General features: G+C 37.1%; 5 protein-coding genes across 5 annotated transcripts; 4 read left to right on the forward strand and 1 right to left on the reverse strand.

Annotated features, from left to right (window-relative positions):
• The first annotated feature begins 8648 nt into the window (after positions 1 to 8648).
• Positions 8649 to 80507, forward strand: SPTA1 (spectrin alpha, erythrocytic 1). Its single transcript, XM_065544046.2, has 48 exons — positions 8649 to 8781; positions 9914 to 10153; positions 12096 to 12221; positions 13923 to 14063; positions 14863 to 15009; positions 17044 to 17177; positions 17745 to 17889; positions 19276 to 19430; positions 20896 to 21031; positions 21133 to 21234; positions 23358 to 23495; positions 24094 to 24204; positions 25756 to 25833; positions 25979 to 26134; positions 27357 to 27561; positions 28932 to 29113; positions 30469 to 30712; positions 32014 to 32136; positions 35726 to 35943; positions 36778 to 36870; positions 38699 to 38836; positions 40024 to 40175; positions 40796 to 40982; positions 42008 to 42109; positions 43529 to 43620; positions 44827 to 44971; positions 45754 to 45935; positions 47887 to 47986; positions 48096 to 48293; positions 49083 to 49226; positions 50060 to 50163; positions 50503 to 50665; positions 50919 to 51050; positions 51569 to 51706; positions 51890 to 51994; positions 53330 to 53538; positions 54679 to 54799; positions 55419 to 55540; positions 56765 to 56897; positions 65491 to 65589; positions 66279 to 66447; positions 67063 to 67139; positions 72308 to 72517; positions 75034 to 75330; positions 76158 to 76270; positions 77477 to 77494; positions 77945 to 77996; positions 80189 to 80507. The coding sequence occupies exons 1-48, from the start codon at positions 8758 to 8760 to the stop codon at positions 80381 to 80383; spliced, it is 6795 nt and encodes a 2264-aa protein (XP_065400118.1). The 5' UTR covers positions 8649 to 8757; the 3' UTR covers positions 80384 to 80507.
• Positions 80508 to 81709: 1202 nt separating this feature from the next.
• On the forward strand, positions 81710 to 84842 carry LOC135970630 (spectrin alpha chain, erythrocytic 1-like). The gene is made up of 3 exons (XM_065544054.2): positions 81710 to 81880; positions 82616 to 82760; positions 84183 to 84842. Exons 1-3 carry the CDS (start codon positions 81816 to 81818, stop codon positions 84309 to 84311), a joined length of 339 nt encoding a protein of 112 aa, XP_065400126.1. The 5' UTR covers positions 81710 to 81815; the 3' UTR covers positions 84312 to 84842.
• OR10Z1 (olfactory receptor family 10 subfamily Z member 1) lies at positions 83061 to 90274 on the reverse strand. Its single transcript, XM_065544051.1, has 2 exons — positions 90141 to 90274; positions 83061 to 89224 (listed from the first exon to the last, which is right to left on the reverse strand). The coding sequence occupies exon 2, from the start codon at positions 89109 to 89111 to the stop codon at positions 88170 to 88172; it is 942 nt and encodes a 313-aa protein (XP_065400123.1). The 5' UTR covers positions 89112 to 89224; positions 90141 to 90274; the 3' UTR covers positions 83061 to 88169.
• Positions 90275 to 104237: 13963 nt separating this feature from the next.
• Positions 104238 to 117304, forward strand: OR10X1 (olfactory receptor family 10 subfamily X member 1). The gene is made up of 3 exons (XM_005545162.3): positions 104238 to 104316; positions 113319 to 113419; positions 116270 to 117304. The coding sequence occupies exons 1-3, from the start codon at positions 104238 to 104240 to the stop codon at positions 117302 to 117304; spliced, it is 1215 nt and encodes a 404-aa protein (XP_005545219.3).
• Positions 117305 to 133410: 16106 nt separating this feature from the next.
• Positions 133411 to 134364, forward strand: OR6P1 (olfactory receptor family 6 subfamily P member 1). The gene has a single exon (XM_005541331.3). The coding sequence runs from the start codon at positions 133411 to 133413 to the stop codon at positions 134362 to 134364; it is 954 nt and encodes a 317-aa protein (XP_005541388.3).
• The last annotated feature ends 9815 nt before the right edge of the window (positions 134365 to 144179 follow it).

Here is a 144179-nt window from a genome sequence, read left to right on the forward strand (position 1 = left end):
TTGCTGAATGAATAAAAGAATAATTAGAGGCAGTCTTTATGTCTTGAAGCTATACATTATAGGAAAGGAAACTCGGACAATTTTCTCTTTTATTTATTTTTTTAAGAAATGTCATTTTTTAATAGTAAGCTTTTATAGTATTCTTGGGTAGAAAGGTATTTTTATAGAAACAGTTATTTTTTCTATCTTTTTCCTCATGAGTCCATAAAATAGTACTTTTATATCAATTTTTATTATACTTAATACATAAAATCAGTATTCTTTTAAGAATGTAGAAGTTTAAGATACACTAAAAATATTTTTGACAATAACTCTCATTCTCAGAGGTAGCACCATTAATAAGTCCTATGTATTTACTTCCAGAATTAACAAAACTACGTTTACCCACATTTACACATGGTATCTATGAGTGCGTGTATGTCAGAATATTTTTTTTAATTGTGTTAAATCATACGTAACCTGAAACTTTTAGGTATACAGTTTCATGGCATTAGTATATTCACACTGTAATGCAACTATTATCATCAGAATTTTCTTTTTCTTTTTTTTTTTTTTTTTTGACATGGACTCTTGCTCTGTCGCCCAGGCTGGAGTACAATGGAGTGATCTCAGCTCACTGCAACCTCCACCTCCCGAATTCAAGCAATTCTCCTGCCTCAGCCTCCCGAGTAGCTGGGACTAGAGGCATGCGCCACCACGCCTGGCTAATTTTTGTAGTTTTAGTAGAGATGGAGTTTCACCATGTTTAGTAGAGATGGGGTTTCACCACCAGGCTGGTCTCAAACTCCTGACCTCAAGTGATCTACCTGCCTCGGCCTCCCAAAGTGCTCAATTATAGGTGTGAGTCACTGCTCCCGGCCTGTCTACAGAATTCTTTTTATCTTACAAAACTGAAACTTTAGCCTTAAATCATAATTCCTGATTATCTTCTCCCTTCAGCCGCTGGCAACGACCCTTCTATAATACTTTCTGCTTTTTGAATTTGACCACTCTGAGTATCATATGAATAATCATATGGTATTTGTCCCTTTGTGACTGGCTTATGTCGCTTAGCATAATTTCTTGAAGGTTCATCCATGTTGAGTCTTGTGTTCACACCATGTGTCAGAGTTTTCTTTTTACAGCCACGGAATATTCTCTTGTATGCCACATTTTGTCTATCTGTTCATTTATCCATGCACACTTGGGTTGTTTCCACTGTTTAGTTATTGTGAATAATGCTGCTGTTAACATTGGTGTACAAATATCTCTTCAAGACCCTGCTTTTAATTTGGAAACTCAGGCTATTTCATATTCAACAGAGAATGGCACGGATGGGGGAGAGAATGTATAAAGATAAGATGCAGAGTATATTTGCACTTAGAGACATTTTTTTTTTTTTTAAAGACAGAATCTTGCCCTGTCCCTCAGACCGAAGTGCTGTGGCACAATCTCTGTTCACTGCAACCTCAGCCTCCCTGGGTTCAAGTGAACCTTGTGTCTCAGTCTCTTGAGTAACTGGAATCACAGGTATTTGCCGCACAGCCACTTAATTTTCTTTTTTTTTTCTTTTTCTTTTTTTTTTTTTTTAGTAGAGACAGGGGTTTCACCATGTTGCCTAGGCTGGACTTGAACTCCTGACCTGAAGTCATCTGCCTACTTCAGCCTCCCAAAGTGCTGGGATTACAGGTGTGAGTCACAGCACCCGGCCCATAGAGACAATTTTTAATAGTAAAATGAAGCTATACAATAGGTAATCCACTTAGATTTGCATGACTGACATAAACCTAGATGTAAAATGGGGCTTTCATTAATATCTTGAGACTCTAGTACCATAAACATAGTAATTAAACGTCATCATTTAGTCATGGTTTTGAAGGCAGTGATACATTTAGTTCCACACTTGGCTTTATTTCCTACTTGCCTCTATTCAGATGAGAAATTATATTCTTCCATTGAGCTCTTTTTAAGTATATTTCCCTGAATGGACCAAGTATGCCGGTTTTGTAAAGCTTCTGATAATTTAGGCTTAGATAATTCCCTTCAGGGTTGTTGTAATCAGAGGTAATTATTAGTGGACAGGAGCATGAAGCAACTTTATGCAAGATATGCTAATGATACATTGCAAAATTATTCTTTAAGAGATAAGTACTTAGCTTTATGAGAAATTATCCCATATCAAATCCCTGTCCTTTACCCTCTGGTTTTAAAAATTCAATGTTTCAAAATGAAATGTATAAATTGAAAGGCTTAAATATATGCGGTTGACATTATTCAAATCAGTTTACAATAATAGTTCTTTTACTATGTAGACTTACATGCAAAATGCTTTTTAGTCTTCCACCTAAATTGATTCATATAATGATTTTCTGGAATAGGTATTAGTCATTACTGTAATTATTATATGCTTAATAAATTTTAAGTAAATTTCCAATAATCATCTGATCATTAACTGCTGGAACAAGAATTTAAATCAGATGATTCACCTTCAAATGCAGTGTATGTTCTATTGGCCTAAGCTGTCTTCCAATTTCAATTACATAGTTAATTGCGTTTAGGAAAACCATGGTTTTAGGATTTTTCTTACTCAAAGCAGTAAAACCAAGTAAGTTAACAGAAAAATAATAAAATAAATAAGAAAGTGAGAGATGATTAAGATAGGAAAAGAAAAGAGTTCTATTTTGTTGATTAGAGAATTATAAATGAGCAATATATACATCTGATAACTTATATATTCCTCAAGTTTGCAGTTTTGTAAGCAAAGAGTCAAGGGACAAATAACCTTAGAAGACCTAAAGTGATAAATCAAGGTGGCTACAGTAAACTGCAAAAGGCCTTGTAAATTTTTTTGAATGACATTATCTACTGTTCTAGCCCATTTATAAGTCAAAATTTGAGAAATTTTAAAACAAAAACTATTTCTGCAGAACAAAAAGTAAAACCTTAAAATAATAAAATTTTTATGAGAAAAAATAGTTTTACATTTAAGTTAAAATATTTGTCTTTATTGGTAATCCGCAGAAAAAGCTGAACTCCAAAAGATCCACAGAAAACAGGTATGGATTTTAGTGATTCCAGCTGAGAAGACTTTATAATTTTTGGATCTAAAGCATCTCTTAAAGTTTCTGAGTCTAGGAGAAGGTGGAACAGATCACTTTGCTCTGATGCCTGAACAGAGGCTGAGGCAAGTTGTTCAGTGCTGATTAAACTAGCATGTAAAGTACAGACCCTCCCAGAGGTGATAACCATGGCCAAATATAACAACCCTCCAAATTATTCCTGCCCTTGTAAAAAAGTGGTGTAAAATATTTCTAAATATATAATTCTCATTTTAAAATCTCTCTAAGTTTTGACTTCTAAATGGGCCAGAGCATTTAGATAATACAATTAAAAAAATAAAGGATTTTTTTTTGCAGTTAACTGTATTCACTTTCACTTCACTTCGAGTCCTCTAAGATTATTTAACCCTTAACTTTATTTGAAAATTTACTTATTACTCAAGTTTGTAATTCTCTAACAAAAAATAGAGCTCTTTTCCAATTTTCTCTTTAAATAATCTGTCTGTAACAAACACTAGTGTCTCCTATAACCTCTCAGCACCAATTTATATAGCATAGCATGCAGTTTTTATTTTATTTTATTTTACTTTATTTTATTTTATTATTTTACTTTAAGTTATGGGATACATGTGTGGAACATGCAGGTTTGTTACATAGGAATACATGTGCCATGGTGGTCTGCTGCACCTATCAACCCATCATCTAGGTTTTAAGCCACGCATGCATTAGGTATTTGTCCTAATGCTCTCCCTCCCTTTGCCCCTCACCCCACAACAGGCCCCAGTGTGTGATGTTTCCCTTCCTGTGTCCATGTGTTATTGTTCAGCTCCCACTTGTGAGTGAGAACATGCAGTGTTTGGTTTTCTGTTCCTGTTAGTTTGCTGAGGATGATGGTTTCCAGCTTCATCCATGTCCCCGCGAAGGACATGAACTCATTTTTTTTATGGCTGCCTAGTATTCCATGGTGTGTATGAGCCACATTTTCTTTATCCAGTCTATCATTGGTGGGCATTTGGGGCATGCAGTTTCATAGATTGTACTTCCTTTTATACTTCCATGGTATTTGCCATCCTTTTTTTTTTTTTTTTTCCCCCCTGAGTCCTTTTAAATTAGGGTCTCTATGTGATCAGAACCAATGAATATTCTCGGGAGGTTGTAGAAGTAGAAAAAGAAAGTCAGAGGTCCAAGTGTTAAACCCTCAAGGTATAAGACTTTTTCATCATGCCCTTCCATCTGTCTCAGGGACATGCCTTGTTACCTGGACTAATAATCATAAACAATGCTTAGAAACTGGAGAATCAATGTTGGTTTCGACGGACTTTGAGCGCAGGGTGGGACTGAATTTTAAGTCATTAAATGCCAGAGTACTGTCAGAGCAAACTTTATCATGAATCTCTGCTGCCTACGATGACAGAAAACTCAAGGAACTCACCAGTTTTTATGTATCAAAACTTTCCCCTGAATGTCTCCTGTGGACTTCCACATTGCAGTTTTGCTCCAGAGACTTTGATTCTGGCCAGGTGCGGTGGCTCACACCTGTAATCCCAGCGCTTTGGGAGGCCGAGGCGGGTGGATCACCTGAGGTCAGGAGTTCGAAACCAGTCTGGCCAACATGATGAAACCCTGTCTCTACTAAAAACACAAAATTAGCCAGGCATGGTGGCAGGCACCTGTAATCCTAGCTACCGGGGGGCTGAGTCGGGAGTATCACTTGAACCTGGGAGGCAGAGGTTGTGGTGAAGCGAGATCGCACCACTGCACTTCAGCCTGCGCAACAGAGCGAGACTCCATTTCAAAAACAACAACAAAAAAGACTATGATTCTTCTATACTTTTTTTTCTAATGTGGTGAGAAACTTAACATGAGATCTATCCTCTTAACACATTTTGAAGTGTACAATACTGTATTGTTAACATTTATGTGATGTGTTGTACAGCACAGCTATGGAACTCAATCATCTTTCATGGATAAAACTTCATACCTATTTAATACCCATTTTTCCTTCCCTCAGCCTCTGATGAGCACTATTTACTCTGTTTCTATGAGTTGGACTGTTTTATATACTTCATATAAGTAGTATCTTGCAGTTATTTGTCCTTCTGTGACTGGCTTATTTCACTCAGCATAGGTTCATCAAGGTTCACTCATGTTGTCATATGTGACAGGATTCCATTTGTTATTATGACTGAATTATTTCAATTGCATGTACATGCCACTTTCATCAGTCATAGACATTTCAATTGTTTCTATTTCTTGGTTTTTGTTAATAGTGCTGCAATAAACATAAAAGTGCAAAAGTGTAAATATCTCCTTACAATCCTGATTTTAATTCTTTCGGATGTATACCCAGAAGCAGGACTGCTAGATTATATGATAGTTCTATTTTTAGTTTTTAGGAAATGCTACACTGTTTTCCACAGCGGCTGCACCATTTTACATTTCTATCAACAGTGTACAATTGTTCCAACTTCTCCACATTTTCAGCAATACTTATCTTTCTATTCCTTTGAGAATAGCCATCCTAACAGATGTGAGATAATATCTCAGTATCGCTTTGATTTGCATTTCCCTGATAATTAGTGATGTTGAGCACCTTTTCTTATACCTGTTAGCCAATTGTATATCTTCTTCGGAAAAACATTCATTCAAGTCCTTTGCTCATTTTCTAATTTTCATTTTTGCTCTGGATTTGAAGAAGCTCCTTGTACATTTTGGATTTTAACCCCTTGTTAGATGTATGCAAATATTTTCTTCCATTCCATAAGTGAACTTTTTTGTTGTTGTTGACTGTTTTCTTTGCTGTGCAGAAGATGTCCAATTTGTCTATTTTTGCTTTTGTTGCCTTTGTTTCTGGTACCATATCCAAGAAGTAACTGGCAAGACCAAACAGATCACTTTGCTCTGGTGCCTGAGCAGAGGCTAAGGCAAGCTGTTTAGTGCTGATTAAACTACTATGTAAAGTACAAACCCTCCCTGAGGTGATAACCATGGCCAGATACAACAGCCCTCTAAATTATCCCCACCCTTTTAAAATTGTATAAAATACTAAATATGTAATTCTCATTATATATGATGAAAGTCATGAGGCTTTTTCCTTTTGTTTTTTTTCCAGCAGTTTTACAGTTTCAGGTTGTAATTTAAGTCTTTAATCCCATTTGAATTGATGTTTGTACATAGCATAAGGGTCCAATATCTTTTTTTAATGTGAATATGCAATTTTTCCAACACATATGTTGAAAAGACATTTTTATTTCCTTATGATCAGTTCTGCTGATTGGGCCACACTATTTCTTTTATAAAAAATAAACATTATAGAATCATTAAGCATTTTTATTTTCTTTTTATTATGATGATTATATTTTAGTTCTGGGACACATATGCAGAACGTGCAGGTTTGTTACATAGGTATACACATGCCATGGTGATTTATTGCACCCATCAACCTGTCATCTACATTAAGTATTTCGCCTAATACTATCCTTCCCCTAGCCCACCCCCACCCCCCAAGAGGCTTCAGTGTGTGATATTCCCCTCCCTCTGTCCATGTGTTCTCATTGTTCAACTCCCACTTATGAGTGAGAACATGTGGTATTTGGTTTTCTGTCCTTATGATAGTTTGCTGAGAATGATGGTTTCCAGCTTCATCCATATCCCTGCAAAGGACGTAAATGCATCCTTTTTTATGGCTGGCTAGTATTCCATGGTATATATGTGCCAAATTTTCCTAATCCAGTCTATCATTGATAGGCACTTGGGTTGGTTGCAAAGGGCTAATATCCAGAATCTACAAGGAAATTAAACAAATTTGCAAGAAAAAAACACAAATGACCCCATCAAAAAGTGAGCAAAGGATATGAATAGACATTTCTCAAAAGAAGACATTTATGCAGCCAGCAAACATATGAAAAAAGCTCATCATTACCGGTCATTGGAGAAATGCAAATCAAAACCACAATGAGATACCATCTCATGCCAATTAGAATGGCATTCATTAAAAAGTCAGGAAACAACAGATGCTGGAGACAATGTGGAGAAATAGGAATGCCTTTACACTGTTGGTGGGAGTGTAAGTTAGTTCAACCATTGTGGAAGACAGTGTGGCAATTCTTCAAAGGTCTAGAACCAGAAATACCATTTGACCCAGCAATCCCATTACTGGGTATATACCCAAAGGATTACAAATCATACTACTATAAAGACACATGCACACATATGTTTATTATGGCACTATTCACAATGGACCATACAATTTCTTTGGTCACAAGGTTATCACATATTTGGCATTCTTGGTAAGATGATTCTGGAACAGGGAAACAGAATAAATAATGTTGATAGATAGAGAGAAGATTGACTAAAAAAATGAGAAGCAGAATGCCATGATAGTCATATTGATATGGATTTGACTATTTAAATACTTTCAAACCAAATAACCATAGAATGAAACTTTGTTTTTTAGTTTTCTCATATAAAATGTTTTCTCAGATAAAAATGGGTATGATAATACCTTCCTCACAGAATTTTTAATGATTAGAAATTAATGTAAATTGATCATGTTAATATGTAAATATTTCATAGATGTTGGTTGTTTTCTCTTAAAGATAAAATAATTTCCTCTCCTTATCCCAACTTCAGGCAAATATTCCTCAGTGCATGTGTTATAGCGCAGTCTCTAAAATTATGTTCCTGCCTTTACTACTAAGTTTGACTTGAATATAATGAAACTATATGGAAAAGTAAAGTAATCCAGACTTTCAAGAAGAGAATGTAAAGGACTCTCAGTTTTTCTGTGTGAGGACCAAGAACAGAGGAAACCACAAATGTAGAATCAAAATCTTCTCTTGTAGATCATGGAAGTTAGATTATTCAAGTTGTATTTACGCTGGAATGAAGTATGGCATGGATAGCCCCACTGGCTTGTAGAGAGGTCTAAGAGCGCCCCACTATTTTCTTTTTCTTTGTTTGTTTCACTGTTGTAAATTAGTCTAAAATAACTATGCCTATGGAAAAAAAGTCCACCTCCTTTTGTTCTCCATTAAAATTAGTACATAAAATATGATAATTTGTACCATATATATTAGAAGTCAGCCATATTTTCAACTTTTTTGTGACATCATTAGTTTTCAAATAAGGTATCCTAATTTTTGTTTTACAAAATATTAATGAACACATCGTATAACTTTTTTTGTTCCTTCCATTTAAATGATTAAGGGTACAACTAAATCAGATTTTTAAATACCAAATTGATGAGGTTAGAAATAAAATCTTACTTTGTGAAAGACTCTACAGAAAAAGCCAGGATAATTCATTGACCTAAAGGCTGTCAAAAATCTGCAGTTGAATTGGATGAAGTTGTTGAACTGTATTTCCAGCAATATATGGGGTTTTTCCCCGAGTTTTCATCCAAAAACCTTACTTTCATTTTTTAAGTCTTATTGAGTAACTTTGAGAGCCAGAGCCTCCCAAAACTGCTGAGTCACCCAGTATCTGCAATAGTTAGCAGTTGCCTCAGCTGAATATGTCTTCGAAAGATAATGTTGATTGTGTGTGGCTGGTGAGATTCTAGGACCAAGCAAGAGATGTTTCCCCCTCCCCCACATACTTAACGTTTCTGTATTTCTATTTGAATTCAACTAGACAGTTCCATCTGAATTATTTCTCTCATTCTCTCTCTCTCTCTCTGACACATTTTATCTTGCCAGGTTCTAAACCTTTTGAAAAAATGGAGCAATTTCCAAAGGAAACCGTGAGTACATATTTCTCTTCCATGCAATTAGTCACTAATATTATTAGGAAAGGTGTCTCCTTTAAACTTTCTATACTATCTTTCCCAAGAACATTAATCATTACTTTTGCTTTTAACAAGTAGATAATTTTAATTTTAACTATTTTTTGTGAACAATAACCTTGAGCTTATGTCTGTGCAACACCAAGACCCAGTAATGACTTAAGTCTGCTCCCATAGAGAATAAGTAGGGAACTTGAAGCAAAATAACACCTGGTAACAACATGAGTCTCCATGGAATGATCTAATTCTATAGCCATACCAGTAATGGCAATTCGCAGAGTAGCAATTAGGAGGAATAACGGGAGATTAAAATTTAAACTCTATATTAAGCATTTTGGCTGAGGTAAGCTAGGGAAAATGGTATCCATATCTGGATGAATGAAGGTGAACCCTATAGTGATTTTGCTGGATATTGTCACAAACAGATTGGCTCCCTCTCTGGGAAAAGGATACTTATATATTATTTTAGAGTAAAAGGTTGTATATTTCAAAAATTGCAGACATGCTAATAATTTGAAATTTGTGATAATTGGGTAGAAGATGGCTGAACTTTTGATTTATAGTGTTTGTGAGTAAAGCAAGTAAAAAGTAAACAATATATGAGCTTTATTTTTAAGTATGAAGAAAAAATTTTCAAACTATTGCATATATCATTAACTAATTGCAAGTCATTCTTAATTATTTACTAAATTAAGTTAAAAATAATAAGCACTTCTCAACACCTTTTTAGCCCTTGAAAGCAATAACATTGTATTTCTTTTTATCTATCTGAAATTCTGTGATTTTGCTAACTTAAACTTGCTCCATGATCAGTTCAATTTAATTCTATCTCTAGAACTTAAATGCTAGCACAAATTTATGTAAAAAATGGGGAGAGTCTTCTGGATAATCAAGAATTTTTAACCTAAACAGTAGCTGCATCTGGTTAAAAGTTATGTAAATATACTACAGCTCTTCTAACACTGGTCCCTACAGACTTCAGGATATCTGAATATAGGTCCAACATGAGTAAATGCCTTGGCACATATAAGCGGGGCAACACGTTAAGTATTTGAGAACTAGCAATTAACAGAATCTTTTTAACTTGCAGGTTGTGGAGAGCAGTGGGCCAAAGGTTTTGGAAACAGCAGAAGAGATCCAGGAGAGGCGTCAGGAAGTGTTGACTCGGTATCAAAGGTTCAAGGAGCGGGTCGCTGAGAGGGGTCAGAAGCTTGAGGATTCCTATCACTTACAAGTTTTCAAGCGAGATGCTGATGATCTGGGGAAGTGGATCATGGAGAAAGTCAATATTTTAAATGATGAGAGCTATGGCGACCCAACTAATATACAGGTCACTCACTTCTCTTGATTGCCCCAGAGCAGACCCTAAGATCTCTAGAGAAGGAAATAGGTTTTTCTTTATATTAATGTTAATGGGTATGTGTGGGTACCATTAGATTCCATTTAGAAACAAAAATAAGTCAGTGGAGTGGGAAGTTAAAGAATTGAATTAAGAGAAAATCTAAAAGTGCATTTTCCCTTATGAAGTTGGAGAGGTGAGACTGAGAAAATAAGAATCAAACAAAAAGCGGCAGTTTTTCAGTTATTGAAAGCACAGAACAGTTTCTTACAATGAACTTCTATTCAGAATATACATTTTTTAAATCATTAACCAAGGATATTGTTTATTGATAAGGGCATAGGATACTTTACATATTTTCATGGTAAAGCATTCATCAATGCCAAAAGTAAAAAATTACATCATTTTTTTTTTCAGACCCAGCACAAATATTTTGGTAATGTAAGTGTATATCTGGTTAACTGTAGCGGAAGTGATGTAACAGAAAAATTAGGCTATCTGTTAGAAACAGTAATTCTGCCTCTAAATAGTCCATGTCTTCAACTTCATAAACATCGGATGTTATTTGCAAAGGAGATTTATTCTATATAGAATTTGATGGTTATAATACTCATCCCAAATTGATCTACAGGCAAAACAGCAACTGCTAATTCAAGAAATTTCTGACAAACCATGTGATTTTTGATAATTTGGGATGTTAAGAAGGGAAATAGGGTGAAGAGTCATCGATGCTTCTGAAGCAACTGTTCTCCACTCTTCTCAGAAAGATAAGAGTTAACCAGGTTAACTAAAACCTAGTTTAGTTAACCAGGTTAACTAAAATCTAGTTTAGTTAACCTGGTTAACTCAATTGCTATTCATGGCTCCTAAGTATTTCCTAAAATATTCATGGGTCTCAAGTTCTAATGACAAGTTTCAGTAGAAGTTTGGTGAAAGCTCCTACCCGTTTCTGATGACCTAAAATTATAGCATGTGGTACCTGTTCTCCACTCCTCTCAGAAAGATGAGGTAACCAGATTTTTTTTTCCCCCTCAATTACTATTCATGATTCTTTTTTTTTTTTTTTTTGAGACGGAGTCTCGCTCTGTCACCCAGGCTGGAGTGCAGTGGCCGGATCTCAGCTCACTGCAAGCTCCGCCTCCCGGGTTCACGCCATTCTCCTGCCTCAGCCTCCCGAGTAGCTGGGACTACAGGCGCCCGCCACCTCGCCCGGCTAGTTTTTTGTATTTTTTAGTAGAGACGGGGTTTCACCGTGTTAGCCGGGATCGTCTCTCGATCTCCTGACCTCGTGATCCGCCCGTCTCGGCCTCCCAAAGTGCTGGGATTACAGGCTTGAGCCACCGCGCCCGGCCTACTATTCATGATTCTTAACTTCAAAGGAGAGGTTTCAGTAGAAGAAATTTGGTGAAAGCGCCTACCCCTTTCTGTTTACCTAAAATTATAGCATGTGACATTGTCATAATCAAAAACAATTGATTTGGACAGGAAACACCTAGAACAAGAGCAAAATAATGTGCTATATTGAACGGATCAATTTATAGATTACAAGAACAGGCACAGCATGAAAAAAAAACTCTCAATTAAAAAAAAGTATTATAACTATCATCTTTCTCATTGTGCTCTACTTCGAAAAAAAATCAGTTATTCCTCTTTCCTGATGAGGAAGGACACTGTATGTTTCACCCTTTTATTCCTATGGCAGTCTATTGAGCCTTTAAAATAAGGCTCAGCATAGGTCATAAGGCTCAACATAGCTCAGGATAGTATTTACTGAAAACTTCCTAAAGCCAGTGGGGACAGGAAAACACTCTTTATGGCCTCTAACTGAGTCTGGGACCCTTTGAGAACCTGTGTTCAGTGGCTCTACATAGAGTGAACATTTCCCGTGAAGACGGTGCTTCATTAGCCAAAATCTCTGATTTCTAAACTTTAGGGGAAATATCAGAAGCATCAATCCTTTGAAGCAGAGGTGCAAACAAAATCAAGAGTCATGTCTGAACTGGAAAAAACAAGGGAAGAACGATTTACTATGGGTCATTCTGCCCACGAAGAAACAAAGGTATATGTATGGGCCCTTGAAGAAGTTTCCAATTATTGATTATGTTATCGGGGTTTTAATTGATTATATGAGATATAAACCTTGAAGTGACTGGCTTGTACCCAGGACTCCTGCCTCTTATCTTCCCTTGAGGTTGAGGCAGAAAAAATGATGGGATATCTTTGTGTTTCTTGGGGTGAAGAGAGCTGTGATATGAAAGCTGTCATTAAAGGGCATAAACTTCCTCCTATAACATTGCAGGATAATTTGGCTCAAGATCAAGCCCTCTTAAACCTATTCCACATTGCCCAGATCAATTAGTTTCTTCCAATGTTCTTTCTAATTATTTCTTCTAAGCTCAATGTCCTTGTCTCTTAACTTCTCCAAACAAGGAATGCTCTCTCATTTGAATGTTTTCCAAAATATTTTTCCTTTGGCTATGATACCTCTTTCTTTTCATACCCCATACCCTATGACTACTATTGCATCTCTCCAAACTATCCCTTCTTATTACTTCTAAAAACTCCTAAAATGTTATGTATTCAGAAAATTTCCTCTGAACATCTAGAACTGAAGATCATCACTATTTCAATAAGCAGTCACACTCTGTAACCTATTATTAATGTAACAGCTATTTTTGGACGTAATCTATGCACTCTTCCAAATGTTGGTGCTAATGTTGTCAATTCAGTTTTTTTGTGTGTGAGTGAACTTTTTTACTGTTTATGTATTTTTTAAATTGTGAAAACAAATTTGCATTATATATCTTAAAACTGGGTGTGACTTTTCCATATACAGCATAACAATTCTAGCCCATTCTGTCATCAAAATATGGTCAAGGAACACAGATTTTAGCCAGAGTAGAACCTTATTTTAAAGAAGAACCCATAAAAGGAAAATTTCAAAACTTGTTTATTTGTATATAGTAGAACTAACTTTTGTATTATGCACAGTTTTGCATGTAACCAGCATCTACATTAATTAAAATATTTGAGAAATGTTTGAAACATCTTCATTTTTGTCAGAATCACTGGGGCTATAGCAACTGGTACCATTGTAGGGTTTAAAGACATATGTGGTCCACATGCTACCCAGAGCAATGGAGTAGTTGAAAAATATAAGATTCTTGAAGATATGACATAGGCAGCAATTTCAGTTATATAAGACCGCTAATACATAAAGTTCTGAGTTAATCTGGCCTTCAAAACCCTCTGTAGAGTCTCAAACTGTATAGTCCCAAAACACTCTTACTGCTTTGGTGCCAATGGTTCCTTATAACTTGTAAAAATTATCTCTCTCACACTTTCTGGCAGACAATTCATGCTAAGTTTCTCCTATGCCTTTGCCGTTGCTGTGGCTCTTCTTAGAACATGCTATGCTTATTATTGACCTGTCAAAAATCTTTCTACTCCATAAGGTTTAGTTCAAATGAACACGTTTCCATGCTTTCTTCCTCCTTCCCATCTTATTGTTTGTAATTATTCCATCCTTTAAAACTGCAAAGCATTTTTACAAAATGTTCTTATGTAAGATCACATTTGGCTTGGCTTATTAGCTATTTCCATATATCTATCCTATTTCCTCTTTAAAATATATGTTGAGCAACTAATGCCTGAGTAACTGAGAGAAGAATTTTTATCCAGTCTCTTTCTGCACAAGTCTCTGAGTGTTTCCCTGCTCACAGTGTCTGTGGCTGAGTGGTTCTGCCCCTCTTTCCTAAAGGCCCATATAGAGGAACTACGCCGCCTGTGGGACCTGCTGTTAGAGCTGACCCTGGAGAAGGGTGCCCTGTTGCTGCGGGCCCTGAAGTTCCAGCAGTACATACAGGAGTGTGCTGACATCTTAGAGTGGATTGGAGACAAGGTACAGAACTTAAAATAGCAATCACATAGGGCCTCCCACTCCTCTATCCCAGGTACCCCATAGCACATTACCACAGACTACTCACAAGGAAGTCAGGATGTCTGTTCCTGGCCTTTGTTCTTTGGAACAAGAGGAAATTGAGGCCAAAATTTAGGGGTATCTGGAGGTTAACACTGTGTGGAAGTAAGTCTGAACATATGGATCTGAATACGAAAAAGGCATGACTTACACAAAGACCATGCAATGAAAGATAATGAAGCTCATCCCTCTTCCACTTCCATGATTTTTAACTACTTCTCCTATATTTTTGCTCTGACTCTGGGGTCTGGCCTAGAGTATTGACAGCTCTTTCTCTAATCCTTTGTGTCTCAGTGCCTGGAATGATGGATGGTTTCATTTTTCTGAATACTTAAGGAATAATTTAATAGTTAGGACTAAAGATTTAGATAAGCAAATGCCTAACAAAATACTTTCACAGATACTGAGTATGTTGAATTGAGTAGAAACAGGGTGCATTTATCCCTCATGTTTCCAAACACAAAAGGATACTTTCAGGGTCTCTTGCCAATAATGCCACAAACTCGCTAAAGAACTGCCCAAAAGAGCACTTTCCCTTGTGCCAAGGTGCTACCTTGACACATACACTTCTGCTGCTGGCCTTTCCCAGGAGAGCTTCTCCCAGTCTCCCCCAGTATCTCCATTTGAGTTATCCTGAGAATGCAAGCAGGGGTTTTGAGTTTTTTACCTACAGAAACTCTTAAATGTTTGCTGGCAACTCAGTAAACGCATGTGTCTACAGGAGGCTATAGCGACATCTGTGGAGCTAGGTGAAGACTGGGAGCGCACAGAAGTTCTGCAAAAGAAATTTGAAGACTTCCAAGTGGACCTGGTAGCTAAAGAAGGGAGAGTTGATGACGTGAACCAATATGCCAATGAGTGTGCCGAGGTGAGGTGGGAGCAAAATATTCACTCCATGGAAAGGGTTCTGATCCTTAAGAATAACTTCTGGCCATCAGTAGATGGGATATGAGGGAGATGGGGCATTGTGAGAAAACAGAGACTGGCATGTCCCTGGAGTAACATACTCTGAGCAGTTTCCTTTCCTCTCTGGACCCACCCCTTACAAGTCTATTGAAATGGAAGATTGAGAGAGAAAGAGAGAGTGTGTTTTTGTGTGTTTGGAGGAATTAAATACACAACAGGCAGCAAAGCTATTGCCATTTAAATAGCTCCTGTACCATGCAGTACACTGATTACTCATGTTAATGGGGCACCATTTCTTCATGAAAAAAGCACAAAAATAAAGTAGCAGAGCACATAAAATAATGTTGAGCTATCATTATTTATACATATATGTGCATATGTAATATCATTATGCAAGATTATTTGGGAGGATTGAGGATGGAAAGGAAGCAGTTTTACTTTTATTTACTTAAGAAAATACTTGAGTTTGTGATGTGTGTGTGTGTGTATATAAGTTTACACGTATATGTAAGTATATATATGTAAAATAAATAAACTCCAACTGTTATCTACATTTTGCTTTTCCATTTATAGTTTCATTATGATTGCAGCTCTATGGTGAGAATGATTGTCCTGACTTAATAAAAAGAAGACTTCAGAATGAATGAGTACTGGAGTAGGAAAAATAACCTATATTTTCCTATTTTTCTTTCAGGCCATATTTCCAGTAGTTTCTAAATTTTCTACCTCCATCACTTTTCTCTTGCTGTGGAAGTTTTTCATTTCTCTGTTACTGTCTAACTAATCAAGAAACTTAACATCTTACTTGTTCATGACTCTGTGAGTCAGATGATTGAGCTGCTCTGCTGGGCTGTTTTCCTGATCTTACCTGGCATTTTTATGTGTCTGAAGTTATCAGGTGGCTCAGCTGGGGTGAAGGATCTAAAGTGGCCTCAATCCCATGTCTAGGACCCTGGTGAGGATGATTTGGGAGGATTGAGGAGATCTCTGGGTGACCTCTCATCATGCAGTAGACCATGCTTCTTACATACCTGTGTTACAAGAGTGTGAGAATAGAAAATGAAAGTTTTCTTGAGGCCTAGGTGCTGGAAGTCATAGAAAATTACTTCTCTATCAGTAAGCAAGTTAAAGAGCATCCAAGATCCAAGACTTGAGGAAATATACTCGACCTTTTGAAAGGATGAACAGCAAAACAGCATGCCATTTTTTCCAATCTATCACAGAAAGAATAAATCCAGCACAGCTAGATTATATTCTGTGCTCTTGAGTGGGGCCTACACTGCTGTAATAGAAAGAACCATGTACTTGAGAAGGAGAACGTGTCTGGAGAGACTTGGGAATGGGAATGAAAATGGAGAGAAACAGGGACAGGAAGAGTAAGGAGACTTAAGCATACGGGAATGCCTCAAAATTACAAAGTATCAAAACAGACTGATGCTTCTAGCTTAATCTAGTACTCACAGATCTCACTACTTTGGATGGTTTGCAAAAATGCCTGAAATTTCCTGCAAAATCATACGTGAAAGCATGTGTCTATAATTCTGGGAAGAGAAAAATAGCTTTTATTGGATTCTCAAAGGTGTGAGGACCACAAAAAAGTTAAGACCCACAGTACTAATCTTTGAGAAAATAAAGTCATATTTCATAAAAAGGAATTTCCTCTTCTTTTCCTTGGTTTCCAGGATCTCAGGGAGATTTCAAGCATTGACAAGGTGGAGCTCTCAAAATAACATCAGGGCTGGGCAACCTGTGCTAACAGGCTAGTACACTGCTGTGGGCACAGAGGCAACATCTGGCAGGTTGTTTTTCTGGGTTTTGGTAATGTACATCAAGTTGGGGCTAGGGAGCAGGGCTATGATGAAGTTCAGTGCCTAGCTACAATGGTCAGTTTTCACTTCTGAAAAAGCACGAACCAGCGTAAAATGAAAAGTGTTTGAATCATTTTTAAAATATAATCTCTTCTCTGTATAACTCTGGTGTTGTTTTCCTTTGGCAGGAAAAGCATCCTGAACTACCCTTAATTCAGTCTAAGCAAGAGGAGGTGAATGCTGCCTGGGAGCGCCTTCGTGGTCTGGCTCTCCAGAGACAGAAAGCTCTGTCCAGTGCTGCAGACTTACAGCGATTCAAAAGGTATGGACCTGGCCACTGCTTTATAGAAAACTTTGAAGTGCTTTATAAAAACTGTGTCATTTGTATTAGGCTCTTTCTACTTCTGCTAGCAATTAGTGGTCAACGCTTCAAACAAAAGTGGATCATGTACTTGCCTTTGAGACAGCAAAGGAGAGGGTAAAGAAATCTGTGACCCACTCTACGGCCAAGGATGTAGAGACTGGAGATCAAAATAACTAAAAAAGTAGCACTGGTGATTTAGGAATGGAAGCGCTGCAGAGGGAAGGGAAACAGGTTAATAATTAAATGGAAGGTGGAGTTAGGAAGAAGAAAAGCATTCGTAAAGAGCTCACCCAGATATGGAGCATATCTCTAGAGGCTCAGCTGTCAAGAAGCCCAGGACCTTAACATCTCAATAGAAATAACCATTAAGCAAGAACATTTTATATTACTTTTTACTAGTACGTAGGAAGAAAGGGTAATTGCTCTTGGGTCAACTAGGATGGTCCTTGCTGTGAGTTCTGTTGGACCGTTTGCCCTGCAATGCCTGCTATCTTCTTTGGTTGAAGCTCTTGTTAATATCTGTAGGGATACGACTGACGCCATCCAGTGGATCAAGGAGAAGGAACCTGTACTCACCTCTGAGGACTATGGCAAAGACCTTGTTGCCTCTGAAGGACTGTTTCACAGTCACAAGGGACTTGAGAGAAATCTTGCAGTCATGAGTGACAAGGTAAGGTGCTGTTAGAGAAATGGCTAGCCCCTTGAGCTGGAAGAGGCAATTGTTATCTTACCTATTGCTATGCCTCCAGAGGGCACTGTAAGTTCACTGTTTTCAATGAAGAAGAAATTGCGTGCACTTGGATATTCTTCTTCATTCTAGTTCATAACTCGTACATGGATACTGGATATAGCTTATTTTCATTTGAATTATTTTTATTTAAATATACATATATGTTTTATGTTCTCTTGTGTTTTCCTAACTTATTTCACAATTTAGAAACAAAAATATTTATACCTCCAAGGTTGATTCCTAATCTCACTGAGTAAAATACCCCGTGGCCAAACTCTACCCTTTCATCTAACCACACTTTGTTCTGTTGCAGCTGAATCCTGATTCTTTTTATACTCAGCAGATCAGAAAACATTTTCTTCTCCTTTTAAAATAAACTTCAAGGCACTTAATGCTAGACCTACCTTTAGGTTTCCTTTTAAAACGTGGAAAACCTCAGGCACACTAGAACTTAGAACAAGCCTATTTTCTTAAATGATTTCCATCCTCTACTTCTTCCCCTCACAAATGTAGCCAGAATGGAAACCAATTGCTACTGAGAGTGCACAGGGGAGTCAACCTCCAGAAAGATCCACATTTGCTGTAATTTAATTTTAGGCCTATCCCTGTGCCCAGTTTCTGCAAACTTCCACCATTCTACTTTTTCTTTCATTCTTCCTTTTTGTTGTTGTTGTTTTTGGTCTTTCTCCCTAATAATGAATAATAAAACCCATAATTTGACAAAGAGTGGTATTGAAACTCCAATCCCTAGACATTATCTGATTATAGTTGAGTATAATGAAAGGGCTAATAACATGTGAAAAGCCACCCATATCTACATTTTGCCCTAGTAACCCTGCTCCTCAGAGGTTGTCCTGAAAATGATCCAGCATTACTGAAATTTTCTGGGCCTTCTGGACAGAAATATCTTTCTGCCTTCACAGTAATATTTAGGGAAATGGTATAGAGGAGTAGGGAAGGAAAAACTTAGCTTGGAAGCTTACTCCTGACATTTTCTAGCCGAATGATCTTAAGCAAATAAAATACTTTATCTCTCAGTTTTCACATAAAAGAAAAATAAGAATAATTGCTACTTCATGGTATTATTAAATGAATAATATAAAATGAGAACATTCATGTAAAGTACTTAGCATAATGAGAGATTGAAAAGTACTTAGTGAATTGTAATTATCGATATAGTACATTAGTATATTAATAGAAATCTATTTGTATGTCTATTTCTAAGTTATTATTATTCATATGATTTTTTATACCTCTCCCACAAAGATTTGCCAAGGGGAGTCAAAGTACTAGGATTTCCTACTAGGTTTCTTTTTCATCCCAAAGGTGAAGGAGTTATGTGCGAAAGCAGAGAAGCTGACACTTTCCCATCCTTCAGATGCACCTCAGATCCAGGAGATGAAAGAAGATCTGGTCTCCAACTGGGAGCACATTCGTGCCCTGGCCACCAGCAGATACGAAAAACTGCAGGCAACTTATTGGTGGGAAATCCCTCCCCTTTATTGCTCTACCTATCTCTACAGGGCCCAGATGTAATCACAAGAGCAGAAATAAGAGTAAAGAGGGTCAAATAGCGAGAGAATCAGCTCTCCTGCCTGCTCAGTAGAGACAAAAGATTTAAGTTGAAAGAGGAAGTCCTTTGTGACTGATAAAATATAGTAGTACCCCCTTATCTGTGGTTTCAGTTACCACCAGTCAACCACAGTTTGAAAATGTTAAATGGAAAATTCCAGTAATAAATAACTTAAAAGTTTTAAATTGCTTATTATTCTAAGAGGCATGATAAAATTTCTGGCTGGTCCACTTTGTCCCACTGGAAGATGAATCATTCCTTTGTCCAGCATATCCGTGCTATATATCTACTCACTCATTAGTCACTTAGTAGCAGTCTAAGTTATGGATTGACTGTCCTAGTATCACAGTGCTTATGTTTAAGTAATTCTTATTTTATTTAATTGTTCTATTTTTATCATTAGTTATTGTTGTTAATCTCTTGCTGTACCTAATTTATAAATCAAACTCTATTATAGACATATAGGTATAAGAAAAAACGTAGTGTATATAGAGTTTGGTACTATCTGCAGTTTCTGGCACCTGCTGGGCATATTGAAATGTATCTCCCACAAATAAAGGGAGACTACTGTGATCAGCATCCCACCTCCACTCATCTGCAAATTTCCATCTTCCCCTGCTTGTATTATTGTGGGATGCTATGAAGTGGCTCAAAAAGCTTGAAAAGCAACTGAAGAAACATTTCAAAATTCTAGCTCTAGATAGGGAACTGAAAGACATGCAATACAAGCTGAAGAGCATCAAAATAACTTCAGTATTATTTTTTGAATGTGGATTACAAGCTTACAAAAACCCCTAATAGCCAGGCATCATTTAGTATTAATTCTTATGGTTAATCCTTAAATAATCAGAGGACAGTGCTTCTCATATGGTTATGATTTCAAAACAAATGATGAGCATTTAACTTTTTAAAATAGGTAACTGTTTTGCAGCTCTTGTTTCTTATTAACAGGGTTAAAGATGGGCTAGATACATGAGGAATCCTAATGCTAATTCTAGTTCCTCCTTCCCACAAAACGCTTCTTATTTATACAACAATATGTATTGTTTATTGGCTGCATTGTGAGCACCTTCCTCCATTTTAAGTACCTCTAGGGTAGGTGTGACCTTGAGGTGGTGGAGGTGTGATGCTCATGGGTCACATCCCACAGTGACACACCGAGCCTAGAAATATACAACCTGGGGTGAAGGACTTACAACCTGCACCACTAATCTCTGACTGTAAATGACAGGAAATATATCAGGAAAAAGGGAACCTAGGATTAGAGTAAGGAGCATCTCACACATCTTACCTCACCCCAAACCTAACTCTTTGTTCAATGTCCTTTCATATTTGGTTTCTCCTTCCTGTCTTTTACCTCATTTTTCCCACAGGTACCATCGATTCTCATCTGACTTTGATGAACTCTCAGGCTGGATGAAGGAAAAGACTGCTGCGATCAATGCTGATGAGCTACCAACAGATGTGGCTGGTGGGGAAGTTCTGCTGGACAGGCATCAGCAGCATAAGGTAGAGAAGAAAGGCTCTCCAGTCGGAGGAGGGGGCAGGCTGAACGCCGGAAATGCCAGGTTTCTTGCTGCATTTTCAGACATTTTGTTTTGTGGCCACAGCATGAGATTGACTCTTATGATGACCGATTTCAATCTGCTAAAGAGACTGGTGAAGACCTCCTGGATGCCAATCATGAAGCCTCCGATGAAGTTCGGGAAAAGGTAATCTGGTTTAATAGAGTTTGTCAAGTTCCAATTATATATGTAGTCATTACGTAATCTCACAATAATATGATAATCTCTGAATGGGAAAAGGATAGAAGTCATTTAAATGTGTTAATAATATGAATCAAACTTTTACACTGCTTCCTTTCATATACAGTTGTCACTTATTATCCATGGGGCATTGGTTCCAGGACCTCCCTCAGGTGCCAAAATCTGCAGATGCTCAAGAAATGGCATAATATTTGCATACGATGCATGTACATTCTCCTCAGATTACTTACAATACTTCATACAATGTAAATGCTATGTAAATAATTATTATACTGTATTGTTTAGGGAAGAAGCAAAAAGTCTGCACATGTTCAGTACAGATGGAATTTTTAGAAAATATTTTATATCCGTGGTTGGTTAAATCTACAGGTGTGGAACCTACAGATATGGAGAGTTAACTCTACTGTTTTGCTAAATTTAGTTGCTTGAAATTTTCAAGACATGATGTGTGCTTCCTCATCTCTGAGCCTTTATTTCATCAACCCTCTGACTTCTACCTAATTTGAAACCTTCATTGCATTTTGCCTCCTGACATATGCCCAGTTTCGCAACCTTCCCATGCTCATCTCTAGACTGTAAACTCCAGGAGGACTGCACCTTATTCATCTCTGGGTCCCCCACAGTGCCTAGTACAGCGTCTGGCATGGCTGACATCTGTGTTTGTACTTCTTTCCTCTATACAATCTCAAATTAAGCTGACATTCCTGCATCTGTGATTTTCAAATTTACATTAAATAACAGGACAAGCTTAAACAGCCAGAATTCCACTGAATGAAGAAATCAGTTTTACCATCATCCTAACCTCCTACATCACAGGGCTTCAACTCTGCACCTTGACCCAGAGAGATTTTGCACCAGTGGCAGAGTCTAGGCATACCTTGGAATGGTAGTTACAGTAAGATCTGCATGCCTCTTTGCATCTCACTAGATGCCAAGCACAGCGTCTAGCACTGGGCAGTGCATGAGGCTGAGATAACCAAGTTTTGAATTCTCCCAGAACTCTGTGGGGACATTATAATATAGTTTTGTTTTGTTTTGTTTCATTTTTTAAACAAGGCTCTGTCAAAGAAAGAGCAGAACTCAAAGTCCTTAAAAACTTAACAGTTATCCTGCAATCTGATAATTTATTCTGCTTTTTTGTTGTTGACAGAGTATCACTCTGTCACACAGGCTGGAGTGCAGTGGCCAATCTCAGCTCACTGCAGCCTCTGCCTCCCGAGTTCCAGTGATTCTCCTGCCTTAGCCTCCTGAGTAGCTGGGACTAGAGGTGTGAACCACCACATCCGGCTAATTTTTGTATTTTTATTTTATTTTACCTTTTTTTTTTTTTTGTAGAAACTGGGTTTTACCATGTTGGCCAGGCAGGTCTTCAACTCCTGACCTCAAGTGATCCACCCACCTTGGCCTCCCAAAGTGCTGGTACTACAGGCATGAGTCACAGCACCTGGCCCTATTCTGCTTTTTTGATGGAGATAATACAGCTGCAGGTGTAATAAGGTGGAAATTCTTGGGCATATGCTTGACCGGAAACAAAGGCTTTTTCGTGTGTTTGAGAATATCTCTTCTCTCTTTCCCTGATGGTTTTTATTTGTTTTGGGAATAAAATGCAAACGTCTCAGTGTGATGTTTTATGTGCTCTATGAACTTGGATTTCATTGACTGTCTACAGTTTTTTAGACACTGCACTTTTCTCTAGCTCACAGTACATTATCTAACAATTATTTACAGTTCATTTGCTTATGGCATTAAGTCCTGATACCCATTCCCTATCTTTTAAATCTCTGTTTGGTATGAGATTTTCCACGCTTTCCCATACTTCTACTTGCTGGCTCTCTTAATTAGAATTAGTCTTTTTCATTTCCTTATACATATAATGTTTTGCCTCTTTTATGGAATTTATCCCATTTTTCCTATAGTACAATCATTTGCTTAAATGTTGGAATCTTAAAAGCCCATTTCCTGTTTATCTTTGTATCCTTCAAATGGCTTTGCATTTATTATATGCTCAATAAATATATAACAAAATAAATTAATTGTCTTCCATATACATTATCTCCTTCTTTCCAAAGATGGAAATACTTGCCAGCAACTGGGATGCCCTGCTGGAACTGTGGGACCAGCGTCATCGTCAGTACGAGCAGTGCTTGGACTTCCATCTCTTCTACCGAGACAGTGAGCAAGTGGACAGTTGGATGAGTCGACAAGAGGTAACGGGAGGGGTCCATACCGTCTCTAGAAGTCATTTCTCTCACCCTTCATTTGCCACCGTGACTGCTGTGAGTTCTCTCACAACCACTCCTGTGAGTCGAAGCTTGTCTTGGGAACTACAGGGTGATCCACAAGAAAAAGAAAAGATGGGCCCTTTCTATAAGGCTCCTACAATTCCCTCGTAACAAAAGCATATATACTTAAACACATAGCAGAGAGACTTTACAGTTGAAATAAGGCAAAATAAATATCAAATTGGTAAAGAGTCAAGAAGAGAAAACTGATGAGTCAGGCAGGGTACATCAGAGTGGAGGTGAGTAGGCCACTTGAGGCAGTTTTGAGAGCTCAGAATAATGTCTAGACTGGTTGGGGAATTCCCTGTGGACAGACCCAGAAACATAGGTGAGAAAATTGTATGAGTATCAGGAAGGATGCCTGGAGCTCCTGCTATTTAAAGTTAATCTCTATCCATTATCATAATGTGTGCTAATTCCCACCTTGTTCCCTCCTGCCTTAGTCCTTGTCTCAGAGATACGCCAAGAGGAATGTTTCTTACCAGTCAGGCACAGCTTAGGTGTGTCTTTCTGTCTTCTACAGGCCTTCCTGGAAAATGAGGATCTGGGAAACTCACTGGGCAGTGCAGAAGCCCTTCTTCAGAAGCATGATGACTTTGAGGAAGCCTTTACTGCCCAGGAAGAGAAGATCACAGTAAGAACTGGCCCCTAGTTTGGGCATTGGCTCCCTCTTTGTATACGTAATTTTACACAATACCTGTCCCTAGACAGCACTGGTCCTGTTAACTACCAGATATAGCCTGAGGATTATCCATAATCAAGTTGCATCTCTTCTTTTGTTGTCGGTGTGTTTATTTGTGTGTTTTTCAAACTCTTTAATTTTATAAACATAAAATGTTTATATAGTGAGAAAGCAAAAACTTAATACTAATCTTTAGAAAAAAAGTGAAAATAGCCAGAAAAATACTCATATCAATTTTTATCACACAATTCTTGTTCTACAAAGCATATTTGGAAAGTTTTTCGAGATGGTAGGCCATTTTTTTTTTCTGATGAAGTGCATGATTTTGTTTTATATTTTCTACAGTGTAAATAAAAATTATTGAATTCTTATTAAATATAGAATCACTACTCAGAAATTTTAACTTTTTTGTTTCTTCCCCTCTAGCAATATCTTAATATAATTTTCTATTCCTTAGTAACATCTAGATATCTAAGTACTGTCTACTCTTTTCCTTTACAGCATATTTTTCCTTTATAGTATATCTTTATCTCTCGGTTTTTCATCAAATGCGACTACAGAGTTTTCCTGTGAGCCTTAAGTAACAATGTCCCAGAAAACTGGTGAATGTAAAGGCAGGACTCAGAGAAGTGAAAGGAAGACTTCATGGGTCCAATACATTGTATGTCTCTGGCTGTTCCTAGGATGATGCTGACTTTAACACCACCCTTGCCACATACACATACATACCACTACCTCCACCAGCAGCAACAGCAACAACAAAAATAACAGGCAAATTCCTAGTCTTCTCTGTTAATCTTAAATCAATATGATGAAGAGGTGGAAGTCCAATTAATATCAAGTCCCTCATTAATTGATACATGTGTCCTTTCTGTTGATTCTCATTTGTCAAAGCTAACAGTGTAAAATAATTTATTGTTTATAAAGTATTATCATTTATTTTAGATCATTTTCCTATTCCAATCAATTATTCTGAGCTCTATTAATTTGGGGGATTTCTGGTTAAACAAGGGTAAAAACTTACCTCTACAATTTCTGACTCTTCTCCCATGTAACTGGAGATAGAGATAGAGATATAGCTAGAGTTAGAGATAGAAAGAGATAGAGATAGAGGTAGAGATGAGACAGAGATAGAGATATATTTGAGAGATGAATACATGGACAGATAGATGGATGAACAGACTGGCTATGGACATGGCTGTATCATTGGTAGTGCTTCCTCTTGAAGACAAGAACAAATCAATCATAGCAACATCTGCTTTCATTTACTGCAACCTGTATTTAAAAAATAGTGTGGCACAGAGAATGTAATTGACATGCCCTGAGGTATATATTTTGAAATACAATTTATAACAGAAACCTGAATGAGGACTTACATCTGCTGGCCTTCAAACTTCTCCTCCCACATTGCTATGCTTCATCTTTAAACAGCTACCCAAACTGTGGCCACTTACTCAGTGGTCACTGAGGGCATAGTATTCATTTTTATTTTTATTTTTTCAGACTGTAGACAAGACTGCAACCAAATTGATTGGTGATAACCATTATGATTCAGAGAACATCGCTGCCATCCGTGATGGGGTATGTCGAAGGGCCTAGAGCTTCTGTGTGCCTACGCACCAGAATCAGGAAGAGTGTTGGTGGGCATGGTGACCAGGGTGGTCAGTGGATCTCATGTGTCCATATTTGGTTTTGCTGACAGTAAGTTTACTCATGGTTTTTGCAGCTGTTAGCCCGGCGGAATGCCCTACGTGGAAGGGCTACCACTAGACGTAGATTGCTGGAGGATTCATTGCTTCTGCAACAACTGTATCAGGACTCAGATGACCTAAAGAACTGGATCAACAAGAAGAAAAAGTTGGCAGATGATGAAGATTACAAGGTAGGCAGAGTTTTCAGGAGCTGGATGTACTTATTAGGAGTTCGTTTCATTGGAAGTACAGTCTTGGAGTAAAATGAACTTTAGCATTCAGCTGGTGATCCTCATTTTATACATGACAAAACAGAGGCTCAGAAAAGGGTAATGACTCCCTGAAGGCTATTTTATACAGTTAAATATCAAGGATCTAGATTTTGGTTTTCTCGTACTCTAATGTTCTTCACCTTTTTCCTTTGGCACAATTTCTGGTGATTCTTAGCCAAATGGGGGAAGGTGGGGAATGTTCCTTATTGAGCTGCTTGTTGCCCCTTTCTCACCTTTTCTGCTCCCCTCTGCATCCCTACAGTAGGTAAATATTGTGTCTAATCCCACCAATAGATTTAAAGTTTGTGAAAACTACTAGGGACTCAAAAGTAACCTAAATATTTGGTATAGTATAAACTTATAAAATTTTGTAGCTGAAGGAGAAAGCCCCTTATTTGATAGATAAAGAAACCAGGATCTAAGTTGGGAAGTGAGTTGCCTAAAGTTATCCAGTTATTTAGAAGGTGGTTTAACAAAAAGTTAGAAGCATAAACTCTGGAGCAGGTAAACCTGGGCTTGACTTTTTGTTTTAGTTTGTTTATGGAAATTCCTGAATTATCTCTGAGCCATAGATTCCTCTTCCTTAGAGTTGTACTAACACATACTTTGCACTAAAAAATGTTATATAATATAAACTATTATGTACACACATGTATATTTACAAACCTTCACATTTACCATGAGGGCGAGAATTAGGCTTTTGATTTCTAGGCTAGTATCTATTGAAAGTATTTATTTTACTGATATTATTTAGTCTTAAATGTATACTTTTGATCCTTTTGTTCAGTTATGGCTCCAGTATATGTTTAATAAACAGATCTCTGTATGGGTCAAATGGATGGAAGGTTCATGTATGAGGTGAAGAATGGAAGATAATTTTCACCTTTCATGATAACTCTGTTAGTGTTTGAATGGGGTGTTGTATTCAAAATGATCTTCAAGCTATATCTAAGTCCAGGAAAAAAATTGCCAGATTAGTTTGCCATGTCTGCCACATGTAGAAAGAGGGATTGGTTGCATGAGCTTCTGAAACATTGGACTAGGAAAGTTCTCCCTTTTATCCTCTTGTTAGCATCGTTACAAAATTTCTGTCCCTCATTCTTTAAGGAATGGTTCTTTTTTTTGTTTCATCTTATCTCAGGACACACAGAACTTGAAGAGCAGGGTTCAAAAGCAACAAGTCTTTGAAAAGGAATTGGCAGATAATGAGATCGTGCTGGAAAACATACAGAAGACTGGCCAAGAGATGATTGATAGCGGTCACTACGCCTCTGACAATGTGACCACTCGTCTGAGTGAAGTTGCCAGCCTCTGGAAGGAGCTGCTGGAGGCTACAAAACAGAAAGGTAAAAAGCAGAGGTTTTGGTGAAAGGTCATTTTCTAAATTCTGAAATCTACTACATTCATCTTTACCACTGTAAATTTATCTGGTGACCTCTATGAGAAGGTATACTACTCATTTGCTTCCATGTGTCTTTCTTTTATTGGTAAAATTTTAAAAATCCAACCTGAATTTATAACACTGTATATTAACACAATTTTATGTTTTCTTCAAGTGTGTAGGGTTTAGAAAAAAAATTTTTTTGGCAGAGGCAGGTGAGTTGAAATTACTTTTGTTTTCCTCACTTTTTTCCTACTTTGTTGTTTTTCTTTCCCTTGAACAAATATTTTTGAACCATGAGTTTTAGATATTTTGGTTCTAAAATCTAGACAAGATATTATGACCCAGGTTATTACATTAGACATTAAAAGATTGTTGATGTCACATGTGATTTTCCTACATTTTATTCTTATAGTGCCTGATGACTTGTTGATCTTTTTAAACCTATTTGAAAGTGTTTAGGTTCTGCTATAAGCTCTTAAAATAATCCTACATGTCTTCTTAGAGAGTCTTCACTTATATTTTACCCCTTACTTTGGAAAATTAATCAATTTTTAGTAATTAACACAAATAATGAGTTTTCTATTAGTGTGCCCTTTGTTATAAACATCATCTACAAACATAACTTTTCCTTTATTACATAATAAATATGTCATAGTGATTTTTTTTGGATACCATCCTTATTTTTGGTTTAGAGAAACAAAATCGAACTTGGCTATGACAATGTATCACTGCTACTCTTCACCATCGGGAGATACAGCAATTGCTTTGCAGAAATAATGTAAATAATTGCAATAAGATCATAGTACAGAATCGATCTGAGCCGAGTGCGAATAAAGACATTTTCTGGAAGATAAAATAGTGGGGAACAGTTGGTAATGGAAGACAGGCACTAAAGGGGGAAAGGAAAGTTCAGTGAAATAATTTTGTAAAAAGAAGCTTACCAATTTAAAACTAAACCAAACTCATTATGCTCGTCCTAGAAAATAGAGTGTTTGGATTTGAATTTCCTTGAAAAGGAGGTCTGGATAGAGAGTAAAAATCACATAAGGAAACACCCAAGATGGTTAAAATCTGACACAGCAAAACTATACCTTATCAGGCAATATAACTTCTTATTTATTTTTCTTTTGAGAACATTACCATATTCAGAAACAAATACTATCAGAATTCCACAAATTTAAGATGACTTTTTGTGAGCCACGTGAGACAGTTATATTCTCCTCTTTGCAATATTAAAATATTGTATTGATCCTTTCATTGGAGGAAGGTATATTATAGTGTAAGAGGAATAGTTGTGGTACCTAATGTCTTCTACCTGATGTCTTCTCCCAGGGACCCAGTTGGATGAGGCCAACCAGCGTTTGCAATTTGAAAATAATGCAGAAGATTTGCAGCGCTGGCTGGAGGAGGTGGAGTGGCAAGTCGCCTCTGAGGATTATGGGAAAGGCCTGGCCGACGTGCAGAATCGACTCAGGAAACACGGCCTCCTGGAGTCGGCTGTGGCTGCTCGTCAGGTTTGTTGTTAGCTCTTTGGTCAGCCATAAGCAATGGGCGTATATGCTCTGAGCACACTCATTATTAAGTAATAAGTAATTACTACTTATTAATTACTTAATAAGTAATTATTATTATTCAGAGAGCAAAAGAGCAAAGAACCCAAGGTAAAAATTCAAAATTTTTAGTAAACCGACTGCCTTTTCCCAAAAGCTCCTCCCGTCTAGCCAGGGATGCTGGGTGCTCCGTGTCTTTGGTCAGAACCTCATGGTTGATGTAAGGCTTTACTGACTTTTCTAAACATAAACTCTTCTCTCAATCGAGAAATCTGGGTTGCGTATACACCCTTGTGGCTTACTAGTTATGTGATCTCTGATAGGTCATTTCACTTTTTGCATCTCAGTATCCTCACTATCCTCACCTATAAAATAAGGTTTGGGATAAAGTTGTCTTTTCCTGTTCGGGTATTCTGTGATTCAAAGCTTAAAAATATTTTAAATCCTACCTTTTTTTTTTTTTTTTTAAATAAGGAAAATTGAAACCCACAGAAGTAAAGCGACTTTCCCAATGTCACAGCAAAAATTAACAACAGAACCAGGACTATGAACTTGCATATGTGCCACTCTTATACCCAATGAACAAGTGAGAAAAACAAGCAAATAAAAATCCTGGTACTGTGTCTGCCAGGCCACGTATAGTTTACCTCACTAATAGAAATGTAATGTACCTATTGTATCTATTTCACCATATAGGTATACAACTAAAATTTTATTTCTGGGAAGAGCCTTCAAAATCTTGTTTCTGTATCCCTCCTTTTTCAGATATGGCTCAGACGAGGACAACTAGCTGGTGGCAAGGCATTCCGTTAAATTTATCTTTCTGAACTTCTGAGAATTTTTTATAATACCACATTTCATCTCATAGGTATTGTTTCTGCTGTGCAACAAACTTAAGCCTGAGAAATTTCCATTTATTTGCAGTTGTAGCTCATTTTAAAGAGAACGAAAGAATACAGAAGGTGAACTGTGATAGAAAAACACTTCCAGCTTTTTTCCTTGGGACCCAGTTTATCAATACTCTTAAACAATCAAACTCTGCAGTTCTAATTTTTCTGATTTCCTTGAAGCATTCTATAAAGATTTTGATGTTTCTAAACTATGTTTTGAGAGCTACTTTCGTATGAATAGCCCTCACCTGATGTGGTGGTCCTCAATGTAGCAACCCCTCCAACTCCATTTCACTGATTTAATTAGAGATCAGAACACAGTGCATATGGGAACTGATTTTCCCATGCCCCCGTTTCCACCATGACAACCTCCTATCACTTTCTACTAAATGATAGGATTTCTTGGCATTCATTCTATTTCTCCCTTAGGATCAGGTGAATATCCTTACGGAACTGGCTGCATATTTTGAAAAAATAGGCCATCCTGATTCTAAGGACATACAGGCAAGGCAAGAGTCCTTGGTATGCCGATTTGAAGCTCTGAAAGAGCCACTGGCCACCCGAAAGAAGAAGCTCTTAGACCTCCTCCATCTGCAGCTGATTTGTAGAGACACAGAGGATGAGGAGGCCTGGATCCAAGAGACTGAACCCTCAGCGACTTCCACCTACCTTGGTTAGTATAGCCTGAGCAGGCTGAGCCATTAGGAAAGGACCACAGTCTATAGATTGAGAGATCTGAGGTACAGAATTTGGAGCCTAAAAAGCTTGCTCTTAGCTGTTTCTTCTCACAGTCATGAAAATTTGTCCAGTCCTTCATAAAAATATTTTTTAAAATTATATTAAAAAATATACCTCCTAAAACTAGACATGAGCAATGCCATGAATTTAGAGCCCCTGGGAAGAGCCAGAGTGCTCAGCATTTTGTTGCTTTCTCTAAAACTGTGAAGGTCTTTGAACAGTCATGGTTAATGTCTGAGATACTGTTTGTGTTTAGGTTGTAGTTGGCCCCTTCTTATAAATTATATGAACTTTTTATTCTGATAATAGCAGAATAAAAATAATAAAATTTTAAAAAGTAGCAAATAAAGCACATATTGTCCTTTCTTTCAGAAGCTGCTAGTTCACCAGTGTCAAAGCCAGTACACTTATAATGAGGCACAGAAAAATGTGTAGGCAAATACAGTGCAACTTAGTATGCATATTTTGGAAACATCTATGAAAGGCTGGACAATGAGGGCAATGAAAGGGTTAGTCTGGGAAAACTTCCTGGAAGAAAAAAGACTGAGGCTTATTGGAAAGGCACAGAAAGTTTCTAGAGAGTATATTTTGAATGGGAAGTAGTAAGAAAGAAAGTTTAGAGGGAAAAGAGATAAAGCATGGTTAGGATACAGGGAGGATAAAGCAGACGGCAGGATTTCGGGATCTTAGAAGATGAAGGAAATTCATAGTAAGTAGTATTTATTGTTTGCTTGTTAATGCTATGCAGTCAATGAGGCATTTTTTGTAACTTATTTCTAGTGACTAAAAATAGATCATCAAACCAGTTACACTGTGCCTTTTTCATGATAAGAAAACTTACGCATAGAAGATTTAAAAACTTTCGAAGTCCATAGAAATTAGCAAATAGAAGTTCCTTCCTTGTACATCACAATATGCTGAAAGACAATTGTGTGCATAATATTGGACATTTGAACTAAGAAGTTACTTGCCTTCCTACCTATCTTTCAACAAAAATAGTGATGTTTTCATTATCTGTTGTATAATAGTGAATTGAAACTTATTAATAAAAAGAGGCTAGGGGAAGAACAAAGATAAGTGGAGTGAATTCAGACAGATGATAAAAATTTAAAGAATCTTACTCAACGGTTAGAACTTCAAAGGGAAGAACTGTGGGTCCAAGAGTTCTAAAAAAGTGAGGTATGCTACTTCCATACACAGGATAATCCCAAACTTTGAAATTCCTTTCTCCTGCAGGAAAGGACTTGATTGCCTCCAAAAAGCTTCTGAATAGGCACAAAGTCATCCTGGAGAACATTGCCAGCCATGAACCACGCATTCAAGTGATAACAGAAAGGGGAAACAAAATGGTAGAGGAAGGTATGTATGATTGAGATTCAGTTGGCCAAAACATCACCAGGCCAGACCTCTGGGAAGAAGTTTGTATTCTCTTAGGGTTTCAAGGGAATTTAAAAATATCTGACCCGTTTTCCCACTTAATTCTCTTTTGGCATTTCTGACAAATGGACATATGGTTTTGTTTGTATATTTCAATAACAGGAATATTCCAATCCTGTGAACCACTATTTGTTTGTAAAACAAAAATTATTAAAGTAAAATGTCTTTACCCTAATCATTAATATGCTTCTCTGTAGAAGTTCCAGAATTCAGAATCTAATTTACAAAGCACTGTGAATTAAATCATGTCTCTTTTCCATATGGGAGCTTCCAGATCTGTGAAGGCAGACCTTAGTTATGCAATGCTGACCTATTTTTATAGTAAACTGTTCCATTTCTTTAGTTTCTCACTTCATATAGTTTCAATGCCTCTGTTCATTCTTTTCATCCAATTCAGAAATTCCTGGTGCTTAAGTATGATGTTCAGTTCTGAACCTCGTAAGCCAGGTATGGTAAAAGCAATGCAGATTACATTGGGATTTTCCCTCTATTGATTGAAGAATCAATTGATGCCAACCAGTATCTAGTTTTCAAAAGTGTAGGTTAAAATTCAGTTTGCTGAGCAAAACTTCAGATCCCAACTGAGTGATTCAAACCAACAAATGTTTACTTGGAATATCTGTGTTACTATAGAAATTCGCCTGTTTTTTAAATCTTCAACTATACTTGTGGATTTTGTCTTCTTCTCTTTTCGGTTCTATCAGGTTTTGTTTCATATATTTTGAAGCTCTGTTATTACATGCATATACATTTAGGATTGTTATGTCTTTTCGATGAAGTTAAATCTTCACATTATGAAATATCAATCTTTGGGCCGGGGGCAGTGGCTCAAGCCTGTAATCCTAGCACTTTGGGAGGCCGAGGCGGGCAGATCACGAGGTCAGGAGATCGAGACCTTCCTGGCTAACACGGTGAAACCTCGTCTCTACTAAAAAATACAAAAAACTCGCCGGGCGAGGTGGTGGGCGCCTGTAGTCCCAGCTACTCGGGAGGCTGAGGCAGGAGAATGGCGTAAACCCGGGAGGCGGAGCTTGCAGTGAGCCGAAATCTGGCCACTGCACTTCAGCCCGGGCGACAGAGCGAGACTCCGTCTCAAAAAAAAAAAAAGAAATATCAATCTTTATCCATGGTGAAATTCTTTGTTCTGAAGCCTACCTACTGTGACTTTAATAAAAGTCACATACGCTATCTTTTGATAAGTTTTTGCTGCATATTTCTCCATCTTTTTGCTTGTACTCTGTTTCTTATATTTAAAGTGGGATTCTTATAAATAGCATATAATCAGGCCTTGTTTTTATTCTATTCAATCTGATAATTTTTCTTTTTTAATTGTGATATTTAGACAGTTTACACTTAGTGCAATTATCAATATGGTTTATTTTAAATCTGGCATGTTGCTATATTTTTTCTTTTTATCTATCACTTTATGTCTCCTTTAGATCAATTTTGTATTTATTGTGATTCCATCTTATCTTCAAATTGGCCTATTAGCTACAATTGCTGTTTTGTGTTTGTGTGTGTATGTTTTTTTATAGTGCAGTGATTTTGCCATTGTGATTTGGAGTCCTTTGGGGTCTCTGACACACTTTTAGTGGGTTCACAAAGTTAAAATATTTTCATAGTGGTGCTAAGACTATTATTTCCTTTTACAGACTTATCCTTTCATAAGCACAGAATGGAGTTTTCCAGAGCCTACAGATGGGTGATGATGTCACTCTTCTGTTTAATGGAGTATATACTTGTACATTCTTTTCTTTCAAAGCTTCTTGTTTTGACTTCTGATATGGGAACTATTAGTGAGTCTAACTATATAAGCAAAAGATTTTTTGCATCCTTAATAATTTTTAAAATTGTGAAGGGATCCCAAAAGCACAAATTTGAGAGCCCTCTATTCTAGGAATTAAAATATAGATTTTTAATCTATCATAGTCTAATTTCAAATAATATTATGCATTTCATGTTTAATATAAGATTCTTAAATGGATATCTCCCTTTGTTTTCACCCTTGTGCTATTGGTGTCACATATTTTTACATGTTATAAACCCTATATTTCAATGTCATTATTTTTGCTTTGATAGTCAACTGGTTTTGAATGAGATTATTAAATGAGAAAAAACTCACCCTCATATTTCCCATTTCCAGTGTTCTTAATTTCTTTATTTAGGTTAATATTTTCATTTGTATTATTTTTCTTCTGCTTGAAGAACTTCCTCTAACATTCCTTATACTGCAGGTCTTCTATCCATAAATTCTCTAGATTTTTGTTCATCTAAAAGTCTTCATTCTACCTTCCTTTTTGAAATATATTTTCACTACATATAAAATTCTCAGTTGACAATTTCTTTCTTCCAGTATTTTAAAGATGTGCTGCCTTGTCTTCTGACTTTGCAAGCTTCTGATAAGATGTCTGTTGTCATCATGATCTTTGCTCCTCTGTATGTAATATATCTTCCCCCCCCAACTGTTTTAAAGCCTTTCTCTTTATCACTGGTATTAAATAATTTGATTATGTGATTACTCGATAGGGTTTTCCTTGTATCTTCAGCTCGGTGATTGTTGAGCTTCTTGGATCTGTTTTGTTATGGTACTCCTGGGGCAGCCTTTATTCAGGGACTGATTTAGAGATGAGCATAGTATTGATATATTACTCTTCTGAGGACCCTATCTCATGTATTACAATATTTTTTCCACTTTGATGGGTGGTGATGTTAACTATTTTCATTCTTAATTGAGGCCTAGAAGTTGTTTGGCCACTGCTTTTAAGTCACTCTTTTCTCACCGTACAGGATTTCCTTATACATGTGTGCGTGTGAGTAATCAGACAAATACTCTAGGGAACTTCTCTGATAAGTTCTATCTCTCTGTAACACCCTTCTCTTTAACACTCAACCTCACAAATCCTAGTTCTCTTGTCTTTCCCAAATGTTGATCTCTGTGTCCTCAATTCAGTATGACTGGTGGTTCTATTTGTGTTAGCTCCCCAGGCCTATAGCCCAGAAACCTCCCGAGGCATAAGCTTGGCAATTATAGAACATATCTCATTTATTTCCCTTCTCTCAGGAATCACAGTCCTCCATCCATTGTCTGAAAATCATTTTATCTTATAGCTTTTCCTGTTTTCTAGCTGTTTAGGGTGGAAGAGCAATTCTCATAATAATAACTCCTTTATGGGAAGAAATGGAAATCAGCTGATTTTTCTGCTTCATCTAAAGAAGACATGATTTTGGAACTCTGAGCATCACCCATACATTAGTATTCTGTTTTCAAGTCTGTATTTGTCAGATAATACCAACCCATTCACCACCACATGCATATCTCCCATTAGTAACTTTTGTTACTTAATCTCACTCAGGATATTTCAATTCCCAGGTAACTAGAGAAAAATATAACGTTGACTAAATAAGGTACCATTTTTATCACTTCCTTTCTCTTTTCCAAGTTACCAAAAGGATTAGAGAATGGTAAACACTCCTGAGGATCATACTCACCTTTTCTATAACTACTCCATAGGACACTTTGCTGCAGAAGATGTGGCCTCTAGGGTCAAGAGTTTGAATCAGAATATGGAGTCTCTCCGTGCTCGAGCTGCTAGACGACAAAATGATCTGGAAGCCAATGTCCAGTTCCAGCAGTACCTGGCTGACCTGCATGAAGCAGAAACATGGATCAGAGAGAAGGAGCCTATCGTAGACAATACTAACTATGGAGCTGATGAAGAAGCGGCTGGGGTAAGATGGGGGTGGGTTTAACATTGTGAATCCTCAACTAATGCAACCAAATTGTCAATTTAGGGTTTGCTTAGGTTGTGGGACAGCGACAGATTCTGCCAGATTATTTTGGGTTTCCAGAGTGATCGCCTTTGGCCTTCATCTGCTGAGACTCCCTCAGATTTGACAGGAATCACCAAAGATATGCTACATTTTTCTCATCTCATAGAGATTCATACATTCTTTAGAGATTATCTAAGTCAAAAAAGTGTGATCAGAGTCATCATCATAATCCCATCCTAAACTTTCCAGAGTAACCTTGAGCATTTATAAATTAATCACGATTTTAAGACATAAACACCTTAATTACTTTATTAAAATAAATTTGGACAGATACACTGAGATATGCTGGGGCAAGAAGAACCTCAAAGGTTATAATCACACTTTTTATCCATTTATTTGTTTTGCTCATTGTCCTATAGGAAGCTGGGATACTATTTCACAAACTTTTGGCACTAGAAGTAATTGGTATGCACATTTTAAGTTACGCTAATGTTTATCTTATAAAGTAACAATATCAACAGCATCCTCTTTTCAGCTATAATCTGTGTTGATAAAAATACTTTTGCAAGTTTGAGTTAATTTTGATTTTAGTAAACATATTGAAATTACAATTTATTTATTAACTCCTATTTCCTTAATGCTTGCAAATTTAGGGTTAAAAAGAACTTTATAATAGATGGAAAGTAGCTTTCACCAGTATCTAAGATGAAAAGCATAACCCAAAATAATAGTAGTTGAAATAATAGTGTTCCTCCTGTATTCATTCTGATGATCTTCCATCAATAAATCCAGGCTCTCCTAAAGAAGCATGAGGCCTTTCTATTGGATCTCAATTCATTTGGAGACAGTATGAAAGCTCTACAGAATCAGGCAGAAGCCTGCCAGGTAAGACTAACTCAGTGATGACAGAAATCACACTTCCCACCACAGAGAAAAAGAAATTGTCTTTATTGCTGATTTTTTACTTTCTACAACCCAAAAACAATGACAAAGAAAACATTAAGTTCTATGACTCTGGTATGCAGGAACTGTAGCATCTACAATTTAGTCCAAAGGAGACTTCATCCAAAAGAACTTTTTGATAAATGGTATCATGTCTTCACTGATGTAATTTTGGATTTCCTCTTTCCTTCCTTTTATATTTCTACCCTCTTTCTTTCTTACTTTCTTCATTTATATCTCTCCTTCTTATCTTTCTTCTTTATTCCCTTCTTTTGTTTCTTAATTTTTAATGCCAAAGCATATTAAATGTCTACTCTATGCAAGTATGAATAAAAAATCCTGATTTGCAGGAAAATTGCAGCCTATTAGGAGACCAGACATTTGACAGTAAGTGCATATAACAGATGTATGAACAGCACAAAAAGTCTCAAAGAAAGGACTCTTGTGTTCTCTTGAAATAACAGTACTGGAAAATAGGAAAATTTTCGTAGCTGAGGGACACCACCTGATCTGAATTATTAAGGAAAAACAGATGGGTGGTTTACTGTGCAGAGAAAGAGGATAAGAGTTTTTCTAGTCAATAAACCATGACAGCAAATGCACTGAGGCACAAAACAATCAAGTTTTGTGGAAAATGCAGTTGGTTAAGAATGTGAGAATGGAAGATGCAATTGGTTGAGAATATGAAATGGCTCAGGTACAAGGTAAAATGGGGTGTCATGAAGATTCATTGAACTGGAATCAAATTAATGTTGTAACAATGTCTCCTGTAGGCAGTGGTAGAAAAGAAGAGACACACTTCTTACCTTCAAGGAATTCTTTCTAATGAGCGGTTGTTAATCCACATATTCAGAATAAACAAAAGATATAGACTCAGTCTCTCAAATCAGTGTATATTTACAGACCTCCTATGCTGTGCCTTCACCAGGCTCTGCACAGTGTGTGTGTAAACAAGAACAGATGGATTTATACATTGTGTGGTATGAGGAAACATGTTACCTAAAGGAGATGAAATCAGAGGGCTCTCTCGGTGGAGGTGCATATTCAACTCCAACTTGAGGAAGGAGTGGGTCATTCCTTAGGAAGAGAGTTTATGTTTTGCTTGATTTCTCAGAGATATGAAATTGGCAGAAAGTAAAAATCAGAGAAAATTCTACCTTAGAATGCATACTGCTTACTAAACAGAGACACAAGATATTTTTAATGATCTCAGTTAATGTTCTCAATTTTTAAAGTTCTGTGGCCTTTCCTGTGCTATTGATCACTCATCTCTCAAACAGAAGATCCAGAGCTCTTGACATAGTAACTTAAAGGCCAGAAGGAATGGGAAGAATTGTCAGTGGAGGTACAGGGAAAGGTGTACCTCCTTTCCCTGTAGGGGAAAGACAGATAACGGGTCTTTCACTTTCTCAAATAATTTTCTGAAATGTTCATATGTATAATCCTTTTGGACCTTCTTAAGGGAGTACACTTCTTAAAATGTATTCCTCCCATTTTAAGAACTGATGGCTTAGAGCATTTAATATGTTTCTGACAAATCATGTATTTGCTTCCTTGCTTTGGGTTTATAGTTCCCAACCTGTCTGTCCCCTGATAAGTGTCAGAAAGGAACAGTCTGAAGACCACATACTTTAATCTCTGCAGCCATGTAAGAGGTTCCAGCCAGAGGCTCTTTTCTCCTGGGAAGCCTAAAGGACTGCTCACCCCTGGTAGGCTGTACAGGGAGATATTTGCAGTGCGTGACTGACACCTGCTTCCTGTTTTTGTTCAGCAACAACAGGCTGCACCAGTGGAGGGAGCTGCTGGAGAACAAAGGGTCATGGCTTTATATGACTTCCAGGCCCGCAGCCCCCGAGAGGTCACCATGAAGAAAGGTGATGTCTTAACGCTGCTCAGTTCCATCAATAAGGTGACTTTTCCTTCTAATGTTTCCATCAAAAAGTGGCTCTTTCAGAACCATCTCTCCCAATCTTGCCAGATATTCACATTTTTACCATCCAACGTTTATTTTATTATTTTATTTCTTGAATAACTATAACTGATTAAGTAGTATTTTTTCCTGTAGATATTTTGCAGGATCCTACACAGTTCTTTTGGAATTAAAATCCCAGTGTGACAGTTAAAGTCATAAAGAGTTGAAGTTATATAATCAGCCCAAAGATATAGAAAGTATGAGTGAAAATTCTGTAATATATTTAAAGGGCTAAGCTGTCCCTTTCTTTTTTCCTCTTTGCTTGTTCCTCTTCTGTGCCAGTATTTCTAGTGATAAAATAACAATGTCGGGTTAGATGGAGCCTACTGAAAGATGAGTCTTTTGTCAACTTGATTTTCTTTGGATCTTGTGCCTAGGAGAACAATGATAAAATACTGGTTGAGATTTTTAAATATATTTTTCATAAAAACTGAAGTAATTTTTTAATACTCTGATACCTAATTAATCTACAAAAATTCTGAAGAAGAAAAGAAAATAGTTTGGGCTATAGTTATTCCAAAGACAAGTAAATTTTTGGAGTGGCAGATGTTTCCTTATCAAATAACGCGTGCTACTCCCTTTTTTCTTTGTCTAGGCCTCTTCATTATTTTTTGACAAAATTAACCTCAGAGTTTTGGCAGATGTAGCAACAGTTCAAAAATAAAAAAATAAAATAACACTCAGGAATATGAATGTCAGAGCAATTCACATTTTTCAGACCTCTGCAAGAAGAATAGGAGAGAAGAAACTTTTGTGCAATATCCCCCTACACAGACGCTCCACTGCCAAGAAGTCCAGCTAGAACCTGGATCCATGTGTTTTTTGTAAATTCCTGATGAACAAAGTACCCCATCATTAAAAGAGCCGTCCTGGGTGTTTGAAAATCTCTCCCAAGTTAAGGGTCTAACGTTATGTATCAAATTACTTGATTTCAGGGGCTTGTCTATGCAATTCTTCCTTTCATTTCTTGGTCATATATGAAAATTATGTGCTACCCATTAGACATGGTTAGCTTATCTTTGCCATTAACCTGTGCCTGGGCCAAGAGACTTAGTTTTGAAGTCTCTCCCATTTGTTGCTTTTCCAAGAATTAATGAAGCAGTGGGGATCTGCTCTCCCTTCAGGACTGGTGGAAGGTGGAAGCTGATGATCATCAGGGCTTTGTCCCAGCTGTCTATGTCAAAAGACTGGCCCATGATGAGTTCCCGATGCTCCCACAGCGGCGACGAGAAGAGCCAGGCAACATCGCCCAGCGCCAGGAGCAAATTGAGAACCAGTAAGTTCTGGAGCCTGGAGAACTGAACAGTACTTGGGCAGACATTTTTGGCCGCAGACATTTCTTCTCATGACCCTGCATCTGTTAGATTTGAGATGCCACAGAAAATTTGAAGATTTTAAGAATCGAAAGTAAACCTAGAATCCTTTAAATGTTTCAGTTTCTTTTTGAGGAAAGGCAACCCCAGAATCATTCTATCAATTTCCTGAGGTCAGACACTTCACAGAGCTCTTCTGATTCCCTGTCCCACATTGTTTCAAGGTTGTTAAAGTCTCCTGACATCTACATGAACTTCGTTTACTACACCAGGTTTTTCATATCCAGTTGTCAGTTACCATGTAAAAATGTCACTTTTATGAAACGGGGAAGGAATGCTGCCAGTCATACTCTTGGGTCACTGGCATTTTTACTATTTTTAAATGCAATACTATGTGTTTATCTTTTTGCCCCCAAGGCTGTTTTCCTTCTATCTTTATTTCCTCCTCTCTTCTACTGTTCTTTTGCTTTTGATTTATTTTCTCTTTCATTTTTGTTCCTTTTTTCTCTCTGTTTGTCACTCAGCCTCTACTCTTCGGTATTTTCTCTTTCTTTTATTCCACTTTTCCCACTTCTCCATCCAGATACCGCTCCCTCTTGGATCGGGCAGAAGAACGCAGACGTCGTCTATTGCAACGTTACAATGAATTTTTATTGGCCTATGAGGCAGGAGACATGCTGGAATGGATTCAAGAGAAAAAGGCAGAAAACACTGGGGTGGAACTAGATGATGTTTGGGAGCTGCAGAAAAAGTTTGATGAGTTCCAAAAGGTGAGAAACAGGAACCTTCTCCAGACACCGTTTTGAAGGTTGCCATAATTTCCTTTTATCCCACAGCTTATCCTACATGATCTTTTAATTTATTTCACACTTGTTATATATTCTCCCCAAAGCTGTTGGCAGCTCTGTGGCTCAGATCTCCCTCTAGGTATTGTAGTTGTTAATAATTGGAAGGGAAATGCAGAGAAAACTAGTTAGCCTAACTTCAGCCTTCAGTGCCTGCCACTCTAAAATCCTCCCTGGAGTGCTGGTCTTCCTGAATTCTTCACAACTTGCCCTATACTATACTTTGTTTCCAATGCCCAGGTTGGGATAAGGTATTGTTGTACCATGTGTAAAGTTTAATTGTGGGGCAGAGTTTGGGGTGGAAAAAGGAAGAACCTGACCTGACAAACAATTTCTAATTTTTTGCCTACCTAAAACCTTTGCAGCATTCTTTCTTCCATTAGATATTTTTCCATTATCTTAACTAGCAGTGAGTGTACATTCCTTCTTTTCTTTTTCTTTTGATATCTTCCACATGGGATTTAACACATACACACACACACACACACATACACACACACAGGGGGGGAGAGAGAGAGAGAGCGCGCGCACTCCCTAGAGCTGTTTCTTACAAATATCTCATAATGCAGGCAGATAGTGACTCAGTTAAAGAAATTCTATAAAGCTGGAGTTTGTACTGGTAGAAAAGGATGTTACACAGCTTGGGTATCAATCCCTCTAATGGTATAACTTAACCCAGGGGAGATTTAAAGAAATCTAGAAAAATGGCTATGCTTCATACTGCAGATAAATAATAGTTCTCTTGACAAGTTTTGGATAGCCACTAGGTGTCAAGATCTTTAAGGATACTCTTCTCAGTGGCGGATTGGAGAAGAGGAGCTTGGTGTGTATTACAGGTGATGTCAGCAATGTTTTGCTGTTTAGCCAAGTAGGGGCAGAGATGGACAGGTAAGTATGGTAGATTCTTGATGAGGGGATTTATACTGCTTTGGATGAATTTTCTCATTCAGGATTTGAAGACCAATGAGCCTCGGCTAAGGGATATCAACAAGGTAGCTGATGATCTGCTATTTGAAGGACTTCTAACACCAGAAGGAGCTCAAATCCGGCAGGTAACTAAGGCTCCCTCCATTCCTCCTCACTACCAGGTTGGGCTTTGGGAGTCCTCATTTCACTTCAACATGGAACTTTATATTCTGCAGATCCACTAGATCATGCAGAAAGTAACAGCTGTATGGCATTGGCTATAGGAAAGGTCAAAGACAATAGCCTCCAAAATCCCTGTATTTTTGTTGTCTAAATTAACTTAATTAAAGCAAGCTCATTTGTTAACATATATTGAGTGTCCTCCATGCCCTCACGTTTGTCATGTCATGGATGGAGTGGGAAAGGAGACAAAAGTATTGGTAGCAGAAATTAAGATGTAGCTTTAAGAGGCAGTATTAGGAGGTTTAGGTAATATTACACTGGACATTAGTTAAATTAGATTTACATCATAGCTCTATTCTTGTCTGACTCTGTCCTCAGACAAGTCTCTTCATTTCTAAAAACCTCAGTTTCTATATCTGAAAAGTAAACACTGGATAGCACAATATCCAAATTATGATATCCAAACCTCCTTTTAATCTTCTGTACCAGGCTATATCAAATTAAACATAAAGTTTTTTCCTTACATGTCCACCCAATAATATAATTGAATTTGAATTGCAATTTTAGAATATGTACATTGGAACTGACCTAAAATTCTTAAATTACAACACATACTCACCTCCCTTTCACTGTCACACACACAAGAGATACTCAATTACATGAATGCAAAGAAAATGCAGATAAAGAAGCTATGATAGTGGGAAGAAGTTGATTAAGAAAATTTACTGGAAGACACAGGTTCTGATCAATGTGCTGAAGAAGGAGAATATAGGTCAGTAGAGATAGAGGAGAGGCCATTCTTGACCTGATTCAAATCTGGATCTGTGATTCCATAAAAGATCTAATGAACATTAATAAATGTTCAGTTAGTTCTCTGGATTGCCATAAGTCAGTGGGGATGAGTTTTCTGCCTGTTTTTATAGTGGTTGTTATGGGATATGAGGGAGAAGAAATACAAAGGGGAGCAATGTACTTACCCCCTATAGAAAGTAGGGCTTTAAGAGGCTACCTGATTTATTCAATTCAGGATACAGAATTATTTGTCTTAGAGAAATGTGATCACTTCTAACTACCAAAGTAACACTTTCCGCTCATTTTTTTTGGAGTTTATTGTGTCGTCTTTGTAACAGTAAGCACTGATTACTACTCCAGAGTTGATGGTTTCACCCTCTAACATCAGCTTCAGAAGAAATCAGTTTCTCTGAGGCACTGGCAAAAATGAGACCCAAGCTCAAGCTGTCCAAGAAAGGAGCAAAGCTATGCAATTTCTGAAGAAAATAACATAAGAACAATTATGATTTAAATCTTGTCTTGTCTTCAGACACCACTGAGCCATGTGAGTTAGTTCTCCATCTCAAGTCTGATGTTTTTGCCTCTTTCAGGAATTGAATGCCCGCTGGGGTTCCTTGCAGAGGCTTGCAGATGAACAGCGGCAGCTGCTGGGCAGTGCCCATGCTGTTGAGGTGTTTCACAGGTAAGAATTTTAACTCTAAAAAGCAGTGCTGCTTTACAACCCACTCACAAAACTTCTAAGTCTATTACTATGGTGGAACCATAGATAGTAATATAATCTTTCTTCCTGAGATGGAGACAATGTGCCAATAGAAAATTAGGCTTTTTAGTAGTATAATTCTCACTTCGCAGACGGGATGGTCCCAGACAACCCACTTCAATTTTCTAATGCCTAAGCTTGGGCCTTGGAACATAATTAGTAGTCTATATGTGTTTCCATGAAAATGAATAAAACTTAGGCTGAGTGCAATGGCTCATAGCTGTAATCCCAGCACTTTGGGTGGCCGAGGCAGGAGGATTGCTTTAGGCTGAGAGTTGTAGACCAACCTGGGCAACAAAGCAAAACATTGTCTCTACAAAAAAATAAAAAATGAAAAATTAGCCCAGTGTGGTGGCACAGGCCTGCAGCCCCAGCTACTTGGGAGGTTGAATTGGGAGGATCACTTGAGCCCAGGAGGCTGAGACTGCAGTGAGCTTTGAACACACCATTGCACTCCAGCCTATTGCAACAGAGTGAGACCCTTGTCTTTAAAATCAAAACAGAAAGAAAGAAACTTGAAGTTGAAACAAGAAGTTTAAGTAATTACATTTCTGAACTAGAAGTCAACAGTAGAGGGCAACAGACATCACATTGACTAACAGCTCATTCAACATTTTTCTTGTTTGATTTTCAAACTAAGAAACACAAAGACACATACAAACAAAACAGAAACCAAACACCTTCATTGTGTATAAATGTATTTTTGATGATGCAGGGAAGGAAAAACAGACTCAGATAGGTCTGTGTGTTCAGAACGCTTAAGATAGAAAGCTATGAAGTATGATAGCTAAGCATGTGACTGCCGTCAGATGGCCTGGTTCAAGCTTAGGCGCCACCATTCAGCAGTGATATAATCTTGAGAAAATACTTATCCTCTTTAGTCCTCAGTTTTCTGATCTATATAATGGGAATGGTAATAGTAACTATGCTTCTTGGAGTTGTGAAGATGAAACGAGCCTAAATTTCTAGCACATAAAAAAGAATGATGATAATTGGTGGGGGTTGGGGGTAGGGGATGGGGGGTGTGAGGGTGGTGAGTGGTAGTGATGATAACTTTCTTGTGAGCCCCACTAGCCTGCCTCTGGTACATATCCTTACTTTTGAACTCTCTACTCTCTTGTATACCAGAGAAGCAGATGACACAAAGGAGCAGATTGAGAAGAAGTGCCAGGCCCTCAGTGCTGCAGACCCTGGCTCAGATCTATTCAGTGTTCAGGCTCTTCAGCGACAGCATGAGGGCTTTGAAAGGGACCTCGTACCCCTGGGAGATAAGGTGAGACAGGTCCTTCAAAGCTTTTCCAACACTTTCCACTTTATATTTAACCCTATACCAATGCCCTCTTCTTTGGTTCTCTTTTTCGGTCTCTTATTCTTATATTTCTCTTGGTTTCATATTTGTTTTTGTACACTGTCCCTAAGGCAAGACCATGAAAAGGATATGCCCCATGACCATTAACATGGGGAAAAACTTGTTCAACTCCGGCTGTCTGAGTGAGCACCCTATATCCCTTTGTCTCTTTGGTAGGTGACAAGTGACCAGATCTTGTGGCAGCTAGGTGGAGGCCAGTAGCTCAGGAGAAATAGCAAATGTCCATATCCAGGATGATCAGGCCAATGCCTGAGCATGGTGCATGTTTTTCTTAGCAAGGAATTGAATGAGTTGTTAAATTCTGTTTCAACCCAAAAGTGTACTCTGGAGCTTTCCAGATATACTCAGAGGCTTAGCATTATCATGCAGAACAAAAAGAAGCTCCTCGCATGAAGAATCAAGACCCTTGGGTTTCCTAATTGAGGTTGCCACTAACCAGCAGAGTCACTTAACCACTCTTCCCCACAACCCTCTTATTTTTAAAAAGAAGTATGGTAATGCCGATTGTAACTACCTTAGGGAGTTATGTGGACTAAAAGGTTGATATTATTTTATAAAGTATTATGACATACTTATACATCACTGATGTCTATTTCAGGAGCTGAATACTGGGACTTAGGAGTCTCCTTTTGCTAAGATTCAGGTGTGTCTCTAGGCTGATTATCAGAGCTATTGTACCTCCCCAGGTGACCATATTGGGGGAGACAGCGGAGCGTCTCAGTGAGTCCCATCCAGATGCCACTGAGGACCTGCAGAGACAGAAAATGGAGCTGAATGAGGCCTGGGAAGACCTGCAGGGGCACACAAAGGATCGTAAGGAGAGCCTAAATGAGGCCCAGAAATTCTACCTGTTCCTCAGCAAGGCCAGGTAGAGTGGGGTGGGTAATGTCCATTTCTGGCCTCTAAGTAGACTGTCTAGGAGTGGTCTGGGTACAGATGCTGTTCACTGCTGGGTTTGGAGGGCACCACTGCGTTCAAGTCTTACCTCTTGCAAGGTGTAAAAATTTCAGGTTTGAAACTTAAAGCAATAAAATACAAAGTCTGAAAGAATCTGAAGCCATCTAGGCCAGTTCAGTGAGCTTCTGTAAATGTATACTATATATAAAGTACTATGATGTGGGGTTTTAGAGTTTTGTTCTACTGAGGAGACAGTAGTATTCAGTCTTCTACTGTATTCAGTATTCTGTTGAATACATATAACTATGATAGAACATAATGAAGCCTCAAACACACATTGTAACAAACAGCAGTGAGAATTCAGAGTTGGGTAGAAGAGATGATGCACTGCAGATAATGTAACATTTTATTATATTTTATCAATCAAAATTTTAACAGAAGAGAAAACAAGTCATGTAGACTGAACTGTGCAAACAAAGACATAATCATAAGAAAAGAAGAATAAGAATAAGAACGTGTTTGGGTGGTAAGAGAAGTAGCAAGAGATAAACTTAAAACTATTGGGACCAAATTCCAGAGAATTGTGAATATCTTACTGAAGTCTAGACATTATCACAATCCAAAATTCACCTCACAAACATATAGTTTGTGGAACAGTTCCCACGTTCGACTCCATCACATCAGTTCGCTGGGAGGAGCATTAGAGTTGAGGGTCCAGGAAGCTGTAGCTCTCAATGCAATGCTTTTCAAGAAAAAAGGAGGCAAATTTTGGCAAATGACTGTAGTTCGTCTTGGAAATCCCCTCCTCAGTTCCGCACTGGAAAGCTATAGTTTTTGACACAGTTTAAATACATAGCACTCACACCCATTCCAATGGTGCTTCCTTCCCTTTGTGAAGCTGTACTCCTCAGTATTTCAAAGTAGTGTTCCCAGCCCCTGAGCAACATTAATATCTTATTTTACCCTATGTGACACTTTTGCTTTCAGTTTTGTTTTTTAATTGCTTTTAGTGCCTATGCTCTGTTTTTTGTTTTTGTTTTTGTTTTCCGTTCTTAACCTAAAGTGTGAATTCCTAGAAGGCACAGATATGCCTTTTTCACAATGTTTGGTACTTAGTAAGCATCCAATAAAACTTAGTTGCTTCAATAAATGAATTTACAAAAGAAGAGACCTCTCTTTTCCTAGAGCTAAGGGTTCCCATTGAGCAAACAAGAGTAATGACGTTCTTTATGAGATGCTTAATTTATTCATTATATATGCTTTAAAGTTAATGCATGGTTAAAATTTGCCTTTTAAGAAGATAGACCTTAGTTTTGCTTGTCTAACTTCCTGACTACTAAAAGGGTAGGGAAATACACCTTGTTTTAATCAACAGTGTGGAGGCCTGTGTGTGTGTGTGTATGTTGGCCAAAATATGTGCTAGATTCTCTTGAGAATAAAAGTAAGAGGAAAGACATGATTTCTTTGAGACTCTATAATAAGATGTATCTTCAAACCCTAGAAACTACTTAAAAGGAACAGTAACCAACAGAAGTAATGAAATATATAACAGTCCAGGATTCCAGAGGTCTGGGTTCTACTGAAGAGGTCTGCTTTTAGTTATATCACATGGGCAAATTAATTATCTTTTCTAAGCTGACTTCTTTATCTCCATAATGAAAACAAAAAATTCCCAGAATCTCTGCAGGATTACTGCAAGAATTGATAAATGTAATAAAAGTGAAGAGGCTTTCAAATACAAGGGATTGTTACCATTAAGTGATACAATAAAAACAGCAAACCTAAGATCTGTGAAGCATATAAAGCCAGATAAAAAATGTTATTCTGGAAATGTTTTCTGGAGAATGGAAAGCTGTAGGGCAAACAGCACTGTAGCAAGTTGCAAAGTTTTCTTGTCGATTCCAATGTGTCTATTTATCTAGGGATCTGCAGAATTGGATCAGCAGCATTGGCGGCATGGTATCATCACAGGAGCTGGCCGAAGACTTAACTGGCATAGAGATCTTGCTGGAGAGACATCAGGTATAACTACAAAAGCCATAGCCACTGATCACTTCACCTGAAACCTCTACTAATTTTAAAATTTCCAACGGAGTTGGCCTCACTGATTTCTTCCCCCTTTTGCCCACAGGAGCACCGTGCTGACATGGAGGCAGAGGCTCCCACCTTCCAGGCCTTAGAGGACTTCGGTGCAGAACTTATAGACAGTGAGCACCGTGCTAGCCCTGAAATTGAAAAAAAGCTTCAAGCTGTCAGGCTAGAGAGAGATGATTTGGAGAAGGCTTGGGAACAACGCAAGAAGATCCTAGACCAGTGCCTGGAGTTGCAGGTACAGCAAATTTCCCAATTGTTAAGCAGGTTCAGTAGTCTGTTTCTTCTATGCAATTTTATATGGTCATTACATGCTCAGTTCACTAGACTTTCCACATTATAAACACAAAGGGAGCTCATCTCTTAAATACCTAGCATTGTACTATGCTTTCTATACCGATCATTGTCATATTCTCCGCTCTTTCCTGTTAGAAGAGTCGAACAAGATGGTGATCAGTCCTGAACATGAGGTGGGTTGTTTATCATTTGTTGATTGATTGAGGAATTGATTGTCTGATTTTTGTTAAGATTCTATCCTGTGGAGGCTCGGAGTGCCACAAAGATTAGTAAGATAGTTTCCCATTTCTTAAATAGTGAAATTAGACATATAGACAGATTTTACTAGTGCGGTGAGATGATTATTAATAAAACAAAAAGTTTGAGTGGTTTGAGGCTAAAGAACAAGAAGTGATTAAAGCTTTTGGGGGAAATGAGCGGTTGTGTCACAGGCTACCCTGAAGGATAACATTCCACAGAGTCTTAAGGAAATGATCAGACAGTATTAACAAGGTTTAAGAACTAGGAAACAGCACCCCAGGAATTGGAGGTAGCTTATACATAAACATAAAGTGTATGTTTGGGAAAGAGGAAAAGTTCCAGTACAGCTAAGATGTGTCACATGAGTGTGTCTTGGAAGATGCTAAGTACTCCTTGCAAAACCCTTTGTGTCACGATCATGAAAGGTGTAACATCATTTCCTTCACACTACCTGGACGACACCATACCCCTCTCATTTAATTCCTCATAGATGTTCCAGGGGAACTGTGATCAAGCTGAGAACTGGATGGTGGCACGTGAGAATGCCCTGAGGTCAGATGACAAAGATTCCTTAAACAGTCTGGAGGCCTTGAAGAAGAAACAGGATGATTTGCACAAAGCAATCACTGCCCAGGTAATAATGACTAGTAAAGGAGTTAATATAATAATCCATAGTAGTAATAACAGAAATCCTATACATTTGTCTGGTTTTATAATTTACAAACATTTTGATTTGCATTTTTTTTTTGAAATGGAGTCTCATTCTGTCATCCAGGATGGAGTGCAGTGGTGTGATCTTGGTTGACTGCAACCTCTGCCTCCCGGGTTCAAGTGATTCTCCTGCCTCAGCCTCCTGAATAGCTGGGATTACAGACACCCACCACCATGCCCAGCTAATTTTTGTACTTTTAGCGGAGACAGGGTTTCACCATGTTAGCCAGGCTGGTCTCGAACTCCTGACCTCAAGTGATCTACACACCTCGGCCTCCCAAAGTGCTGAGATTACAAGTGTGAGCCACCATGCCCAGCCCTGATTCCTGTTTGCTTCTTACAGAAAAACTGAGGCAGGCAGGGCAGCCTGACGCTTGACATTGTTTCACCCAAGTCACACGCAGCAAGTGGACTCTTTTACTTTAAATCCAGCATTCTAAACTCTGACTTTTAGGATTGAAAATGACTTTATATAGTATTTCAACGTCTCACTCAATACAGGATCCACCCTCTACAATGGTCATGAGAAGTGTCTGTTCTTTAGGGAACTCAGTACCACACAAGTAGCCCATTATTAGATGTTTCTCCGCCTGTTAAGTTGAAACCCACCTCCCTGTAAGGCATTTATTGTTTGACCCTGAGTATATCTTCTGAATCCACAAAGGATAATACCTTTATTCTTTTCTAGGAGGGAGTCTGGGATTGCATCAAGGGCCTAATCTCCAGGCATCTGGGCTCTTTCCTTTTCCTTTTTAGGAAGGGAAGATCACTGACCTACAACATTTTGCTGAGCGCCTCATTGCTGATGAACACTATGCCAAAGAAGAGATTGCTACTCGGCTCCAACGTGTACTAGACAGGTCAGGCCTGAGTGATTGTTTTATGTACTAAAGGAAAATGTAGCAAACTGACCTCTTTGCTAGCACTGAGATGGAGGAATACTCTGACTTCCTGTCATTTCTAGGTGCCTAAAACTATCTTGACACCTATGCAGACTTTCTGACTTAGATTTATGGAATGAAAGACATGAAAGATACCTTAGAAATTAACTGGCTTTACCACTGCATTTTATATCTGAAAATAATAAGACTGTGTGAGAAGAAAAGAGGCACGTTGGCAAATGGGAAGATTTATGGATATGGCATCAGAGCATGGGAAGGGTGGAGGAGGGCATAGAGTGATTTGGCTCCATCCTCTAGATGGAAGGCTCTCAAAGCACAACTGATTGCTGAGCAGACAAAGCTTGGAGACCAAGCCGACCTAAAACAATTCTACCGTGATCTTGAGGAGCTGGAAGAATGGATCAGTGAGATGCTGCCCACAGCCTGTGATGAATCCTACAAAGACCCCACTAACATTCAGGCAAGTTCAAAATAGGAACCTTGGAAAATTTCACCATTCTGAGCTTTTTGGCTTGATACTTTAACACTTTCTGACTGTTGAGGTTACCATGCCTGCTCTCAGAGACTTCAGAGTCTGATTTGGAGCAGGTTCCTCAGAAGTCACCATCACCTCAGTTGTGATAGAAATATTAGCCCCTCCTTTTAAATATAATTTACCTTATCTTGTCTCCATAAATAAAAATATAATATAATTTCTGTTTGTTTCCCTTCAGAGGAAATACCTGAAGCACCAGGCCTTTGCAAATGAAGTCTATGGTCGAGCTGATCAGGTGGATGCCACCATCAACCTGGGGCGCTCCCTGATTGAGCGTAGCACGTGTGATTGTGATGAAGAGGCCATGAAGGTAAAGCTCAGGATGAGTTTTGGCTACAAAGGCACGTGAGGAGGAATCATTTACTCTTTCAATGTTCCATGAGTAGAGATATAAAATATGTTCTGTGACCATATCACAGAAGAACAATCTTCCCTCTGATTGTTGCACAAAGGAGAAAAGGAGTGATGCCCAGACCTTGTCACTCCCATCATACTCAGTACCTGGAACTCTAAGAAAGCTCTAGGCTTAATTCCAAAGTCTTATCATGCTTGTTTTACATTTTCTATCCCTTCTGCCAATAGTTTTTTGGCGTTTGTGAGTCAATCTCTTTACTCAACACAGGACCCTTTTTTTGAACTTTCTGTTTTGTCCAACAACTCCTATTGTTGTCCCAGATTAAGTATAACTGGTTTGAAATGTATGATATTCAAGTATCAGCAAATTTTGGCTGGTTCCTGCCTTCACAACCTTCCTACATTATTCTCTCAAGTAGTCACAAGGCCCAGGATCCTAAAGATTGTAATGACTCCTCACTGTCCTTGGGTTAGGAGCAACTGGAACAGCTGAAGGAACATTGGGATTATCTGCTTGAGAAAACAACTGACAAAGGGCAGAAGCTCAATGAGGCCAGTCGTCAACAGAGGTTCAACACAAGCATCCGGGACTTTGAGTTCTGGCTCTCAGAGGTAATTGCACCTGGAAACAGTAAAGACAAAAGAGTTTAACACATACTTGTCTGACAAATGAATATCTACATGGGCAATTTCCTTGACTTTTCCTGGGAAAAGTTGGGAGACATAGCTGCTGATCTTATTTTCCTTAAAGGCAGTTTCACCTGGCAGCTTTATTGCTTATTTCTCTATTTCCAGGCAGAGACATTGCTGGCCATGAAAGATCAGGCCAGGGACTTGGCTTCAGCAGGAAACCTACTCAAGAAACATCAGCTATTGGAGACAGAGATGTTGGCTCGAGAGGTAAGTAGTGCTGGCATACCATTCCTCTGGGCAGAATAGAAATATTTCTGGCTTTTCTCCCTCCCATCTTAGGAGACCATTTGAAAACACAGCCTTGCAAAATTGTTCTTAGTGTTCTCAACCAGCAGTCATTTTAACTAGGTAAAATTAATGGGCTGTGAAGCCATTAAAACTGTCACTGATAATCAATTATCACTAAACTATAGACTCTAAGATTCCAGAAAGTGGACCCTAAAAACTATCTTTTTTATCTTTTAGTGATGCATACATATAAGCCAATTATCTTTCAAGCTATATATTTGATCTGGTCTTGGAAAGAAAGTAGAAGTTTATAGAATTACAAACAAAAAATCAAACGGGGGCATGTGAAATGAAGTTGAACTACACATGCACTCTGGAAATCCTGTCAAGGATTCCAGTTGCATCCTAATAGCAACCAAAAATTTGTCCTGAGAGCAGTGATAAAAATGCTGAAAGTTGTTAATTTTATACTAAAGAATTTTATAATTATCAGTTTTACTTGAAAATACAGATACGGAAAAGGAAGGAGGTCAAAGGCCTTGGGACTTGGTGATGTTTCCTATGACACCACTAGGGGGCTGGGTTAGAATAGGAGTAGACACAGAAGAGATAGGTGTGTTCAATGGGCAGCTAAGAATGTTGCCCATAGAGTAGCTCTTGCTGAATATTGAATCAATCAATCTGTGGCTGCCAAAGTTGGTACTGTCAAATAAATCAATCTGTGGCTGTCAAAGTCAGTATAAGACAGTCTTGTATGGGAACAAATGATTGCCTGCCAAGATTTTCCTTCTTTTTTTTTTTTTTTTTTTTGGTACCAGTTCAAGCAATTCTCCTGCCTCAGCCTCCCGAGTAGCAGGAATTACAGGCATGCGCCAGCATGCTCAGCTAATTTTTGTATTTTTAGTAGGGACAGGGTTTCACCATGTTGGCCATGCTAGTCTTGAACTCCTGATCTCTTGATCCACCTGCCTTGGCCTCCCAAAGTGCTAGGATTACAGGCATGAGCCACCGCACACAGCCGATTTTCTTTTTTAGTTGGGGAGAGAAGACAAATACTGAAAACATCAGAAGGAGAAACAGGACACAGGCTAAATATACAGTTTGAGTAATGTAGTAATGCTAACTCTATTGCTCCCACATATGGTCGTTCTCCAACCTGAACATATGCTAACATGTATAACACATAATCAAATTCCATATCTTTAAAAGCTATCCATTTGGCCCAATCTTTGAGCCAGACCAGCTATTGTTAAATTGTGGGATCTGAGTAATGCCTGTACTATACTATTCACTGAGTATCCTGAGACTTTCTAGGATGCGCTCAAGGACCTGAATACATTGGCTGAAGATTTGCTCTCCAGCGGGACTTTCAACGTTGATCAGATTACGGAGAAAAAAGACAGTGTCAACAAGCGTTTCCTGAATGTCCAAGACTTGGCAGCCGCACACCATGAAAAACTGAAAGAGGCCTATGCCTTGTTCCAGTTCTTCCAGGATCTAGATGATGAGGAATCCTGGATAGAGTATGTGCCACCAGCTCAAAATGTGTGGATAATCCAAACAAGTAGATAATCCACCAAACTTGTTCCAATTTATGCTGAAATGAAATGTGTAATTGTTTCTTGAAGATAGTATTACTTCATGTTTGCCTCAGCTTCAAGTTAACATTGGTTTTATTTTTCCCAAATTCCCCTACTGGATGCAAGCCAGAGAAAGACAGGTGTGGAGGAAGTGAGGAGCAGTTAACATACTTGACAGGAACAAAACTAAGAAGCCATCTGCATTTGCTCTGTAGTTCGTAGAATGATGTACAATACTCACAGAGACACCTGGGCATTTACACAGCTGATCAGATCCTTGTCATTCTATATCCAGTATATCTTATATGATGCTGAGTTGGACACCCAAAAGAGAATATTACAAAGTATCTGCCATGATTTCATTACTCATCCTATTTTTGTTGTAAAATATGATGGGAAAATATTAGCAAATCACAATATTTTGCCTACTTCCAATTTAACGTGCCTCATCATGCTTCTCTTCCACAAAGCTGCTAATTCTTATGAGTAATCAATAAATTAGAGGGAAGCACAGTGCATAGGGCAACAAACAACATGTTTTCAAATCATTTTTGGATAAGACCATAAGATAGAATAATCTTGTCCATGTAGTCTTCGACTGTGCTTCATGGTGACGCTCAAACATTTTATACTTGGAAGCAACCCAACTGCCATGACTCCTATGAAATCAGCTCTTTATACCCATTCTAGCTGAATTTATTATTGACATTAATAAATGAAAGTAACAAAATCCATGGAGGTCATTTATAACTTTCACATTTTTCTGAAATAGGAAACATTAGTGTATATTCTTGAGCAAACAACAGAGGATACACAGGTGGACAGACAAAGGGACTAATGGAAAGACTGTTACAGTTGTGCCTATTGGTGGAGATCAATATGTTACTTTAATTTGTATTGGCTAAGTCAGAAGTTTTGCTGCAAGCCTCTTCCACTAATTATATTTTCAGTCATTGGCAACAGGGTATTACAGAATTTACAACCACCCTCACCACCAGTCACACACACTCTTAGAAAGCTATTGCTGTAGGATGACCTTGGATGTCTAGACTCCAAACTTTCTGTTTTCTTCCTTGATTTTAGGGAGAAGTTGTTACGAGTGAGCTCCCAGGACTACGGGAGAGATCTTCAGGGTGTTCAGAACTTGCTGAAGAAGCACAGACGCCTAGAAGGGGAGCTGGTAGCACATGAGCCTGCCATCCAGGTAGGAATAGAATACCAGACCTGAAAATATAGAAATCATCTTATAGCAACCTGTAATAAATCTGTATTTATTACAGATAAATAAGAGGGTGCTATAAAATGTGAAAGTAGGATGTCAAGGTCAGAGAGAATTAGTCAAAGAGTTTACAAATATTCTTTTCTCTTCCACCTTTAGTCTCCTATAAGTAGAAGAGTTCTGAACAAGAACCTATGCTCTTCCCTGGAAGGAGCACTTCTAACACTCCTGGGAAGTGATTGACAATTGGGAGCAGATTGGGACATCTGGGAAAACTATACTTGAGCCAACTGAGAAGAAGGCAACTCTGGGTCTGACTTGGCAGCAGGATCACTCTGTGACCATGAATAGACCAAAAAGCAGATTATGAAGAGTAGCCTAGTACAAGTACTGATATATTTGCTAAAATACTTGGGAATGTTTAGCATAGTAAATCTTGTTGCAGTTTTCATCATTCTCCCTGGACTTTTAGGACCCTCACAAAGTCCTGTGGAGTTTATAAATAATCTGGAGGGCAGGATGGGCTAGATACTTTGATAAGGGACTATGGCTAAATGGGGAGAGATTGTGAGGTAATGGAACATGAATCGGAGTTGTTCTTCAGAATGTGCTGGATATGGCAGAGAAGCTGAAAGACAAGGCTGCTGTGGGGGAAGAGGAGATCCAGTTGCGGCTGGCTCAGTTTGTTGAACATTGGGAGAAGCTCAAAGAGTTGGCCAAGGCCCGGTGAGTGGGATATAGAAGGCCCAGTTTGCTTCCTGGATTTTGGATGTTGGGAGGATACTTACATGCCCGTTCAGCATTGTCTGCTCTCCCCAACTACCCATCTATCTCAAGTCCTTTCTCAAATGCCAAGTGTACCACAAAACTTTCCTCCATATACCCCAGGCAATATGATCACTGCCTCTGTTCTAAATCTACCTCTCCTTCTGCATTTACATGCAGCCGTCTTTTACTATTGTTTTCCTACATGTGTTATCCTTCATATCAGGTTACTAGCCACACATCTGTTTTGCTTTATCTCCCAGTTTTCATATTATATGCAGCCCTTAGTAATGTAAGGATGAAGAATTATTTTCCCCTATAGCCATATAGCCAATTTGAACCACATATACAATGTATTAGTCCGTTCTCACATTGATGTAAAGAACTACCTGAGACAGGGCAATTTATGAAGAAAAGAGGTTTAATCCACTCACAGTTTCATAGGCTGTATAGGAAGCATGATTGGGAGGCCTCGGGAAACTTAGTCATGGCAGAAGGCAAAGTGGAAAGAAGCACATCCTACCAAGGCAGAGTAGGGAGTGTGCATGGGCGTGGGGAGTGCTAAACACTTTTAAACCATCATCTTGCAAGAACTCATTCGCTATCATGAAAATGGCAAGGAGGAAATCTGCCCCCATGATCCAATCACCTCCCACCAGGCCCCTCCACTGACACATAGGGATTACAGTTCAAGATGAGATTTGGGTGGCGAAACGGAGTCAAACCACATCACACATATAGCCAAATATAACAATTGCTGTCTGTAATTCCATTTTTCCTGGGGGGCTAAAAGGGAGATTCTGGCACTTTGTGGTGCCTTCATCATATACGAAAGAAGGCAGTGCTCAGAGTAGAAAGAGACATTGTGTCACTGCTGATATTCTCCAACACTGAAGTCATCATTTCCCTTTTTTGGCTAGGGTGGGTTTCCTCCCTCCAACAAAGTTTCTTAGACAGTAGAAGGTGCCACAAAATGAACTTCTAGGGAAGGAGTCTCCTCCATTTCACAGCAGATCTTCACCACTGACTAGTAGGCACATATCATATTGCGCTGAGGCCCATTTCAACTGTGGCTGCCTTGTGAGAATAAGCTGGTCTGCCTGAATGAGATTGTGCCACCCCACTGTACTCCCACTGCTTACCAGTTTGTTCTTATCCTCACTGGGGCTTGTCACCTTGTTATAGAGGACTTCAGTTAGAAGAATCCCTTGAATACTTGCAATTCATGCAGAATGCTGAGGAAGAGGAAGCTTGGATCAATGAAAAGAATGCTATGGCTGTCCGAGGAGATTCTGGAGATACATTAGCTGCTACTCAGGTGAGGAACAGGAAGAATGAATCAATTTTCTTCTCTTCAATTTGGTTATTTTCTTGGGTAGTCAGTGTTTTTACCTGTAATATTAGGACGTTTTTCTGGTGAAAGAAGATGAAGGAAATATTAATAATCCTGACAGTATTAAATACGAAAAATTAAAGTCCAAGCATGTAGGTGACTTGCCCAAGATTAAGGAATCAATCAGGTGTGAAGGCAGAACTCACATCTTAATTCCATAATCTGTGATCTGTCTATGAGTCAAAGAAATAATGGTTAAAGACCTTTCCTTACAAGTCAGATTCCTTGTAGATTATAGCTTTTGTAAGGATTCCCTTAAATTTTCATGTTAAATTGATTTGGAAAAAAATCTTCTTATGACATTGGCTGCAGTTTCAACAAAATAAAATTTTAGGAAGAAGGTCTTACTGGACAAAATAGTTCCACAATTTATAGACATCCTTTTACATGCAGGATTGGGTTTCTCTATAAAGAAATGAACAAGTAATCAGTGTGATCTTGAGTTGATGTAAATTTTGACAGCTTTTGAGAGTGATTACAAACAATAATGTATTAGGAGTTTGGAAACTATGCCTAGTAACCCTAAAAATTGGGAATTTACCAAGAACTCTTTGTAGAGATTAATTCACTTTAATGTGATGACAGAAGGAAAGGCTTAGATTTGCAAAAGATAGCTACTATACAACATATAATTCAAATTATCAGCTCCTCTTATTTGTAAGTCTTTTGGATCATGTGTGTGCACCCCACTGCACACGTTCAAGCATTTTAAGGCTTCCTATCAAATGCTTTCAAAGGCTTCCCTTTATTTAAAACAGAACTTTTTTTTGTTTGTTTCATTTTGTTTTGTTTTTGAGATGGAGTCTTGCTCTGTCTCCCAGCCTGGAGTGCAGTGGTGTGATCTCAGCTCACTGCAAGCTCTGCCTCCCAGGTTCACGCCATTCTCCTGCCTCAGCCTCCCAAGTAGCTGGGACTACAGGTGCCTGTCACCATGCCAGGCTAATTTTTTGTATTTTTATTAGAGAAGGGGTTTCACCATGTTATCCAGGATGGTTTCGATCTCCTGACCTCATGATTCACCCACCTCGGCCTCCCAAAGTGCTGGGATTACAGGCATTAAAACCGAACTTTTTATTTTGAGAATTATAGATTCACATGCAGTTATAAGAAATAATACAGACAGAATCTCGTGTCCTTTACCAAGTTTTCTCTAATGGAAACATCCAGAAAAGCAGTATATCGTAAATAGGATATTGAGATTGTAAGGTTCAGTTAAGATTCAGAAGGCTACCATCATTACAAGGATCGCTGATGTTGCTTTTTTATAGCCACCTCCTCTTCCTGCCTCTTTAAACTGTGGCAACCACGAGTCTGTTCTACATTTCTATAAGTTTGTCATTTCTATGCTGCTATACAAATTAACTCATATAGTATGATGTAACTTTTGAAGATGGACCTTTTCACTCAGCACCATACTCTGGTGATTAATTTTGGTTATTGTGTGTAACAATAGTTCATTCCTTCTTACTGCTGAGCAGTGTCATGGTAAAAGTATATCACAGTTGAACCACTCACCTAGTGAGGGGTGTCTGGACTGTTTCTACTTTTGATGACTGTGAGAAAAGCCACTATAAATATTCATGCACAGATTTTAATGCAAACATAAGTCTATTTCTCTGGGATAAATGTACAGAACCCCAATCACTGAACCATATGTTAACTGCCTATTTAGTTTTGGACCAAAAAAAAAAAAAAAAAAAAAGTCAAGTTGCTTTCCTGTTTGTATGGCTATAACATTTTACACTCTTAACAAAATGCATAAATGATGTACTTTCTCTATATCCCTGCTAGCATTCTGTGTTGTCACTACTTTTATTTTAACCATTCAAATAGATATATAATGATATCTCATTGTAGTTTGTATGTGCATTTCCTTAATGGATAATGATATTTTACATGTTTGTCATGTGTTTATTTGAAATCTGTATATTTTCTTCAATGAAATGTCTCTTTGTCCACTTTCTAATTGAATTGTTAGTTTGTTCATTTTGATTTGCTTTACTGTGACAAGAACACTGAACATGAGATCTACTCTCTTAATACATTTATACGTGTATAACATATTATTGTTGACTGTAGGTACAATGTTGTAGGCTGTATAGAAACATTTCAAGCGTTTTCATCTTGCTTGACAATGTCAGTATCCTATTTATGGTGAAACTCTTTCTCTACTAAAAATATATTATGCCTTATGATTAGTAAAACTTCAATTTTTTTTCTCAGCCTCTGGTAATTAGCATTCCACTCTTTGATTTTATAAATTTGTCTACCTCATATAGGTGGAATCACGTCACACGTGTTTTTCTATAATTGGCTTATTTTGCTTAGTGTAATGTCCTCAAGGTTCATCTATGTTGTCATATATTGCATAACTTTCTTATTTTTTAACACTAAACAGTATTTTGTTATATGAATATGCCACATTTTTTTCATCCATTCATCTGTTGATGGACATTTAGGTTGTGTCCATATCTTGGTTATTGTTAATAATGCTGCAATGAACATAAGCATGCTAATATCTTATTGAAATCATTATTTCCTTATCCTTTTGGATAAATATCCAGAAATAGAATTGCTGGACCATAGGTAGTTTTATTTTAAATGTTTTGAAGAATATTCATATTGTTTTCCATAACAGCTGTGCCATTTTGCATTCCCACTAACATTGTGAAAGGGTTTCAATTTCTACATATCCTCACTAACACTGGTCTTTTATTTTTTGTTAATAGCCACAGATGTGAAGTGATATCTCATTGTGGTTTACTTTGCATTTTCCTAATGGTTAATAATGTGAAGCATCTTTTCATATACCTGAGGGGCATTTACATGCCTTTTTAGGGAAATTTCTATCAAACTTCTTAGCTCATTTTTATTATTTTTCAATTTATTTCTTTCAATAGTTTTTTTTAGGTACAGGTGGTTTTGGTTATATGGATAAGTTCTTTAGTGGTGATATCTAAATTTCTGGTACACCTATGACTCAAGTAGTGTACACTATATCCAATATGTAGTCTTTTATCCCTGACCCATTTCCCACCCTTTCCTTCAATTTCTCTAAGGCCATTATATCATTTTAATGTCTTTTCATCCTCATAGCTTAGCTCCTATTTATAAGTGAGAACATAAGACGTTTGCTTTTCCATTCCTGAGTTACTTCACTTAGAGTGGCCCCCCAACTCCATCCAGGTCACTGCAAACACTATTATTTTGCTTCGTTTCATGGCTGAGTACTATTCCATGATATATATATTACCACATTTTCTTTATCCACTCATTAATTGGGCAATAAGTTGGTTGGTTGAGTATTTTTGTAATTGCGAATTGTACTGCTATAAACACAAGTATGCATGTGTCTTTTTCATAAATGACTTGTTTTCCTTTGGTTAGGTACCCAGTAGTGGGATTGCTTAATTGAATGGTAGTTCTACTTTTAGTTCTTTAAGGAATGTCCATACTGTTTTCTACAGTGGTTGTGCTAGCTTACATTTTCACCAGCAGTGTGAGAGTGTTCCCTGTTTACCACATCCACACCAGCATCTATTATTTTTTGACTTTTTATTATGGCCATTATTTCAGGAGTAAGGTGATATCCCATTGTGGTTTTAATTTGCATGTCTCTGATAATTAGTGATATTGAACATTTTTTTCATGTTTGTTTTTAGCCCAATTTTAAAATCAAGTTAGTAGGGATGTTTTACTTTTATTTTTATTTTTTATTTACTTTTTAGTATTGTGTTATATTCATTCCTTATGTATTTTAGAGATTAGCCCCTTATTAGAAAAGACATTTATAAGTATTAACTCTCATTCTGTGGGTTGCTTTTCCACTCTGTTGATTGTTTCCTTTGCTGTGCAGAAGTTTTAGCTTTATATACTCCCACTTGTTTATTTTTTCTTTTTGTTGCCTGTGCTTTTAGTGTCATATCTATGTAATTATTGCCAACACCAATATCGTGAAGATTTCACCCTATGTTTTCTTTCAGGAGTTCTACAGTTTCAAGACTTACATTTAAGTCTTTAAACAATTTTGAGTTGATTCTTGGTTATGGTATAAGGGTCTTACTTCATTATTCTGCAAGTGTAAAGCAGTTTTCCCAGGACTGTTTGTTAAAGAAGCTGTCTATTCTCCATTGTATATTTTTAGCACCTTTATCAAAGACCAGTTAACTACATATACATGGGTTTATTTCTGGACTCTCTATTCTGTTTCATTCATCTAGGTCTGTTTTTATGCCAGTACCATACTCTTAATTATTGTAGCTTTTTAATGCATTTTAAAGTCAGGAAGTGTGATTCCTTCAGCTTTGTTCTTCTTTGTCAAGATTGATTTGACTATTTGTGGCCTTGTCTGATTCCATATAAATTTTACTGATTTTTCTATTTCTGTAAAAAGTGTCATTGGGAATTTAATAGGGATTTCATTGACTTTGTACATCACTTTGGGTAGTATTCACATTTTTTAACAATATTAAATCTTCTAATCCATGAACACAGAAAGTTTTTCCATTTGTTTGTGGCTTCTTTCATTTCTTTTATCAATGTTTTATAGTTTTCAGTGTATGAGCTTTTCACCTCCTTGGTTACATTTATTTTTATATATTTTATTCTTTTTGATGTGATTGTGAAAGAAATTATTTTCTTAATTTCTTTTTCAGATAGTTGATTGTTTACAACTTCTAAACCGACTTTTATGTTTTGAGTTTTATTCTGTAACTTTGCTGATTGGTTTACTAGTTCTAACAGTTTTTTATGGAGTGTTCAGAGTCGTCTGTATTTAAGATTATGTAACTTGCAAACAAAGACAATTTTACTTCTTCCTTTCTTATTTAGATGCCTTTCACTAGGACTTCCAGTACTGTGTTGAATAGAAATAGTGAGAGTGAGTATCTTTGCCTTGTTCATAAACTTAAAGGAAAAGCTTTTAGTTTCACCATTAAATATGATTTTTTTTTTTTTTAGACAACAGACATTTATTATCTCATAGTTTCCCTAGGTCAGGAGTACAAAAACAGCTTAGCTAGTTACTATGCTTAGGGTTTCACGATGTTGCTATCATGGTGTTGATTGGGCTGCATTACAATCTGGGGTTTCAACTGAGGAAGAATCCATTTCCAAGCTGACTCAAATTGCTATCAGAATTTATTTTTGTGGCTGTGGTACTAAGGGCTTCAGGTTCTTGCTGGCTGTTGGCTGGAGGCTTCCCTGATATTCTAGAGCTCACAACTCCTAGAGGCAATCCATTATGTATTGAGACCTCTTGCAGTCTCTTGCCACATGAGCTTTCCCAGTGTGGCCATTTGCTTCATTAAGCCAGAAAGGAGAGCCACTAGAGTTAGTCTGGTAGCAAGATGAAGTCTTATGTGACATAACAAAGAATAACATAACATAACATAACATAATATAACATAACAAACGAGTGAAATCCCATCATATTTGTCATATTCTATTAGTTATAAATAAGTCACAGGTCCTGTCCACACTCTGGGGGAGGGTATTTTACAAGGACTGAACAGCAAGGGGTAGGTACCATGGGGGCTTCTCCAGTGTCTTTCTGTCACAAGACAGTTCCCAGAAACAATAGCACTGTACTTCCTCTATAACCCATTGGCTAGAGCTGAGCCGTACCTTGTTGGAAAATGTAGTCGTTCTTTCTGCATGGTTATGTGTCTGTTACAGATGCTTTTATTGTAGTGTAAAGGGAGACTAAATATTGAAAGACAACTAGCAGACTGCCTTTCAATCAGAGATCTTGCAAGCAGAAATTTTGTAACAATTAGGTGAGATGAACACAACAGCACCTGGCAATCTCAGAGGTGGTCAAAAGATGTCCTATGATTATAGCTACTAAATTTATTACTATATTTAGTATTATTAATAGAATAGAAACTAAATTTCCTTTAAAAAGAGAAGGGTTTGAATAGAAAATTATGTTCACTTCATTTTTACACTAAAATGTAAGTCTTAGGTAACTCAATTGTATCTTATAGTTAATACTTTTATTCTTATAAACATGACCAATCTGATAATCCTGTATTTTTAAAAATATCACTTACCTACATATCTCTCTGCAAATTTCATAGCATTTTCTCACGTTGTATTCTCAATTAATTCCTCTGAAGGGTCCATTGTTCTCATTTACTAGGTGAGGTGAAGCAATCAGCCCAAAGTTCAGTTAAGTAACTGGCAGTGGCATAACCAGAGCTGGGTCCCAGGTCATGCAGCTCTACACAGATTCCACTAAAGTATATTGTCAAGAAATTGATTTCATTGAGGAACAAAAATGTGAATATATTAAGCATTTGGACAAATATTTGATGTTGGTCACACTCCAGAAATATGGCAATATCCAGATAATTGATGACTTTCCATTTCGTCTCTCTCTGCTTGCTGTGCTTAATGTAGTCCCAACAACAACAACAAAAAAAACAAAAACAAAAACAAAAAAAAAAACTGTTGCCCCCCTAGGATAGATAGGTATAAATAAAAAATAATTCTCTTACCACCCCAAATCCTTTAACCCAGTTTACATTTGTTTTCTTCTGCTGTAAGTACAAAGCTATTACAAGTTTTAGAACTCTAGAGCATCTCTGCTAACCTTATAACCCTACCCTGATCAACAATAGAATCTGAATTCATAATTTACATATAATAAAGTCTAAATGTGGGCTTTTCATACATGTGCTTTATCACTTCGAAGTAATATCCTTCTGTTCTTCGTTTGTTGATGGTTTTTATCATGGAAGAGTGCTGAATTCTGTCCATTTTTTTTTTTTTGGAATCTGTTGAGATGATTATTTGGTTCTATCTTTTATTGTGTCAATGTGTTGTATCACATTTATTGATCTGCATATGTTGGACCATCCTTGCATCCCAGGGATAAATTTTTCTTGTTTGTGGTATATAATCATTTTAATGTGCTGCTGGATTCAATATGCTAGTATTTTGTTGAGGAGTTTTGCATCTATATTCAATAAGGATATTAAGGATATTAGCCCCTCTCTATATATTCAGATAGATAGATAGATAGATAGATAGATAGAGATATAGTTTGTCTCTCTTGATAGATAAACATATGTATCTATCTATCTATCTATCTATCTATCTATCTGTCTGTCTGTCTATCTATCTATCGAGAGAATTATTGCCTGGCTTTAGTATCAGGGTAATGCTGACTTTGTGAAGGTGTTTAGAAATGTTGCCTCTTCATAAATTTTTTGAAACAGTTTGAGAAGAATTGGTATTAATTATTTAAATGTTTGATTTAATTCATCAGTGAAGCCGTCTGGTCTTGGGATTTTCTTTGTTGAGAGATTTATTTCTTATTCAGTCTCCACAGTAGTTATAGGTCTGTTTGGACTTTCTTCATGATTTAGTCTTGGTTAGTTATCTGTTTCTAGGAATTTATCTATTTTCTCTAGATATTCTAGTTTATTGGCATATAATTGTAACCATTTCTTGTGATCTCTTTTATTTCTTTGAAATCAGTTCTAATGTTTCTTCTTTTGTTTTTGCGTTTATTATTTGAAAATAGAAGGTGAAGATGTTGAAGAGACTTTACTTCATGCAGTATACATATATAAAAACATGATTCATTCAGGCATTCACTCGTATAAAGTCAATCACCTTTCCAATATTCATTACAGTTTCTTCAAAAACTGAAATGTAATACAATCATAATATATAATGTAGTCCATCTTGCTTTACAATGAGTAACCATCTTATTTTAGTGCCTCAACACAATGAACTGATAGTTCTTTTATTTTCAAAAGGGATTTTGAAAAAGTATAATAGTCATAGAAATTCTGTTTCTTCCTTTAGCCTGAGTTACTATGTTGCATAGTAAAAAAAAATTGACAGAGTGCTGTTATGACGAGAGGGAGGTGAAGGTAGTAGTGGGAGCAGTGGCAGTGGTGGGTGGTCCTGGTGGTGGTGATTATGGGCTTATTTAGATATTTCTCTGGAAAGTACAACAGAAGACAAAGTACCACTCTTTGTGCTTCAGCCACACTTCTCTTTTCATTCTGCCAGCTACACAGATATCATGTTTCCAGAAAGCAGTCAGAGAACTTTTGGAGTAATAGTCAATGGCAGCTCCATGTTCCCCTTGACTTCTCTCTAGGATCAGGGATTAGTTTAGGATGTTCTTTCTACTAATTTTTTTTCTGCTAGACACATTGTTTCACTGAATTAGATAAATCTCAATATGGAGGAATCTTTATATATGACCTCAGTCAAAACCTTTATTCCAAAATCAAAATAAGATTACAGTCACGTAATAAGTTAGAAAGAGTGTCACTTGTATATCTTTGACTCTTTTTTCCAGTAAGTTGCACTCATTGACAAGTGAGAGTTTGAGAAAGCAATTGAGTATAGTTGTTCCAGAAAAAGTGGGCATTCACCTAGTCTGCCAATGTCATTGAATCAACCCTAGGAAATAGTATCACAGAGAGTCTGAATATGAGTGAAAATAGATTTTCCAGCTTTGGATATCTTGATTTTTACTGACTCGTTTATGCAGAGCTTGCTAATGAAGCATGAAGCTTTGGAAAACGACTTTGCTGTCCATGAGACCCGAGTTCAAAATGTGTGTGCACAAGGAGAAGACATCCTAAATAAGGTGAGCTAGTTCAGGAATTCCAGCTCAAACTTCCATTCTCCAAAAAGGACTGGCCCAAATATAGAAATGCTAAGATTATATGCAGAACTTTAACAATCTCTTCTAAATTGCCTTTTGTTGTTGTTGTGGTTAGCAAATAATTGTCTACTCAATTGCTGTAATTTTTTTTCAAATTCTTACACATACACATTTCAGTTTTCCTTAAATCTTTTGTTGACATTTTATTGTCCCATGCAGAACATGGTGCTTATAAAAGTCTTATCACCATCTTTGGCCATAGAATATTATAATAATTTGAAGAAATTGCTTTCTAAGCCTCGAGGAAAACAACACTGAAACCTCTTTTAAATTTGAGAATCGTTTCTTTGTTTAAATGTAGTTTTTAATAAATCCTCATTGATCTAACTGCTACAAAAAGACCATTAAACAGAGATGACTCCCTACCTCCTAGAAACTTACACTAACTAAGAAGGTCACACTTACACAGATAAACATGAGAAGATCATCCAAATGTTGGAATGGAAATGACCTTCTTGGACATGAATGAATAATAAAATAATTACACTAGACCAGAGGACTGTGGTTATATATTTGAAATGAGAGAGATGAGTGCTTTCTGTTGGTACTAAAGGATTCACATTCCTAGCCCTGCGCATTTATAAATATATTTGTCTCTCCCCTTCTCACAGGTGTTGCAGGAGGAAAGTCAGAACAAAGAGATTTCTTCCAAGATAGAGGCTCTGAATGAAAAGACCCCTTCTCTGGCCAAGGCAATAGCTGCTTGGAAGTTGCAATTGAAAGATGATTATGACTTTCAGGAATTCAACTGGAAGGCTGATGTGGTAGAGGCTTGGATAGGTATGATGTGTCAGGTCCAGGGTCGCTGGGTTTGAGAATTCCTAATAAATCTCATGTATAGAATGGTCTCTGGGACTTTTACCTTATGAAAAGAGGTGTCTCCATCACTACTCATTCTTATCCTTTCTGGACAGAATTACACTCACATTTGTGCACACACACATACACACACATACACACACACACAAATTGAGAAAGAGATAGATATGATGATGCAGTAATTATGTACCATAATCCAGAGAACACGTTTTTGGGGAATGGGAGATTTTGTGTGTGATATTCAGAAAGGGAAAGCCATAGCAAAATGTTCTAAGAAATAATCTAAAATGTTTGTTTGATTTACTTACAATTCATATCTAATCTATAATTTTTCTCTCTTTTTTTTTTCTATGAAGTACTCAAAAGCTCTCATGACTCTAGCTCTGTTTCATTAAGTTTTATCCTGCCTAAGTAGAAAAACGATCCACTGGTCCCACTGCTCACATATTCCAATGAATCATCAACTTTGAGAGTCAAGAAGCTTTCTTGTTGTGTACTGTAAATATTTCTTTTCTGCTTACCAGGACTCAAACAAGACCAAATGTCTTTCTCTTATTAATTATTTTTGCCTTTTAGCTGATAAGGAAACAAGCCTAAAGACCAATGGTAATGGTGCAGACCTTGGTGACTTCCTCACTCTCCTGGCAAAACAGGTGAGATTGATAGATGTTAGGTAAGCCTAAGACCTGTTTCACACAGAAGCTCATCCTCCATGATTATTTCTGAATTGTGGGATTTTATTGCCTGTAGCTTCTGTAAGATTTTCCCTTCTTAATATTTATAATTTCCTAATTATTGTTTTTTTCTCTCTCTCTCATGAATCTTGCTACTGGATTTTCATCATTTTTGTTTTTTAGAGAACCTATATTCAGCTTTTTAATTTTTCTCTGGGCTTTTTTTGTGTGTGTATTCTATTTCATTAAAAGCTTTTTATATTATTATCTTTTTTTACTTTATTTGGGATTACTTTAATATTTTCTTTTAATTTATTGAGATGTACAATTAGATTATCAAAATTTTAGCCTTTCATCTTTTCTAACATATCGATTTTAAATATATGTTTTTCCCAAAGCAAAGTTTTAGTCGCATTCTGCAAATTTTGTCATTTCTTTTATCATTCAGTTAATTTTTTTTGAAATTTCTTATTTGGTTTATTCTATCATCTATTTATTATTTGGTAGTGTATTATTTAATTTCAAATATTTGGGACTTTTCTCATTATATTTTTGACATTTATATCTAGTTTAATTCTACTGTATTTTAAAAATATATTATATATTTTTCAGAAACTTGATTTATATCTATTAACAGTCTATTTTGTTGTATATTGTATGTACGTTTGAAAAGAATGTGTATTTTGCAGTGGTTTATATTACCAACTAGATTTTCATTTTTAATCATGTTGTTTAAATACTTCATTATTTTTATAAATTTTGAGGATAGGCTAAAAGTTGTGTTGACATTTTGAACTGTGAAATCATCTTGATGAACTGATACTTTTAGTTATAAAATCTTCCTCTTTATCTTGAATTACATTTCTTGATTTAAAGTCTACCTTTTCCAGATACCAGTATACTGCACCAACTTTTTTTTTTTTTTTTTGGTATCTGCAGAAATATTTATTTCTACATTTTAGGGCTTTTAAAAACATTTTTGTCTCCATTTTGTATATATCTTTTGTAAATATTATATAGTTGGCTATTACTTTACCTAATTTGATAATTTTATGGAAAAAGTGAGTCTGTTTACATTTAAAGTATTATAACTAACTCATGAACTTTGGTTTAAAGCTTTAACTAAACACCCTCTGCCATCCAACCCCCTACATTTTGGTCAGGGATTGAAATGATCCAGGACACAGTTTTGGCCTCTTTGAAGACTCACTTTTTTTTTTCACTTTGCCCCTGTGGCCTTTCAGGTATTTCAGTGGAAGCCCTTTAACCAGGGCTGCTCCTACCTGATGGGTCCTGAAGTAAACTCTGTGTCACTGCTGAAAATTCTAGTTAAGATTTTACATTTTTAGCTACCATTTCTGCTTGACTTCTAGACTTGTGTGCTATACAGTTTTGGCATCTAAAATGCTTTGAGGGGAAAAGATGACAGAATATTGACTACTTTTCTTCAGTTTCCTTATTATAGCCCCTCAAATTCTGGCTGTCACAGTTCCTCATTATGCCAAATTATGTCTCTTTAACGCCATGAGATTTTCAAATGCTCTGAGCAATGCTGACTCCTCACCCTCTAATACTTCAATATATAAGAACTTGTACAGCTTATACTTTAAAGGGAAATATGGAGAGACTTATTTTGACTTCAATGATGTTCCCTTCTGTCTGGAATTTTAGTCCCTTGAGTTGTAGTTACCTCTGTTTCATTCTGATTCATTTCAAGCAGCTGACTTTTGTACGTTTATCTAGCCATTAATAAAGTTGCCCAATTAGACAAATACAAGCCACTCTATCAAAACTGAAAGGGAAACTTCCTGAATTTTGTGTGATTTTGATATGAATGTTTCTGCAAAAAATGTATTTGTATAATTGGCACATCTAGGAGGTCTTTTGTTAGTGTACTTCCAAGGGCCCTACTAGTGCACTGCTACTAATTAGAACAAAGAATATAATAAGTAATATAAGAAAGTCTTGGAAAGGTGTGTGCTGTAGGAGAGATTTAGTTTTCATTGTGAAAATACTCCAGTATTTCCTTATATTAATGTATTAGTCCAGTCTCATGCTGCTGATGAAGACATACCCAAGACTGGGTAATTTATAAAGAATAGAGGTTTAATTGAGTCACAGTTCAGAATGGCTGGAGAGGCCTCAGGAAAATTACAATCATGGCAGAAGGGCAAACAAACACTTCCTTCTTCACATGGTGGTAGGAAGGAGAACTGCCAACCCAAAGGTGGAAAAACACATTATAAAACCATCAGATCTCTTGAGAACTCACTATCATGCCCTCATGATTAAATTATCTTCCACTGAGTTCCTCCCATGACATGTGGGGACTATGGGAACTACAATTCAAGATGAGATTTCAGTGGGGACACAGCCAAACCATATCATTCCACCCCTGGCCTCTCCCAAATCTCATGTCATCACATTTAAAAACACAATTATGCCCTTCTAACAGTCTCCCAAAGTCTTAACTCATTCCAGAATTAACTCAAAAGTCTAAGTCCAAAGTCTTATCTGAAATAAGGTAAGTCCCTTCTATCCATGAGTCTGTAAAATCAAAAACAAGTTAGTTACTTCCTAAATACAATGAGAGTACAGGCTTTGAGTAAATACACTAATTCCAAATGGGATAAATTGGCCTAACAAAGGGCTACAGGCTTCATACAAGTCTGAAATCCAATAGGACAGTCATTAAACCTTAAAGTTCCAAAATGATCTCTTTTGACTCCATGTCCCACATCCAGGGCACACTGATGCAAAGGGTGGGCTCCCATGGCCTTGGGCAGCTCCACCCCTGTGGCTTTGCAGGGTACAGCCTCCCTCATAGGTCCTTTCATGGGCTGGCATTGAGTGTCTGCAGCTTTTCCAGGTCCATGTTGCAAGCTGTTGGTGGATCTACCATTTTGGAGTCTGGAAGACACTAGGCAGTACCCCAGTGAGGACTCTGTGTGGGGTGGGGGACCTCCAATCCCACTTTTCCCTTCTGTGCTGCCCTAGCAGAGGTTCTTCATGAGGACTCTGCCCCTGCAGCAGACTTCTGCCTGGACATGTAAGTGTTTCCGTACATCCTCTGAAATCTACAAAGCTCCCAAACCTCAATTCTTGACTTCTGTGTCCCTGGAGGCTCAATGCCACATGGAAGCTGCCAAGGCTTGGGGCTTGCACCCTCTGAAGCCATGGTCTGAGTTGTACCTTGGCCGCTTTTAGCTACGGCTAGAACAGCTGAATGCAGAGCACCAAGTCACTAGGCTGCACAAATCAGAGAGCCCTGGGCCCGGCCCAGGAAATAATTTTTCCCTACTTTGCCTTCCAGCCTGTTATGGGAGGGGCTGCCTTGAAGGTCTCTGACCTGTCCTGAAGACATTCCTCCCCCGCCACCCTTTGTCTGACTCGAATTTCTCCCCAGTAAATGGGGTTTGCTTTTCTTTTTTTTTTTTTTTTTTTTTTTGAGACGGAGTCTCGCTCTGTCGCCCAGGCTGGAGTGCAGTGGCCGGATCTCAGCTCACTGCAAGCTCCACCTCCAGGGTTTACGCCATTCTCCTGCCTCAGCCTCCCGAGTAGCTGGGACTACAGGCGCCCGCCACCTCGCCCGGCTAGATTTTTGTATTTTTTAGTAGAGAAGGGGCTTCACCGTGTTAGTCAGAATGATCTTGATCTCCTGACCTCGTGATCCACACATCTCGGCCTCCCAAAGTGCTGGGATTACAGGCTTGAGCCACCGCGCCCAGCCAGGGTTTGCTTTTCTATTGCATCATCAGGCTGCAAAAATTCCAAACTTTTATGTTCTGCTTCCTCTTGCGTGCTTTGCTCTTAGAAATTTCTTCTGGGCCAGGCGTGGTGGCTCAAGCCTGTAATCCCAGCACTTTGGGAGGCCGAGACGGGTGGATCACGAGGTCAGGAGATCAGACCATCCTGGCTAACAGGGTGAAACCCCGTCTCTACTAAAAAATACAAAAAACTAGCCGGGTGAGGTGGTGGGCGCCTGTAGTCCCAGCTACTCAGGAGGCTGAGGCAGGAGAATGGCGTAAACCCAGGAGGCGGAGCTTGCAGTGAGCTGAGATCCGGCCACTGCACTCCAATCTGGGCGACAGAGCCAGACTCCGTCTCAAAAAAAAAAAAAAAAAAAAGTTCTTCTGCCAGATATGCTAAATAATCTCTCTCAAGTTCAAAGTTCTACAGATCTCTAGGGCAGGGGCAAAATGCTTCCAATCTCTTTGCTACAGCCTAGCAGGAAAGGCCTTTTTTCCAGTTCCCAACAAGTTCCTCATCTCCATCTGAGACCACCACAGCCTGGACTTCATCGTTTATATCACTATCAGCAATTTGGTCAAAGCCATTCAACAAGTCTCTAGGAAGTCCCAAATTTTCCCACATCTTCCTATCTTCTGAGCCCTCCACGTCTCTAGGAAGTTCCAAACCTTCACACATGTTTCTGTCTTCCTCTGAGCCCACCAAACTCTTCCAATCTCTACCTGTTACCCAGTTCCAAAGTCACTTCCACATGTTCAGGTATCTTTACAGTAGCACCCCACTCTCTGCTGTACCAATGTACTGTATTAGTCTGTTCTCACACTGCTAATAAAGATATACGCAAGACTGGGTAATTTATAAAGAATCGAGGTTTAACTGACACATTTTAGCACGGCTGGGGAGGCCTCAGGAAACTTATAATCACGGCAGAGGGGGAAACAAACACATCCTTCTTCATAAGGCAGTGGAAAGAAGTGTTAAGCAAAAGGGGAAAAAACCCTTATAAAACCATGAGATCATGTGAGAACTCACTCACTATCACAAGAACAGCATGAGAGTAACTGCCTGCATGATTCAATTACCTCCCACTGGCTCCCCCCCACGACATGTCGGGACTATGGGAATACAATTCAAGATGAGATTTGGGTGGGGACACAGTCAAACCAAACCATATCAATTAATTTTATATCTAGCATAAAATCTAACTGTAAAATATACATAAACTGGAGCTTTCAGCCCCAAATGTTTGCTTACATCTCTAAGTTATATTTCCTTTTTCTTAATCATCATCTTAATTCTTGCCTAACCTTATCTATGATTAAAATCTGGTGGAACCCAGATGTGAATGATCATTGCACCATTTTCCTGTTCATGGCCTCTCTCCTGATGTTTCTCAGGACACTCTGGATGCCAGTTTGCAGAGTTTCCAGCAAGAGAGACTTCCCGAGATCACTGACCTGAAGGACCAATTGATTGCTGCTCAACACAGCCAGTCGAAAGCCATTGAAGAGCGTTATGCCGCCTTGCTGAAGCGCTGGGAGCAGTTGCTGGAAGCCTCGGCAGTCCACAGACAGAAATTGCTGGAGAAACAGCTGCCTCTACAGAAGGTTTAAAAAATTTATGAGGCATGATCAGTTCTCTGTTACCTGTATGTTAGCCATGAAATTCAGAAATAGACATTGGAAACTCTGTTTGGATAATACATAAACCTTTTATTGCATTGAAAGATGTCAGGAAGACATTCTTACTGAGCAAAAAGTAGATTGAAAAGAAGCTTAAAAATTTTTTTTTAGCATGACTGATTAGTTGCATCACCAACTTGAGATGGAAACCAAGCAAATATAGTGGAAGAGGTAGATGGAACAAGAGGATGGGAGGTCTTTGTATAAGGTAGAATTAAAACTGTCAGGCAAAAGTCAAGTTTGTCCCTGTGCTTTTCCTAACCCAAATAAAAGGAGCACTGGACAAGTTGTCATAAAACATGTTCTCACCTTATATCAAGCTTTCCTAGGTTGAAGACCTTGTAAAAGTCACTTAATATCCCTAAACCTTGATATCCCCATTTAGAAAATAGAGTAGTATCACCATTCTATTCTGCCTTTCTGTTATTACTATTAAAAAAGATAATGAATCAAAAGTGCGATATAGACCCCTAAGTTCCATATAAATATGTAATCAAAATGTTCCTTCAAATATTGGCTGCTAAGGCATTGGATATTGATCATAAAAATATCAATACTAGAAGGAGGCCAGGCATGGTGGCTCACACCTATAATCCCAGCACTTTGAGAGGCTGAGGAGAGCGGATCACGAGGTTAGGAGATTGAGATCATCCTGGCTAACACCATTAAGCCCCATCTCTACTAAAAATACAAAAAATTAGCCGGGCATGGTGGCAGGCGCCTGTAGTCCCAGCTACTCAGGAGGCTGAGGTAGGAGAATGGCGTGAACCCAGGAGATGGAGCTTGCAGTGAGCCCAGATTGCGGCCACTATACTCCAGCCTGGGCGACAGAGCAAGACTCCATTTGAAAAAATGAATGAATAAATAAATAAATAAATAAAAGGAAATCAGAATGGTCAGTGGAATTACTGAGCACTCCTAGACCCTTAGAATCATTGTACTTGGTAGTGAATTAAGTCAAGGAGTTAAGGAATTTAGGAAATAACACAAGAGTAAAAGTCAAGTTAGATTCTTAGTTAATTTCTACACTTTTGAAAAACACAGGCCTACATCAAATAAATCTTAGGTGAAAAATTAAATCAATTAAGTGGGCAATTTTACACATATATGTGCATTCTACATAGGAAGCTCCTTCATATTTTTAATCTTTTTTTAAAAAAAAATTCAAACTGCAAGGAGTTTTATTTTATTTTCTGATTACAAAATATTTATAAAGTATTCACTCAATCTATAATATTATGAAAACGATATGAAATACTTTATAGGTTTCTGTGTCCTTTTCGTGTAGAGGTCATGTTAATTTTCTCTGTATTGATCTATTTTGGCATATAGATTGCTGAAATGAATACAGGGTCAGATGTAATGGTTTAATACCTTTGAAATCCTCCCTCCATTTGGGCCAGTTTTCTTCTTATTTTTTTATTATTTTTTTATTTTTTTATTTTTTTCATTTTTTAAAATTTTTTAATTTTTAATTTTTTTATTTTTATTATACTTTAAGTTCTAGGGTACACGTGCATAACGTGCAGGTTTGTTACATATGTATACTTGTGCCATGTTAATTCTTGTATTTGGGAATGAAAAATTCATTTTTATGTTTGCTCAAGACAAACCTCTTTAGCAGTACAATGTGCTGACCCAAAATCTGTGAAGTATTTTAAGTAGGAAAGTATTTTTGATCACTTGCTGTTTGAAAAAAATCATGCTTTTTCTGTCATTCAGTAATACAGAAAATTCGGAGCTAGTCAGAGCATTTGGATAATGCCAGACAGTAATACAATAATACATATATTTGTGCTAAGGATTCAGGTTAGAGGGTAGAAAATGAGTTCAAGCAGTGGTTTGAAAGGTTTCGGGCATGAAATGAGGCCTGAACAAGGTTTAAAAGGAAGGTAGGAGAATGACCTAGGCTTGTCAAAGAGAAGTCAGCTCAGTGCGGTCTACAGAAGCTTGTACGATAGAAAGATAAAGTAGATAAAGGAGATAACAGATTTTCTTGGTTTGTTTATTCAATCATCATTTCATCCATTCATTCAATGCCTTTTTTTTTTTTTTTTTTTTTTTTTCATGTTTACTTCCTGCCAGGCAGAACTGGAGCATAGACTTTAGAATAAGAAATCATATAATTGGAAACTACCTTTGCTACTTTTGGAATTTTAAAACTGAAATAATTTCAGAAATCATTCGACCTCCCTCCTTTGTAAATGATGGAAGACTTAAACAGTTCCACACAATGAGAAAACGCCAGAACCAAGGCTCGTTCCACTAACTCACATGTTCAATCATGAAAGTACACAGTCCCTATTGGTTTTAGCTCTGCCCTTTTAGATTGCTGGCCCTGCAGATATTTAAAGACAGGCATTATTTTTATCCTCAATCTTGTCTTCTGCTGAGAGGCTTTATCAGGAAAGATGGTAGTGTCTTTTTTTTGCTCTCTGCAGGCTGAGGACCTGTTCATGGAATTTGCACATAAGGCTTCAGCTTTCAACAACTGGTGTGAAAAGGCGGAAGAAAACTTGTCAGAGCCTGTGCACTGTGTCTCCCTGACTGAAATTCGGCAGCTGCAGAAAGACCACGAGGACTTCTTAGCCTCCTTGGCTGGGGCTCAAGGAGACTTTAAATGTTTGCAGGAGCTAGACCAGCAGATTAAGGCCTTAGGTGTGCCTTCTAGCCCTTATACCTGGTTAACAGTGGAGGTGCTGGAAAGGACCTGGAAGCACCTATCTGACATCATCGAGGTAACCTGGGACACGGCAGAAACTTCCTTTGGCTACAGTGAACATAACCACTTTATTATCCAAGTAAAGAGACTTTTGAGATAGAAGGAACACTATTAATAGTTATACTGGGAGAGCAGGCATGAAACATGACAGTCTAAGAAAAACTGGAAAGCATGTTTACAATAGGTATACCCTATGCCCCATAATTTGGGCAGTTTCCTACTTCTGAGTGTTGAACAATGATTCTGAGAAGCAAACAGAAGCCCCGAGACATAGTTCTAATGATGAGCTATGAAAAGTTCATGAGGCTTGTACATGTATTCAGAGTTGACATATCCCCCTCACTCAGGGCATTTTCTTTTTTAGATACACCTCCAAAAGTGCCTTGCTACATATATATTTTTAACTTTTGTCTGTGTATAATAATGTTCATTACTAAAACATAAAATGTATAATAGGACACTAACCATAATGTCACCATTTTTAGATAGTAACTGTTGTTTCTCAGGGTAGCAAGCCCTTAAGGCTGCTTTTGTGTTCATTTAAATTAAATTTCCCCAAAAAAATTACAAAGAGGGGAGGCTTGCCTTTATTACTAGCATACTTATTACAGGACTTGGCCTTAGAGGAGCCTGCAAGTCCTTTTGGGAAATACATGAGCTATCTTTACATTTTAGAGGTAACAGAGGTGGACTGCATAAAATATGAGCACACAGGCACATATCTCTGGAAGATATGATAGACTTGAGAGAGGAAAGATGTGCAGCTGAGCCTACAAACCAATTCTCTTATGGCAAATAAAGGCCTTCAGTGTCAGTCACGTTGTCTGTGATTTGGGGTTTTAGGAACGGGAGCAGGAGCTGCAAAAGGAAGAGGCAAGACAGGTCAAGAATTTTGAGATGTGTCAGGAGTTTGAACAGAATGCCAGTGCCTTCCTTCAGTGGATCCTGGAAACCAGGTGTGCTGTGCTACATCCCAAACCATGACCCTTACACCTCCTCCATTTGCATTAGGGATGAAATATGTGTTTGAAGGGAAGAGGAGAGACTCTGACAGCATGTATTCTGCCCTAAAATCACCATATCTTGCCTATGCTTTATATTTGGAGTTGACTGTTTTCTGAATCAATCCTTGGTAAAACAAGAAATGACAATTTCATCCTTCTGCTTATTTTGTACACTTCTGTATTCTCTCCTTGATACTCTCACCTTTCTTTCTGTTGCCTGTAATTTCAGTCCAAAATAATAACAATTTCTTAGGTTTGCATGCCACATTGCACTTTACAGAGTACTTCCATATCCATTACCTCACCTAACTGTCAGAGCAACCTTGAAAAGTGTACAGAGCAGATCTTATTAGCTCTGTTTCCAAGTGTGGAAAGTTCAAGTAGATAAATTTACTTGCTCAAGGTCACAAATGTATTTACTGGCACAACCAGAAGCGGACCCTTCTATGAATACCTCCTATGAAGCCATTCTGTTGTGCACCTACTAAAGTTCTAATGAGAATCAAGTGAGATAATTTATGTTCATTGTACTTATTAGTAGCAAACTGTTCTGCACCTGAAGATAACGTACGTCACATCTTCTGGGGTAAATGATCAGAAAAAGGAGACTTAGAAGATGTAATATGTTAGAATACATGGTCAAAGTTGGTAGATGGTATCCAGTAGGTGGGTCAAAACTGTGGTCTTCTGAGAGTTAATGTGGTTTAGACAATTCATAATATACACTTTTCTACATACTCACTGACAATGACAAATGAACAAAAAGAAATCCTATACCATGTCTAAACCCTCTGACAGAAGGCAGAGAAGACACAGAACACCTTTCTCTTACTCTTTCCTGGATGACTTCATCACATCCTGGCTGTGTGTGTCCAATACCAAGCATATTCCTTAACATTGGTGCTCCTAAAAAAAAAAAAAAAAAAAAAAAAAATATTGGTGCTCCTTGTCCCGAAGCAAGGAGCTTTATGGGAGACTGTTCTTCTCAGAGTGGGAGAGGCCTTGGGAACCAGTGGGTGGACAGGTTCATGTTTTGTGGCAACAAAAGATTTAAAATGTTTCATAAATCTGAGGAAATGAGATCGTTAAAGTAATCCATTTTAACATATCATCTCCCTTTTCTCTCATGTGATTCCTGTTCCGGACCTCCATGTCCAGGGCTTACTTTCTGGATGGGTCAGTATTTTATGTTATCATCATGTTTGTTTTATTATATTATTCTGGAAGAATTCATTAAGAAGGACTTAGTGCTGAGGCATCTTCATTCCATTGTAATCTGGTAGTATGGAAATAAAAATGTGGCGTGAGAAGGAAAAGCTCATTATATTTCATTCTACCCTTATACTTTACTAGATGGAATCTTGCCTACATTGCTTAAGTGTATATTTAAGAAGAATAATTAAGAGGGGTACATGAAAGCCTTCTCCTAGTCAGAGAACAACTAGGGAAAGTCTTCCCTTCTCATCAGTCTGGCAAGGTTGTGAAAATTTGGCTCTGTGAAACTTTGCTTCATGGAAGCCACATAACCTTGAAGAAGTTGAAACAGAGGAGCTTTGAGTTGGTATGAATGTATGAAATATTGACCTGTGATGTGATACATAATGTTTTCCTTTGGTTCTTAACTAGATCATTGCTCAAGGAAACAGGAACTCTGGAATCCCAGCTGGAAGCAAATAAAGTAAGTATTGTTTTTTCACTAGCTGAAGATATTGTCAAAATTATAAAGAGTGTAAAAATAATCACTTAAGGGCAGCCCAGGAGATACTTTTAGGTATGTATCACCTAAAGTCCATTTTAACCATAGGCCACCACATCATGAATATAAACCTCAATCTACTTAAATCTCTGAATTTCAATCTCTGCATCTATACAATAGAGTTAGTATCCATTGTAGACTCACTGTTTGCCCTGAGGAAAGAATTTCATGGGAGACTCTGATCTGCCCAGAGTGGGAGAGGCTTTGGGAACAGTAACTGGATGGGTTCATGTTTTGTGGCTACAAAGGATTTAGAACATAATGATCAAGTAAAGGAGCAAATGTAAAAGTGCCTAACACTGGCAAATTTCTGATATTATATGATGTAGTAAGATGATACAACTGAATCTAATAATCTCTTGACAATTGAGCAAAGTAATGGGTTAGAACAGCATTTCTCAACATTTTTTTTTTACTATCATTCTTGCAGCAGAAAAAAAACTAATTATATTTAATTATTTTTCTAACAAAATAATGAAATACTAAAGAATACAATGTCAGGTAGTTCTGACTGTCAACTCACCTGAGTTAAAGTGAGTTTGTCGAGGTATGATTGATAAAGAATTGCACCTTTAATGTGGACAGTTTGATGAGTTTAGACAATTGGATGAGTTTGTGCAAAATAATACCATCGTGTATGTGACCCTTTGTAATCTGGTTTCTGCTTAATTGTTTTCCCTTTCACTTCCTGTTACTGTCTTCCTACTTTATGCGTTAGGTATTAGGAAAACAGTTTTTTCAAGTTCCTTTGCACACACACTTGCCTTTGCCTGAAACACTTAGGCTTTCCTTTGGTCACTTGATGAGTTCCTTTTATTTTATCAAAAAGACAAGAAATAATGGATGCTGGTGAAGATGTAGAGAAAGTGGAAATAGTGTAGCCACTATGGAAAACACTATGGAAATTCCTCAAAAAAATTAAAAAGAGAAAGACCATATCCCATTATTGGGTATATATCTAAACGAAGGGAAATTAATATATCAAAAAAATATCTGCACTCCTATGTTTATGACAGGAGATAACAGGGAGACTATTCACAATAGCCAAAATATGGAATCAACCTAACTGCCCATCAATGGATTAACTGATAAAGAAAATATGGTATACACAATGGAATATTATTTGTCCATTAAAAAATGAAATTCTGATATTTTCAGTAACATGGAAGGAAATGAATGTCATTATATTAAATGAAATAAGCCAAGCACAGTAAGACAAATATTGCATGCTCTCACTCATAAGTGGGAGCTAAATAAAATGGATCTCATGAGGAGAGTATATTGGAGGTTACTAGAGGATAGGAATGGTAGGGGGACACAGAGGAATGAAGAGAGGTTGATTATTGGGTATAAATATACAGTTTGATAGAAGAAATAAGACTAGTAATTGATAGATCAGTAGGGTGACCATAGTTTACAATAATATCTTGTATAGTTTAAAATAGCTAGAAGAAAATAATTTGAATGTTTCTAGCATAAAGAAAAGACAAATGTTTAAGGTAATAGACATCCAACATACACTGATTTGATCTTTACAAATTATATGAACATATTAAATTGTCATGTATACTCTGAAATATGTACATCTATTATATATAATTAAAACTTAAAAAAAAGATGTCAGGAAAATTTGACCTTTGAAGGGCTACAAGCTTTGTCATATCCCAGATTGTTTTCACTGCACTCCACAATCATCAGAATCAATTCACACTTGCCCTCTGTGGGGAGTAATATTCCCTCATTGAGAAAGCATGGGCAAGATCCAGAAATTTGGCATGTAACATGTCTGCGTGGCAGGAGCAGCCCATGAACATCATCCCAAGTTGACGAAGGCGGCCCAGGAGTGAACAGTATGTGTGTGTATGTATAACTACTAACTCTTAGATTTATATATTACTGAATACGAGAATGACAGGTTTTATTCACCTAAACTTCCCATTATTTTATAAATGAGGGCTACAGAAGTGAAGTGATTTTCCTGAGTAGTTCATTTTTTCACAGACAACAAGAAAATCCCTGAAAACAAAATCAGCCAGTTATCTCCTCTTTCACCTCTAGGTTTTGAGCTGGCAACGTGGACGACTGACTGTCTCTCTTCTCCGTCATTTTTCCAGAGAAAACAGAAGGAGATCCAGGCAATGAAGCGTCAACTAACCAAGATTGAGGACCTGGGGGACAACATGGAAGATGCTTTGATCCTTGATATCAAATACAGCACCATTGGATTGGCCCAGCAGTGGGACCAGCTGTACCAGCTTGGGTTGCGGATGCAACACAACCTGGAGCAACAGATCCAGGCCAAGTATTGAGGGAACGCACCACAGCAGGGAGGGGTGCAGGTGATGTTAGGTGTTAGGACCTTAACTAAGGGCTAGAGTTTAGTGCACCAGATAAAAGAGTTGCTTCAGAGTACCAATGTTCTGGGTCTTTACTGCCCCACAGAATGACTATTTCTCTTTATACTGAAATCCATCATGAAATAAAAGACAGTGCTCTCCATCCACCTGAGCCTACTCATCACTCATTTGGACAACAACTGACTTTTATACCCAATTTCTCAGAGTTCTTTCACCATCTTATGTGATCTCTTAGGAAACCATTCCCTTTCATAGAATTTTATCTAAAATGTAATGTCTAAAACAAAAGAAACATTTAAAGCATGGCCAAATAGAGCAGAAGGGTGGAAACTCATTATTTTCTAGATAAATTCATCATATCAAAGCAGCTGCAGGTCTCAATAGCATTTTGGCAACATTTTCATCTAGATAAGGATTGGCAAACTTTTTCTGTAAATGGCCTGATAATAAATAATTTAGACTTTGTGAGGCTCATATATTTTCTGCTGTAACTCCTTGACTCTGCTGTTACAGTGAAAAAAGCAGCTGTGATAAGTGAATGACCATGGCCATGTTCCAATAAAGCTTTGTATATGGACATTGAAATTTAAATTTTATGTAATTTTCATGTTTCAAAAAATTTTATTCTTTTGATTATCTTCAACCATATGACAATGTAAAAGCTACTCTTGGCTCCTGGACTGTACAAAAACAGGTGACAGCCCAGATTTCGCCCACGGACTACAGTTTGCCAACTCTTGAACTAGATGACTCAAATAGCAAATTGTCCATTCAAATTTCTCTCTCTTCCATGTGGCTTGTGTTCTTCTACCCTGTGTTTTATATACAGGGTAAACTCATGTTTTTGTTTTTTCTTTCAGGGACATGATAGGTGTGAGTGAAGAGACTCTGAAGGAGTTTAGTACAATATATAAGTGAGTATAATTTCATAGTTAACTGCTTCTTTGTTTTTCAGACTATTCAGAATGAGGCTACAAATAATGTTTCTCTCACTCTATGAGGCTTGATGGAATCTTAAAGGAAGACCTAGATATGCTCATTAGCTCCAGTCATGGCTTTCTGTGAGATTTTCAGACTTCAAAAAATATGTTTCTTCATTCTCAACATTTTGTGCTTTTCTTTCTATCCATTAGGTTAAAAAAAATGTACAGGACACAGACAGGCTTTCTATTCAGTCCTCTGATAGCTTTATGACAGGTCAATAAAGCTTCAGCTGACACAATAAGACATATTCCTTTCTGTTCTCACTTGGTTTTTCTATTGAGCTTGACAAAAAAACTTTTTTCTTTTTTTATTCTTTAGACACTTTGATGAGAATTTGACAGGGCACTTGACTCACAAAGAGTTCCTGTCCTGCCTGAGAGGACTCAATTACTATTTGCCCATGGTGGAGGAGGATGAACATGAGCCCGAGTTTAAGAAGTTCCTGGATGCTGTGGATCCAGGGAGGTAGGAACAAGACTAGGGGATCAGACCACAGCAGGGATGGGGGTTTGGAGGGAGAAGCACAGAGAGTAAAATGATCCATAAAACATGAAATTAACTCATCTGAAAATAGGAAGAAATAGGCAACCATAAATGAATTAGGCAGCTCTTGGTGCCCTTTCAAGATTAGCTCAGCAGTAAATTGTGCTAACTTTAACTCAAGGACTAGCTTTACAATTTCTCCAATTCATGATTTATGTTCAATCTATGAATTTCAGTTGCTTTTATGGATGAGACTAGAGAGAAGAATCCCTTCATGTATGTGAGATTTTAAGGAGACATAGGTGATTCAGAGACCAACACATGGGGTTGGGGTTGTCATGTGCTTATGGGAGTGTGTTAGATCATCAAGAGATCAAGGTACTGTTAGGGACTAATTCTTGCTAATACTAAAAACCGAAGAAGCAGAAATTATTTGAGGTGCTGATGGAAAATTTCAAAATTCACCGAGAATCAGGCTGAATGACCCATGTTGAAACAGAGTCTGGAGCTTAGTAAACAGTGTATATTTGGCTGTAAAATTGTGATGAAGGGGAGCCAAAATGGAGAGCATAACCCATCTCATCCCAGAAAGCTTAGCTGGAAGAGGCACTTGGAGAATCTGGCTTTCCTCTGTTTCCACAACACTGAGTAGGATATAAAAGAGGCCTTCCTTCTCTGCCTTGAGAAGGCTCAGCTCCTGATCCATTTCTCCCACAGGAAGGGCTACGTCTCACTGGAGGACTATACCGCTTTCCTGATTCACAAGGAGTCAGAAAACATCAAGTCCAGCAATGAAATAGAGAATGCTTTCCAAGCCCTGGCGGAGGGCAAGTCATATATTACCAAAGAAGACATGAAGCAGGTCTGATTCTGGTTGCTTCCACTATTACACTGTCATCCTAATTTGAATTTTGGTCATCTCAGGCCCGGTGGCCTACTTTGAAAAAACCCACCCACTTTTTTTTTTTTTTCAGACCTCCCCTTGCACAAGATGTCATTTGGTTTGGTCACCCCTTCAATTTGTCTTGACCCAACTCAAAAATGTACTGTGGTTCTCTATTGAATATGAGAGTCCATTCAAAATCTGCAACTCGGTTTTTAAGGATATTTCTCTTTTTTGCTCGTTAATTCAAAGAGCATTTATTGAATGCTTACTGTGTTCCAGGCATGAGGAGTGCAGTTTAGTAAGACATAGTCCCTAGACTCAGGTGTAGTGGAGAAGACAGAACTTTACAAGTTAAAAACACTGTGACAGAAGCAAACACATCTGTCATGGGAACAAAGATGTGGGGGATTTTATTACAACCAGAAGTAATCTCTCTTCTCTCTGATTCCAAGAGCTTTCTTCATTCCTCTCCTTAAAATACTTGCATCAGGGAAGGTATCATCTATGATTAACACAGGGTGAGTGTTGAAGGACATGCAGGAACTCATCAAGTGACCAAAGGAAAGCTTAAGTGTTTCAGGCAAAGGCAAGTGTGTGTGCAAAGGAACTTGAAAAAGTACGTTTTCCTAATACCCAAAGTAGGAAGACGGTAACAGGAAGTGAAAGGGAAAACAATTAAGCAGAAACCGGATTACAAAGGGTCACATACACAATGGTATCATTTTGCACAAACTCATCCAATCGTCTAAACTCATCAAACTGTACACATTAAAGGTACAATTCTTTATCAATCATAACTCAACAAAGCTGTTACAAAAAGAAAATGATGTGGTCTTTCAGACAATATCTGGAACCCACCATCCACCCACCCACGTGCTAACTTATTGGAATCTTTAGGGATCTACTTGGTAGTTAAACAGCACAGCCAATAGAGGAACTCTTTGGCATAAGAGGATCATAAGTTCAAGTCCCAGCTCTGCCACTTTCTGGCAGTGTGACCACTGGTGAGTTATTCTACCTTCTTGAGTATTTTACCTTACTCATAAAACATGCTAGTCCCCACATCTCAAAGCAGCCAGGAGGATGAAATAGATCAAGTGGTCAACAAATGTTGTTAGGCATATAACTCCCTCTATTTAATAAAACAACTTTAGGGAATGAGATTTACAGAATAATCAAAGTAAGTAAGCTCTTTTTCAAGAAAGGGCTGAGATTAAAAGTTAAGTTACTCATTAGATGTTATACATTTATGAGAAAAAAATTGTGTGTAATAGAAACAGTGCTTGCATCTTCCAGAGACTCTCCATCTCCTGCATTTAGGGCATAATATGGGAAGCCCCAAGGAACCAGCTATTTTGAATCCCTATAACCGTATTTTTCTCTTTTTATACTTTTCAGGCCCTTACCCCAGAGCAAGTGTCATTCTGTGCCACACATATGCAGCAATATATGGACCCACAGGGTCGAAGCCATCTCTCTGGCTATGACTACGCTGGCTTCACCAATTCCTATTTTGGCAACTCATAAGCAGCTCCTCGTGGATCATAGAAAATCTTAGTGTTGTGGGAAATTTACTGGGGGGTGAACAGTACAGGCAAATGTGGAAGATAAAAGATGGCCTCGTGTGTGTGTGTGCTTGTGTTTGTGTGCATATTACATTTATTGCAGGATCTTAAAAAATCTCAAGGGTGGGAGATAGAAAGGTTAATAGAGTTGGAGGAGTGGATGCTATTTTGTATGCAACTAGTCACTGCTGAGGCGTGTCAAAGTTTCTATTTTTTATTTGTTCTGTTTTGCATGTCTTTATCATTATGCTTTATTCCTATTATATAGTAATTCTTTTTAACAATATTTTTGGGGCAAAGTTAAGTGAAATGTTGAGCTTCTATATTTCTGAGAACTGTACTTATATAAGAGTGGGCAGCTAATTTTACTGTAAAGAAGGGCCATGGTATAGTAAATAAATAAAATCCAAGGCAATTTGCAAACAATTTTTTTAAACTTTGGAATGTGTTTAAATTTAAATTTGAAAATAAAGATATTTGATATTCTGGAGAACATGAATATTTTAGTTTGTACAATGAAACAACACACAGATCAACATAACACCTGTTTCCTTCTTAACTATTTTTTCCATAATTCAAAATTATGGTAGCTGTCATTACTCTCAGAATGACAAAATTCCAGCATAGCAGGGCTTTCTCTTGTCCTCCAAGCACCCGTATTTTCTCTTAAGTTTTAATGTAACAAAAATAATACTTCAATATCCAATTAAAGTAAGTTAATAGAATTATTTATAAAATTAAGAATTAATTAAAAAAAAGAAGAGGTGATAATATCTTCATAAATTTTCAGGCCAGGTTTAGTCTGGACAGGTTTACATGCCGACATTCTGATTTGATTTATAAAAGGTAATGGTGTCATTAGCTGGTGAGAATTCTTAGATCACTTATTTGCTGTGTATAAAACTGCTAGCATTCTGCACAAATAGTCCCCAATTACCAATCCATTAATGTTGCCCTTTGATTACCATCTTAAGTCTCAGTCCCTTCCTCTGCATAGAAATGAATCTGTGCAGGACAAATCCTGTCATAAGAGCCTTTTTTTAAACAAAAAAATCGTTAAAGCTAAAATGTTATCGTTGATACTAACAACATACAGGTATTTTAGTGACTCTTTTCTTAAATTGTCAAAGACTATGGAATATAACAAGCTGAAAGTATTTTCAAAATTAATGTTCACAAATGTCTAAATTGTCTAATTATGAGTTACCAAAAATAGTACAGTTGGAAAAGATATAGGCCATCAAAAATTAGCATCGTTTAATATCACACTTATCATGTATGGATAGTCTAAAACTATTCGTGCTGAAAATAATCACAAGCCAAAGTGGATGTGGTTCCATTCCCCCAATGCTAACCCTGCCAAAAATTTTCAAGACCTAGATCAAAGTATTAGTCATTTTAGTGGGTCAAATGTGTGTACCCAGAAGAAGAGTTTACCCTTTTTAAGCACATAGTCACATACTTAATCAAGGGAGGAAATTTGAATCACCAAACGAGATTTTGAAGACTATTATGTTTTCCCTATCCCAGATCAATTGTTTCAAGGTAGAAACAAATAGAGATAGATTCCAGAAACACCTATTTTGAAAAATCCCTCCAAGTGATTTTATACCCTTCCATACTTAAGACTACTACATGTGGAAGTTAGACCATTAAGTATTACTTAGCAATACTTGAAACATCCTTACTAACCTTTGGTCACTATGCATTTAGGCAATGTTATGCTGGGCAGACTGAATGAATTGGTGAAATGAATTTGCTCACATGGCCTCAGTGCAATGAGAGATTACTTCTCCCTATATGGAGAACTCTAGAGTAGATGACCTTCTCCCTGATGAGGCCCTTTTGGCTATCTGACTAACTCATCTACTTGTCTTCATCCTGTTCTCTGAGATCTAACTTCCTTCCTCTCAAATTCAGTTTTCATCAAATTCCAACTAGAGGATGTGTTTCTTTCCTGAGAGCATAGAAAAATATGGATTGCTGTCTGAAAAATATCTTCTCAGCCTAAGTTCTTTCCTCGTCTCTCAAGCCATGCCTCACTTCTCTCTTACTGCCAAATCCTATGAATTCTACCTTCTCAAAATCTCATGTTTGTGATTTCCTTCAGTCTCTGAATGTCACTATCCATATTCAAGCCTCTTTGCCTTTCTTTAACCTGATATCCATGGATTTCTTGCTGATCTCCTTGCCTCTGGTTTCTCTCTGCTGAAATCTATCATCCCCTCGGCTGCTAGATTCATCTTCCTAAATCCCTTCCCAGATCCACTCTCTGTTCAACGTTTTATTGTGCCTTATCTCCTATAGACAAAAAGACCATGTCTGAAGCAAGGTATTCAAATTCTTTCAACAAGTAAGCCTTGACTCAAACTAACTTCTCAACATCATTTGTGAGGTGTTTCCAGCCCCTCTGAATAACTCACACACTCTGAAACGGGCCTATATTGTCTTACCATCAAGCCTTTGGCTTTTATGTTCTCTCTTCTGATAATGTACTTCCCCCCATCAGTGCATTCAAAGCTCATCCATCCTTAGGGAACAAGTTCAAATACTATTTAAGACATGAAGTCTTCTCTGATCCTCTACCTAGAGTAAACTCTACCTGAACTAAAAGGCAGTATCTTTTTCCTTCTCACATTTTAATAGTAGCAACTGGAATTTATTGGAAGATCACTATGATCCAAGGGTTGTGCTAAATTCTTTGTATGTATGATCCTGTTTAGCCACCAACACAAAACTGAAGTTATAACCATTTTAAAGATAAGAACTCTGAAGCTGAAAAATGTTAAATAACTTACCTAGAGTCACACAGCTAGTAAGTTGAAGAGTTTGGATTCAAACTCCTGCTTGACGGTCTTGTGAGTTCATGATACTTTCTCAAATAATATCTGCCACTATATATAACCATATTATATGTGGAAAGTGAAATAGGCAGAATAGATAGTTTTGCAATAGATTCAAAAGAACAGTCTCCAGTTTGGTGAGTGACCCAAATGAGAAGGGTCTTTAACATGCAAGATTCTGAAGCTATCAGAGAGCGTTAACAATTACCAAAAAAAAGGAAGTAAATATATTTTCTGAAATAGAATCCACCCAGCTTGGAAAATCAATTAAAACAAAAAGGGCAAAGTAATAGAGTCAGAGATAGGAAGGACAACTATATAAAAAGATGATTCCATGTTTTTGCTACTGTCAATAGCACAATGATGAACCTATAAGCACATGTGCCCCACTGTATATGAAATAAAAGTTGCAATTAAAAAAATAGTAAAAGCATAAAAAGATGAAAGACACCCAGTGGGAGTAAAAATGACCCACCTGTTCATTAACAAAGCTTTAAACTAACCTGTCAAGCTGATATTCACCAGGTTTCCAATCTTGGAAGAACATTACAGGTCAAATAGTCTAATTATGTAATGATTTTAGAAATCTCTACAGTATCCCTGATAGGCTCCTGCCAGCCCTGCCTTGAACTTGAACACTCCAAACTTTTGTTCAGCTCGATTAAAAAATTCTTGATTACCTTAATTAAATTTTTTAATTCTTAATGGGTTTCAGTAACTAGGGGTGGCATCTAAGAGGCTGAAAGTTAAAATTCAGATTTTGGGCTCATTTTGAGTTGTGCACAGTGAGCAGGCAGGAAGCACCGCCTTTGCATTTCCAAGCAGTCGGGGGGAAGGGCAAGAGGCAGGATAAGGCTTTTCCAGATGATTGGGGGTAGGAAAGCTTTGGCCTGAGGACTTGAATACCTGGCCCTTTGGCTTGGGTTCTTGGTCTATGCCCAGCCTACACAGAAGAAAGTGTCCTATTGGTGTAACCTTCATTTTTTACCCAGCAATCTCCCTCTGAAAGCATTCCTCAGAGCAGTCTGTACAGCCCTATTCCTTAGACTATAAACAATGGGGTTAAGGAGTGGAGTCACTACAGTATAGGTCATGGCAATAAGCTGATCTCTCTCAAGAGAGTAGCTGGCTTTGGGCCTCAAGTACATGAAGGAGGCACAGCCGTAGTGAATAATGACCACTGTGAGGTGCGAGGCACAAATGGAGAAGGCCTTCTTCTGCCCCTCTGCAGAGGGGATCTTCAGTATTGCCACCAAGATGTAGGTGTAGGAGATGGTGATGAAGAAGAAGGAGACCAAGAGGACCAGAAGACTGAGGATGAGGATCCCCAGCTCACTCAGGCCTGTATCCCCACAGGCTAGGCTCAGCACTGGCGGTGTGTCACAAAAAAAGTGCTGGATTTCATGGGAGCTGCAGAATGAGAGGTGGAAAATAACTAGTGTCATTCCCAGTCCAAAGAGGTATCCAATCAGGAAGGAAGTAACAACCAGCTGGGCACAGAGGTTAGGATTCATGCGGCTGGCATAGTGCAGTGGGGCACAGATGGCCACATATCTGTCAAAGCCCATGGCAGCCAGAAGGAAGCAGTTAGTACAGGCCCATGAGGCAGAAAAGAACATCTGGGCAGCACAGCCCACATAGGAGATAGCCTGGTCCCCCATAGCCAGGCCAAAGAGCATCCTAGGGATGATGCCCAAAGTGTAGCAGGTCTCGGAGAAGGATAGGAAGACAAGGAAGAGGTACATGGGAGTGTGCAGATGGCTATCCAGCCGAATGGCTATGATAATGAAGACATTGCTGGTCAGAGTGACGAGATACAGAGAGAGGAACAAGGCAAAGAGAAGGTGTTGCAACTCCCCAGAACCGGAGAAGCCCAGGAAGACAAAATCCCTCCAGGAGGTTACATTGGTTTGCCCCATTCTGAGAGATATATCCCTGATAGATTTGATGATTTCTTCCACCTTGCTAGTAGGTACCTGGCTTCTTTAAAAGGTGGATGATATGGATTCTTTTTCTCTTGTTCCCGTTGTAACTTAAAAAGGAAGCTCTGATTTAGACTCTACTCAAACTTCAAAAAAGTATTTGTTAGACACAAATGTATGGGTCCATTCTCATATGACTGTATGTACATATACATATACACAGATACACAATCACAGACATTCATATGCACATATTTGTACACAAACATACATATGACTACATACATGCAGGTGTATATATGCTTTATAGCATTTACACATAATTATGCATATTTTACACATTCAAAACTATAAATTGTACATTTGCTATTAATGACCATATCCACGAATATATCAGACATGCACACACATTACAAATACATATGTATTTAGAGTGTGCAAATTCATAGATACACACATCACATATAAAGATACACACACAACATATACGTTTATATTGTCTTTATACCTACACTGTCATGTGAAAATACACATATGGAAACACCCGTATTGCTTGTAAGAACTTTGTGGGTAGGTGGGGAGACTTGATCTTAATGGATTTTGTTTTATAGATCAGGTACAAAGACTAAGAGAGGTGAAGTGACTTCCTTGAAGTCACACAGAACCAGGATTAGAAAACAGGTATGGTGAGTCTTAACCTATCCTTATTTTCCCCACGCAATGATGACTCTCTTTAGAGACTATGGAACACACACTAATATGAACATAGAATAAGAAATAGCTTGTTCAACAATAATCACTGTATCTATACAACCCCTCTTCCATGCCATTTTACCCTTTCCAAATTCCTTGGGCAGAGTAGGGCAGGCTCCTTTTACCTGGGAATCTATGTTGAGCACTGAAGAAAAAGCCAGAGCTCGAGGCAGGTTGTGCAGCAGGCATCTCTCAGCCCAAAATCAGGTACTGCTGCCTCCAAAAACTCTACTCTAAACCAAAGCATAAGTCAAGGGATGATTCTCCCCTCGCCTGAACAGGCTCACACTGACCTGAAGAGGCTCATAAAGCAAGTCCTGCCTTTTAGTTGCCATGCACTAGACTGCCTCCCAGCAGGCTAGCCCACAGGAGAAAGACCTGAGATGCATTTTGGAATCTCCTATTCTGAGCAGTGTGATGTCTCCAAATGATACCAAGAAACCTTCTTCCACACCCCTAGTTCCAGGTGGTAAATAATATCTTCTTCCATCCAAACAGCTTCTTTCTCGGAGGACTCCCTAGTCCCAATGGGTGCTGTCTCAGGAAGCGCATCTAATTGTGTTTTTGTGTCATTAGTTGGGAATACCCTTTTGGGGAAAGCAGAAAGGGGAATGTGAACAAGAGATACTAGGATCATGATTTAAATAATAAATATGGTACCATGTGCTAAATATTACATTAATTTTTTTCACAAGATAAATCTCTTTTAAAATTTACAGCAGCCTAGTGACATAGTGTTAATAGTTACACTTTATAGAAGTATAACTGAGCTTAATAGACTTCAAATAACCAGTCCAAAATTACAGAACTAAGGACTTATGCTTATACATTTATACCATAAGATGTATAATTTAAAAATGAAACAAGAATTCAGCTGTTCCCCACTGTTGTCTCAAGAGCTTGATATAACTACTTTGGATATGTGTCTGGTTTTAAAGTCATTCTGAAGAAAATTCTGATCTCTTTCAGAGTCAATCTATTCCTGCATCCTCATTTGTCTATTCAATTTTTTACTCAGATGCATCATTTTAAAAGCCACTTTACCTTATTTTCATCTTCTTCCTTTGTTTCAACTATGCTGCAATACCTGCAACCAGACATGTGATATATGTGATATAATCTGATATAATCTTCACAATCTGAAGGTGATATTTCTACCTTCAGATTGTTCTGAAACCTTAAAATGTCCCAAAAGTCTACCTACAACTAGGTTAATCTGACTTGTCACTCTTAAAATGCATGTGTCTCTGATATACTAATCGTGTAAATAGTTGCACCTTCAACATACATCTTCACTCATTGACTGATTTAATAGAAACAACAATGGTAATTGGCAACATGTATTCATCACCAGATATCGACTAATTCATTATATGAATTTAATAAAATATATAAGTAGTAGTATTATTCCTATTTTTCCTATAAGAAAACTGAGGCATGAAAAATATTAAATAACTTACCCAAGATAACACAGCCAATTGGTGATGCAGTGGCAAGTAGACTTAAGAAGCCTTTCTTTTGTTCACCATACTATTTCCCAGGATCCTGCTGTGGGGTTAGGAAGATCCAAAAGATGAGTTAGATGTCGGAATAAAATAACAATTAATTTTATAACTATTTTTCTTGCAATGTTGTTTTAGTTGTTGGTCTAGGAATTACAGCATGTATTTTTAACACAATCTACTTAAACTTAACATTGAATTATTTCCAGTTAAATGTAGAAAATTTGCAATGTTTTAGTCCCAATTATGTAAACCTACTGACACGTCGTCGTAATTTTTGAACAGGCATATGCTATCATAAAGAAATTAAGAGAAAATTACCTTTGTGCATAATCTTTTATATTTAACCAATGTTTATCATTTTCAGTGCTCTTCATTCTTTCTCGTATAATCAGATTTTAAGTTCCTTCAGCCTTAAGGATTTCTCTTAGTATTTCTTATGGTGTAGTTTTGCTAGCAATACATTATCTACCTTTTTATTTATTTGAAAATATCTTCACTTTTCTTTATTTGTAAAATGTACTTTTGCTGGATATAAAATTACTAGTCATCAGGGCTTTCTTCTTTCATCTTTCTATGCCATTTTCAATGTCTCTGTCTTCAAAAGTTTCTGTTGAGAATGCTATCATTAATTGTATCATTTTTCTACCCTTAAGTGATGTGTCATTTTTCTCTTTTTGCTTTAATATTTTCTCTTTACTATAACAAATTTAACTAAAATATACTCAAATGTACCTTATGTGTTTCTCTTACTTGTGGCTTATGGAACACCTTGAACTAGTAAATTAATATTTTCCACCAAATTCGGGAAGTTTTCTGCTATTATTTCTTCAATATTTTATCTTTTTATTTTTTGTTTTTACAAACGTATAGGGTACATGAGATATTTTGTTACATGTATATAATGCATAGTAATCAAGTCAGGGTATTCAGAGCTTCTGTCACCCAAGCACAATACATTTTTGTTAAGCATAGTCACCCTATTCTGATATCAAACATTGAATTTACTCCATCTCACTGTGTATTTGTGCTGGGTGATGGTTATTATTGTGTCAACTTGATTGGATTGAAGGATGCAAAGTGTTGTTCCTGGGTGTCTCTGTGAGGGAGTTGCCAAAGGAGATTAACGTTTGAGTCAGTGGACTAGAAGAGGCCGACCCACCCTCCATGTGGATGGGCACAATCTAATCAGATGCCAGTGTAGCTAGGATAAAAGGCAGAGGGGTGTGGAAGGACTAGACTGGCTGTCTTCTGGCCTCCATCTTTCTCCTGTGCTGGATGCTTTCTGACCTCGAACATCGCACTCGAAGTTCTCCAGCTTTTGGATTCGTGGGCCTGCACCATTAGTTTGCCAGGGGCTCTCAGGCCTTCAGCCACAGACCGAAAGCTGCACTGTTAGCTTCCCTACTTTTGAGGTTTTGGGACTCGGACTGGCTTCCTTGCTCCTCAGCTTGCAGATGACCTATTGTGGGTCTCCGCCTTGTGATTGTTTGAGTCAATACTTCTTAATAAACTCCCTTTCATATATACATCTATCCTATTCATCCTGTCCCCCTAGAGAACCCTGACTAATGCTATTTAACAAAATTATCTTCATGCAACCCTTCCTCCTGACCCTTCCCAGTATTTTTAATCTATCTTTCCAGTATCTACTTCCATAGGATCAAATTTTTAGCTCCCACATAGAAGTGAGAACACGCAGTATTTACTTTTTGTGTGTCTGGTTTATTTTACTTAAGATAATCACCTCTAGTTCCATCCATGTTGCTGCACATGGCATGATTGCATCCATTTATGCCTGAATATTGTTTCAGTGTGTATACCTACCGCATTTTTGTTTTTTATGCATTCACCCATCTATGCACACTTAGCTTGATTGCATATCTTTGCTATTGTAAATAGTACTACAATAAACATGTGAGTGTAGTAGTTATCCCTTTGATATATCCATTTCTTTTCCCTTATATAGATATCTAGTAGTGAGATAGCTGGGTAAAATAGCTGAGAACTCTCCATACTGTTTTCATAGTGACTGTACTTGTTTACATTCCCACTAGCAAATATGTGAAACTTTCTCCATATCCTCACCAGCATGTTATTTTTAATGACAGCCGTTCTGACTGAGGTAAGATGATATCTCATTGTGGTTTTGATTTGCATTTGTCTGATGATTTTTGGTGTTGACCATTTTTTCATATACTTGTTAGCCATTTGTATACCTTCTTTTGAAAAATGTTTATTCATGTTCTTTGCCCACTTTTTAATGGGATTATTTGGGTTTATATTCCTGCTGAGTTGAGTTGCTTGTATATTCTGGATACAATTTCCCTGCAAGATAAATAGCTTGGAAATATGTTCTCCCATTCAATAGATTGCTCTCTGCTTTGTTGATTGTTTCCTTTACTATGCAGAAGCTTTTTAGTTTAATGTGGTCCCATTTTTTTGTTGTTGTCACCTGTTCTTCTGATGTCCTAGTGATAAATTACTTGCCTAAACCAATGTCCAGGAAATGTTTCTCTAGGTTTTGTTCTAGTGTTTTATCATTTAAGGTCTTATGTTTAAGTCATTAATCAATTTTGAGTTTATGATGAGAAACAGGGGTTTAATTTCATTCTTCTGCATGTGGCTATCCAATTTTTCCAGCACCATAAATTGAAGAACATGTCCTGTCTTCAAGGTAAGTTCTCATTGGCTTTGTTGAAGACCAGTTGGCTCTAAGAATGTGACTTTCTTTCTGGACTTTCTATTCTATTCCATGGGTTTTTGTGCCTTTTTTTTTTTTTTTTTTACCAACAGCATGTTGTATTGGGTACTATATCCTTGTAATACATTTTGAAGTCAGGTAATGTGATGCCTCCAGCTTTGTTCTTTCTGCCCTGAATTGCATTAGCTATTCATGCTCGTTTGGGGCTTTATATAAATTTTAGAATTTTTTTTTTCTTGTTCTGTGCTATTATTTCTTCCCATCCATGAGCATGGGATGTTTTGCCATTTGTTTGTGTCATCTTCAATTTCTTTCATCAATGTTATATCATTTTCCTTGTGGAGATCTTTTACCTCCTTGGTTATATTTATTCTTCTGTATTTTTTGGAGGGGGGTAGGTATTATAAAGGTTGTTGTCTTTTGATTTCTGTATCAGCTAGATAATTATTGATATATGGAAATGCTACTGAATTTTGTACATTGATTTTGTACCCTGCAACTTTACTGAATTCAAATCTAGTAATTTTTGGTGGAGTCTTTAGATTTTGCTATATGTAAGATTATATTAACAGCAGAGAGGGAAAATTTGACTTCCTCTTTTCCAGTTTGGATGCCTTGGTTTCTTTCTATTTCCTAATTTCTCTGACTGAAACTTCCAGTGTCATGTTGAACAGTTTTGGGGAAAGTGGGCATCCTTGTTTCGTATCTTAGAACAAAGGCTTTCACATTTTCTTCATTCATATGATGTTTGCTATGGGTTTATCATATATAACGTTTATTATTTTAGGATATGTTGCTCCTATGCCTAGCTTGTTAAAAGTTTTTATCATAAAGCAATGTTGAATGTTAGCAAATGCTTTTTCTACATTTATTGAGATGATCATATGGTTTTTATGCTTCATTCCGTTAGTGTGAAGTATCATGTTTATTGATTTGCATATAATGAACCATCCTTGCATGCCCAGTATAAATATCAGTTGATCATTGTATATACATTTCTTATGAGCTCCAAGATTCCATTTGCTAGTATTTTCTTGAGCATTTATGCATTTGTGTTCATCACGGTATTGGCATGTGATGTGCTGTTGTTGTTGTTGTGTCCTTATCTGGTTGTAATATCAAGGTGATCCTGACCTCACAGATGAGTTGGAAAAAAATTTCATACTATTTAATTTTTTAGAATAGTTTCAGAAGAATTGGCATTAGTTCTTTGTACATTTAGTAGAATATACCTGCGAATATATATGCTCTTGGGCTTTTCTTTGTTGTGAGAATTTTATAACTGATTCACCTTCCCTACTTGATATTGGACTGTTCAGGTTTTCTATTTCTTCCTGACTCAACTTTGGGAGGTTGTATATTTCCAGGATTTATACATTTCCTTTAGGTTTTCCAGTTTGTCAGCATATATGTCAGCATAGTGTGTGATGATCTTTTGAATTTCTGTCTTACCAGTTGAAATGTCTTCTTTTAAATGTCCAATTTTGTTGGAGTCTTCTCTCTTCTTTTCTTCATTAGTTGAGCTAGTGGTTTATCAATTTTTTTTGTCTCCATAGAAAACTAAATTTTCATTTTGTTGACCCTTGTAATTTTTTAGTCTCTATTTCATTTACTTTTGCTCTGATCATTATTCCTTCATTTATTCTGCTAAATTTAAGTTTGAATTGTTCTTGCTTTTCAAGTTCCTTAAGGTGCATTGTTAGACTGTTAATTTATCTTTCGATTTTTTTGATGTAGGCATGTATTGCTATAAACTTCCTTCTTAGCACTACTTTTGCTGTATCCCACTGGTTTTGGTGTGTTGTGCTTCCATTTTCATTTGTTTCATGATTTTTAAAAAATTATTCTTAAGTTTTTCCTTAAGGCCAGTTTTTTCTAAGCAGCATACAGTTTGATCATGTTTTTAAATTCATTCACCCATTCTATATTTTTAAGTAGAAAATTCAATCTCTTTACGTTCAAGGTTATTAGTAATTGTGAGGCTGTCATATCATTGGTTGTTTTCTGTTTGTTTTCTATATTCTTTGTTGCTTTCTTTTTCCTATATTGACTACCATTTTGATTTGGTGGATTTCTGTAGTGGTATCATATGAGTCTTTTCTCTTTATCTTTTGTGCAATTGCTTTACTAGTGAGTTTTATATGTTCAGATGTTTCCATGATGTTGTCCTTTTGCTTCTGGATTTAGGACTTCCTTGAGCATTTCTTTTAGGGTTAGTTCAATGTAATGATTTTCCTCAGCATTTGCTTATCTGGGAAATACTTTATTTCATCTTAATTTATGAAAGATAATTTTGCTTGACATAGTATTATTTGTTGTTAGCTTTTTTTTTCCTTTCCACACTTTGAAAATATCCTATTCTTTTCTGGCCTATAAGGTGTCTACTGAGAAATCCACTCTTTATCTAATGGATTTTCCTTTATAGATTACTAGAGGCTTTTCTCTTCCAATTTTTAGGATTCATCTTTTTTCTTTGACTTTAGAAAATATGACTATAATGTGCCACGGGGAAGCACTTTTCCCATTATATCTTGCTAGGGATCACTGAGCCTCTTATATCTGAATGTCTACATATCTTGCTAAAGTAGGAAATATTTTATCTATCATTTGTAAAAATAGGTTTTTGAATTATTTTATTGCCTCTTTGCCTTTGAAAACACTGATAATTTGAATATTTGATTGCTTTATATTATCTCAAATGTTACAAAGGCTTTGTTCATTTTTTAAATTATTTCTTTATTTTTGTCTGGCTGGATTATTTTTAAAAGACCTGTCTTCAAGTTCTGAGGTTCTTTCTTCTGCCTGATCTAGTCTATTGTAGACACTTTCAAATGTATTTTGTATTTTCTTCAATGAATTCTTCAGTTCTGGAGTTTGTATTTGGTTTATTTTTAAACAACCTATTTCTTATTTACATCCTTTATTGTTTTGGTAGCTTTTTATTTTGTTGTTCACAATTTTCTTGGTTTCACTGAGCTTTTTGAAAATAAATATTTTTAATTCTTTTTCTTGAATTTTGAATTTTTAAAAATTTAAGATCTATTGCTGGAAATTTAACATGTTTCTTTAGAAGTGTTATATTTCCTTGCTTTTTCATATTTTTTTTGTCTTATATTTATATTTGCTCATCTGATATAACCATCACTTCTTTCAATTTTTGAATTTACTTTTGTAGGGGAGGACTTTTTCCTGAAGATGTATCTATGGTGTTAGCTGGGTAGGGTACTTTGGCTTTGAATCCAGGTGTTTGCATTAGTGTAGTTTTTGTATGATTTCTTTGACTACAAATAGAGTTAGTGGAATCTGTGATTTCCTTGGTGGATTAAGATGTGGTTATTAATGGAGGCTGTGGTAAATGGTGCTGCAGTCCAAGATGCCAGTTGGACTGGTTGTCAGGCCCCAGTGGTGGCAGCTGTGGGCTGAGAGTGCCTATCTTTATGCACCAGGGTGATATATACTGACACCTGTCTTAGCAGTTACTGGCAAGCCAATTCTTTGGCCTCCGGGTGACTTATTTGTATTCAGCAGTGGCAGTAGCAGACTAGGTGAGTGGTGAGGTTCTCAGGACACCAGGAAGCTGGCATGGTGTGAGTGATGGCAATAGCTGTGGTTTGATGATTCTCTGGGTCCTGTATGGTGTGTGTTGATGTTGGCACTAAATGTGATGGGCTTGGTGGGCCAGTCTTCAGGCCTTCAGATAGGTGCATCTGAGGTGGGGATATGGTTTGGCTGTGTCCCCATCAAAATCTCATCTTGAACGGTAGCTCTCATAATCCGCATGTGTCATGGGAGGGACCCAGCAGGAGGTAATTGAATCATGGAGACAGTTTATTCTCATGCTGTTTTTATGATAGTGAATAAGTCTCGTGAGAGCTAATGGTTTTTTATAAAGGGCAGTGCCCCTGCACATGTTCTCTTGCCTGCTGCCATGTAAGATGTGACTGTGCTCCTCCTTTACCTTCTGCCATGATTGTGAGTCCTCCCTAGCCATGTGGAACTGTGAGTTCATGAAACCGTTTTCTTTGTGAATTACTCAGACTTGGGTATTTCTTCATAGCAGTATGAAAATGGACTAATACAGGTGGTAACAGCTAGAAGTTTATACCAAAACTTGAGCACCCAGGAGTGCTCAGGTGTCCAACATGGTGGATTGGATTGGGTAATTTCCAGGACTTCAGGGGATGTGCTCTCGGGGTGGGGGGCAAAATCATGCTTGGTCGCCCAGTGCTCCAGCCCCGCCAATGACAAGAGCAGGCACTAGCCTGCTGGGAGGGGAAATAATCAGGCCCCAGGTGGAGTGTTCAGTGAGGGGTAGTACCATCGACGTTGAGGCCTTGCCAATGGAGAGAGTTGGGTCATCCTCAGTGACCACTTCCAAGGCCAGCAAAGAGTGTCCCTCTCATTCCCCTGTCTCAACAGGGCTTCCTTCCCAGGTTTAGTGGTAATAGCCCATGACTAGCTCACACTCCTGCTCCTGCTGCAGGAGCCCCAACCAGCTAGTGACCAAGTTTCAGTGGCAACTTGTGCCCCACTCAGATTCCCATCTCTGTCCTGGTAGCACTTGCTTCCTGGCACTGGCAGCTATAGCCCACACCTTGCATACTTCTTAGCTCCAGCGTTGGGAGTACCCCCAGTTCATTATTCCATTCCAGAAGTGATAGTTTGAATTTCTGAAACACCTCAGTTCTAGCATTTCTGGGCCCCAGGAAAGCATGGGATCTGCCAAAGATTAGTTTTGAAGCTGGCATTTTGCTGTAGCCAATTATGTCTCAGACAGGGTGTGGGACACGTCATGAGTTCCCTTTCTGGAGCAGTTCCATCCCACAGTCTCCCAGCAGCTCTCTATGTTCATTTTAGGAGTTGGGAGGATCAAGGGATTCTCTTGAGGCCACGTTTGTATGATTCCATTGTACAAATGTGGACTGCTAGAAGTCTCTCACTTACTCTTTGCCCATGATGGGAAGTCACTCCTGGCTCCCAGTCGATCTTGGCCAGGCACACTACCACTGTCCCTTCTCTTTCTCTGCTTTTGATGTTTCCTGTTGCTTCTCTGTTGAATTCCAGTGTTCCTTCTTGGATAATGTATGTGTGGTATGACTGTCTATATGCTATTTTGGTTCTTCTAAATGAAGGATACAGGCATGAAATTCTTCTAATTGGCCATCTTGAAGTCTTTTTTCATTCCGTCTTTTTCTGAGATTTCAATTACATATATGTTGGATCACTTAATATTGTCTCATAAGTCTGAAAGAGGCTGGGCATGGTGGCTCACACCTGCAATTCCAGCAGTTTGGGAAGCTGAGGTAGGAGAATGCTTTATTCCAGAAATTTGAGACCAGCCTTGACAACATAGTGAGACTCTGTCTCTACAAATAATCAAAAAATTAGCCGGGCATGATGGTACATGCCTGTAGCCCCAGCTACTTGGAAAGCTTAGGCAAGAGGATTGCTTGAGCCCAGAAGGTCATGGATGCAATGAGCTATGATCACACTTTGTCCTGGGTAACAGAGTGAGACCCTGTAAAAAAAAAAAAAAAAAAAAAAAAAAAAAGGTCTTATTTGTTAATTTTATTTATATTTTATCTTCTGTATTTTTTCAGATCAGATAAATTGCTATTGAAATTGCTTCAGATTCACTTATTCTTTTTTCTACTATCTCCAATTTGTTGTTGAGGCCATTTCATACACTTTGCAGTTCAGCCATTGTTGGACTTTTAAGCTCCAGATATCCAATTCGTTTCTTTTTATAATTTTCTTTTTATAATTTTATGCTATCTACATGTTTACTCTTTATTGGCATATTTTCCTTTTATTCTTTGATCATATTTCTAAAAAACCTGAATGTGAATACTGCAAAATCCAAATTGTGAGTTCACTTGAAATCAATTTCTATAGGCTATATTTTTTCTTGTGTATAAATAGTTTACAAAATTTTTGTATTAGTAAATATTTTCGGTTGAAAACCAAACATTTTAGAAAGAAATTATAGTGATTCTAAAATCTGATTTTTGGGGAGTTATTCTTTTTGTGTGTCTAATAGGCAGTTAATTTTTCTGGAGCAATGCAAAATATTTATCACCAACTGTTTGCAGCAGTTTATGTATTTTTTCATGTTGTTTGGCTTCAAGATGCTGCTTTATTTCTTTTATCTTTCTTTTCTAGTCTGGCCTCATGATTATCTCCACTGAATGTATAGTTTATCTGTCTGCATATAGTTTAGCTGACAGTAAATATTTGTACAGAATTTATCCTCAGATCTTGAGATTTTCTCTCTGCATTTTCCTAGTTCTGTAGTTCCTTTAACACTTCTGAATTCTGCTGTCTAACAGCTTAAGCCAATATGGTGTTCACTTGCAGCCTTCAAATCTGTATGGTACAAAAGGAATACACTCAGGCAGTGCTTACAAACTATCAAACTCACAAATATTACCAAGAGTCATTCAGTCTTTCAAGAGTATATTCCCTTTTCCTTGTGTATGTATTTTATCTTCCACTGAGCTCCCCATGATAAGTCAGGGCTTTTGCAGAGATAATAGTCAGATTTGGTATTTTAACTCTTCTGTTGCTCTCTCATTTACAAAATTTCCCTTCTAAATTTCCAATGTTGTGTCTGCTTTAAACTCTATAATCTGCCCTCTAGGGGTTGGGTTGGGTATGCTGGAGACTGTTTCTAAACAATAAAGCTTCAAACCCACAGTTCTTACTGATAAGATAAAATAGCAATATTTTATTATTAACTACTTCTCAAGTTCCTGACGGCTTTTGTTTTTTCTAATGACTTCAAATCGTTGTTTCTAATGCTTTTGTCCATGTTTCATAATTTTTACCTATGGGAGGAATAACTGGACCTTCTCACTCCATTCTTACTCTCTCTATTTTATTTCATATACAACATCCCTAATTCCCATGTTTATTGCTTAATATCCTTTTTTCTCAACCCATGTCTCAATCTAGGATGACCACCTAATATTAACTGGGCCAATCTGAGTACATAAGTCTCTGGATGAAGTAATTGGTACAAATGGTGAGCAAATGAAGAAAGTCAGGCTAATATCTGTCTCTCTCTCTCTCTTTCTCTCTCTCTCTCTCTTTTTTTTTACATAGTTTCTGGCCAAAAAGTAATACACAAGTTCAATAAGGAAACATTTATACCTGAATGATAATAAAAACAAAAATTGTTTTGTTTGTGAAATGCACCTAAAAATTGCTTAAGGGAAAATTTATAGTTTAATTTTTTTATTTCAACTTTTATTTTAGATACAGGGAGTACATGTGCAGGTTTGTTACATGGGTGTATTGCACCCAGGTAATGAGCATAGTACCCAATAAGTAGTTTTTCAACCCATGCTGCCATCATTTCCTTCCTCCTCTAATAGTCCACAGTATCTATTGTTCCCATGTTTATGTCCGTGTGTACTCAATGTTTAGCTCCACTTATAAGTGAGAACATGCAGTATTTGGCTTTCTGTTCCTGCATTAATTCACTTAGGGCTATGGCCTCTAGATCCATCCATGTTTCTGCAAAGGACATAATTTTTTTTCTTTTTTATGACTGTTTGGTATTGCATAGTATATATGTAGCACAGTTTCTTTAGCCAATCATTCATTGATGGGAACCTAGGTTAATTCCATGTCTTTGCTATTGTGAATAGCATGGTGATGAACGTATGAGTGCGTGTGTCTTTCGGTATAATGATCTATTTTCCTTTGGATATATATCCAGTAATAGGATTGCTGAGTTGAATGGTAGCTCTGTTTTAAGTTCTTTGAAAAATCTCTAAATTGCTTTCCATAGTGGCTGAACTAATTTACATTCCAACCAACAGTATATAAACATTCCCTATTCTTCTGAGCCTCACCAGCATCTGTTGGTTTTTCAATTTTTAATAATAGCCACTCTGACTTTTGGGAGATGGTATCTCATTATGGTTTTGATTTGCATTTCTTGGATGATTAGTGATGCTGAGCATTTTTTCATATGTTTATTGGCAAATCGTATGTCTTCTTTTGAGAAGTATCTGTTCATGTTCTTTGCTCATTTTTAATGCAATTATATGTTTTCTGCTTGTTGACTTGTTTAAGTTCCTTATAGACTTTTAGATAGTAGGCCTTTGTCTGATGCATAGTTTGTGAATATTATCTCCCATGCAGTAGGTTTCAGTAGGTTGTCTACTCTATTTTTACGTTTTTTAATTTTATTTTTATTTTTGGTTGTGCAGAAACTCTAGTTTAATTAGGCCCATTTGTCCGTTTTTGTTTCCATTGAAATTGCTTTTGGTGACTTAGCCAAAAATTATTTGCAAAGGCCAATATCATGAGGGTTATTTCCTAGATTTTTTTTAATAGGATTTTTATAGTTTGGGTATTACCTTTAAATCCTTAATTCATCTTGAGTTGATTTTTATATGTGGTGAAAGGTAAGAGTCCAGTTTCAATCTTGTGCCTATGGCTAGCTAGTTATCCCAGCACTCTTTGTTTAATAGGGAGTCCTTTCCCCATTGCTTGTTTTTGTTAGTGTTGTCAAAGATCAGATGGTTGTAGGAGTGAGGCTTTATTTCTGAGTTTTTTTGTTTTTTTGTTTTTTTTTTCTGTTCCATTGGTCTATGTGTCTGTTTTTGTACCAGCACTATGCTTCTTTGGTTACTAGATTCTTTTTTTTTTTTTTTTTTTAATTTATTTATTATTATTGTACTTTAAGTTGTAGGGTATATGTGCATAACGTGCAGGTTTGTTACATATGTATACTTGTGCCATGTTGGTGTGCTGCACCCATCAACTCATCATTTACATCAGGTATAACTCCCAATGCTTACTAGATTCTTATAGTCTTATAGTATAGTTTGAGGTTGGGTGTTGTAATGCCTCCAGCTTTGTCTTTTTACTTCAAATTGCTTTGGCTATTTGTGATCTTTCTTTGGTTCCACATGAATTTTAGAATACTTTTTTTTTTTTTTTTTTTTTTTTTTTTTTTTTTTTTTTTTTGTATTTTTAGTAGAGACGGGGTTTCACTGTGGTCTCGATCTCCTGACCTTGTGATCCGCCCACCTCGGCCTCCCAAAGTGCTGGGATTACAGGCTTGAGCCACCGCGCCCGGCCCTAGAATACTTTTTTCTAATTCTGTGAAGAATGATGTGGTAGTTTGGTAGGAATAGCACTAAAATTGTTTATCTGTCTTGTAGCCTTTTGGTGGAGTCTTTAGGGTTTTCTAGATATAGAATCATATTGTCAGCAGAGAGAGATGGTTTTAAATTCTGATATTAGTAAAGAAGATAGTAATAAAAGCATAATCTATGCTTAAAATTAAGAATGTAAAAGAAAAAGTAAATTTAACCCAAAAATAAGGAGAAGGAAGAAAATAATAAGGACATGAAAAGTAAAGAATTTAAAAAGAGCAAAAAGGAAATCAGCAATATCACAATTTGAGTCTTTGCAGTTCTTAGAGAAATTGATAAATTCCTAAGAAGACTGACCAGGAATAAAAAGAAAGAAATTACAAAAGCAGAGATGAAAGAGAGAATATTAATTCAGGTCCTACAATATTGGGAACAAGTTACTGTCAATAAAGGAGAAAATTTAGATTTCAACAAATTCTCTTAAAACCACAACCTACCAAAAATAAAAATTATGTTTAAGCAATTGATTTTAAACTATAAAACTTCCCAGGATGAAAACTCTAGTTCACAGTTGTTTCATTATTTAAGAGAAAAGATAAAATAAGCTTACACAAATTGTTTCAGGAAATAAGATGCTGGAGAATCATTAACATCTCGTTTTATGAAACCAGAATAGCACTAAAACTGAAACCCAAGAAGTATATTATCAGAAAACAAAATTAGAGACCACTATAATACATTAAAATACTTTCAAAAATGTTTCTAACAAAATAATAGAAAACATATTATATCAGTGCATATGAAGGATAATATTCCATGTCAAAGGAGATTTATGCTAAGAGTGCAAGACCGATTTATTTTTTAAAAATACATTAATATAATTCACTACACTAACAGACAAAAGGTGACACATTGATCTATTCACCTCAATATTTGTGAAAAAATGTATTTGTAAAAATCAATATTTATTTTTGGTAAATACTTTGTTTCTATGAAAAACATAAAGCTAACATCACACTTAATTGCAAAATATTGAACTCCTTCTCCTAAGATGTCCACTCTTGCCAACTATGTACAACATCTTATTAAAAGCCCAAACCAGTGTGCTAATGCAAGAAAAGATATAAAAGGTACATTTATTTGGAGGGAATAATTAAACTTTCTTCATTTGCAGATGATGTGACTGAGTACTTAGAAAATATCACTACATCTACAAAAATAGCTACTAGAACTAATAAGTTCATTTAGCAAGATCTCAGGTTATGATAGATTGATAGGTAAATAAATAGATGACAGATCAAATTAATTTTTTATATTAGTAACAGAAATAAGAAATGAAATTTTAAAATGTCAATTTTAGTAGCATCAAAAATATAAAACAATTAGAATTAAATTTAACAAGAATGATAAAGTATCCTATACTTAAAACTATAAAGTTAATGGGTAAAAATTAAGTTAAACCCAAATACGAATGACTTCATTATCATAGGGTAGGAAAAGAGTTTTTAGCCAGAACGTAAAACACATAGACTTAGAAAATTAACAAATGCAATATTAATTTATTTAAAAACTCGATATTGTAAACATATGAATACCCCAAACTTATCCACATATTTGATGTTTTCTTAATCAAAATTCCAAGAAGCTTTGCTATAGAAATTCATAGACTAATTCTAAACTCATACATATATTCCTATTTAACTTCCACAAAGGTTCCTGTGCAGTGAAATGAAGAAAGGAAAATCTTTCCAACAGATGGTACGAAAATAAACTGCATTTTGGTATAAGAAAAACAAAACACCTAATTCCTCCTTTGTTTTATATACACAAATTATACAAAATGGAGCACAGGCCTAAATGAAGAAACAAAAATATAGAGTGGCTACAATACGACATAGGGGAATATCTTCATTATCGTAGGGTAGGAAAAGATTTTTTAGCCAGAACGTAAAACACATAGACTTAGAAAATTAACAAATGAAAGTATGAAAATTAAAAACTGCTCATCAAGGAGCAGAAAGGCAGAGGAAATTATATAACTACTTTATAAGAAATACCTATTTCTATTTAGCTAAACATGGATGAGTATATATATTTCCACAGAGTTGTAGAAATAAGTTTTAGTTTTAGTTTAATTCATAATAATGAAAAACTAGAAATAGCCCAATGTTCATAAGCAAGTAAATAAATAGGTTGTGGAATATTCATACAATGAAATAATATTTAGCAATTAAAAGGAATCGATATGCAACAGCATGGATAAATCTGAAAAACATGTTGAGTGAAAGAAGAGAGAAGCAACAGAGTACATATACAGTATGATTCCATGTATGAGTTTACAGAACAAGAAAATGTTATAATGGTTACAGAAATCAGTTCAGTGATTGTCTCTGGCATTTTGATTGGAAAGAAATATGAGAAACCTCTCTGTAGTAATAAAAATGTTCTGGATCTTGAATTCAGATCTGATTTCCTATGCACATGTGTTTGTCAACACTCACTCTACACTCGTGATCTGTGCATCTTACTGTATTAAATAATATCTCAATTAAAAAATATATTGTCTTATTGATTTGAATTGCAGATACAGAAGCTTGACAAAGTCTTCTTGGAAAATGATTCTTTTTTAAAAATTTTAATTTAGCTTACTTCAATCATTACATTTTTCATAATTATAAGACAATAACAAAACCAGGAAATTGATATTGGAATATGTGTGTATATTTTTATGTTATTTTATGGCATGTGTGGGTTTATTTTACCATCACCAAAATCAAGATGTATTCTATCTCTCCTGTGCTACTTTTTTATAGTCACACTCACCATCTACCCTCACCAGTAATAACCCCTGACAAACACTAATTTGTTTTCGTTCTTTATAATTGCTATTTTCAGAATTTTATATAAATGGAATCATAAAGTATGTGACCTTTTACAATTTTTTCCCTCAACATAATACACTTGAGACTCATCTAAATCAATATCAATAGTTCATTCACTTTTAATGCTGAGAAATATGCCATGATATGGATATACCACAGTTTGTTTTGCCATTCATCTATTGAGGGATATCTTTTAATTTCCAGTTTTGGGTTATTACAAATAAAGCTGTTATTAACATTTGAATACAGGGTTTTGTATAGATGTAAATTTTTATCTCCTTGAGAGAAAAGCCCAAAGTAATTATAAGGTGGTATGGTAAGTATATGTTTTGTTTAAAAAGGAACTGACAAACTATTTTTCCAAAGTAGCTGCACCATTTTGCATTCTCACCAGCAATTTATGAGAGATCCTGTGTCTTCACAGCCTTGTCAGCATGTGGTATTATCGCTATTTTTTTTAGGTTTTTTGCTGTTGTTTGTTTACAGTCCAACTTTTATTTTAGGTTCAAGGGGGTATATGTGCAAGTTTTTTACATGAGTAAATTGGGTTTCACAGGGGTTTGATGTACAGATAATTTTGTTACCTAGGTAATCAGCAAAAGGCCTGATAATTTTCCAATCCTCACCCTCCTGCCACCTTCGGTCCTGGTGTCTATTTTTTCCTTCTTTGTATCTATTTGTATTCAATGTTTAGCTCCCACTTACAAATGAGAACATTCAGTATTTGGTTTTCTGTTACTAGGTTAATTCACTTAGAATAATGGCCTACAACTTCATCCATGTTGCTACAAAGGACATGATCTCATTCTTTTTTAAGGCTGTGTAGTATTCCATGGTGTACGCATACCACATTTTCCTTATCCACTCTACCATGGATGAACATCTGGATTGACTCCATGTCTTTCATATTGTGAATAGTACTGTGATGAACAAACATACAAATATGCTTGTGTCTTTATGGTAGAATTATTTAAATTCTTTGGGTATATACCCAGTAATGGTATTGCTGGGTCAAATTTCTACCTCTAGGTCTTTGACAAATCTCCAAGCTACTTCGCACAGTGACTGAATTAATTTATATTACCACCAGCAGTGACTAAGCATTCCCTTTTCTCCACAACTTTGCAAACATCTGTTATTTTTTGGCTTTTTAATAGCCATGAAAACAAATTTCCATTGAAGAGAGAATCAATAAATATTTGCAGTTTAGAGAAAGTATACATTGTAAAATTACCTTGGTTTATGATGCTTTTTAAAATGAAATGTGATGTTCACTTTTGGATGAGTCAACTCTCTGTTTTTATAACTGTCATAAACCTAACTCTTATTTCCATGAAAAGTAAATATGTGAATTTGTGTTTAAGTTAAACAAAATACTATATATGTTAGTTCCTAAAAAAGACATATGTTCTTTGAGACAAGTAAACTGCATTATAACTATACCTCAATTGTGTCTTACTTATGAGTTGGTATTCTTTTTGATGCTAAACGCTTGAAATGAGATGATTGTCAGAGTTAGACCGTTTGTATCTGATATTCAGACAATTAAATGATATTAAGCTGGAACTGCTGGCTAAACTGATAATTTAGTTTTCTGTTAAGGTCTCATGCTTTAATGGAATACTGAAAACACATATCACTCATCAACTGCCAAAAATGTTCACTTCTTTGCTAAACATGTTTTTCCCTGTAGATAAAATATCACTTTTTCTTGCTCATTTCAAGATATTTTTGTCTTTAGTCTTTTGGAAGTTCTACTATGATGTGTCTTGGTATAGAATTATTTGATTTTATCCTGTTTAGTATTTGCTCAACAATAACAAAAGAAAATGGAAAGAAAAAGTAAGTGGAAACTTTCTTCGTTTTTAGCATGATAAGCTGTTTTCTATTGGAACCTGGGTATTTGAGTTATCTTGTTATGACACTTTGGATCTTATTTAAACCTTCTGGGTTTTTGTTGTTGTTGTTGTTTTGGAGACAAGAGTCTCGCTCACTCTCCCAGGCTGGAGTGCAGTGGCGTGATCTTGGCTCACTGAACCTCCGCCTCCCAGGTTCACGCCATTCTCCTATCTCAGCCTCCCGAGTAGCAGGGACTACAGGCGCCCACCACTATGCCTATGTTTTTTAATTAATTAATTAATTTATTTATTTATTTATTTATTTATTTTGTATTTTTAGTAGAGACAGGGTTTCACCATGTTAGCCAGGATGGTCTTGATCTCCTGACCTCGTCATCCACCCATCTTGGCCTCCCAAAGTGCTGGGATTACATGCGTGAGCCACCAGCGTGAGCCACCATGCCTGGCCTAAACCTTCCGTTTTACCTTGCTTCTTTTAACACTGCTCCAACAGGGGAAAGTTGGAGTGCTCACGTTTACTACTAGATTAGGCTAGAAGTCCAGATTCTCCATTCAGCCTCTGTTGACTTCAGAAAACGGAATACTCTTAAGGAGAGAATCCTCCTTACTGCTGGGCTGGGTGGGATTTCCAGCTCCCCACTCTCTTTTGCTTACCCTATCTTGACCATTCTGAACGGGTGCCCCTTTAGGGCTCCCTTAGCTTCCACTGACATCACTGAGGATTATGTTGGGAATGGGTATTTGGTGTCATAAGAATTGACACTGAGACAAAGGATCTCTCAGCAAGCCTAATTTACCTTCTGCAGAAAGGGTGCCACTTGCTAGCAGTCTTGCCACGAGAGCACACACGAACGAAGGAGGCAGGGTCATTTATAACCTGACTCATCCATCCTAGTCTGTGTCCAGTTTCCATCGGCTGGAACAGGACCTCACATTCTATCCTTGTCCCAATTGGCTAGCAACTTAGAACTTTCCAAAAGAGGTGAAAGCAGAGGAGAACAAAGGAATAGAGGAAGTAACTTGTGGAATGCTGAGAAAAGCAAAAACACCTCCAAATAAGGAAGAGGAACAGGCTATGACCTAATGCTTGCTTGGACCTATTTAGGCATGCCAGAGCAGATATCTTAGGCTAAAATGTAGGAGCTAAAAACACAAAGTATATTGATTTCTTTATTATGGCCAGCAGATATTTAAGAGGATTAGCACAGATATTTGAGTAAATTTTGCTTCTCAGAGAGGTTACTATTTATTCTCAATTTGACTGGGAGGAAAGTCCCTTTGAAGAGGAACCTCTATTTCATTTTTATTACCTCTGGGAAGTGGTGAAAGTCCTGACTCTGCAGTAGGTGTCTTCGACACCACAGAGTACCTTGCTTCTTCCAAGTGAGGGTGGAAATCCCAGGTTCCTACATGGTCTCCACAAACACTTCCATGGGAGATAGGGTGAATAGAAGAGTATAAATAGCTAAAGCATATTGTAGGCTAAAAGGATTTTACCAAAATATCTATGAACCAAGGTGATTGAAATAAACAGTATTTTCATTTATCCCAAACTTCTGGACATAAAACCTTAAACAAAGTGTTCAGAAGAAACAGCTGAACAATCATATTTAACAATCATTTGATAATAACTGGAAAACTTATGATGAATTACTCAGAAACTGAAAGAAAATTGAATGTTAATGAAAAACAGTGAATACCTTTCTTTACAAGTCAAGTAGAGTCCTTATTATTTTGGGAACATAGAAAAAGGAACTGATAAAATTATCTTCCATTTAAATTACTGAATTGAACTTTAAGTGATAGATCATTAATCTATGAATGGTATATAACTTGGATGGAATTCAAAGAATCGAGTAGCATTACTATTAAAAAAAAAATTCATTAAAACTCCTTTAAAGATTTTCTTCATGTTACCATAAATAAGAATTTCCAGTGTTTCTGTCTGTAAAAATAAAACATTTTGCAATAAAATGGATTCTGATCTGTTTTGTTTTTATAAAAATAAATACTTATCATGGATATATGAAGTAATACTAAAGCAATGTTTTTATTCGGGGATAATTTTACTTTAAAATTTTAACTATCACACTTACTAACATTTTCTCTTTTATATAATGTATAATAAAAACTTATTTTGCAATCAACGAACAAAGATTTTGTTATAGAGAAGTACAAGGCAGTCAACCAAAGATGTATACATGTGTGTATATATATATGTATATATATATATGTGTGTGTGTGTGTGTATTAGAAATGTTCAAAACTATAAGTAAATGTTCAAAAGTATAAGTAAAGGTATAAGGCAGTCAACAAAAGATGTATAAACATAAATATATATGGGGTATGTGTGTGTGTATTAGAAATTTTCAAAAAGAAAAATAAGATATATATTAATGGAAGATGTAAAACAAATTACTGTTGCATTTAAATTGTATTGAATACATTTTTTAAAATGAGCTAACAGGACTATATTAAAACAGTAATATATATAATATATGATAGTTATTTATCTCCATATGTAAATAAATATTTAGCAGTCCCCAATATAAAGGGAACTTCCCAAGCCGATCTGAAACAATCTGAGATATTACTTATTATATTTTTCATTTCTGTAATCCCATTTTTATGGCTTTTATAATTTTTATTTTTTTCATATGTTTCAAGGAAATTTGTAATTACTTATTGAATCAATCTTATGGAGGCTACTTTAAAATCATTTTCAATTCTACTATCTTGTTCACTTGGTACTGGCATCAATTGGTTGTCTTTTCTCACTTAATTGAGATTGTATTGGTTCTTGGTATCAGGGATGATTTTCAGTTGAATCTTGGCATGTTTAATAGTATGGTAAGGTCTCCATATTTAGACTTAGTGCGTAGGTTCTGGAAACCATCCCGGACCTTGTTGACACAGACTCTGGAGTCAAAGAGCTCACCACCTATCAACACTGGGCCAAGAGACAAGTTGAACTTCACAAGTTTTTCTAGCAATGATCATCCTGCTACTGTCAGCTTGTGTGAGACAGAGGACAGATTGCTCTTCTAGGCACTGCTGGCCATGCATCTATGGGCAGATGAGGTCTAAATGGCTGGTGCAAGATGGGGATTGAATTAGGATTCAAGCTTTCTTGGTAGTGCAGCTACAAACAGATTAGAGCTCTCATTGCCATTGGTGATGAGTCTCCCTATGAAGCCTCTGTCGGGCTTCCTTTTTGTTTTCCTTTGACCAAAGACAATGGATTTTACCTTTCCTTTATTTGTTTTTGTCTATGCCTGTTGCCAGTTCAAGGTTTTGAGCTGTAGGACTTTCCACATCCCAGTCTGGGATTTATGAGAGATAAAATAAATCCTAGGAAGCTTACTGTGGTGTTGTTCTTCAAGTCCTGAGGTATGTGGTCAGTCCACCTTCTCTTTCTTTTTCACCTTTTAGAGTCATTTTTTGATTGTCTATTGAATTCTTTCCAGGTTATTTAGTTGTATTTAGAGAAGAAGGACAGAAAAATAGTGAATATACATCATCTTGTCTGGGAACCTGAATAGATTAAACTTTTCAAGAGACTGAAAAATTATTTTTCAAAATTTCAGACTATTTTATCACTTACACATCTCTAAGAATAGTGTATGAGTTATAGTTCTTTCAAATCCTCACCAATACTGGTATGGTCAATCTTTTTTTCTTAATTTTAAATATTTGAACACTTATGTAGTAGAATCATATTGTGTTTTTAATTTGTATTGTCTAATAAATGATAAGGCTGAGTATCTTTTCAAGTACTTATTTCCCATCTAATTATATATTTGTACTGAACTGCCACAAGATAGTACAACCTATAGTACAATGGAAACGGGAATTTCAACTCTATTTTATTTATTATTTTATTTATTTTTAGAGATGGGATCTCACTATGTTATCCAGGCTTATCTCAAACTCCTGGCCTAAGGCAATCCTCCCCGCCTTAGCCTCCTGAGTCGCTGGGATTACAGACATGAGCAAACACCACCGACTTGCTGCTTATTTTTAGAAGTCTTTCCTAACACCCCTACTCTATATGTCTTTCTGACAACCTGGTCCAGTTGTTTTTATCTTGCCTCATCTAATCATTGTTGTAGTTCTCAGCTTACTACAGTGCTGCTTACTATAATACACTTTTCATGGACACAACCTTCTTTCCTCCAAAGGAGTATAAACCTCTTGTTAGAAGATATCATTTCTTGTATTTTTCTGAGTTCTCCTGCAATGTTTGGAGCAGTCTTTTATACACTGTAGACCTTTCTTAAGTACCCAGAAAGGGAGTCAGTGATTAAAGGGAAATAGTGAGTGTATTTGTGGTGAGTGGTGTCAATGAAATCCAGAGCTATGCAGTAGTTAAGATAGCAAAATGTATTTTATTCAGGAGCTATTGCAATAGAGAAAAACAGATGTCCATTTAACACTGGGCTTAATTTTGAATACAGTGTGGAAAAGCGGGGATCCATAGCCAAAGGATGGGTAGTGGAGTCAGTGAATATGACTCCACATCAGGAGTAAGGAGGAATTCTCACTGAACTGATCTAACAGAACACTTGCTGAAGACAGGTCAGGATGATTATATATTACCCAGAGGTTGGTGGAGGATGAGGAATTTTATTAGCTATTGAGGGTGACTGAATATCAACGGTAAGGGATTCTCTCCAACCTGACTTAGCAAGGTTCTTGCTACAACTAGGTGGTACAGACTCAACAAGGATGGACAATCTGAAGTCCAGTTGAGAAGAGAGCTTAGAGGAGTGTGACTAAAGTCTGGTCTAGGTGAGCACTTTTGTCAGCAAGAGAATGAATTGAATAAGCATTAGGGTTGCAAATTTTATTCACCCTCGCTGCCAAAAACAAAACATAAAGTAGCAGAAAGCATTGTTTATGGGCAGGATATAAACTCTGCAAGTTTAAAATCTCCAGAGACTCCCAGAAGAGTTTTACAAGTCACATGTTACACAAAGCACTGTAACTAATGAGAACAAATTACAAAGTTGGGTGAGGAAGTTATCTGCTTTCTCTGATGAAAGAGAGAGGAATCCCTTAGGATCTCCTAACCAAAACCAAACCTCTAGAGCTCAGGAATCTCAAGCGCTTATAATAATCAAACCATACCTCTAAATCCATAGAAAGGAGGTTCTAAACCACTGTAATTTAGTGGGCAGTGGGGGCTGATCACATCAGGTATGGCCTAACCTCACAACTCCTGTCACAGAACTCTAGAGCCATAGAATATTACAGCTTGCATGAACTCAGGACCTTTTTTCTTACTTCCCATCTGGGGAAACTCAAATTCAGAAGATGCAGCAGCTTTCGCAATGTCACTAAGCTAACACCAATGTTTTTCATATTAAATCAATCTCTGTCTCTTTCGAGCGGTGAAAAAAGTATGCTTCCAGCGATATTGTGAAGATTATCTTTTGGAAGAATGTAATCGTGACAGTGAATTGGCTTTGGAGCCTGATAAAATAAACGAGGTAGGAAACTATTCTAGATGGTTTTACTCTCTTCTCCTCATAACTAATTGTCACTACAAAAAGAAAGGGTCATTGGGATAAAATTACATACCTTTTCCATATCACCATTTCTCTTTGGAAAGTGTGTGTGCATATGTGTATGTATGTGTATACACACATATATGTGTGTCATACATATGTCATATATATATCATATGTGTGTCATATGTGTGTCATATGTGTATATATATATACCACCACATATATGTATATAACATATATATGTGTGTCAGTGGATTCATAACTGAAATTAAATTTGACACAGGTGGATTTAGGGACAACTTCAGAGATAGATGAGGTAAGGTGGGACATAATATCCTCACAACACATACATACACACACACACACACACACACACACACAAAATCTTGCACACATTTGGAATATACCAGAAGTAGAGATTCTGACATTTATACTCTACTGCTGATGATTCACCAAGAAAATATTTAGCACACAGTCAAGTAAGGACTAGATAAGGAAAGACCTATCTTGGAATTTGTATGGGTGATTATTTGCATTTTCAAAATGCTTATGAATTTAATGGTGACTTTAAAAACAGCACCTCTTCCAACCCCTTAGCTGCCTCCTAGTCCCTGCCTCAAATCCCAGGGCTGTGTTGGAAGAGGTAGAACACGTGTAAAATCAGACTGTTTTTTCTGGTAGTATGTTAGAAAAAGCTTGGGTTTTGTACCAAGGACATCAAGTACTAAAATAACTTATTGCTATACTAATCTGTTTTATATTTTCCCTTTGCTATATTTAATCCTTCAGTTCTAGAATCCACATAATTTCCTTTCTTACAGAGTTACTGTGAAGGGTCAAGAGTGCTTTGGAGCCTTGGTGTGTGAAGCGCACTACTGATAGGAGGAATTTTTTACAGTGGCTTAGGAATAAGTAGAAGGAACCTATTGAAGCCTAATACTTCTGGAAGGAAAAAGATGCCTCTGAAATAGCTGAAAATGTAGCAGAATGCTGATCATAGAGAAAAGTGGAACAAGCATCTACAAGTAGATTTGGAAACCAAAGATACTCATACTGAATGTGGTTACTAAAGAGGCTCACACCAAAAGGCCTCACGAGGAAGCCCCGGGTTTTAATAGAAATGGTCCTCTATAATGTTCCCTTCGGTAAGAGACCAGAAAAATAATCTTCTTATTGAGAAATAACTGCTCACTAAGAAGAATAGATACAGTGAGTGAAAGGGAAACAGAATGGAGAAACAGTTGATAGGAGATAAGAAAAGATTAAGTCATGTGATTCATGTATGACTGTCAGAGAGTAAGAATCTTGTAAGGTCTAAGAAGACAAAAAACCAAAGGCGCCTTTAAAGTAGAGTCCAGAGGGTTGTGGATTATTTCAGGAGCCACTTATAATTCAGATCATTTTTCTACTGTGTCTTCTGACTCTCAGTGATAAGTTAGACTCTGCCATGAGAATGCTTAATCTTAGCTTAAACAAAACTTAATTAGAGTGGAAAGTCTGTTAACCTCCATGCTCAAAAATCAAATGCTATGCAGTGCTGAATAACAAAGGAAAACAAAAATCATTTATATACTAACCACTTTTCTGATGATTAACTCATCCATCTAACATTCACCAGGAATTATTATCTTCTTAAAGTGTTCTATATTATTACTCTGAAAAATACAAAAATATAAGACTTATAGTCCCTTTCTTGAAGCACTAAACATTGATAAATGAAAAGAATATACAGTTCAAGTCAAAACTCTTTGCATCTAGTCTCAAATATGCCACTTCCGAGACACAATTTTATTTCTAAAATAAGTAATCACATTTGTCCTGCCCATTTCACAGCTGTCCCATGCACTTTACATTTATGCTGTGAAGAGTAAAATCAATAAACATTTGAAATAATTTGGAAAAATATAAACCTCATAAATGCTAGTTATTAAATATGTTGACATATGGGGCAGAGAAAACAGTAGCTCAATATACTACAGGGTTGAAACAATGTGTTAAATATAAGGACAAACAACATGCTATAGAAATCAGAGGAGTATGAGATTAAATCAGATGTAGCATTATTGAGAAATTTATACAATTATTAAATGCCACTTATTTTCTTTGAATGCTGAGCTTGGAATTAACAAAATAGACACAATCTCAATTGCCACCTGCACTATGCTTGTGTAGTCTGCTTATCAAACCATCCACAGATTTAATTAATTACTATTAATCCTAAAGGTCCTAGGCTTCCCTATCTTTCTTCTTTCCCTCTTCTCAGAGTAGAAATAATGACACTTTTTTTTTCTTTTTTTTTTTTTTACTTTCCTTTAAAATTCTAGGACCTAAATATATTCTCCAAGAAGGGTTAATGACTTTGGGTTTCTCCAACATTGCAAGTCATTGTCCAAGTTTTGTCCTAAATTATTTGGAAATCAATTCTCGATATTTACACAGTAAATATTTATAGACCATACAATGTGTGGAAGTTTATGTGTTGGACCCTGACTCTGTCTATTATCCACCTAAAAGTTTTCTGTGTGTTCAGAAGCTCATCCAAATAAAGCTCACCTAATGCATCTGAACCTCCTTTATCTGAGCATCAACTGGAGTGTTTCCTCCCATATTATATCATCTGCTCATAAAATCCTTTTAAAAATAGGCCAGAGCGAGCCTTCTTGTCATATACATAGTGATGTCATATACTAAGTCATCACTAATTAGCCGCTGAATAAAGGAAACAATGAATGGATGAAAAACGAGAAAAACACATTATCTACATATAAATAGTTTTGCTAAACTACATGAAAAAGCAGTGGTAATTGTAATTCTGATGATTTATCTTAGTCATCACAATTTTCATTTGATGGTATCATTCAAAAGTTGAATGTTTATTGTTGTTTCTTTCAAATTTCAGACATTCAAATGATGAGGATCAACCAGACAGTCCTGAAGGAATTCATTCTTGTTGGCTTTTCTGTGTACCCACATGTACAGACATTTCTTTTTGTGGTCTTCTTTTGTCTCTACCTTCTCACCCTTGCAGGTAATCTGACCATCATGGGCCTAACCCGGGTGGACAGGTCCCTCCACAGCCCTATGTATCTCTTCCTTTGTTCACTCTCCTTCTCTGAGACCTGCTACACACTGACCATCGTCCCAAAGATGCTGAAAGATCTACTGGCCAAGGACAGAAGCATTTCAGTTATAGGTTGTAGCTTACAGATGTGCTTCTTCTTGGGACTTGGTGGTACACAGTGTATCATCCTCACTTTGATGGGATATGACCGCTTCCTTGCCATCTGTAACCCTCTAAAATATCCACTGCTTATGACCAACATTGTATGTGGACAACTTGTGGCCTCTGCTTGGACTGCAGGCTTCTTTATCTCTCTTACAGAGACTGCACTGATATTCAGGGGCTCTTTCTGCAGACCCAACCTTGTCAAACACTTCTTCTGCCATATGCGGGCAGTTATTAGGCTGTCCTGCATAGACAGTAATCTCACAGAATTCATTGTAACACTGATCTCAGTGTCCGGCTTGCTGGGTACCTTTCTGCTCATCATCCTGACTTATGTCTTCATTATTTCTGCTGTCCTCAGGATTCCTTCAGCTGAGGGCAAGCAGAAGGCCTTCTCCACCTGTGCCTCCCATCTCACAGTGGTTATAATGCACTTTGGTTTTGCATCTATTGTTTATTTGAAGCCAGAAGCCTCAGGAGATGACACACTCATAGCAGTCCCTTATACTGTCATTACCCCCTTCCTCAGCCCCATCATATTCAGCCTGAGGAATAAGGACATGAAAAATTCTTTTAGAAGAATGATGGGAAACACAATTGCCTTGAAAAGTAATCTTAAGTTGTTGCTGCTTGTTTGAAGAATGGCTCAATGTCCCCAGAATTCAATAGGGGCATTTATCCTGTGACCTCTGGAGAAACCTATACCATTTGCCTTGTTCCAGAGGTTGGGATATAAGAAGCAAGTGACTCAGACTGTGAACTAAGTCAACACAGGCATCTACTTAGCTTGTTAGAGAAGCTGTCCAACCCTTCTACTATCCAGTGTCAGAAGAAGAATGTCCCTGCAGATATAAGATTCTGATAATCAACTTCCAGGCGTCCTGCACTATTCATGAATTGAGTAAAAAGCGTGGAAGGAAAAAATAGCATATAAAACCACTGCACTGAGAGATGTTTTAAATATCTAAAGATGTCAACCATGGCTCAGGCTTGTAAAACAGCATATAAAACCATTGCACTGAGAGATGTTTAAATATCTAAAGATGTCAACCATGGCTCAGGCTTGTAATCCCACCACTTTGGGAGGTCGAAGTGGGCAGATCACTTGAGGCCAGGAGTTTGAGACAACCCTGGCCAACATGGTAAAACCCCTTCTCTACTAAAAATACAAAATTTAGCTGGACATGGTGGGGGGTGCCTGTAACCCCAGCTACTCGGGAGGCTGAGGGAGGAGAATAGTTTGAGCCCAAGAGGCAGAGTGAGCAGAGACCGTGCCATTACAATCCAGCCTGGGTGACAAGAGCAAAATTCCATCTCAAATAATAATAACAACAATAAAAAATGTAAAAGTTAAGGATTTTTTTTAGGCAAATGCTATGAAGCACTGAAATGCACCTCCCATGACACAAATCATTTCTGATAAGAGATGTAAGAGTATTGATGTAATTTTGAGTTCTGTTACTTTTGGGAATGTTATGAAACAAATGAAATAATGGATAAATTTATTATGCACATTAACTGATTAAATTTATCCCTGACCATGACACTCTTTCTTTGGGATTATTTTCATGACACAGGTGCAGACAAAAATCTCTGCTACCTTCAATCTGCAGCCATTACTTAGTGGCAAGCGTTTTCTTTTACTTTGGTTCCACTCCTGACAATTGGTTATTCAATCTAGGGAAGCTAAAAGTCTCAAAAATAAATACTATTTACTCCCTTATTATGGATGCAGAGGATGTTACGTCAAGTCTAGACTCAAGATCCTGAACCTAAATTTGGATCAATTAGCCTGCTTGTGCCTGATATAGTGACTGTGGTGGGGATTGCTAGTTGCCAGAAATAAGTAAGTAAATGGAAGCTGAAAATACCCAAAGACTCATACCCATATGGGCACTTGCTTTATGACAAGTAAAGCATTTCAGTACAGTGAGAAAATGATAGACTTTCAGTATAACTGGTGCTAGGAAAATAACATATCCATATGGGAAAAACAAACTCTGAAAAAAAAAATCAATTTCAGGAAATCGAAAACTAAATTTGAAAAGTGAAGCAATAAAACTTTTTAAAGGTAATTAAGAAGATATCTTCACCAACTTGGGATAGAAAATACTGTTTAAATTGTATGTAAAATTTTTGACTAAAGTGAAAAAGGCAGATTAAACCAAAATTGAGACATTTTATTCATCAAAAGACCCTATTGAGAGAGTGGAAAAGAAAGCCAAATCATATAGCTATAAAGAAATTTCAGAGTGATAAGTATGAAATTTAGGATCATAATTACTTTTAGAAGGAGGGTCTGTGATTGGGCAGGGGCGAGGGTCACATGAAAAACTCCTGGGCCAGGTGCAGTGGCTCACACCTGTAACCCCAGCACTTTGGGAGGCTGAGGCAGGCGGATCACCTGAGGTCAGGAGTTTGAGATCAGCCTGGCCAACATGGCAAAACCTAGTCTCTACTAAAAATACAAAAATCAGACAGGTGTGGTGGCGTGCGCCCGTAATCCCAGCTACTAGGGAGGCTGAGGCAGAAGAATCGCTTAAACCAGGGAGGAGGAGGTTGCGGCGAGACAAGATCGCACCACTGCACCTCAGCCTGGGCAACAGAGGAAAAACTCCTGATGGTCTAGGTAGTAATTGCAAAGGGTTTTGCTCGTGAAAGATTCACTAAGCTATGTATTTGTTTAGATAATTTTCTGTGTTTACATTTTATTTTATAATGTAAGGATTAAAGCAATGCACAGAAAGAGAAAAAAGTCTGTAACATGTAACTGGCAAAGGCCCTCATTTAGTATATACAGCCATGCATCACTTAACAATGAGGATATATTCTGAGAAATGTGTCACTTTGTGATTTTGTCAATGTGTAAACATCACAGAATGTACTTACACAAACCTACAACGCACATAGACTGTATGATATAGCCTAATGTTCCTAGGCTACAAATGTGTACAGTATGTTACTGTACTGAATACTGCAGGCAATTCTAACAGTAGTGTTTATGTATCTAAACATATCTAAGGATAGAAAAGGTACAATAGAAATACGGTTTTATCCTCTTGTGAAACCATCATTGTCTTTGTGGTCTGTCATTGACCAAAACATTATTGTGTGGTATATGGCTGTATAAACAATTTCTAAAAGAAATAAAATTCTCAAAAAATAAATTAAAAGACAATAGAAAAATTTCTAAGAGATGCAAATAGATCTTTTATAAAAGAGAATATCCAAATGTTCAATAAATACCTTAAAAGGTTCTGGGTCTCACTAGTAAGCATGGAAATGAACATTAAAACCCCAATAATAATTTTAAAAATCTCGATGAGGTATTACTACATACTCACTTGAATAGCTAAATTTAAAAGGCTAGATTAGAAATACCATTTGACCCAGCCATCCCATTACTGGGGATACACCCAAAAGATTATAAGTCATGCTGCTATAAAGACACATGCACACATATGTTTATTGCAGCACTATTCATAATAGCAAATACTTGAAATCAACCCAAATGTCCATCAGTGACAGACTGGATTAAGAAAATGTGGGACATATACACCATGGAATACTATGCAGCCATAAAAAGGAATGAGTTCGTGTCCTTTGTAGGGACATGGATGCAGCTGGAAACCATCATTCTCAGCAAACTATCGCAAGAACAGAAAACCAAACACCGCATGTTCTCACTCACGGGTGGGAATTGAACAATGAGATCACTTGGATACAAGAAGGGGAATATCACACACTGGGTCCTATTGTGGGGAGGGGGTAGGGATAGCATTAGGAGATATACCTAATGTAAATGACGAGTGAATGGGTGCAGCACACCAACGTGGCACATGCATACATATGTAACAAACCTGCACATTGTGCACATGTACCTTAGAACTTAAAGTATTTAAAAAAAAAAAAAAAAAAGCCAATGAGGTGCTACCACATACTCACTTGAATGGCTAAAATTAAAAGTCTAGATTAACGAGTGTCAAAAAAGAAACATGAAGCAACAGCAACAAGAACCCTTCAGTGCTTTTTTTTTTTTTTCTTTTTCTTTTTTTTTCTTTTTGAGATAAGTCTTGTTCTGTCAACCAGGCTGGAGTGCAATGCTGTGATCTCGGCTCACTGCAACCTCCACTTCCCAGGTTCAAGCGATTCTTCTGCCTCAGCCTCCCGAGTAACTGGGATTACAGGTGCCTGCCACCACACTTGGCTAATTTTTGTATATTTAGTAGAGACAGGGTTTCACCATGTTGGCCAGGCTGATCTCAAACTCCTGATCTAGATGATCCACCCGCCATGGCCTCCCAAAGTGCTGGGATTACAGGCATGAGCCAACAGTGCTCTTAATAAGAGTGTATACTTGTTCAGTCATTTTAGAAAACAGTCTAGTATTATAAACTTATTTTGGAGATTCTCATACCCTGTGGTTAAACTTTTCTACTCTTATGTGCATGCCCTAAAGAATAGTCGGCACATGTGTATCATAAGACATACATAGATGTCCTTAGACACAATATTTGCAAAATGGCAAAAGCTGAAAATTACTCAGCTAATATACTACAGAATAGATAGAAAAATTATGGTATATTCATGTATGTATCAGTATGTAGTAATAAAAATGAATAAACTATAGCTATATACTTCAGCATACATGTGAAACTCTTTTTTTCCTCTTTATATCATATCTTTCTTCTATAATCTAAGATATTATTATAATTCAAGACTTTATCTCTGACCCAATTTCTCATTAGGGTTTTCTAAATTTTTATACCCAAGAAATTTCCTTAATGGGAAGAAATGAAAATATTCTCTCCTGTCAATAAGCAATATAGTAAGACATTAATGAAGAATCAAAATAGGAGATAATTTACTTCTGTTCTGCATTAAATGTAGATTGCTTTTTGTGAAAAAATATCCATTTGTCTCTTCTATATGTATGAAAAACTCATTCTGTTCAAGACACTACACTAACCATGAGGAAAACAAAAACACACAAGACATATTTTTTTCTCTCAAAAAACTTACATTCTACTAGTGGGAAGGCTAAGAAATTATGATGTAATATGAGTTAAGGGTTATACAGATTTATGGCAGCACTCAGGAGATATAGTACCCACATAAGATCATTATAAGATTTACCCATATTGTTGGCCAACATCCCCAGAATAGACTGTTCTACCTGAATATCATTTAATACATCCTCTAAACAGGAAAAAGAAAGAGCCAGGAGGAACCCTCTTTGGGTAATAACAAATTGCAAACTCTGACTTCAGTAATCATTCCTTCAAAGAAGTCTGAATTTTATTGAATTACTCAGTAGAGAAATTTATGTTCTAGGGCATTTTGGAAACAATGGAGAAATCAGTAGGTAATTATTAGATTAAAAGCTGGATGTAGTCAGGATAGGGGACAACATAAGCTCTGCCAAAATTATTGTCACCCCAGGGTGACTAGGCATATGTGTGTCCTCTGAAAAGCAACATCAAAGACTTAACACAGCAGAAGTATAGGGGAGGATAAACTTTACAAAAATAATCCAGCCAGTCACTGAACAAGTAAGCAAGCAAATAATGAAAGCAAGACCTAGTGGGGAGAGAGGGGAGAAAGACCAGTAACCAGAGTTTCTAAAATATATTATACAAAATTCCAGTTTCCCATATAAACTATAAACTATGCAAAGAAAGAGAAAAATATGACCCATACTTAAAAAAAAAAAAAAAAGAAAACCAGACAACAAAAACTGCTGGCGAGAGTGTGACTAGATGCCATATCTAAAAGATGGACTTCCAAATAACCATTGTAAATATATTTAAAGATCTAAAGAAAATCATGATTAAAGAAGTAAAGGAAGATATATAACAATGTTACATCAAATACAGAATACCAACAGAGAGACAGAAATTATAAATAAAAACCAAATTAAAACTCTGGAATTGAAGGTATAACCACTAAAAAGTTTACAACAGCACTCAACAATACACTTGAACTAACAGGAAAAGAAAATGATGAACTTAGAGTGATAAAAAATATGCAGCTCAAAGGAAAATGAGGAAAAAAAAAAAAAACCATGAAAAAAATAGAGCCTTAGAGAAATCTGGGACACAATTAAACACACCAAAACTGGTGTAATGGGAGTACCAGGAAGAAAGAGCAAAGAGAAAGGATAAGAAACAAAATATTTGAAGAAATACTGGCAGAATACTTTCCAAATTTATTGAAAAACATAAAGCTACACATCTAGGAAGCTCAACAAATTTCACATAGGATAAATGCAAAGAGGTACACAAAAAGACACATCATAGCAAAAATGCTGAAAGTCAAAGACAGTGAGGAAATTTTGAAAAGCATCAAATGAAAAATGGCCCATTATTTACAAGTCAGCCCCAGTTTAACAGCTGACTTTTTAGTAGAAACAACGAAGACTAAAAAGCAGTGGGATAACATACTCAGTGTTCAAAAAACAAAACAAAACTTGTCAACTAAGAATTCAATCTCAAGGATTTTAAAATTGTCTTCTTTTAAAATAATCAAAAACTGGAGGCCAGGCGTGGTGACTCAAGCCTGTAATCTTAGCCCTTTGGGAGGCCTAGGGAGGCAGATAACCTGAGGTCAAGCATTCGAGACCAGACTGACCAACATGGTGAAACACTGTCTTTATTAAAAATACAAAATTAGCCAGGCATGGTGGCACACACCTGTAATCCCAGCTACTTGGGAGGCTGAGGCAGGAGAACCACTCGAATCCAGGAGGCAGAGGATCATACCATTGCACACCAGCCTAGGCAACAAGAGTGAAACTGTCACACACCCACGCGCACACACACACACACACACACACAAAATTGGAAATCACGAAAATTTTCTTCAAGAAGAAACTACTTAAACTGTACATATCTATGTCTTAAAATATTACTCAACAATGAAAAGGGATAAACTGTTGATAGAAACACACAATCTAAATCAATCTCTAGACAATTATGCTAAATGAAAAATATCACTAAAGGTACATACTATAAATAAATGTAAGTAAGAACCAAATGAAAACTCTAGAGTTGAAAATATAATCACTGAAGAGAAAAATTCACAAGAGCACTAAAAATATATATGTATGTACCTTTATAAATGTATACATGTATATTTATAAATCCATACAGCTATGTGTATACATATATATTTATAAATACTATATTTATAAATACATAAATATTTACATTTCAGTTTAATTTTTGTATTTGTCACATACTAGGTTTGTGATTCTGTCATATATATATATACACACACAGAGATGTGTGTGTGTGTGTGTGTGTGTGTGTGTGTAGCATACTTCAAATGAAGCAATTATCAAAATTGAAAATAGATTAGTGGTTGCCAAGCTGCTAAGGGTTAAGAATGTGAGTTACATATATTACCCCTTACCACAAAATCTGTCTTCAGCTTAATCTCTCACACTCTAGGTTCCCATGCCTCCCCTAATCCCGCTTGAAGTAGCCCTGAGAAACATCGCCCATTCTCTCTCCATACCACCCCCCCAAAAAAATTCTCACTGCCCCAACACTTCAACACTATTTTGTTTTATCTTTCTTATTAAGAAGGCAGGAATGTCAGGTCTCCGAGCCCAAGCCAAGCCAAGCCATCACATCCCCTGTGACTTGCACATATAAGCCCAGATGGCCTGAAGTAACTGAAGAATCACAAAAGAAGTGCAAAAGCCATACCCTGCCTTAACTGATGACATTCCACCACAACAGAAGTGAAAATGGCTGGTCCTTGCCTTAAGCGATGACATTATCTTGTGAAATTCCTTTTGCTTGACTGTAATTTTCCTTTATCTACCCAAATCCTATAAAATGTCCCCTCCCTTATCTCCCTTTGCTGACTCTCTTTTCAGACTCAGGCCGCCTGCACCCAGGTGAATAAAAAGCTTTATTGCTCATAAAAAAAAAAAAAAAATGTGGGTAACAGAAAAGTGAATGTGCCTATAAAAGAGCAACAAGAGGGATTCATGTGGTGACTGACATGTTCTGTACCTTCACTGTAATGATGTCAACATCCTAGCTGTCACAGCATAGTATAGTTTTGTAGGACATTACTCTTGAGGATAATTGAGTAAAGGATACATGAGATCTTTCTGTATTATTTCTCATAATTGCATATGAATCTACAGTCATCTAAAAATAAACTCGGAATCAATATGATCTGAGTTTCGTTTCTGTCTCTGCCACATACTGTGTGATTCTGTGATAATCACTTACCTTTTTAAAGCATCATTTTTACCTCTTTAACAGGATCATAATTTCTTGAATCTGAAAATGCCAGTGATAATATATATTCTTGCTATGAGTTTAGTAATAGAACCCTCTGGAATTTTAGCTGAGTACACAGATGGCCAGTTAGTTACTACATTTATTAGCTTTCTCTGTGGCCAGGTTTGACTATTAAGTGACCAAGTTTTTAATCAATGAGATATAAGTGGAAATGATGGGTGAAACTTCTATATCTCTCTGAAGATCAGTTTCTCTCTTTCTGCTTTCCTGATGGAAAGGACATGGAAAAACAGAATAGTGCCTTGGACTTCCAATAGAAGCCTTCTATTGAGTCTGGGAGAACCAACCATCTGCCTGTGCTTTTTACAATCTTGTGAAGTCAAGCTGTTCCACAGGCCCTGCCAACTGTGGACCACTCACCACTGTAGGGCTATATGAAAGAGAAATAAATTCTGTCTGATTTAAGCAGTTATATTTTTGTACCAATTTAAACTTGGTAGTTTAGATTGTAGCTACATTGTATTGCTAAGATAATTAAATAAAGTATGTATAAAATTTTTAGCAAAATGTCCAGTATATATTACATAGTGATTGTTCAGTAAATAGCAATTGTGTATTTTTTGCACCAATAGGAAAAAGTATAAAAACAGCTTCCTCTTTTTAATTTTAACACTTTTTTCTTATTTTATCACCACCCTCACCTTCCTGAAATTGTCTAGCCCCTTAACCTCCAGAAAACACTGGAGGTTAAGTGTTTACAATTCCTGTCTTGGACAATTTTTGGTCTTTTTCCTTCTTTGGTCTGCATTTCTCAAGCACTTCCTTTCCATTTTTCTCTTTCTTTTTGTTCTCAGCTCTGTTCCTCTGGTTACATTTTATCAAGTGTGATTTTACATATTTATTAATGCTGACTCCCAAGTTTATAAACTGAAGGCAGAATTAAGATCCAAGCCAATATTTCTGATTTATTGCTGCATATATCTGCCTTTTCCTTGAACTTAATCTGTCAAAACTGACCTCATCCCTGGCTTTCTCATGTTGTTCTGCCTTCTGTGTTTTCTGAAAGTTACCATCTCCTTACCACTTTGAGCTAAAATCTCAGCAATAACTGCATTTCTCCAACTCCTTATAGCATCATTTAATCTTTTGCAAAGTACTTACTTACAGCTCTCTTGTTCTGCAGTAACAACAAATTGCCATTATTGCCAAGAGAAGAGAGCCATCATTTTTACTGCAGGCACTTCCTCTCCAATATTGCATCCTAAACAGGTCGTCTAGGCTCTGCTTGAACACTTTCAGTGATAGGCTGCTTAGCGCACACCCTACGAGGTACCCTACTTCATTTGTGACAGTTCAGTAGACCAAGAAGCAAAGAAGCAACATGGGTATGAATAACAGTCAGGAAAACCAGTGTGGAAAGAGAAAGAAAACCCCATTATTTTCAGAAACAGATGCAGATTTGGGGCAGGAATCAGGAATTCACAAGCACTCTACACATCTTCCCACTAATTATCCTGAGATCTTCCCCGTGCACCAAGTTTTATTAACAAAGGGTTGTAAAGAAGGGCAAGCAGCATACAGGCTTTCCTTATGGAGCTTGTAGACTTACAGAAGAGAGATAAAGCATCTCTCCCTCATATATAAACACAAACAAGTGATAAGAGGCAACGGTGAACAGAGTTTAACAAATAAACATCTTCTCAAAAAATGTAATAGTCTAAATAACCTATCAGAATTAATTTGCCCATAACTCTTACTTTATTGTTTTATTTCCTCAAAAGAATTTTAGTCCTGAATTATCGACATATCTAGGCACCTCTTAGGCACTTCTGAAAATAGGGTTTGGGGAAGCTCTACATAAATGACAATCAGGAAATGAACCCGAGGACTTTACTCCACTTCAGTGCACACCCGTGTCCCTCTGGACAATGCTTTTTCATTGTATCACCTATGCCCTAGAACAAATGGTCCCTGAGGTGACTTGGACACGGTCTTGTTGGGGAGAGATAGGTCACCATGACAATGTCTACTAAGGGGCTATGTCCCTGATGAGAATGCAATAAGGGAAATGTAATAAGGGCTGGCTACTGCTGCCTCTGTTTGCTTCAGGGCTCCATCTGCAAAACCTCAGCCCTGCCATGCCACAAACGACTTAGAGACCAGCATGAAGTATCAACTTTATTGAAGAGTTTCTAGGGCAAACCATACCTGCCCAGAAACAAAAGTTAAGCAACCTATTGACAAATATCAAAAGGCAGGGTATGTGTGCGGATGTGGAAGACAGGCAAGCAAAGAAGTAGGTGTTCTTCTGTGACAAATTATGTCTTTATTCAGGTTAGACACCCTCAAATCCTTCATCCATTCCCTACGATTTTCAGTTCCTCATAATCCCGAAAATCGCTTGAATTTCTCAAGATATACAAAGTGCTTAAAATTTGAAAAAGCTTAATCATTCGAACATCTCAGAGTGAGTACCCTGTCATTTTAATCTTTTATTCATATGTTTAGGATTCTAAATATAGCACCCGAGAAATGCATCCAAAACGTTCACGAGGGTGAAGGATTTTTTTTTTAAGTGGCAATGTGGTAAAATGTTAGAGATTTGTAAATGCATTGGACAGGGTAGGAAAATATATATGGGAAAGGGGAACCCAGAAAGAAGAAAGCCATGATAAGAGAGTCAGAAGCCAATCTTGACGTGTTTAGGGTGTAGCACTTCCCTTGCCCTAAGGCAAGACCCAAAGAAATAGCTGTCATATTAAGTCTACATCTATGAATTCAAATGAGATTTAAAAAAATCTTTTGAATGAATTTGACTGCCATACACAGAGAAGACAGACAAACAAACAAACAAACAAACAAAATCCTTTATTCTTATATAAATGAGTCCACCTGGCTATACCCATGGACATTTACTTATTTCCATGGAAGATGTGTAGTATACAGGTTAAATTTCCCACCATATTTTCATAGCAAGATATCTAGGTTTATTCCACTTCCACAATTTTCTAGATGTATGATCTTGAGAAAAAAAAATCACTCCTCTTTCTGTGTCATTTACAAATAGAAACAATGGTGTTTAAACTCACTGAGCTGTTGTGAGAATTAAGTCAACATATGAAAAATACTCACTACCCTTCACAGAGTAATCAATTATTATTATATCTTCTTTATATGCCTTGTAGATACAGACGAAGACAGTAATTATAATAATTTCAAACAGTCCTCAGTTGTTAATTCACCAGTGTTTTGGTTGGTGCATTAAGATTCTTCAATTTGTGATGATAAATGAGGAATTCAAGGGAAACAAAGGAAAACAAAACAGGCAGTTTTCTCTGGGAGTGGGATATGCCTATGCACAGAGCTCTGCCCAGTGTGTCTCCAGATGAAGGCTTGTGTTGCTTCCCATAGAGCACCACTGAACACCAGGCCATCTACTACTAACCTTCGCTTATGTAATATCTAGAAGGTAGAGGTTAAACAGGAATCCAGGCAAATGTGCTGGTGTGAATAGCTAATTTGGAAGATCCAAGTGACATCTACATGGTTTCAGGCCCACAGAGCTATGGCATCACCAATGTGTTTTACAGTAATAAATTGTGTCATATTATGGGCAAATAATTCTCAGCTAATTATCTCTTTTAATGTCATATAGTCTAATGAAGTAGGAATGACAAATGTTACCAGCAGTGGCAGCAGCAGAACTATTTTACAAATAATAAAACAGGTTCGATATTCCACCCCTGAAATAACATTTTACCTTTTAAATTCCAAAGTTCTTAAAGTATTACCTTATTTGTTTCTTAACTAATTTGATATATATGCATCAGTTATGTATTATGGCCAAAGTAATGAACTTAACTAGAATAGAGCAATGAGTGAGATCTCTGCTACCATGGAGGAAAAATCCGGGAAGATACATAGCTACCCCATAGATTTATTAATAGAGTCATGGTCATAATAGCAGCTGTGAGTGTGAAGGACCTTTTGGACAAAGTCCTTACAGAGACACTGTTGTTTATTATGTTTACTCACGTGCAAAAGACGAGAGGTAAAATAACAGAGTGGTGTCTTGAAGAACTCTGATGTAACTGCAGGAATAAATAAGAGGAATGGAAAACAGGAGTAAAGGGGAGGGTAATGTTGAAGGGGAGCATTCAAAGGCAAATAAAAGATAAATTGTACAACAGCATCAATATCATCTAGTCCTGAGAAGACCAACCCATAAAGAGCTGTTCTTGGTTCTGAGGGAAAATGCAATGGGAGAAATCTTCAAGGTGTGCCTCATTAATTATTACTTGGAATCTAAGTTGCCAAATGAGAAGGGTATGTTTAAAGAGATCATCACTGTGTGACTGCTGACATTGCAGGCTAAGCTGTACTCTGCTGCCCTGATGGTAGAATCCTCCCTTGATATAAAAATTGTGCAGCACTAATAGAAGAGGAAGGGCTCCCAGACTGATGATGGAGAAGACACACCTAGAAGTTAAAGCAAGTAAGAAACAAACAAACAAAAAGAACAAATACAAGAAGAGTTCAGAGGGCACAGTGCCATGATATACTCAGAGCTACAGAAGGGATCTGAGTACTATGATTCAAAAGTAGTCTATCGAGGAGAGTGTCTTTAAAAAGGGAGAGCAGACTGAGACCAGAAAAAGAATAAAATAACAGACCATTTTTGGTGGACAATAAGGGCTGAAGTTGCCTTGGTTGGAGAAGAAAGTTCTTGGCAGTAGCAGGCCAGGTGAAATAGCAAAAAGGGTTCAGTTTTCAACAACTGAGCTTGAAACTCATGAAGATGATAACATAATATTACTGAGGAGTGGGCAAGAGGTAGGAGTATGGGCACCTCTGGGCACAAGGGGACCAACTTGCAGACTTTGAATCAGCAGACAATCTAAGCCACAGTAGCTACAGAGCAAGATTGGCTTCCAACAAACTTGTGAACAGTCAGTAAATTTCTAAGACTGCTTCCCATCCTTCACTCCATTTTCCAACAACTTCTCTCCCACATCCCTCAGGACTGACTCTGGTAAGTTGGAATTTCAACCAATTTTATGCAATGCAATAACTGGAAAAGAACCCTAATTTCCTTTAGTTCAATTATCTATATTTTCAAGATATATTATGAATCTGAATGATATAAATTCAAGACTGTACAAATCAAGACTGAAACTCACTCCGGTAATATTTATTGAGTGCCTACTATGTTTTGTTACTGCTCTGTTACACTGATAATAGAGGGGTGAGGACAAGTCCCTCTTCAGATGTTCTGTCATTGTTCAGTCTGCCTTAGCATCTCAATTCCCTTACCTTGTCTCTTGAGAGTTTCCAGCCACCATTTTCAAGTTTTTCCCATCCTCTGTTATTACCTACTCCTGAGGCATGTTGGGCTTCCTTCCTACCCTGTCCCTAACCTTACCACACATACTTTCTCTTTAAACTCTCTCAGAAAAGTATCTGATGCATTAAAGTCACTGCTTCCAAACTGGACTTTTTGGACACTTGAGGGTACAAAAATAAAAATAAAAATCTCCCAATGTCCAGGCAGGAATAGTTCCAAAGGACTGATTCTCTCATCTTCAACTCCCTTAAGAGCTCTTAAAATTGATCTGCTAGATAAAGTGTCCTTTCCCACTTCTCTTTTCATTTTTTTTTTAACAAGGAAAGGCATAGCAAAATATTGCCATATGGAAGTGTCCAAGAGCGTAAGTTAGTGTCAATGCCAAAGTCAGTGTCGAGAAAGTAAAGGGCTAATAACTGGGTATCAGATTCTTTTGCAGGTCAGTGGTTAACAATCTTTTGCTTTCAATGCAGTTGAAATAGAAGCTAATCAAGTTGTCAGCTAATAGATGAATGAAAATAATTTTGATGATATGTTACTGAATATTTATTTTCTGGCACACAACTAATAAAAAGTTTAAATAATCTAGTGTTATTTCTATAACAAAACAAACTTTCATTCATGGAGCTATGGTACCTCAATATCACTTATATGTGAACTAGTTTTCTTAGTGTTTACACCTCCAAAATGAAAATTCAGAATAGAATCAATGCTGAAATCTTTCTCATTGTGGTAATAAGTCTTACAATACACACAAACATTGGATAAAAGCATAACATACATTATTATGAGATAGTTTTCCAGTAAATTTAAACATTTTGTTCAATATAGTTTTAGATTTTTTATATATTTATATTTGTATTGCTTTAGGTAGATGTATGCTAATTAATTTTTTTTTTTTTTTTTTTTTTTTTGAGACGGAGTCTCGCTCTGTCACCCAGGCTGGAGTGCAGTGGCCGGATCTCAGCTCACAGCAAGCTCTGCCTCCCGGGTTTACGCCATTCTCCTGCCTCAGCCTCCGGAGTAGCTGGGACTACAGGCGCCCGCCACTTCGCCCGGCTAGTTTTTTGTATTTTTTAGTAAAGACGGGGTTTCACCGGGTTAGCCAGGATGGTCTAGATCTCCTGACCTCGTGATCCGCCCGACTCGGCCTCCCAAAGTGCTGGGATTACAGGCTTGAGCCACCGCTCCTGGCAATGTATGCTAATTATATAACAGCTAAAGAAAATCTTTTATAAAGCACTCATAGTCTTAAAAGTACAGGAAACAAAAAACATGTAGGTAGATACAGAGAAATCAATAAAAGACTTGCAATTATAAATATATTACAATACCATGAATTGTGACTTTGGTGAAATAAGTGATGTAAAATTTCCAGTTTTAAAAAGATATGCTCATTTGTGTACTTGTTTAAACAAGTATCAGTGGATATCATTACCTTAGCACTGATATTTAGATTTCACTAGATTTCATTGAATATATAAAGAAGTAATCTGTTTCATTTGAAAGTTCAATTCTCATAATTCAGTAAAAAATTAGACTCCCTGTGGCCACATAAATGTCTGATAAAACAATAGATGTTGTGTCTGTAGTCCTACCTACACAGGAGGCTGAAGTGAAAGGATTCCTTGAGCCCAGGAGTTGGAGTCCAGCCTGAAGAACACAGCAAGGACTCATCTTTAAAAAAAAAAAAAAAAAAATTGATGTCAAGTTAAAACTATGTAAATTAGTATATCATTTTTTAAATTTCTTAGAGGAAAATAATGTTTAAAGACAGATACCTAAATCACACCAAAAATGAAACTGCTTAATGACATGTGACCCAATCTCAAGTCAGACTTGTAATTTTACCAGGGTCTCCCTGGAGATGTCAGGTCACTGGCAATGTTAATGGAGGACTGGAAAAGCATAGAAGAATGGTTGGGGAAATGACTTCCTCTTTCATTTTCCTGCCTTCCCAGTTGCATCAGTTTCCCATGGTTGCTGTAATAAACGGCCACAAATGTGGTGGGTTAAAACAACAGAGAGTTGTTTTCTCACAGTTCTTGAGGCCAGAAATGCGAAATCAGTATCACTTGGCTCAATTCAAGGCATAGGCAGAGCCGCACTCCCTCTTGAGGCTCTTGAGAAATTCTTCCTTGCATCTTTTAGCTTCTGATGGCTGTGGGCATTCATTCAAGATAAACATCTTGTGGCCAAATCATTGCAGTCTTCAAGGCCAGCATCCTTAAATCTCTCTCTGCTTCATCTTTACATTGCCTTCTCCTCTGTGCATCTGTTTCAAGTTTCACTCTGTCTCTGTCTTGTAAAGACCTTTTTCATTGTATTTAAGGCCCACCTAGAAAATCCAGGATAAGCGCTCCATCTCAAAGTCCTTAATTAATCATATTTGCAAAATAATTGCCATATGATGTATAGATTCCAGGAATTAAGACATGTACAACTTTCAGGAGGTCAATTTTTAACATATTATACCTCCTGGAAATAAGACAGTCTAATTCTAGCACTAAAAATGTATTCAAAAATAAATGTAAAGTGAATGGAAAAATAACTATTCTCTGGAGCAGAGCTTCATAATCTCCTTTGTATTGAATTGTCTCTCCATTTGGAAATGAATATTTTTCAAACCAATCTGCATACTGTCATGTTGCCTTGCATTATAGTTCAAGCAATCTCCCTGAGTTATTGCTTCCTCTTAGTACAATTTCCCTTGAGAGATAAGCTTGTAGGCTCCAACTTGAGGTCACACCTTCTTTTATTCACTCATTCAACAACTACTGAGTAAAGGTGCTGTGGGCTTAGGAGTTTATAGTTGTTTCTAAAGGGTGTAAAGGAAGAGCACATCCTGGACAAGAATCAAAATGCCAAGGCAGTTCTGAAATCACTCAGAAAGTATTTATCAAATACCCACTATAGTTAAGATCGCTAGGTAATTGAGTACTCAGGTCTGTTAACTTTTCCTATAAGGTGAGAGAAAAAACAGCGAAGTGAAGAGGGAAAATGATATAATAATTAATATACCACTAAGCATCTTCAGTGGTTATAACCTGTGAGAGTATGTTGGCGGTTTGTTGCACCTACCTTTCAAACCTCTTGTTCTTCCTGTGATTTATTTGAGGCACTCAAGTGGACAGAGACCATGAGAAATTTGAGTGGAGGCCATGTCGAAGAGTTTGTCTTGGTGGGTTTCCCTACCACTCCTCCCTTCCAGCTGCTCCTCTTTGTCCTTTTCTTTGCAATTTACCTTCTGACATTGTTGGAGAATGCACTCATTGTCTTCACAATATGGCTCACTCCAAGCCTTCATCGCCCCATGTACTTTTTCCTTGGCCATCTTTCTTTCCTGGAGCTTTGGTACATCAACGTCACCATTCCTCGGCTCTTGGCAGCCTTTCTTACCCAGGATAGTAGAGTCTCCTATGTAGGTTGCATGACCCAACTCTACTTCTTTATTGCCTTAGCCTGTACTGAATGTGTGCTGTTGGCAGTTATGGCCTATGACCGCTACCTGGCCATCTGTGGACCACTCCATTACCCTAGTCTCATGCCTTCCAGTCTGGCCACTCGCCTTGCTGCTGCCTCTTGGGGCAGTGGCTTCTTCAGCTCCATGATGAAGCTTCTTTTTATTTCCCAATTGTCCTACTGTGGACCCAACGTTATCAACCACTTTTTCTGTGATATTTCACCACTACTCAACCTCACCTGTTCTGACAAGGAGCAAGCAGAGCTAGTAGACTTCCTTCTGGCCCTGGTGATGATTCTCCTCCCTCTATTGGCTGTGGTTTCATCATATGCTGCCATCATTGCAGCCATCCTGAGGATCCCTACTTCCAGGGGACGCCGCAAAGCCTTTTCCACTTGTGCCACTCATCTGGCAGTGGTTGTTATCTACTACTCCTCCACTCTCTTCACCTATGCACGGCCCCAGGCCATGTACACCTTCAACCACAACAAGATTATCTCTGTGCTCTACACTGTCATTGTACCATCCCTCAACCCAGCCATCTACTGCCTGAGGAACAAGGAGGTGAAGGAGGCCTTCAGGAAGGCAGTGATGGGCAGATGTCACTATCCTAAGGATGTTCTGGACTGATATACAACAGGTCTTGGGAGAGGCGAAAATAGCAGAATCTTAATAGGGCCTCCTCAAGGATTCAGAATGGGCTTAAAGGGAACATAAATATAATTTGCCAACATTTTCTCTAAATATTGTCTGGGACCTTCTGATACAAATGAAAACTTATGAATCATTTATTTTTTTACAGGGGTTTTCAAACTAAGGTTGGACTAGCTACATAAGAATCACCTGGAAATTTGTTAAAATAAGGATTCCCCCCAAAAAATATGTGGAGAGTGTTACTGAGTATGTTTGGAATGTTACCCTGCCATGAATAATTTTTAAAACTTCCTGGGATTCCTATTTCGTAGACAGTTTGGGATTCCCTGGTCTAAACCAAGCTCATTATTTTATAAGTGAGAAAATATAATATGAGAAAAAAAGGGAAATTACTGGTGGACAGCTCAAGAAAAAAATTTGGTAGACTTCCACGTAACAATTTCAAAGATCCAGATTCTCAAATCCCACATTCATAAGAAATTGCACAAGTATGTTATACCCCAAGACCTAATTTCATATCATCTTATCAATACCCTTTACCTCTACAAAACTCATATTCATTGAAAGTCAAAGCAGGGAGAGATGCAATGCTGATATTTAGCCATATATTCATGACTCAATATGGTTAAATATCCTCTCCTTCTCCCTTCTTTGAGTCTCAGGGGAATATAAAGCTGGTTGACCTAACAAATATTGACCAAGTAGTAGGTAAAATGTTCTACAAAGCTTATATACAGATCTTCTCTTTCACTATGGCCAGCACTTGTTTTAACTAATTAGTGCCAGGGCCATACCAATTGTGAAATATTTTAAATTATGTTCCTAGTCAAAGGACTGTAAGAACAGAAAATGCCTCCATAAGAAAGAAGATTGAAGAGCCATAGATAGGATGCAGATATCTCTATGGCAATTGGGATGTCTCAGGTTCATAGTCTGAATCATAGGTATTCTAGCAAGTTCCTTTGATTGTTGGAAAGTTACTTGAATTGCTCAGAGAAGTTTTTCTTCTTGAATCTAGGCTCATTAACCCAAATTCCTGCATATTGAACCAAATTCAATGATTATTTAGATGCAGGATATGTGACGCGAAATAAATATGCAATTGAACAAATTCCAATAAACACAGATTGTTGATCAGTGCACATTTGCCTATTATGAGACAGATTTTGAGGGAGAAAAAGATATGTGTCCATCAATGCAAACTCCTGTATCAACAATCATTTTAGCTTTTCCAGTATTAAAAACAAAATAACAATAAAAGAGCTGATACTTAAAACAGTTTAAGTTGTTTTATTTTCATAAAATTTCTAAATAGCCTTAGAAACATCTCTGAACATAGCTCAATTTACATTACATTCTCCTCTCCTTCCATAGAATTATGAGAGACATGGAGTTCAGAATTCAGACCCTAGAACCAGCAAATTTCAATTTGATCCTGGCTTTACTAATAACAAGCTATGTGATCATAGGCAAGAAACTTTACATCTCTGCTCATAATTTCTCTTTGATAATAAAAATAATACCCTTTCCATCATATGGGTTTGTTGCGAATATTAAATAAATAATGCATATGTGGGCAAAGGGTTAGCTTTGTTTTCTCTTTGTGGATAAATTTGATCTTGGATTAATTTCTAGTTCTGCTTTCCTAGAAACCTAATAAACATTACTACACAACATTACTTATGGCACAAATTATCTCTGATCAGCAAATGACCCCTGAACTGGGAGGATGATTAATGTGTTATAGATATCTAGTGGGAAATAATAGCTTCAGGCTACTTTTGTAACTTGGCATGTCTTTGGCAGGGAATTCTAGAAGCTATGGATGCCTATGAAATTGTTACAAGTGATATAGGCGCTTACAGAGCTTGAGGATTCCAAGTTAAGGTGAACTCTGCACCCCTTGATGAAATCTTATGTCCTCCTACCTGAGCTATGACTTTAAATGACAGAGTCTATGCCTTCAATTGCTTTCAGGACTTCTTTCCCGTAAGAGAAACTCCTAAAACTGCCCTTCTGGAATGTTGGATTTACTATCCTGTTTCCCTGAGTTAATTTTATGCCAGGTGAGGCCTTTGATAGTGTGTGGGTTTGTTTGCTGGAACCTAAGAAGACCTTCTGGCATGTAATACCGTTAATTCACAGTAAGCATTTAATAAATGCCAACCTCCATCATTATTATCATTTTATCATTATAAATATCATGATATGCTTCTAAAGGATATGCCTGTTCCATTAACCACGTATTAAACTCACTCTTACTCAAACTGAGATTGGAGAATTGGCTTTCTCTAAGGCACATACAGAAAGGAAAGCTCCAAGCAACTTTGTAACTATGTGGAGTAGGTAACAAGTTGATCAGAAAGTTTAGCCTTCCCAATTGTACAATCTAATATTGTGCCAAGATGTCATCAGATTGAGTCAGTTAAGTTCCTCCTTTAAAAAATGATTAAAACTTGCTATTTCTATGACTCTCATCATGTCATAGTCATATTTTTTCCCATTGGGAGATCACAGTGCTTTTGATTTGTTCTTCCTCTACTGTGAGAGATTCCCATGGTGTTGATGGGTTTAACCACTTACTTCACAGATTTCTTCAAATATTCTATTTTACTCCAACAAGGGTGCTTTTAATATAAAACATGCTTTGCAAATGGTTCTTATTTGCAACTCAGTTTCGATTAAGAAAATAAGTGGCTGTTTTTTAGTTGCCTGGCCAAAAGCGACCTCATTTTTCATTGCTATGATAACCTAAATTTTTGAAGCTGAAAACATGCCTGACCCAGGCAATAAACCTACTTCTGCCATACAGTTGATATCTCAGCTTCTCTTGAAACTAAGACTGGCTATATATCTAATATTTTCCCAATAAAACATAAATGGAATTCTGCTGGAGAGGTTATCTTCTAGAGAGAAAGAGATGGCTGGTGCTGGTGCTAGCACTGCCCCTTTCCTTTTCTGAACCTGGATTTGATGCCTGGAATTCCAACAGCCATCTAGAAGGTAATAAATATGGGAAGAAAGTTCAACACACTAAGGCTAGAGATGCAGAAATGTATAAAAATAATGGGTGTTTAGTCATATGGCTGAAAAATTGAACTAGGTTGGCGTAAAAGGAATTGTGGTTCTGGACTGTGAATTTTAAACCGTTATAACCAGGCTCAAGCACATCTTTATTAACCAAAATAGGAATCATTACAATCAACACATTGTTGCCAATGAGAAATAAGTTTGTTTATTCCTGGAGTGTAAAATTCCGTACTTCGGGGTTTGATGAACTCTTGGAAAGCATTTTGTGCATGATGCTGGTTGTGGAAGTGTTTTTCTGCAAAAAGTTGTCAAGATGCTTGAAGAAGTGATAGTTGTTTGGTGACAGGTCAGGTGAATGTGGTGGATAAGCCAAAGTTTCATAGTCCAATTCATTCAACTTTTGAAGCACTGGTTGTGTGTCATGCAGTTGCATGTTCTGGAGAACTGGGCCCTTTCCATTGACCAGTGCCGGCTAACGGTGTTGCAGTTTTTGTTGCCTCTCATTGGTTTGCTGATCATACTTCTCAGATGTAATGGTTTTGCTGGGATTCAGAAATCTGTGGTGGATCAGATCGGCAGCAGACCACCAATCAGTGACCATGACCTTTTTGTGGTGCAAGTTTGGCTTTGAGAAGTGCTTTGGAGCTTCTTCTCCATCCCACCACTGAGCTGGTCATCACCAGTTGTTACATAAAATCCACTTTTCTTTGCAAGTCACAGTGCATTTGGCCCAGGAACTGCTAAAAAATGTACAGTGCAGCAGTTGTTCAAGAAGTTTTGCAAAGGAGATGAGAGCCTTGAAGATGAGGAGCATAGTGGCTGGCCATCAGAAGTTGACAACAATAAATTGAGAGCAATCTTTGAAGCTGATTCTTTTACAACTACATGAGAAGTTGCCAAAGAACTCAACGTCCAACATTCTGTGGTTGTTCGACATTTGAAGAAATTGGAAAGGTGAAAAAGCTCGATAAGTGAGTGCCCATAAGATGAGTGAAAATAAAAACAAATAGTCATTTTGAAGTGTTGTCTTTTCTTATTCTGTGCAACAACAATGAACCATTTCTATCAGGTGTTATAGTTACTGTCTCTTTAATGTTGCAATTAAAAAGACTAGCCAGGGAAAAAGTAGGTTTTTTTTTTTTTCCTGACATGATATCTGCAATTCCAGTAACTATTACTGAGGCTGTTTTATTTTATTTTGATGCACTTTGCTTTGTTTTATTTTACTTGATTTTGTTTTGTTATTTCTTAAGGTTCTTAATTTGTACACAGTGCAGTCAGCTTTTCACCAGATAAAGGTAACAGAGAGGGAGCAGTAAAGTAGCATGCAGTGAAGTTTATCATGATTTTATTTTTTTATTATTTTATTGGCCATCTAATTTGTTTTTTAAAAAATTAGAGTGCGTAGCAGTTGTATATATTTACGGGGCACATGAGATGTTTTGACAGAGGCATGCAATGTGAAAAAAGCACATGGGGTATCAGGATTTTTTGAATGAAATTAATCTTTTTTTAAAAGAGCAACACTATTCATCCAATTGACTAAATTGGGCTTGAATTTAAAAAGAAAATAAAAATGTTATGATCTTTATTTACAAGACACTTTATAGAAGGCACAAGACATGATCATCTGTTTCAAAATTTTTGTGACTTTAGAGAGGATATAGAAACTTTACAATGTTCAGAAAGAATTATAAAATACTAACACAAAAGAAAAATAGGTCCGTAGTAAACTTTAACTCATTCATCTAAACATTACCCTATTTCTTCTCACCAAAGATAAATGCATAATCATTGTGAATATTTTCTCAGAGCCAAACTTCTGACAATATATAAGCATGTGCTTTTTGTCACTCAACTCGAAGATCTAGTCTATTGTTTTTTAATATTAACTCTTAAAACTATTTATTTTTTGACAGAAAATAATGACAAACTTAGATTTTTTTCCATTTTAAGCACTCATAGTTCTAACTACATATTTTTGTATTGAGAAATGATTATAAACCAAGAAAAGACCAGGTTTTGTTTGTATTTGTTACTCAGTTCACGATACTAGTTAGGAAGATTTTTTTTAACTATCTAAGACAGTAATCATATTTTTTTCTACAAATCTCCCCACAATAGTACTTAATGAGCCAGGAACTTCTGCAATTCCTTATTTTCCTCTCCACTGAAGTTACACATTTTTATTTATTTAAATAAAATGGGATTCAACTCATTTCCTCATTGAGCAGATATTTTAGGTGCCTACTATGTACCAGACATTGTAATGAAAAGCAATGACTTGGGAGAAGTCTCTTTTCTTGAGAATCCTTAGTCTAGTAATTTTAAAATAATTTTAAGAGTCTCAGTCATTCTATGTTTCACCAAATTTTACAAATTAAATAAACAGAAGTTATTTAAGAAGTAGCATGCAGTGGGCTCTGCCTCTACTTTAACATGAAAACTGGAAAAATGAAACAGTCTCTTGATGAAGAAGCCAGTTAACTAATGAGTCACTTAGTCAGAAACAGCTTCATTGTTTCTTTCAAATATATTAAAAATTTCAAAAATGGCAAAAACTCTTATGCTCATGTGCAAGTAAATTATAAAGGAAATTGGAAATTAAATGAACTTTTCTGAACACCTTCTATTTGCTTGACATAATACAAATACACACATAAAAGCATATATTGGTATGGCAAATGTTATTCTAAACAGCTTACATATATAACCCATACCATCATCACAATAATTCTAAGAGATAAGTACTCTTATTGTTTTACTTTTCCAATTAAAAAAAAAAACCGAGAGACAGAATAATTTGCCCAAGGTCACGTGATAAGACATGGCTGAGCCAGGATTTGAACCATGGCACTCTAACTGCAGAGTCTTTACTCGGAGCTGCTACTCAAGACTAACCTTTGGTTTGATGTGTCACCTTTTAAGATGAAGAACGTAATACTTCCGAAGGTTTGAGAACTTACTTACATCCCAGAGCTGACAAGGAGCAATACAAATCCATGTTTTGCTGACTTGAAAGCCATGTCCTCTTTCTTTTCCGTTTCGCAGCAATTTTTAATTATCTGTATCATGTTTTCCTTCTCTATTTCAAGAGAATGGAATTAAAACTGAGTGGTATTAGACCTATATTTCTTATTTACTGAATTTTAGATAATAGTAAATAGGAAACAGAGGTTTAATACCACTCAGTTTGAACCTCCTCTGTTATCAGAAGAGGTTCTTGTTCTTGAAGTCTGTCATCAAATTCCTAAGGGCCGAATAAAACTATTACAGTAAAACTATTTGAAAAGAGTAGTGACATGTGACCAGAATGGCTCCTGACACTTAGAAGGTACTCAATACATATTTATTGAATGAATGGTCAGATTCCTATAGAATGGTAACACAGAATGTCACCAAAGAACCAGTAATGAGCTAAGAGACTGCCTGGAAATAAATGAAGTGTTATCCCAGTTTTCTATGGGAAAAAATTTCCTTTTAAAATTTTTTATCAAATTGAAAAATGGTGAGGAGTAAAGAGTGGTTACTCCTAAAAATATGAACTAGGCCCTTTGGAATCTGAAGGGTTTCACTATTTTCCTTAGGGGAATTCTGTTATTTTAAAATAAAGAGCTTAATTTTTTATTGGGAGATGTTATTCTTTTTTGGCTAGTTTTCATCTTTCCCAACTCCAGAAAAGCACAATTCCCTACAATGGTCAACATCCTTCGTAGTAGTGCATATCAAAACCCAACAGAGCCTGTTCACTTTCTACGATAGTCCTAGGTCTGTGGTTCTAAAGCTAATTATCCTGGATGTGCAGGTATCCAAACCCAGGAAACAACATATATAAATAAAGAGATAACTGTCCAATGTCCATGCCAGTTTGTTTTCCATATAATCTTATTGTCATCTACATTCTCTGAGCATCTGTATGCTTCTGAATGTGTACTGGTTGTAGATAATAAGAGTAAATACATAGCATGTTCTTACTCTTTTTTAAAAATACATATATCATCTGAATGTAGTATATTCATTGTTCACATCTATTGAGTTACTGATGCATTACAGTTACTTCTGTGTATACTTATAAGCATAATACCTGAGTGTGTTTGGAGTTTGCAAATGTGCATGTGCTCATACACTTGGGTCCCCAAATAAGGAAGGGTACTTACCATTCTTATTTTCTGAATTACACTGTCTTTTTCTGGAAGACATTATTTGTGAGATTGTTCCTCAGAAAGAGGACGCACACACACACACATGCACACACATTTCCCCTCGCCACGTTCCTCTTCCCGTCTCATTGGGGAGGACAGGCAGTGTACTTCCAGCCAGTCTAGGGTATCTTTTGTGCCTGGAGACTTCACTTAGCTTGCTAGCTCTTCCTTAATATCCTCCCAGGATCCCCTTGAGCCCTGGAAAGGCCAAATGTATTCCTGAAGGCTGTGTCTCTTGGGAGGTCTCTTGTGGATAGAAGGGAGTTGGTTTGTCTCCTCCAGTAGCTTGAAAGCAGGCAGAAACACAAATAGCTCCATTCTGTGTGTTTTTCAAGCAGAGACATAACCAGACTTGCCCAGAAACTCTCTAGGCTTATGTACGTTGTTCTCCTTCTCTTGGTCTACATGATTTCTTCTCTTTTCTCAGCGCAAGCTGGCCATCCTTGATAAAACTAGGTAGGAAAAGAGTTACATTCCTGAGAAAATGGTGAGTTGAAAAAAGACTCTCAGATATTTCCAAAAGGGAATTTAGCCATCTTTTAATTATTTATTTTTATGAAGGAAAGTAGGGAATAATTGAAGATAAATTGTATGTAAATTACTGATTCATCCAAAATTTTATTTTATTGATTTTTCAAGATAGTTTGTCATCTTTAAGCCTATAATGGGTAGTGACACAAGTTATAGATGGAGAGGAATTTAGTATATACATAGATTAATTCCAGTTCCGCAAAGATTTTTTTCAGCATCTGTGTATATCTAGCCATATGAAATATGTTAAGGATTCAGAAATATAGTGTAATAGGGATTCTCATGTCATTTTAAGACTCCACTGTGATAACTTACTCTAGGTGAAATAGGCCCGAGTATGAAAATTTCCCAAAGGTCTGTTCTGAAGATGCCTCCACTTAATGCATCTGCACGACTCTGCCTTTCAAAGCACAGTTTCCAAATCTACTCTGACATAAGGGACACAAAAAGGGAAAGTGGCATAGAGGATGGAATTAATGGACCGGTGTAGATGAATGAACATGTGTATGCGAGAAGGGGTGGATAGAACATAGGTATGTGAGCAAGCATGTGTGCTTTTATGTTAAATAAGAGCAGGGACTGACAGACAGTGATGTCTGGAGAGTCGGATGGCTTATAATGTTACTCCTGCTACATTTTTTCTTTTATTTTTAATTAATATGTATATATATATCATTGTATATATTTGTGAGGTATATAGTGATGTTTTGATCCATGTAATGAACCATGATCAAATCAGAATAATTCGCATATTCATCATCTCAAACACTGACAATTTCTAAGTGTTGGGAACTTTCAATATCCTCCTTCTAGCGATTTGAAACTATGTTTTATTTTATTGTTAACTACAGTCATCCTACAGTGCTATAGAATACTAGAATTTCTAGTGATAGTGCCGTAGAGCAAGAAAAATTCCCTTTCTGTTGTCCTGGTTAGTCAAAAAGATGCATCACATTATGTGACCACATTTGTTTTCAACTTGAAATCCTGAAATAAACTGCAAAGATTAATCATACCCAAATGAGACCCATAGAAATTAAGCCACTTTTCCCAAAGGACCTAGATGGAAATTAAATTATTTCAAAATACAAGTCATGGTTTTGGAAGGTTATAAAGTATAGAGGATCAGGGATATGAAATAGATATTTTTTTGCTAAAGTCTTCAAAGCCAACTCACAGTAGAAACAGAGGTGGAGAGGGGCTCACTACAAGGCAGCAAGGCATTCTGTCCTACCACAGACCTAGGAGCTGTTACACATATCACCCTGAAGCACATTTGTTCCTGGAAGGGCCTAGGAAAAGGGAGCTGGATTAGAATTGTATCCCTTTAAAACCGATTTGAAGGAGCAAGAATGTGTTCCTACGTTTTAGCAAATGCCTTACTATTGAGGGTCCAAGACTGATATGTCCACCTCTGGCTAATCTATAATTTTTTTTCTCACTTCCCTGCAGGAATTAGTAGAAGATCAGATTGAGCACAAGTGATTGCTCTGTTATTTCTTTCACTATCTATGTTCCATTTTTGAAGACTTCTGAGACCCTCAGTTTGGCCAAACCAATCCCTACAGAGCTTGTATGGCAATTTTTTAAATGCCTCCATTACCAGGAGCAATTTGACGATATACATTTTCTTCCCTATACCTCATTTTCCCACAAACAACAGAGCAGGTCATTTTCTAGACCCATTATTATCCTGGGCTCATTGCCCACTAGCTATGGGAAAGGTCATATCCACCCTCCCTGGGAAATCAGAAAGAGAGCCTCTTGTTACTTTCTGGTGGAAGGCTCAAGGGGAAAAAGAAGATATTCTTATTCTCTGATTCCAGAGTGAAACTAAGCCTTAAATACCAATTGTATTTTCCATAGCCTGATGATATTTGTCCCCATTAAATGTCCCAGTTAAGCTGGAATCATCCAAAGAGGATGATCACAATCTTTAGGGAACTGATAACCCGGGTGTGTGTGTGTGTGTGTGTGTGTGTTTGTGTGTGTATTCTCCATACATATATATGGAAATTGAGTGGCTTA

This window comes from Macaca fascicularis, chromosome 1, assembly GCF_037993035.2.
Source record: "Macaca fascicularis isolate 582-1 chromosome 1, T2T-MFA8v1.1".
Lineage (NCBI taxonomy): Eukaryota > Metazoa > Chordata > Mammalia > Primates > Cercopithecidae > Macaca > Macaca fascicularis.

Bases quoted from the DNA above. Each gene is read 5' to 3' on its own strand.
- OR10X1 (XM_005545162.3), top strand. From the start codon at position 104,238: ATGTCCACTCTTGCCAACTATGTACAACATCTTATTAAAAGCCCAAAC. The intron at 104,317-113,318 runs GTACATTTATTT...GTCTCTTTCGAG, and splicing joins TGCAAGAAAAGATATAAAAG to CGGTGAAAAAAGTATGCTTC. The intron at 113,420-116,269 runs GTAGGAAACTAT...GATTTATCTTAG, and splicing joins AGCCTGATAAAATAAACGAG to TCATCACAATTTTCATTTGA.
- LOC135970630 (XM_065544054.2), top strand. From the start codon at position 81,816: ATGGTGGAGGAGGATGAACATGAGCCCGAGTTTAAGAAGTTCCTGGAT. The intron at 81,881-82,615 runs GTAGGAACAAGA...TTTCTCCCACAG, and splicing joins GATGCTGTGGATCCAGGGAG to GAAGGGCTACGTCTCACTGG. The intron at 82,761-84,182 runs GTCTGATTCTGG...TATACTTTTCAG, and splicing joins CCAAAGAAGACATGAAGCAG to GCCCTTACCCCAGAGCAAGT.
- OR6P1 (XM_005541331.3), top strand. From the start codon at position 133,411: ATGAGAAATTTGAGTGGAGGCCATGTCGAAGAGTTTGTCTTGGTGGGT.
- SPTA1 (XM_065544046.2), top strand. From the start codon at position 8,758: ATGGAGCAATTTCCAAAGGAAACC. The intron at 24,205-25,755 runs GTAAGAACTGGC...TTATTTTTTCAG, and splicing joins CCCAGGAAGAGAAGATCACA to ACTGTAGACAAGACTGCAAC. The intron at 40,176-40,795 runs GTAAGTTCTGGA...TTCTCCATCCAG, and splicing joins CAGGAGCAAATTGAGAACCA to ATACCGCTCCCTCTTGGATC.
- OR10Z1 (XM_065544051.1), bottom strand. From the start codon at position 89,111: ATGGGGCAAACCAATGTAACCTCCTGGAGGGATTTTGTCTTCCTGGGC.